The sequence below is a fragment of the Poecile atricapillus genome, chromosome 10, assembly GCF_030490865.1.
Source record: "Poecile atricapillus isolate bPoeAtr1 chromosome 10, bPoeAtr1.hap1, whole genome shotgun sequence".
In the NCBI taxonomy this organism is placed as follows: Eukaryota; Metazoa; Chordata; class Aves; order Passeriformes; family Paridae; genus Poecile; species Poecile atricapillus.
This window is the reverse complement of record NC_081258.1, coordinates 19,538,665-19,677,013: the sequence shown is the minus strand read 5'-3', so window position 1 is coordinate 19,677,013 and position 138,349 is coordinate 19,538,665. Positions and strand designations below refer to the sequence as shown.

At 60.2% G+C, this 138,349-nt stretch overlaps 2 protein-coding genes across 5 annotated transcripts; one reads left to right on the top strand and one right to left on the bottom strand.

The window, feature by feature from the left end:
• The first annotated feature begins 27,862 nt into the window (after nucleotides 1-27,862).
• Nucleotides 27,863-127,671, top strand: GSE1 (Gse1 coiled-coil protein). Of its 4 annotated transcripts, none has more exons than XM_058845882.1 (17): nucleotides 27,863-29,812; nucleotides 63,053-63,215; nucleotides 112,227-112,445; nucleotides 115,614-115,813; nucleotides 117,145-117,326; nucleotides 117,462-117,659; nucleotides 117,857-118,048; nucleotides 118,321-118,637; nucleotides 119,007-119,331; nucleotides 120,931-121,511; nucleotides 122,058-122,170; nucleotides 122,646-122,916; nucleotides 123,020-123,142; nucleotides 123,248-123,616; nucleotides 124,524-124,799; nucleotides 125,172-125,275; nucleotides 126,823-127,671. In XM_058845882.1, the coding sequence occupies exons 1-17, from the start codon at nucleotides 27,863-27,865 to the stop codon at nucleotides 126,955-126,957; spliced, it is 5,718 nt and encodes a 1,905-aa protein (XP_058701865.1). In that variant the 3' UTR covers nucleotides 126,958-127,671. The 4 variants fall into 4 exon arrangements, with proteins under 4 accessions (XP_058701865.1, XP_058701868.1, XP_058701866.1 ...); XM_058845885.1 differs by having other exon boundaries at nucleotides 27,890-29,812; nucleotides 117,148-117,326; nucleotides 123,035-123,142; XM_058845883.1 differs by having other exon boundaries at nucleotides 27,890-29,812; nucleotides 117,148-117,326.
• A 2,992-nt stretch (nucleotides 127,672-130,663) lies between these two features.
• GINS2 (GINS complex subunit 2) lies at nucleotides 130,664-134,549 on the bottom strand. The gene is made up of 5 exons (XM_058846034.1): nucleotides 134,351-134,549; nucleotides 133,479-133,593; nucleotides 132,720-132,819; nucleotides 131,515-131,641; nucleotides 130,664-131,072 (listed from the first exon to the last, which is right to left on the bottom strand). The coding sequence occupies exons 1-5, from the start codon at nucleotides 134,438-134,440 to the stop codon at nucleotides 130,947-130,949; spliced, it is 558 nt and encodes a 185-aa protein (XP_058702017.1). The 5' UTR covers nucleotides 134,441-134,549; the 3' UTR covers nucleotides 130,664-130,946.
• Nucleotides 134,550-138,349: the final 3,800 nt, after the last annotated feature.

The window sequence follows — 138,349 nt, the reverse complement described above, 5'->3', positions numbered from 1 at the left end:
CCAGGCTCTTGCAAAGCTGTTGTTACACTCACCAGCGGCTTTCTGGTGCTTTGTCCCCAGGAAGGCTCCTCAGAGGATGCTGATTCCCTGCCCATCCATCATCCTCCACCCCGCTGAGCCGGGACGCCGCCTCCTGCCCTGGAGCTGCCTCCTGGGCTCTGCCTGAGCACTGAGGATGGGACCCAAGTTGTCTCCAGGTCCAAATGTGACCCCGGGGGTGCTGTGCTGTCCATGGATCACTGCAGGGCTGGTTGTAGCCTCCTGCTGCACTGATCCCAGCTCCAAAGCCCTGAGGAAAGCAGGAAGATGAAATGTGTGGGTGCAGACCCCTGTGTGTGGGGCAGAGCTGGGGGACACAGCCCTGCTCCTGCCTCTGCCCTGGGTGCAGGAGCTGAAACACAAAATTCACAACAGCTCCGAGGGCTGGAGAGCTGCCCGGATTTCCACAGATCCAGATTAAAAACCAGCTCAGAAAGGCTGCCTGGAGGCTGGGGCAAGGCTCAGCCTTCCCGAGGCTCGGCATGCTCCGGATGCCTCCAGGTGCTGCTTTGGGGAGCCAAGGTGGCCCTGCCCGGCCCTTTCCACGCCCTGTTCCAGCTGTTCCAGACCAACAGGGACTCCCATGCCCTTTTAGACCCCATAGGCAGTGAGCAGAGACCCCCTACCACGAGATGGGATCTGACTGGAGCATTTCCAGGGTCCCCCTTGGAAATGGGAGCACGGAGAGGGCAATGCAGCCGTTCCCTCCTCGTGGGTTTTGCAGATTAATTATTCCCAGGGTAAGGAGCGGCTTCATGGCTCTCCCCCTCCACCCCCCCTTCCCATGGGAAACTGCAGGGACAGCTTCTCCTTGTCCCTCAGGGGTGATACATGTCAGGCTTAATCCCTGAGCATCCTGCTGCTTGCTGGGGACACTCAGAGCTGATCCCTGGCCCTGGTCTGAATCAGGAATAACTCCCTTAAAGGCAGCAGCAGTGAGTTAGCATCTCCCAACGCTGTGACACGGGAATGCTCCATGGAGGAAAGCAGGATTGATAGGAATTATCAGGTTTTGTTTAACCATATTGAACTTCAGGGTGAGGGGCAACTCCTCCGTTCCCAGCTTTTGGTCTTTACTTTGGTTTCTGAGTGCCTGAGGGCAGCAAATCTGTCTTGACAGAAGTGCTAATGGAGAAAAAAATGGATATTAATTCAGGGGAAGAGTTTCCAGAAAGGGATTCATCTCTGTAAGCACCACTGAACTACATGAGCTGCTCAGCTCAAAGCAGAAGCAATGATTTTTTCTGGCTGCATCCCAATCCACAAGGATGCTGAGGGACAAAGCTCATTTTGGGCTCATTTGGACCAGGTACAGACCTCGGGGTCTCCCAATTGGTGCTGGCAGAGCATCCAGAAATCCACTTTACCTCTGGGTTCCACATGCCAAGAGGCAGTACCGAGGAGAGGAGGTGACTTCCTTTCTTTCCACCCCAAAAACCCTCTGAGAAGCAGAGATGTGTCATCATCTCAGGCATGGTCCAACCCTCATCTTGATTTCCCTCAGCCAGGCATCCCAGGAACAGGAATTTCTGCTCAGGGATGGTGAGGGGAGGAGGGAACAGAACCCTCCTGGCAAAGGCAGTGGCTGCCACAGAGCCCTCGCAGCTCCCTTCACTGGAGGTGTGTGTTCATTGCTTCCTGCAGGGAAGGGCCACCACTGGGATCTGTTTGCTGAGGACCTTGCTAGGTGCTTGTGCTCTCAGCCACTCTCTGCCTGCAATCCTGCAGCAGGGATAAATCCTGGCAAACCTGTCCTGGCACAGGGCTCCAGTGCTGGCACCAGGAGATCTGCCTTGTTTTGGGGGCTGGTCACCTTCTGAGGTGAGAGCCATCAAGGACCTCCCTGCACTGGCCAAAACCTCCATGAGCTCACTCCAGCTGCTCCTGGGAGCAACTGGAATTGCCAACAATGGTCTAAAAAATTGAGCCAGGATGTTCCTCAGCATAAAGAACCCTCTTTCCCACCTCCTTAATGGCTGGACTGTCCTCCTTGAGCACTTGATTTCTTTTGGGGGTTAGGATTTTCCCTTCCCTCATGGAATTTTGTTTCTAAGAGAAAACAATGACCAGTATTTAAGAGACAAAAGAAATGGCCAAGGTGGGTGAAGGATGCAGCTGGGGGGTTTTCTCTTTGGAAGGGAAAAGATACCTCAATATTTTGGCAGGGACTGAGGGGCTGGGCTTGGCTCCTCTTGCTCTCAGCATCTGAGGGGAGACAGGCTGCGGTCGCTGTGAGGAGAATTCGCCACCACTGTGGAGTTCCATCCCCTGCTGTTTTCTCCTACTGCGAGCAAAGCTCTGCTCATGGAGCGGTTGTTGCACTGTGACCTTATTAATACTCGACCTTGCTAGAAAGGACCCTCAAGTGCCTCAGGGGAGAACCAGGACCCTGAGCTCTTTTCCCCTTCAGGGGAACCTCTCCCACCTGTGTTCAGGAGCCCAGCTGCCGCTGCCCAGCCTCGCTGTTCCTCTGCGGGTTTTTTGCTACACTGCCTGCCGAGACACCCAGCAGCTCCTGTTAGAGCTGTGGAGCTTCTGGTACATCTCATTTACTCCTGCGGGATCTGCCCATCCGCGCCCTCCCAGCCGCCACTGCCAGGTTCCCGCTGCAGCTCCTTTCTCTGCCCGCCATCCCCGCGTGAGGGAGAAACGAGGCCGCGCCCGCGCCACAGCGCCCCCTGCCGGCTCGGAGGACTCAGCCGCGCCCTCGCCACAGCGCCCCCTGCCGGCTCGGAGGACTCAGCCGTGCCCGGCTGGGAGCCAGCAGCGCCCCCTGCGGCTGTAAGCGGAGTTGCACCCAAGGGGAGGCACTGCGGTTGGGGTTCTGCTCTTTTTGTTGTTTGTTTGCCTTGTCATCCAACCGTTACTCCTTTTTTTCCCCTTATCTTCGCCTGAAAGCATGTTAATTTCAAAGTTGTTGTGGATGCTAACTCTGAAACAGAGAGCACGGTGCCAGTGGAAATTGCAGGCTGCGTAGCTTTCTCAGTCTTGCCTGAGAAAGTGGCCTGGGAAATCATGGGGAGGAATTAAAACAATCCTCAGAGATAGAAAACAGCCTTGCAGGTGCTGTTTGCCTGTTCCTTGTTTTCTTGCAAGAGAAAGTCGAGGGGTGGTGAACCCCACTGACCAATGATGGTGATGTGTTAGTTTGCTAACCAGTAAGAGTTTCTTTTCTGTACTTTTCACGTATCGGTCTATAAAAAAGACCTGAGGTAATAAACCAAGAGAAATTCTCCTGATCAACTCCCAAGAGAGTCTGTGTTGTTCTTTTCACTGTTCCCAATAGAGAGACAAATTGTAATACTTTGGAGGGAAGGGGGTCATATTTTTTTTCCCTTCCCGGGGAGGTTCCTGTCCTCCTTGGCAGACACCTGTCTTTCAAACCAAGACGCTTTCCCATGTTGCCAGATGGACCCCAAGGCCATGAATCCAGCAGAACACACCTGGACAAGGCTGGCAGGAGCCACGTTCACTCCTCCAGCCTCTCCGTGGCTCCTGCCCTTCCCAGTGCTGGTGGTGCTGGTGGGCTCTGGGTTGATCACAGCAGGATCTTGAGTTTCTCTGTTCCAGTGAACTTCTGCTCCCCACTCCTCTGCCAAAACCAAAGCATTTCCAAGCTGCTCTGGTGCTCCTAAGCCATGTGGGGTCACATCCATTCACCCGGATGAGCTGGGGACCAGTGGGAGAAGGGAACTGGGACCAGTAAGGAAAAGATGGGAAGAGCTGACATGACAGTGAAGAGTGAAGGAAAGCTGTGGGGGCTGAGGGCACATCTGGGGATGCTTTTCTCCAGAGACAAGGGATGTTTTGGAAGATGCTGGGTGGATTGGAATGCACGGCTTGAATCCATGGACTCGTGGGAACACCACCACAGCCAGCAGAGCTACCTGGGAGGTGGGAGAGTGGTGGGAATGAAAGGGACTTCTCTGCTGGGAGCAACACCTGGGGCAGGAAGGAGGACGCAGCCTGCCTGTCGCTGCCTGGGAACCTTTGGGACACTGGAGTTTTTTCCTGACAAGGCCCCACAAATCCCACGGTGGGATCTTGGCTCCGATTGCACAGAATAACGTATGGATCCAATAGAGCACAACCCCTGCTTGCCAGAGCAGCCGCCGAGCTCCAGCAGATGCGAAGTTTCGAGGAAATTGTGGTTTCTCCATGTGTCTCTAAACGCCGGATCCAAACAGGGTCCTTCTCCTCCACCTCCTGCTCTCGCTGGGAGGTAGCAGGACAGCAGGATGCTTCTCTCCCTGCTTTCCTCCCTTAGAAGGGGTGCGGGAGGGGCTGTGATTCCCTGCACATGGCTTTCCTTGGGGAGCTGTGATGGTGGAAGAAGAAAACGTTGTGTATTTGGAGAGCAAAGCCAGCTCCAGCATCCCCACACAGGTAACTGTGCCCAGGCGTCATTGCTGGGCTCGTTTTCAATTAAAAACTGATTTGCTGACCTTCAGCCTGGCAGGCTGCTGCTCTGCAGGGGAAATCAGCCCCGTTCCCCACCTCCCTCCCTCCCTGCCTGCTCTTCTTTCCTTCCCCCATGCCAGAGATAACTCCCTGTCTTGCTCTGTCATCATGTCTTTATCTTAACCCTACAGATTTTTCCCTTCCCCAGAGTGCTGGATGATTTCTTAATGCTTATTGACAGGGGTTTGTGAGCACGACACAGGACCTGGGAGTAGGACACGGAGGAACCTGGGGGAGCTCCATGCTCCTGGTGGCAGGAGGGGCCGCGGACAGACAACACTCTCAGCTCGCCTGACGGACCCACGGCTGTGCCCACACCCAGTGCCTGCAGCTGTTGCTGCTGCATAAGCAGGATCCCAAGGGATTCTCCTTCCCCAGAGTCCTGAGACACTTCCCATCTCAAATTTGTGCCAGCACTGCTGCTGCATAACCAGGGTCCCACGAGATTCCCCTTTCCTGGGGCTCTTGAGGCATCTTCCCACTGCTCATGGAACATCCCTCCTCCCTGTGTGCCTTGGAGCTTCCAAGGCTGTGGCGTGGGCAGGAATTGCTGGGCAGGCTCTGGCTCAGCAGCTCCGGTGCCAAGCCTGGGGACCCGCAGGCAGGGCAGCTTTGGCCGGGCCCTCTGCCAGTGCTGGGACTGCAACGACAGCTTTGGATTTAGCAATCTGCAGACTTTGCCTTCTGGATGCCAGCCTCCCAGTACCTCCTATGGATTTGCTTATGAGAGGGAAAATTATGGAGCTTTGGAGTGAGGGAGGGAGGAGGGAGTTACCTGTTGGGATGGGCACTTTGTGCCTGGGGATGGAGATGGGGCTGGGAGGCAGCGTAGGTTGCAATCCCCTGGGGATGGAGACTGGATCTCTACCCTGGAGATTTGATTTATTTCCTGAAGATTTGATTTATTTCCTGCATGGAAGGCATTGCCCAGCTCGGCTGAGTGTCTCTGCAGGCTCAGCTAGCAGCAGTGTCTGTAAGGAAAAGCCTCAAGTGAGAGATAACAGGGCACCAGAAAGGTTCTTTGTGAGCCGGGGGGATGGAACAGCCACACACGGCTTTGCCGAGGCTGAGCACGGCCACACTCAGCACACATGTGGCAGCAAGACACAGCGGTGTCCCGGCCAGCCCGGGTGGGGCCCCCGGGGTGGGAGCCGGGCTGTCCCCGCTCTCCCTGTCCCTGGACCAGCAGAGGGCAACAGTGACCTTTGCAACCGCCTTGTCCCCAAAAAATCACCCTCCCCGCACCTGGGAGGCTCGGCTGGTGCATCCCGGCTGCGGACACGGGGAGCACCGCGTGGTCCCGAGGTCTTTTCCTGGGAGCACGGCCCGTTCTCGGCATCTGCTGTGAGAAGTGGTGGCACCTGGAGGGGTGACCCTATCGATGGAGTGACAGTTCCCAGCCTGGAGCCCATCCTTGGGAAGGAATAGTCACTCCAAAGCGGGAATGATGGTCTCAGTGATGGCTCCGAGGTGGGCCGCATCACCCCATCCACCTCATCCCATCAAAGTGGGAATTGTCATCCCATTAATGAGCTCCAATGTGGGCTGTAAACCAGGAGAGCTGCTCTGTGCCCAAATTTTGTGCCTGAGCAAGGGCTGGAACTGCCTCCACGGATGATGGGGTTACCAGCAGCACAGCTGCTGTGTTTCCTAGCCTGTGAATCCTCCCCGTGGACACAATTTCAGGTAACAACCACTTCTAACACTGCTGAAAAATGTTCGGATGCTGCCTTGAAGGCCGAGTAGCAGCCCCGATGCTTTGAGAGGGAATGACTCATGGGAAATGTGCTGGGACGGGCTGTGGGATGTGGATCGGGAGGAACAGCCCCTGCAGGGGTGCTGGAGAAGGGCTGGAATGCGGGAGATGGGCACAGCCAGAGCCGGCACAGCTGTAGTTTGGAGGCTGCAGCAGGATGAGCGCTGAGGGACCTCAAACCCAGACAAGATGTGAACCATCACCCCCAATCCTCAGCGGCCAGCCCTTCTGCAATTAGCCTCCTGAACCAGCCAGCGGGCTGAAGCCGCAATTTTCCTTCTGGAATAGCTGGCTCCCTCGACCTGCTCCAAGGTCACACCCAGAGCGGTCCTTAGAGCCGCATTGAGCTCCTATTAACAGCCCGGGCTGCCGGGAGGGGCGGCCGGGCAGCCTCAGCCCCGCCAGCCCGAGGGGTGCGCGGGGGCTCTTCGATCTTCCCGCAGACGTGGGAGTCGATCCATTTGCTGAAATGAATGGGAAATGCTTGAAAGGCTAAACCTCAAATGAGGTATTGACTATCTGCCGAGCCTGCCAGCGCTACCTGCGGCCAGCTGAGCCCTGCTCCCATCGCTCCGGGGCTCCGCTGGACCCCCCGGCTGTGCCAAAGGGCTGCTGGCATCCCGGCCCAGGGATGCTGGAGCAGGGATCGCCTTGGGATCAGGTTTTCCTGTGCCCACTCGCCGGGGAGCCAGAGCTTTCTGTGGGGCTGAGCTCCAAGGCGAGACAGTAGGGCTGAAATCCTGCCGTCACGCTTGGGTTAATATTAAACCATTAAATGTTCTCAGCTCTTAATAGAGGGGCTGGTTGGAGTCTTAACCCTGTGCTTGCTGGCAGCTGCTGAGTGTCTGCTTCTCCTCTGCCAGGGATGGCAGTCCCGGCCTTGCTTTGCACATTCTCCCCACCGAGATGTTCACTCTAAAGGCATTTTATTTTATTTTATTTTATTTTATTTTATTTTATTTTATTTTATTTTATTTTATTTTATTTTATTTTATTTTATTTTATTTTATTTTATTTTATTTTATTTTATTTTATTTTATTTTATTTTATTTTATTTTATTTTATTTTATTTTATTTTATGCTATTTTATTTTATTTTATGCTATTTTATTTTATTTTATGCTATTTTATTTTATTTTATGCTATTTTATTTTATTTTATGCTATTTTATTTTATGTTATTTTATGTTATTTTATGTTATTTTATTTTACTTACCCACCCACCCCCTCCAGATATTCTCCTGCCTCCTTCCCCAGTCCCAAATCCAAGGCCACCCCACCAAATATGTTTTCAAAAGTCTATTCATTCGAAATCCCGTGGTACTCTGCAAAAATGGTGTTTGAACAAACTCGAAATCATACTTTAAAGAAAACACAGCTGTTTAATTACAGCCTGCATGCAAAGCAGCCTCCATCATGTGAGTGGAGGAGCTGGGTGCTGACTGTGTGTTTGGCCTCTGATCCCCTTTAATCTCTGCAGTCAAAGGATTCTGGTTTGATTTCCTTTTATTTCCCCACCCGCCTTGGAATCTGCAACCAATTTGTTGTTGTTGTTTTTTGGGAAATAAACCCCAGGGAAAAGGTCTGGATCCGGCACAGCCGGGCTCGCACCGGCTCTTGCCGTGCCGCCTCCTGGTTACCCCAGCGCCAAGAAAAAAATCTGTTTTCCCTTTGCCCATCCTGCTCTGCTTTTTTTGGCCTGTCTCTCTCCCGCCCCGAAGGAGCCGATGACTTTCGCATCTGCTGCTGCATCTGTTTTCCCCATCAGGTCCGAGAGTGCCGATCGCTTCAGCTGGGAATGGGAACCCACTGCTGAGCCAGGGCTGGGGGGAAAACCTTCCTGCAAGGGTCCCTCGCTCCGGGAGGAATGGAGTGTGAAAAACAGGGGGGGATGTGGATGGTGGGGTGTTCCACTGGGGTTTGGAGACCTTCAGAGGTGATAAATGCAACCTCGAGTTTTAGGCAGTGAGAAGACAGGGAAGTCAGTTGCACAGCCTCCTTCCTCATCATATTTTTGGGGTTTTTTTGGGGATGGTGAGGCTGGCAGGCTGCTTGGCTGGTGAGGACACACAGATGTTGCTGCAGGCTGCAGCCCCAGGTTCATCCTGGTACAAATCCAGCGCTTCCAGGCTCTGCCTGAGGGGGATCCAGCAGCAGCGAGCAACAAGGCAAATAACCCCTGGCCCTGGATTAAAGCACAGAGCTCCAGGCCAGTCCTGGTTTGCATCACCGAGGGGTGGCCGGGAGCTGTCCCCGAGCTGCAGTGGCAGGGGATGGTGTCCCAGGGGACTGCTGGCTGGGAACCAGGACCACCAGGACAGCAGGATGAGTTCCCTCAGCCCCGACAGTCAGTTGTTCATCCAAACAAGATGTGGGCAAGGTGGGAGGGTGAGTGTCCTCATGGTGTCTGGGGTCACCAGCTGCTGGGGACAGTGAGTTATGTCTCCTTGGGCTGCTTTGTTTCCCCGAGGTGACCCTGGGATAACTTTGGCCAGGCTTCAGGCAATCCCTACCTTTCCCTGTGCCTCTCCTTGCCCTGCTGAGCTTTATCCCGTGCTTCCAGCCCGCTCAGCCCCTGCCTGGACCCTGCACCCTCCAAGGGCTTCAAGCTGTGCTCAGCTCCAGTCTCCAGCTTTGATTCCCCCTTGGAGGCTGCACCAGCCTTTCATTCCTCTCTCCGGTGCCTGTGCCATGAGCCTTTCCAGGCGAACATTAAAGCCTTTGTCTGGTTGGGAGTGCGGAGCAGACCATTTAGGAGGAATTAGTGGTTACATTGAAAGGGGAAAATAAGGGCTCCTGGGTTAAATGCACTTTAAATGTCTTAATAATTGCAATTGGCCAACTCGTTCCTCCCCGGAGCCAAAAGCCTGTAATATGGGAAGCTTTTCTCTAATCAAGAGCAGCACTGATACCTTATGTAGGAAGCCACATAGGATGGAGGGAATTATTTCTCAGCGCTGCCTGTCTCTCATCCCCCAGCTCCCGGCAGGCCCCTCCGAACCCGCCGGTCACCGGCAGCTGGGATGGCTTCGGGATGGTTTTGGGATGGATTCGGGATGGATTTGGGATGGTTTTGGGATGGCTTGGGGATGGTTTTGGGATGGCGTTGGGATGGCTTTGGGATGGCTGCCAGCCACCCCCGTCCCAGGTGCTGTGTCTGTGGCACTGCAGCCGAGTGAGGGTGGCCTTGCCCGTCCCAGTGCCACCCGGCCGGGCTGTCCCCCTGCCCGGGGAGCCCCCTGGAGCCGCGGCGCTGCTGGCGGGCAGCCTGTCAGTGCCATCCAGGTGGCTGGCTGAGCCCCCGTGCAGACACAGCCCGGCTCCCTGGCTCCAGCCGCCGCACAACCACGTCATCCATCAGCGATGACAAGCTCCTTTTGCAAGGAGCCTTTGTTGGCACCCGGTGCCGAGCCAAGCGAGGGGGGAAGATCGGGCTCGCTGGCTTGCGGCAGACCTCCAAGGCGAGAGCCCCGGCAAGGAGCAGCCCCCTCCCTGCCAGCAGCCGGGGGAGGGAGGTTAAAAGGTGCAGCTTGGAGGAGGTTAAAAGCAAAGCAGCTTTTAATTTATAACGTGGCCGAAAGAGAAATGGTAGCCAAAAAAGATAAAGATGCTGGAATAGCTGGAATTCTCCAGCCGCCGCGACTCCGAAGGGTAAAGCCACTGGAATGTGTGTGTGTGGCGGGTGGGGGCTCCGCTCCGTCCCCTTCGGGGTGTCCCCCACACTCCTCCGTGAGAGCAGGGGGGCAGCAGAGGCAGGAGGGATGGAGGTGGCAATGCCCGGGGGTGTTCTGCGCCCACACAGCTCTGTCAGGATTGGGATTGTGGGGTGCAAGTTTGCCCCTGCTCACAACCCCACCTCCAGCTGCTTTTGGAGCCGAATTGGACCTGTTGCCACCCTGCCTGGGTGAGGGCAGGCTCCGAGGTGCTCCCAGGGCAGGGCTGAGGGCCAAAGCGCCTCCGTGTTTGGGCTCAGGGCTTGGCTCAGGCTCTCTGAGAAGCACAGCTCAAATTGAACGGCTGCCCGAGGAGGAGGCTGCTCCTGCCCTGGAAAGCAGAGTGAGCGGGAGCTGCCCCCCAGCCGGCACCCCTGGGTGCACCCCCACTTCCAACGTGGGTGGCAAAAAAGGGGTGCAAGACAGAGGGGAGGTCTGCTCTTCCAGACGGGCCACAAGGCTGGGTCTGCCCTTTTGCAAGGTCTTTTGCAGCTCGGGTTTCTCAGATCTGGGTAACCTTCAAGCAAGGCTGGCCTTTAGCACCTGGCTGCATCGCTCAGGGCTCGGGCCACCGGCCCGTGACGGGGACGAGCCCGCTCCCCATCTGCTCCCTTCCCTCTCCCAGATCCACTCACAATAACCCATTCACAAATCCATCCCGGCTCTTGGAGGACAGGAGGAGGGAAAGAACCATCAAACCCTGTCTAGATGGGGAAACACCCCCAGAAATGAGTGGGAGTGCTCCATGCCCTCACTGCCACACTTGCAGGGATGGGGTAAAACTCGTCCCAGCTCCGGGGGTGCAATGTCTCTGTCAGTGAGGTTTGAGACGGAGCTGGTGATACCTGTGCCACCTTCCCGTGCTGTGCCATCTGCTCCATGCTGGGAAAGCCGGCTGGAGCTCTTGCTTTGGGGGCCAGGAGAGGACAGATGCCCCCAGCACACCAGAGCAGCGCTGCCCTGAGGATGCTCGGAGGGAGCTGAGCGTGTCCTGGCTCCCTGCTGGAGAATCCACCGCTCTCCCCGGACCTGGCAGCACCTCCAGACGTGGGTCAGGGGGAGAAGGGGCTGCTGGAGCTCTGCAAAGCGCAGGGCCCCGGGCAGAACAAGGTGTCCCTGTGTGGCTCTGGCAGCGCACGCCGGGCGCGGCTCGGCCGCAGACACCGCTCGTGTGTCTGTGAGCGGCTCCAGCCGTGCTCCCGGCGGAGCTGCGATGGATGCCCACACCCAGACCCGTGGTCTGGAGCTGGGGCTGAGCCTCCTGCCCCGGCCTCGCCAGCTCTGCCTGCACGGATGGATGCTCTGACCCAGTTATTGGCTCTTTGCTGCTGCAAACTCCAGCCAGGCATGAAAAGCAGGGCTGGGGCTGCCTGGATGGAGATCGGGGAACTTTTGGGGTTTGTTTTCCATACAGGGCTGGAGGCAGAGCCTTCCCAGCCCTTCCCCAAACAGTACAAAACCACCCAGGGCATCCCGGGTGTCGTCAACAGAGCTGGGCTGAGCTGCTGACACTTATTTCAACTCCCTGGTTTCTCCTTTCCATGGTTCATCTTCCTTCTCTTCATCCGGGAGACGGGACAAGAGCTCCCTTGATTTTTTCCATGGTGTTTGTAACAGCAAATCTTGTGTCTGTGGTCTCTTAATGGGAACAGTGTTAAAGCAATGGAGTTTAATTGTTGCTGCAGCCCCAGGCTGCCAGGCATCCCTTCCCAATGGGACTGGAAGCAAAATCCAGGATAGGCAGTCGAATTATCCATGTTTTGCTTGTGTGGGAAGGGGAAACAGCTCTTGGGATGGCACAGCTCTGCTGTTGGGATGGCAAAGCCTGGGATGCTTCCCCTCTAGGGTGAAAAAATCCCATTTTCCAGTGTCTACAGGGAAATCTGAGGAGACAGGTGTGTATTTCTGCCCGTTCTCTTCCACACAGACACAGCTCCCAGCATCCCTATGGCCAGAGAGGAGCCCCATCCCACCTCCTATCCTGATTCCAGCTGAGGTCTGCCTGGCTGCTGCTGTCCCAGGCTTTAATACAAATATTATCATTTCCAGGAGCAAGAGTGCCCCAACCTCCCTGCTCCTTGCTGCACCTTCCCTATTTACTTTGAGTTATTTAGAGGGAAAAAGAAGTAAAACCAGGGCTGAGCCCTCCCCCATCCCCACTGCTGCATAATTAGTGCTACAGCAAACCCCTTAATGCCATCCCTGGAACAGGAACTGCTCCAGTCACTGGCCCGGGAAACAAAAGGGATTTTTTTCCCCCCATGGCTTTATTGTTATGGGAATACCCCGTGCCCCAGCTCAAAGCCATCTCAGGCAGATGTTGTCAGCCTGAAAATCCCACCTCCCGAAATCCCACTCCTCTTGCTCCCACTCTTCCCTGCTGCTCCTGCCTCCCACCACCATGGAGGGTTAGTCCTGGTGAGTGGGGTGAGGATGGAGCTCCTTCCTCCTGCCCCATCCTGAATCGGAGCAGACAGCAGAGGGAATCTCCATGGATAATCCAGGGAAGTGGTGATGGGGAGGGTTGTTTCCCCTGCTAGAAGCTGCTTTACTGCTGAAAAAGCCTTTATTTTACCCAAGGTAAGTCTCACCCGAGAGCTTCCCCGCAGCAAAATCTCCAGCTGCTCCAAACGCAGCAGGTCCACCCAGGGGGGTGCCCGTGGCCCAGCACGGGGAGTTATTTCATCATCAAATTAAAGCAGCTCCTCTCTCTGCTCTGCTTTCACCCCGGGACTCAGCAGACACCGCTGAGCTTTTCCCAGCTTGTTAAGCTCAAGCCTAAGCTTTGAAATGGCAGCGCTGTCCCTGCGCTGGGACACGGGGTAAAAATAACGCCGGGGGATGAAAGAGGGTTTGCCATTTTTAGTTGAACTGCTGGAAGTTCTGCTTTTTGGCAAGTCATCAGGGCACTGCAAGGGGGGCTGCTGCCGTGGTTCCCACCCCGTGTGGGCTCTTGGCTTCCGTGTGGTGGAGACCTCATGAGTGTGGAGCTGCTTTAACTAAAGAGAGAGGCTTTGCCAGATGGGAAATGTGTTGTTTTGCAGCCTGTGTTAAATAATTTTTAACCTAGAAGGCGTTAACAAATAAAAAGTCTGTGGTACAGAGCGAGGTGATGCTCCTTGTGCTGCTTTTCTGTCACAGTGTGCCCAAGGGTTGCAAAAACCAGCTCAGAGGCTCCTCTCTCCTTATCAAATTCAGCAAAACCTCTGGTTTTCCAGTGGCTGGGAGTCAGGATGGCAGCAGGGAAAATCTGCCTTCAGATCTGACTGGATTAGGACTCTACAGCCTGAGATTTCCTCTTGTGCCCATGGTTTTTATCACCATCAATGTCCCCACAGATGGTCTCGCTGTCCATATAACGGCCTAGGAGATATTTATTTGTTGGGAAAGGAATTAATCCATGGCGGTAATCCTGCTGAGCTTCCAGCTTTGCTGCTGTGGAGCCGTGAGGGATTCCTCAGGTTAGCACTGAGCCCTGCTCTGGGGAGAAAAGGCAAATAATTCTCTTTCCATGGGCTGGTTCTCCCTGCTTAATGCTTCCTCTGCAGCCCTTCCAGTCCTTCTCCATCCCATTGCCCAAGGCCTTATCCTTCTGCTCCTGCATTTCTGCACTTGGCATCCCTGCAGGGAGGCAGCACCGGGCAGCTCCAGCTCCTCCTCCTCCTCCTCCTCCTCCTCCTCCTCCTCCTCCTCCTCCATCGCCTTCCCTTCCTCTCTGGTGGTGCCTCCCCAGGCTGGGGTGCAGCAGGAGGAGTGGTTTGTATTGCTCAGTCTGCTGCCACGCTTGGATCTCCTTCCTGAGGGATTTGGGCTCGCTTTGAGCCTGGCAGCGTTCAGGAATCACTCTCTCCATCTTTCATCCTGCCGACGCTCAGCTCCTGCTGGCTCGCCCCAGGCCCTTCCCCAAAACCCCTGAACGTGTTCAGCACCAGCCCCACAACTCCCTCTGGTATATTCCAACCGGATCAAGCCTTTATTCCCTCCCTCTGGAGCTGTTTCCAGCTTTCCCAACCTCGCTGACCTCTGCAGAGGCTGCGGCAGCCTCTGGCAGCGCTCTGCACCCTCCACCTCCCAGCCCGTGTCCCCTGCCACGCACCAGCCGTGGCATCTCCCTCTGAGCACGAATCCTGCTCAGCCCCTGGCAAATTCCCGAGCCAGGAGCCGTTAGTGGGAATGTCTTGGCTTGGCCAAGCTCCCTAATTCAAAGGTTTGCCTCCAACACGCCCGTGCTGGCGCCCAGCGCCGCGTCTGTGCTGCCGCGTGGGTGGTGGGGAGCAGGTTCAGATGGTTTCCCTTTATGGAGCTGGGGGGAAAAGGTTTTCCTGAGGATTTTTCAGCCATAAAGCTGATATTTCTTTTCCGTGGATGAAGCCTGGGGTGTCCTGCTCTGGTGCAGAGGCAGGGGGTGATCAGGGAGATTGGGGCAGAGGATTCCCTTTTGTGCCAGATCCCAGCTGCTGACAGCAGCCTGAGGTCCCTGAATTGGGGAGGGGGAGATCACATTCATCCAGGAAATTCTAAAATGTGGAGAGTTTTCCTATGCATCCCAGCCTCTCTCCATTGTGTTGCTGCCTTCCCCTTCCTCTCTGGGAACCCTAGGGGAATGCTGGGGGGCTCCTCAAGATGAACCCCTTTGTCCTGGTTGGAGTGAGGGGGCCTGGGCTGATATTTATAGGAAATACCTCAGTGCTGCTTCAGAAAACACCACGGAGTGCCTGGCTGGATCCGTGTTCTCTGGGACTTTCCCTCCTGCATTTGTCAGTGTCAGCAGGAGTAATTTCATAAATATGTTGGGAGCAGGGGTGGGGACTTCACCCAGACTTTACGTCAATGTAAACAGCCCTAATTGGTGCTGGAGCCTCATAATTCCAGGATTTCCCCCCCTCCTTGCCCGCGTGCATCGAGGAAACTCGCGGTGCCAAGGCGAAACGTGTTTTCATTCATAAATCCTGGGAGGGGGGAGCAGGGGCTCGCTGGCATTTCATGCCTGGGGGTGCTTTTTTTACATCCCCCTCTTCACCCTCCTCAATCTGACTTATCACTGGCTTAAAGCAGTGGCAGAAACATGGAGTGTTTAATGGGGGAGTGCTGGGAAGAGAATAAAGCCATTTACTGCTCAAATGCTGCGCTGGAGGCTGCTGGGGGCCTCTCGGAGCCTTCATCCCTCTCACAGTCACTGACTTGATGGCCTCTGTGTGACTGGAAGCACATGAGCTTTGTTAGGGGGGGCAAAGCCACCTGCCTGCACCCCACCTGGGGGTTTCATGGCTGGGACACCCCCCGGGGGCTGTGGGATGGGGGCTGTGCAGGTTGGTCCCTTGGAGCGGGCAGTGATCCCTGTTTTCTTGCTGGTCTGCATCACCCGGAGGCTGTTTGTGTTTATTAATCCACCCTGTGCTGGGAAGCAGCTGGGAAGGGAGGGAGATGGGTGAGGGTGTCTAGCAGGGAGGCACAAAGCCTTCCAACTCCTCCTGGGCAGCCCAACATCCCCAGGAGGCAGCTGCCAATCACTCACTTGCCCTGCAGCTCTTTTCTTCCTATAAAATTAGGCTCCTGAAAGAAGAAAAAAAACCTTTGTAGCCGCTGGGGCAGTGTCCTGCTTTGCTGCAATCATCCCTGACCCACAGCAAGGGTTGACAGCCATGGGATGTGGCTCTTCTGGCCGCCCTGCTCAGTGGGGATGGGTGTGGGTGTGGATTTGGGGTCCCAGGAAGGGCAGCATCACCCCTTCTTCTCCTTTCACACAGTGACTCAGTGGGTGCAGCACCGTGTGTGGGAGGATTGTGGTCCCTTTTCTAGGCTGGGAAAAGGGAAACGACTTCTGGTGTCCAGACTTCAATCCTTCCCACCCACTCGTCCCCAAATCCAGGGGAAATCAGCCATCGTTTGCCTCCCACATCTCAGTCTGTGGGGACCGTGACGGATGACAAAGCCAAGGTGGGGGAGCCCAGCTGGTCCCTGTGGGGCTGCCCGTGGGTCACACCCCTCTGCTGCCCCAGGAGGGCGTGGGTGCAGCTTCCAACACCTTGGAAGGTGCTGGATGTGCCTTGGTGGAGCTGCTGGTTACGCTCCCAGCGCACTCCAGGCTTGTCAAGGTAAATCCAGAATTACCCAGAGCTGGGCTCCATCCTCCCCAAGCAGCTCTGCTGTGAAAGGCAAGCCTGTTGATTTAATCCATGTTTTATCACCTCTGGGCTCCAGTGCTGAAGGGAGAAGCCCGGCAGGGGCAGCAGGCAGGATCTGGGTGTCCTCCAGCGGGACCGGCTGCTCTTGTGCCCCGGTTCTGGGCGTGGGGACGTGCTGGCCCTGGTGTCACCCTGTCCTCGGGCACACACACGCTCCCTCACGCCCTCAGCCCCCTGGCTGACTTTGATGGATCGCAGATGTTTTCTTTGCAGCCCGGTCAGCGCGAGAGGAGCGGCTCCGTGTCCATCGGAAGCGCTGTAAATCACTGCGATGGGTTCCTCAGAAGGGCTTCCAGCCAGGGCCATAAACATCTTGCCTCAGGCCAATGTGACATCCGTGGAGCTCCCCGGCCGTCCCCCCGGCCGGCGCGCGGCTCGGCGGCTCTATCCCATCCAGCTAGCACTCAACAGCTGATAACTTTTCCCCCCTGCCTTTTCTTCCAAGACTTGGGCTGTTCTTCAAACTCAAAAGCTCGGAAGGGCCTCCAGCCAAGAGTTTAAAGCCCAGTGAGAAGGTTTTGTGAGCTGGGTGGTTTAGCAGTTACAGAACACGTGCTCCAGGACCCCCAGCACGGGCCAGGTCCCCCCGAGCAGAAGCTCAGTCCCTCCCCAGTGTGCAAAGGCCCTGGTGACTCTGGAAAAGGAAATTTATTTCTACTGGCCACAGCAACTCCCACTTCTTTGGGGAAGCAGTTAAAAAAAACAAGAAACCTTTGAGCACAATTAAATTTTTTAAACTGTAGTCATCCCCTCTGTTCTCCAGTGATTTCCCACCGGCAGGGTTAGGAAATCATGTTTTACATCATTTTGGCTGCTGACCCTTGTGAGAGCTGCTGGATTTCGGAGAGGAGCTGGAAGGGATCTTCTGAGCTCACCTCAGCCCAGGCAGAAGGAGCTGTTTCATAAAGAAGTACAGTCAGCAGTTTGATCTAAAGGAAATAGCATGGAAAAAAATTCCTGAGTGATGGATGCTCTGGTTGCATTGTGGAATATCAAGTCTTCTGTGAGGGAAAGGATTTCCAGTGAGCACTGCTCCTCTGTGTTTCTGGGTCCTTTGGGACCTTCAGGGAAGGGCTGGCCTCCCAGAAAGTTTCTAGTGGATGTGGCCTGATGTTAGAAAGTACAAACAAGGGATTTTAATTTAAAGCTGTCAATATTTAGTCACTGCACAGTCAGTGCTTCATCCCCAGGTCACAGCATCCTTGGCAGGATGGTCTGGGTCAGGAGGGACATGATGGGGCTGTGGGGCCATCATGGGAGTGGGAGAGGTTTCCAGCCCCTTCTTCTGGTGCTCTCAGCAGGGCCTGGCTGGGATTTTATCCTGGCTCCCAGTGGGTCTTTCCATATGGGTGGCTGCTTGGCATAATCCTCTGGCACAGCAGAGCTGCCTGCCCTGGGAATGCTCCCGAGAGGCACGACTTGGCCTGTGGACAGGTATCTGCTGCCGTTTGCAGGCAGGATCCTGGCTTTGATGCTCTGTCCCTGTCACCTCCAGCTTTTCCGTCGATCCTGGGGGATTTGGGGACCGCTCCGTGCCGGGGTGTTGCACTCAGCATCCTCGCTGCGCCATCCCACCCCGGAGCACCGCGGTGCAGGTGAGCTGCTGGCCGCAGAACAAGCCGGGAGCTGCTCCCCCACCTCCCGCTCTCCCTCCCTCCCTCCCCGCGGAGCGTTTGGACAAATAAAGTTCGGAAAAAATCCGAGCTGGAGCTGCTGACTCCTTGTGCAAGCGGTTTAAAATAGGCCACGCTGTTCCAGGCTGGCGGCAGCCAGCTGGCCCCGCGGCCTCCCCGCTGGAAAACAACCGGGAACAATAACACGGGAGCCCCGAGCCGAGGCTGTCACCGCCGAGCGGGGACATGACCCGCTGCCACCCGGCCCGACACGGGGCTCGGGGACCCTGCGGCCACCAGGAGCAGGAGGGCAGCTTGGGGACCTTAATGAGACATTTCCCTTCGCCGTGTCTGTGGGGTGACAGGGCGGGGAGAGGAGGGATCGGGATCGGGATCGGGATCGGGATCGGGATCGGGATCGGGATCGGGATCGGGATCGGGATCCGGATCCGGATCGGGATCGGGATCGGGATCGGGATCGGGATCGGGATCCGGATCGGGATCGGGATCGGGATCGGCATCCCGAGGCTGGGATGCGCAAAGGACCATCTGCAGTGACATCTCCCCCCGTGATGCGCCCGTGTCTCTGCCCCAGCGGGCTCCTGGGCAATCCCCCCGCTGCTCCCATTGTGTTTCTGGATTTTGAAGACAAAGCAGCGCTGCTGGCCCGGAGCCCGGCGGGAAGTGGCCCCAGGTGGGCTGGACAAGGTGCCGGGGGGCAGGCCCACGTCCCCCCGGGGCTGGCCGGTGCCTGAGCCCGCGGTGCCTTTTCCGTGCTCGGCGGTCCTTCGGGGACAGGAAGGGCTGCATTGTAAGATGGCCTTCCAGGATTTCCTCCTGCAGCCCTTGGGGCAGGATGCGGCCGCGCACCAGCTTCCAGGGGAACCTGCAGGGATGCTGGGGTGTCCCGGAGACGCTGCACAGCTCCTTTCCAAGCCAGCCCCAGGGCAAGCCCAGGTGTTGTGGACCCGGTAATCCCAGGACTGGATTTTGGGAAGGCAGCAAGGACATGAGAGCCCCAGTTAGCCCTGAACCGATCCAGCTCGCCCAACAGGCCCATTCACCACCCTGCCCCCAAGAAAGTGTGTGAAGAAAGCAATGGGATCCCAGTGCAGGTGGGTTAGCTCAAAGATGATCCTTGGCAATCTCAGGGAATGATGTGGCAGTGAGAACTCAGCTGAACACAGAGCAGGAGGAGCACAGTCCCCTGAGGGAGATCCTGAACTGCAGGTGTGGTGATGCGGCTTGTGAGGATGTGAGCAATGTCCCTGGGCTCCCAGGGGTCCAGGGGTGTCACCCCATCCCAAACCTGCCTGCACATGCAGTGAGACCGACCCTGCCTTGTTCTCTTGTCCCTGAACACCCCTGCAGGCATCTGCCTTGCTTCCCTTGGTCACAGCGCTTGGATCACTTTGGATCTTCCTTCCAACGTGGTCTGGGAAAGCGGGAGAGCAAGGGATCCATCCACAGGGACAGAGCAGCTGTTGTGTGCTCCAGCAGCACATCAGCCCTGAGCTGGGACATCAACTAAAACCTGTCCAAGGAGTGCAGCAGCCTCCCTGTCACTGCCACGAGGGACATCAGCGCTGCCACTCGTCCTCTGTGCCCTGATGATGGTGATTCCTCCCTGCAAGGTTTAATGGTTGCATGCAGCTTGTCTCCAAGAGCTCTGCATCTCGGCTGGGGGGAGGAGGAGGAGGATTTGGCAGCCGGGAGCAGGGGGATTAGCAGAGATTTGTTGGATCTCAAGGAAAGAGGTGCCAAGTTTTATTTGTCAGAGCAGGAGTCCTGCGGGCAGGGGACCCCCGAGGATGCTGCGTGTCCCTGTCAGCTGCATGCAGCACCCAGGGCTGGCTGAGGGGGATCGGGGATTTCTGTGGGGGGAACAGTGCCAGGGAGGCAGATTTTGGTCTGGAATAACCACAGGCTCCTGGATGGCATGGGGTATCCTGGAGGATGGAGCTCTGTGGGGCAGCGCGAGGAGGATGCTCCTTGAGATGTGCAGGTTAAAATCAGCTGGGGTTTAAGCTGAGCCCATGCAGTGTTGGTCCCAAAATGCCCTCAGGATGCAGATCCCTGTTGTTGGGAAGCAGGGAAGGGGGTGAACTCGTACCCGGGGCACGGGGAGCCTGCAACATCTTGTGTAACAAGGAGCGAGCATCAAAGGGAAATGCCTGAGCGAAGCAATAACCCATGCTAACAACAGGAAAAAAAAAACCCTCTCCCCTTTCATTTCCCTCCCTCCCCTCTTGACCTTGAAGAATGCTGGAAGGTGTCATGTCATCAGCATTTCCCAGCCGCTGGGAGCTTGGGGGGGGAATTTTTTTTCTTCCTTCGGGGCACCCTGCCAAGAATAACAGCCGACTCCAGCAGGTCGGCACAGGAAGGGAACGGCTGGAACCTGATTTGCAGTCAGACTCTCGGAGAGCCAGAATGCGTTTTATTGAAGAGGTCTCCAAGGAGGCATAAACCTTCCCCCCCCCACCAAAAAAAAAGGAAAAGAAAAGAAAAAAAAAAAAGCCTTTCTGATGAAGCTGTATTTTTTTTATATGCATTTTAAAGTCTTTAAGACAAATTTGCTTTTGGGTCATGCTGCTGGTGTTGATTTAAGGCAGGAGCAGGCATGGGGAGGAATGGGGTGCACCCTGGTGTGAGGTTAGGGGTGTATGGAATCCCTTGGATGAAGGTACATTTATTTTCCTGGTGGGATCAGGCTTCATCTCCCGCTGCCTCCAGCGTGGCCAGCGCATCCCTTGGGATGGATGTGTTTAGCAGAGGTCAGACAGAGACACAGGCACAATTCCTCCCAGGAAGGGGATGTTGTTTGCCCAGGAGACAACCTGGCCACAGGTCATGAGGTCCAGTGTCCCCATCGTGACCAGTGCTCCTGTGTCCCACAGTGTGGGAGGTGTGGGGGGGACCACTGGGCACTGAGAGAGTCTGGAAGGGGAAAATCCCAGTTGGACACCCAGGTTTGGTCAGGAAAGCGATTAGCAGGGCACAGGGATGTGCCTCAGCTGGACAGGCTGGACAGGAGGTGGCACAGGAGGAGATGCTTGGCCCATGTGGAATCTCCAGGATGAGGGAGGGCTCTGGGGGCTGGTGGTGCCTCTCAACAGGCACGTGGGGAGCAGGGCTTGGAACAGGGAAGCCATGAGCTGCTGGTTATGGGAATTTGGAAGGTCTGGGCTCACATTTCTGCAGATTCCTTGCCTCAGTTTCCCCAGGTGTGACAGGGTTCCAGTGCCATGTGGGGAGGGTGAGCCCACAGTGGCACAGGGGAGTGAGTGCCTGTTTCACCTGGATGCTGGCACCTTTCTGGGTGGGGCTGGACCCTTCACAGGCTGCTCTATGGCCACGGATTTCTGTCCTGTTATTGCCAACGAAAGTATTTCCAGCACTGGAGTTTCTCTTCTCCCCCTTTGGCTACACAAGGGGACACTGATTCCTGATCTGTTCCATTGATTCCTGATCCATCCCAACCTGCCTGTACCAGCCTGCCTTCAGAAAAGAGCAAAACCAAACCCCATCCATTGCTTGGCCACCCCAAGGTGCAGGAGAACCTCCCAAACAAGCTCTTCCACCAACTCTTAGAGGGAAGACACTGCAGGCAACCCTTGATCTCCAGCTTTGGGGGTGAACCTGCTGAGCTCCCAGCCCTTGTTGCTCTGATCTCCTCCCCCAGCTCGCTAAATCCAGTGAGATATTCCCGGGAAGGAGCACAGAGCGGGGCTGTTTGCAGAGCTCCATCCTTGGGAACACCTGGGACCGCTGGCTCATCCCAGCTCCAGCTGGCTTTGGGGCAGCAGTGAGCGTGGGTGGTCACAGCCTGCACAGCCACCCCAGGGTGCCACAGGGCTGGGGACACCCTGGCACCTCAGGGTGCCCTGGCTGGGTGCTGTGCTGGCAGCTTGGCTCGGGAGGAGCGGGATCCGAGGATGCGCTGGGGCCGTGCAGCTCCCCAGCTCCCTCCTAATTCCTTTCCCAGCTGCTTTGCCTCATCGCCATGACCAGGCTGTAACCGGAGCAGGTCAGCGTTTTGCTGATGGAATGTTTTTCCATCGGGAAACACCAATTTCTGTGGGAACATCTCCATTTTGACCAAAGTTTTCTCTTTTTTTTTTATTTTTTTTTTGTTTTATTTTTGCGGGGGAGGGAGGGAGAATACTCGAAAACCAGGCTTTTCCAGAGGTTTACCTTCTTCCATTGCTTTTGAGATGAGAACAGAGGATGGTTGTGGCATGGGAAAGGTGGGAATGAAAAGTGATGTGGGAATAAAACCATGGCTAAGGACAGACCATGGTACCCTTCAAAAACAGTGAGCAAGAATATTCTTTGAAAAAGTCATAATGAAGTGAACTGGTGGGTTATCCTGAAAAGTACTTCCACTCTGGATTTTGGAGCAAGATTTGGGCTCATCTATCTCTTCCTCTGTTGCTCTGTCTTTTTCCCAAGTGGTGTTACCTGAGCATCCCCTCGGGTTTGACATCCCGGCAGGAGGGAGAGGCATTGCCAAGGGGGATTTTCAGCTGGGCAGGAGCTGTGAGCTCCACCTGCCTCCCAGGGGGATCAGGGTGTTTGACTCCAGCCCCGGATCCAGCCCCAGCTCCCGTGGATGCCCTGCGGGGCAGATCCATCTTTGACTGCTGAATAACGGGCTGGGAATAGAAAGCTGAAACCGGAGACCGCGTCTTCCCGTTGCATCTTCGGAATCATGTGAGAGGTTCCTTCCCTCCCATCCCACTCGGCAGCAGCCGGGGCTTGCCTAGAAATAGCTGCTGGCACTGACGGGGCAGCACCTCGACCCGTCCCGTCCCGTCCCGGGGAGCCGATGCCACGCACGGCTCCCTGCAGCAGGGCCCGGAGGCCAAGCAGGAACACAGCAGCCTTGGAAAACCCTTGGAGCTTGAAAACCACTTTGTGCTGCCCACAGGGGATGCCAAGCTGCTGGGATGAGTTCGTGCTCTGGAAAGACACGGGGTGCGGAGTCTCTGCTTGATGCCGGCACCCAGGGGCACTGCAGGGGTTCGGCTGCTGCTCCCGGATTTTTACTGCTTTGCAAACTGTTATTATTTGCAGTGACAAACCTTTTCTTCTTTTTTTCACCCCCCCCCCCCCTCTCCCTCTCCTCTCCACCCTTTTTTAATAGCAGCCTCTAACAGCCACACTCATTCTTCTTTGTTGACACGGCCCTTTGGCATCAGCACTTGGCATTTGCGGAGCTGCTCGCCCTGGAAAGGAAAAGAAAAAAAAACCTCTTAAAAAAAACAACTTAAGAAAAAACCCCACAACCAGCAACTGGGCCCTTGTGCCCTGCAGGGACGTGGCTCCCTCCTGCCTCACAGGACATGGGGGGAGCTGGGGCCTGGTCCCAGTGGGGGTGAGCAGGAGGAGCAGCACGAGGTCGACGCTGTGGGTGCCCACAGAGGGATTTGGGGCATGGACCGAGGGTGCTGGATCATTCACTTATATTCATGGACTCACAGGGTGCTCCTGGGAACCCTGGTTGGGCTCAGCCATCGTGACCACCGTGCCCAGGCACTGAATGTGTCCCCACATGGCTTTGTCCTGTGGCTGTCACAGGAGCAGCAGTTTCTTTGTCACAGACTCTCCAGAAGAGCCCGGCTGAGCAGTGAGGCTCAGAGTGTCCCCACAGGGCTGTGGTGGCAGTCAGTGGCCCCCTCCTCTCCCCAGAGTCACCTTCCTCCTTGCTGCTTGGTGGGGACCATCCCAGCAGCATCCTTCCCTCCTTCTGCCTCATCCTCACTCAGTTCACAGCTGTGATTCCAGCGTGGGATGGCCGTGTCCCCTTCCCCTCCAGCAGTGTCACAGCTCCCTGGCACCTGTGCACAGCCCTCCTTGGGTCATTGTGTCTTGATTCCAGGCTCCCCGCTGTGCAGAGGCAGATGTTCCTGCTTGCACCAGCTGGGATCTTGGCCGGGAGCATCCCTGACTCACCTGCACAGCCACGCGAAGGACTGGGGGAAAACAGTTTGCAAGCAGGAGAAAAACTGCCTGGGCTTTTCCAGCGAAAGGAACAGCGAAAAAATCAATGAAGTCAGTCCAGAAGTTCAAAGAAAGGTTGAAGCAGCAGATAAGGGATATATCCCGATTATTTCCATGAACCAGCTCTATCTCTCCCATCTGAAAAATCAGCACCAACTGAGTGCAGAGATCAGCCTTTTTAAAAAAAAAAAAAGGAAATAAAAGCTTGCCGAGACAAATACAGCTGTTGAGTGCAGAGTTCAAGGTCGCTGAACCCCAGGCCAGTGTTTCAGCATCCTGTGGCAGCCACTCTGCCACCTTCACCCCGGGCAGGTGACACTGTGGAGTCCAGAGTGGCTGGCCCGTGCCTCAGTTTCCCCAGGTGGCACAGCAGGGATCGTCACCCACGCTGGCACGTGGTGGCATTTCCATGTCCTTGCTGGATTTTGAGCAGGGATGATGACAGGGCTGGGCTGCCCTTCCCAGCGGCCTTTCCTGCCTGGCTTTGCTCTCTGGCAGGATGCCAGGAGCCCACGGGCCGAGGTGGGAGCCCGGACAGGCGCCGTGGAGGCAGCGGCTGTTCCGCCTCCCCAGCAGGACTGGGAATTGCCTCCTTGGAGAACTATTCCCTTTTCAAACACCAGACCCTGCCGAGGATTATCCAGAGGGGGTGGCTGGGGCAGCAGTCACGCTGTCTCGAAGGCACTGTGTTGTTTGAAATGCTCTTTAAGGCACTTGATGACTCACAGCAACAGCTGGAAGGAATAAGCAGTTGGTAATTTCCATATTAACCTCCCGGTCCCAGGGATGTGGGATCCGCAGCACAGGCCCGCTCCTCGGGGTGCCAGGGAATGGGTGCTGCTGGCACTGCCCTGCAGGGCCCCAAGGGCAAAAGGGACTGGGATGGGAATGGAGACTGAGAGGGGAATGGGAACGGGAACGGGAATGGGAACGGGAATGGGAATGGGAATGGGAACGAGAATGGGAACGGGAATGGGAATGGGAATGAGGATGAGGATGAGGATGAGGATAGGAATGGGGAGAGAGAGAGGGATAGAAATGGGGATGAGGATGCAGATGAGGATGGGAACAAAGATGAGGATGAGGATGAGGATGAGGATGAGGATGAGGATGAGGATGAGGATGAGGATGAGGATGAGATGGGACAGAAATGGAAAAAGAAAGGGGTATAAGGATAAGGATGGCAACAGGGACTGGCACAGGAATGGAAGCAGGAATGGGGATGGCAATGAGAATAAAGATAAGGTTGAGGCTGGAAGTGGGGATGGAAGGAGGAATTGAGGCCGGAATGGGGATGAAAATGAGGATGGGGACAGGAATGGGGACAAGGATGGGGATAGGGATGGAGCCAGCACCCTGTGGGCTGCTCAGGCCCCCATGCTGAATCCCTACCCTAGACAAGCTGGGGGAGCCCCCCCTGCCCCCCAGGGCCCACCACAGCTGTTTGTACAGCACCTTGCACAACTGGTGCCGTGTCCTGATGAGAGACAGGGCCTGTCCCCTCCCTTGTAAGGGACATCCGTCCCCAGGGCTTGTCTTTGAGCAAGGGGACAGCTCTGCACCGCAGCCAGCAAAGGTTCAGTGGGATATTGGCCATCCAGAGCGAGTGAGGAGCCAGCCTGCCCTGCATGCCCCATGCTCACAGCGTGGCTCGGAGGAGCAGACCTGGCTGTCACCTCCCGCAGCCCTGGGGTGGCTGTGGATCGCCAGCTCTGGCAGGAGAGCCGTGCGCCGGCAGGAGCCGCGGTGGAAAATCCTGCGCTAGGCTCGCCTTGATCCCCGCGCGCCCCGGGGGACGCGTTTGCCGCCAGGGCATATGTTTTCAGTTCTTGCCGAGGCCGACTTGAGAAATTTTCTCTCCCTCCCAGCTTCTCTCTGTTGCAAACAGCGACCGCAGGGCCGGGGCGGCTCAGGATGATAAATGAGCTGCTCCGTCCGGGCGCAGCCGAGGCCCGGGAAGCTGCTCCGAGGCCGCGTCCCAGTGGGGTGCGAGGGGAACGGGGGAGCTCGTGGTGCCTCCGGAGAGGGGCACGGAGGGTTGGTGTTTCAGGGCAGGGTGGGGAGGGGGGTTTGGCCCTGCTGAGCTCCGGGCTTTGAATGCGGCAGTGTTGTTCTCTCGCCCATCTGCGGAGCAGGCGGGAGAGCATCTGTCGGCTGCGCTCCAAGGGTGGGCTGAGCTGGTGGCCGCAGCTCCCGGGGGAGCTCCAGCTGGGCAACCGGGGTGAGGCATTCCCAGATCCGGTGCTGCCGCCCGGGGTCAGGGATCCCATCCGGCCCAGTGGCCCCTTTCCATCCGGGAAAAGGGGTGACACCGAGAGCCCGTGTGCCTCTTTAAAGAGCATCTGAGTCATGTCCACCCCGACGCGCGGCGTTCCCGCTGCCCTCGCTGCATAGAGCAGCCACCACATCAGCCCTATAAATAAATAAAATATAACGAGACCCTGCTGTCTTCTGGAAACCCCTGAAAAAGCCCCGTGGAGCCAGTTCTCCCAAGGTATCGTATTCCCGCTTTGTGTGTTGCCTCCCACCCCCTGCTTCTTTACTACCGGAGCCATCTGCGTGGAAACTGGATCCGGGTCCCTGAAGAGCCCTCCTGCCCCTGCCCGAGCTCCAGCTGATGTCACACAATCTGCTTGATCTCAGGGCCAGTTGCTGGGGAGCACCGGACGCTGTCACCCGCAATCCGGGTGGGAGGTGACACGGAGGGTTGGTCAGCCCTGGGGGGACCCAGGCAGGGTGCCCCGAGGAGTGAAGGGACAATGTGGCTTCTGTGCATCATCTGCGTGTGCTGGCACGTGGCCGTTCATCCTGCTGTCCCTCTGTCCCTGTGTCCTATCCAACCACTGACCTTGCCTCTTTGGGTTTCATTCTGCACCCTCCAAGCTCAGGGAGATTTGCAAGGACAGCACCTGGGATAATTGCAGTGACTTGCCACGAACTCAAACTCCACAGCACTGCCGGGAGCTGGCTTCCTCTAAAAATGACTGCTTGAAAAAAATCCCCCTTCCACCTCCTAATATATTTATTTAATCAGGAGAGCCGTGCCGAGCCGGTGGGCATGCTGACGAGCCGCTCGGGTGGTTAATCAGTCAGGTTTAATTGAGGCTGGCCCTGGGTACAGTTTGCGCTTCCGCGGTGCCTATTGTCCAAGGACAGCAAAGTGCTTTCCAAGCATTAAATCTTATCGCAGGCTGCGAGGCAGGTAAGGATATACCGGGATTATTGCATGCGCCGCTGAAACGCCGCCAGCTCCGGCTGGGAACACATCAGCTATTTACCAGTGAGTGGCAAAGCGATGCAGCATTTTAGGACCGAGCGGGAAATAGAATCTGGTATTGAACTGGAACAGCGGCAGTAGTTTTGAAATGGGAAATAAATTACCGGGGGTGGTCGGGACACCGAGTTAATGGCTGGAAAGGGCAGGAAAGGGCCGGTGCTTTCGGTGGGATCCGTCCTGCCGGCGTGAGGCAGGACACGGTGCCTTTGGGGAGTGGGAGCCGCACAAAGCGCCGTGGTGCGGTCAGGGGGTGGCGGCTGCGACTCTGGTGACGGGAGCGGAGGGGACAGCGCGAACGGGGGCCGGTGCGGGGATCCCCGCCCGGGGCCGGTCATCAACCCCCTCGGGGGGTGGCCTCGTAAATCCCCACGTCCCTCCCCCGCGGGGTCCCTGCGCTGCGCTCCGCGCCGGGCTGGCGGCGGGCGGGGGGTGGCAGCGGCTCGTTCCTCCCTCCGGGCCCCCCCGGGCGGGCAGGTCGTGGCGGGGGGGCCGGGGAGGAGCCGGGCCGGGGGCGCCGGGGCCGGGAGGCGGCCGGCAGCCGCCCTTCCTCCGCGCCGCCGCCGGGACCCAAACTTTCGCACCGAACTTTTATCCCGGGTTTATTTTTGTTGCCGTTCGTGGATATTTCGTTGCCGTTGGGAGCTTTTTTTTGTTGTTGCCGTTGTTTTATAATATTTTTTTTTTTTCCCTTTCCTTTCTCGCTGCCTTCCCCCGGCGGGAGGAGGCGGGCGGAGGGGTGGGGGGGGAGCGCTCCGCAAACCCGCCCCCCGAGCCTGCGTGTCCGGCGGAGCCGCGGGATGAGCCGGGGGCGGCGATGAGCGCGGCGGGGCCGGGGGCGGCGGCGGGGCCGGGGGCAGCGGCGGCGCCGCTCTCCCGCAAGCAGCGGCTGATGGCCGCGCTGGCGGCCGGCGAGGCGGCGGCGGCGGCGGCAGCGGCGGCGGGGGGAGGCGGCCCCGGGGCAGCGCAACCCCCGGCGCCCCCGCTCTGCTGCTTCATCTGCGGCGGCGGCATCAGCCGCGGCAAAGAGCTCAAGCTTCAAGTGCGACCCCCCCGCGACCACCGGCCCTTCTTCCCCTTCCTGCAGCACCAGGAGCCGGCGCCCGGCGCCCGCGCCGTCTCGGCGGAGGGCTGCGCCCTGGTCTGCGCTGTCTGCCGCTGCTTCCTGGGCGAGCAGTGGGACTCCTTCGAGCGCAGCCGCACGCCGGTGGAGAAGCGCATGTACTGGCTCAAGCGGCCCCATCAGTGCGAGGCGGCGGCGGCGGCGGGGGGAGCCGGGCTGCGCCGGGGGGCCACGGGCTGGGACCCCGCCGCGCCGCCGCGCCGCGCCGCCGGCCACCCGGAGGAGGAGGAGGAGGAGGAGGAGGAAGAAGAGGAGGAGGAGGAAGGGCCGGCAGCCGGCTCCGAGCTCTCCGAGCTCTCCGAGGCCGAGCCCCTCTCGGAGCCCGAGGGGGCGGGCGGCGCAGCGCGGGCCCCCCCGGCGGCGGGGAGCGAGCGGGGCCCCCCCTGCTGCTCCTCGGACAGCGAGATCAACATCACCAGCGAGGAGGAGGAGGAGGAGGAGGAAGGCAGCGGGCGGCCCGCTTGGGCACCGGGCACCGCCTGCTACATCTGCGGCAGCGCCTTGGCACCCGGCGCCCAGCACCGCGTCCACGTGCAGAAGCAGGAGAAAAACTCGCCGGGACCTTTCTTCCCGTTCCTGTGGCTGCACAGCCCCCCGCCGGGAGCCCAGCCGCTGTCCCCCACCGGCAGCACCCTGGTGTGTCCCTGCTGCTTCGCCTCCCTCATGCAGCAGTGGCAGAGCTTCGAGCTGGCCAACGTGCCCGTGCTGCAGCGGCTCTACGTGGTGCCCCTGGGCGCCGGGGCCATGCCCGCCAAGGGCCGCCGGGGGCTGAAGGAGGACGGGACGGGCATCCCGCCGGTGCCCGAGGCTTGCTACCTCTGCGGGGAGGAGTGCGGCAAGGAGGCGAGGCCGGTGGCGGCCAAAATCACCAACGGCAACGCGAAGAGCACCATGCATTTCCCCTTCCTCAGCCTCCTGCCCTGCCCGCCCGGCGCCAAGGGGCTGAACAAGCACTGGGAGGTCAGCAGCTGCCGCAAGTGCTTCGGGGTGCTGCAAGACCTGTGGGCCATGTACAGGGCCTGTCACAACGAGGAGCTCATCTCCTCCGTGCAGAGTTTCCTGGGGAGGTACCACCAGGTCTTCTCCGCCGGTGACCTCGCCGGCCACCCCGCTGTCATCAAGCCCGGTCCCACTTCTGTCTGCTACATCTGCGGGGCCGAGCTGGGAGCCGGCAAAGAGTTCCAGCTCAACGTCAACCCTCCGGGGCGATTTGGGGAGAAGGAGCCCTTTTTCCCCTTCTTGACCGTCTACCCGCCTGCCCCACGGGCCAGACCGGCCGACTCCACCGGGCTGGTGGCCACCTGCATCCTGTGCTACCACGACCTGCTGGGACAGTGGCTGCAGCACGAGGGCAGGAACTCCCACCACCCCAGCAGCGCCTGGTCCCGGCAGTACAAAGTGGAGACCTTCGTCTGCTTCTTCTGCCGGCAGGAGAAGAAGCGATGCCTTGGATTAAAAGCGGTTCAAGTGGCCAGACTTCCCGTCTTCCTCTACACCCTGCGCGTGGCCAACAGCCTGCTGGTGGACGATGGCAAGCAGCTGACCATCGGCGCCTGTGCCGAGTGCGGGGCTGTGGTCCTGGCTGGCAAGAGCATGACCCCGCCGGAGCTGCTGGCAGTGGCAGCCCCGTCTCTCCTCCCCAAGGTAAGGCAGATGGCCCAGACCTCATCCCTCCTTTCCCAGCGCTTCCCACCGCTGGAATCCAGGAGGAGTTGGAGCGGTGACGTAGATGGATGCTGTTCTTTTGGGTCTGGTTCCTGGGGGTGAATGGATGGGGTGGCTTTAGCAATGAACTTTTGGAGCTGTCAAGCTGTGAAAGAACACATAAAAACCCTTCCATGAGGCGGGAAGAACCAAGACCTGACCCGTTCCAGAGGTGTCTGTGTTGGCAGCTTTGTGTGAGGGAGGTGGGAGCCAGGACAGAGGAAATCCCAATCCTGTCCCGCTTGCCATCAGGGGTGCTCAGAGGTGCCAGAGGGGTGGGAGGGCTGCCTGGCCTGCCCTCCATGGGAGCATCCTTGGGAAGCTGGAAGGAGCTCATGGGCGCTGTAGGAAACTTCCCAACTTATCCCCAGTTTTACGAGGTGCCTTAATGAAGGGATTTGCCTCGGAGAAGCCCTGGTTCTTCCCACAGCTGATGGCTGAGCACAGGGCTGGGTACCCCACCCATACTGCTCTGGTTATCCTGCAGTGAGGACTCCCCAAAACCCTGCAGCCCTGAAGGGTGTCACGGGTGTCATTGGCCAGGTGCTGCCAGATTCCCCAGTCGCTCCTTTCTGTGGCTCCCCCTGGGGTTACGCAGGTTGCTTTGGGGGCATCACCTCAAAAGCACATGGCAGAGCAAAAGTTTATTCTTCCCAGGCTTGTCTTTCTCGTGGGATGGGGAAATAAAAGCTTTTACCCTCAAATTTCCAGCTTCTGGGAGCTCTCCAGAGCCACCGCTCTGTATCACCAAACCAGGCCCCAGGCTGGGCTGTGTCAAATGCCAGCACCCCAAATCCCCGAGGTCATTTTCAAAACCTTTCTGCTCCATCCATAGCCAGAACCCTGCAGCTCTCTGAGGCACTGGCATTTTCTTTAGAAATGTAAACCAGTCCTTCCAAGACAGTGCTCTTTTTCTCTCCCGTCGCTCTCCCTCGGCTGCTTCCAAATATGATTTCCCGTTCAGCTGTGCTGGCTCCTGAACTGGGGGGGGACACTGCTTGGAAAGCCACCAGGCAGGAGCTGCATTCACCTGCAGAGTGCCAGGATGGCATGGGAGGCTGGGTTGGCACCGGCGCTGGGAATCCTCTGGAAGCTGTTGCTTTTGGGGGGCTTCCCCCAGGGTCTGCCAGCCCGAGCTGGATGGTCCTGACATAATTTTGGGTCATTTGTGGATGCAGGAGGTTTATTTTCACGGGTGGGCTGTGATGCCCATGTGGTCAGGGTCCGGTGGCATTTGCACGGAGGACCCGGGAGTCAGGCGAGCAATCCGTGGTGCTGCTCCAGGGGTGATGCTGGAGTGTCCCAGCAGAGCCCAGCTGGGTGAGATGAGAGGGACATCATCTGCCTGTCCCCAGCTGTTCTCAGCCCTCTGCCCCCTCGCTGTCCCCAGGCCACCTCATGGGGACATTATGAGCAGCAATTCTGTTCCAGCATGGGTGGGTGCTCTGGGTGCTTCCCATGGGCCCCCCACATCCCAGCAATTTTCAGGGAGCACGCCAGTCCTCATCCCCACTGTCCCCAGTCCCCATCTCCCACAAGGACACAGTGTGTCCCTGGGAAGGGACACTGTTGAGTTCCTCCTCTTGTTCCTGGCTTTGCTAATGAGCAAATTAAGGGGCTGCTGGAAGGGGCTGAGTGGCAGGAGGCACAGCAGAGCTGCCTGGGGACGTCGTGGCCGGGCTCTGCCATGTCCTGGTGGGGACTCTGGCTGGCCAGAAGGTCCTGGCGCAGTTTCCCTCCCTGTCTCCACATGCTTTCCAGCAGGCTGAGACCTCACAGATGTCAAGGTTATTTAAAACACGGCTTAATGCTTGGGTAGGGCACTTGGTTAATTTAGCTGTACCCTTGTTCAGCCACGCTTGCTGCTGAAAGTCACCCCAGATGAGCCTTTCAGTCTCGTGTGACACCCAGTTCTGGTGGGACCAGCCTGAGCAGTTAAAATCATCTCCCCAGTTCTCCTATCAGCTCTGCAACTTCATTTTTGAACTGCACTTGCTGTTTCACACCCCCTGCACACAGCTGTGGTTTGCTGCTGTCCTGCCTGTGTCTGGTTGACACAAATGGCTCAAAGCTTGAGGTCGATACCCCAAAAGCCAGCAGGCACCCCCACATCTCCCTCTTTTAGCGGGGCAGCAAGAGCAGGATGGGGGGCTAAGGTCCTCTCTGTGACAGTGTGGAGGTGCTGAGGAGGGGCCCCCACATCTGAGGCTTGGCAGGAGGGAGGAGCCACCGATATTTTGGATGGCTGGTGCCTCTGCTGCTGGTTTGGTGGTGGGGAGCAGTGGAGCAAGTGATGCTCCGTGGAGCTGTGGTGGTGCCTGAAGCTCTCCCTGCTGCAGGAGGATCTCCAGGAGGTGAGCTCTGCAGAACCCTGCCGTGGTTGGCACCTCTGGGGCGGGTTTGGGATCTCCCCTCCGAGAAAAAATGGCAGTGCTGGGTGTAGGAAGAGCATCTGGCTTGGGCATCCTTTGGCTTGTCACCCTTGGCCCCCTGATGTGCACTGAGAAAATGGATTTTCTTTCCAGCTGTGTAAAACAGGAAGCTGTGTAGATCCATGCATTTTTTTGGTGTAGGGCTCTGAGTTTGGGGTATCCAGGTGGGATCTGTCCTCCTGCTGATCTGCATAAATTGCCTGTGCATCCCACTGGGATGTGGATCCATCCCAGGAGGAGCTGGTTCCTCCAGCAGCCGCTGTTGGGGGCGATGGCATTGAATAAACCACAAAATGCTCAGGTTTGGTTGATTCCCAGAGGTGACAGTGACCTGTTCCTGGCTGGCTGTGCCTCCTCATGTCATCCCCAGGCTCTCCAGCCCTCTCCACAGGGGTGAAGTGATGCATTCCCAGCTCAAGGGCTGCTTGTCCTTGGCTTGTCTGGCGTTCTCAGTGTCCCGTGTTCACCAGGAAAAGCTTCCCCTGTCTTCCAGCTCTTCTCATCTTTGCCTTCAACGGCTCTCTCCGCACTTAAGTACCTGTAAAAGTGACTCTTCTCGAGGCTTTCTGGGTTTTTTCCTTTAAATACAACTTTTTGGAAATACTTCCAGGTGTCTGGAAAGCTCTCAAATCCTACCATAACTCGAGCACAGCTGTTCAGGACAACCAAGTGAACAGGTCCAGCCCACAGGAGTTGATAAATGGCAGGTCCTTGTCACCTGATGTCCTGTGACAAACTCAGTGGGTGAGGGGAGGCTCTGGATGTTGTTTGTGTGGACTTCAGTGAAGGTTTTGGCAGCGTTTCCCACAGCATTTCCCTGGAGGAGCTGCCTGCTCATGGCTTGGATGGGTTGCTGTTCCTTGGGTAAAAATCTGTCTGGATGCTGGGCCTGGAGAGTGGCAGGGAATGGAGACACATCCAGTTGGTGGCCGGTCACCAGTGGTGTCCCCAGGGCAGCAGAGCTGGGAAGGGGCTGGAGATTCCTGAGGGAGCTGGGAAGGGGCTGGAGAATTCCTGAGGGAGCTGGGAAGGGGCTGGAGAATTCCTGAGGGAGCTGGGAAGGGGCTGGAGAATTCCTGAGGGAGCTGGGAAGGGGCTGGAGAATTCCTGAGGGAGCTGGGAAGGGGCTCAGCCTGGAGCAAAGGAGGCTCAGGGGGAATTTCTGGCTCTGCACAGCTCCCTGCCAGGAGGGGACAGCCGGGGGGAACAGGGACAGGAGGAGAGGGAACGGCCTCAGGCTGGGCCAGGGGAGGCTCAGGGTGGATATTAAGGAAAATTTCTCCACTGAAAGGGTCATCAAGCTCTGGCCCAGCTGCTCAGGGCAGTCGTGGAGTTGCCATTCCTTGGGGGATTTAAAAGGTGTGGCACTTGGGGACATGGTCACTGGTGGCCTTGGCAGTGCTGGGGGAACGGTTGGACTCGATGATCTTGGAGGGCTTTTCCAACCTAAACAAACCTGTGGTTCTGTGTTCAGTTCCCTGTGGTGCAGCGAGGTGCTGGCATCGTGCTCCTCAGGAGCAGCTGGATTTCCCTGCCTCTCCCAGCCTTGTGCTCAGGCCGGTTTCTGGGAATCACACGGTGTTTTCCATGCCCCATTCCCACTTTTCAGAGCACACCTGGGGCTGGTTCTGTGGGGCTGACAGGGCACAGTCAGGCCCCAGGGGCTGAGTTCACTGTATTTACTAATTGCCAGCAGTGCTGTTGGCTCAGCTGGGGATTTGGCCCCTTCTGCAGGTTCCCAGCTCCAAAGGTCATGGCTGCGTTTCCAAATCACTGCGTCGAGCTGACAGCTGTTGGTGGGCACTTTCCTTTTGGCTTTCAAAAAAGGGTTTTGGGCAAAAATCAAAGAGCTCTTGTGTTCTCCACTAAACCTTGTCCCACTGATGCTGAGCGGCAGCCAAAGCTCCTGGATGCCAGAAAAGCAAACCCAGAAGGTGGGGAGTGATGCCTGAGCCCTCCTCCTGCATTGCACCAGGACAAATTATGGGATATTTGGGTGCACTGCAGCATGAGGATTAAGAGAATTCTGTGTAGGAAGAGCCCCAGGCACCTCTGCCTTCTTTGCATCTTTTATGGATTTTGAAGGAAATCAAACCCCTTCTGGTCACTGGCAGTGTTTTGGGTGGTGCTGCTTTGTTGGCCGAGCTGATGTCACCTCTGTGTCCCCACCCCAGGCATCATGTGTGGGCTCCAGGGGGGTGGCACAGGCTGCATTTGGCTTTTCCTCATCCATTAAATAAGGAGCAGAGCTGGTTTTGCTCATCTCGATCTTTGGGCCTCCAACTTGGGTCGGTTTTGGTTGTTCTGCCTGTGCTTTTGGCAGTTTTTGCCATCACGAATTCCAGCAGATTCAGAGCAAAACCAGGCCAATTTAAGCCAACTTCATTGGGATAAACCTGTTCAGCTTGCAGCATGTGAAGTTGTTTTTAGTGAGGCCTACGTTGCCTTTCAGCAAAGTGGCCGCTGCAGCCAGCCCCGAGCCGGGCTGGCATTTTCAGATGAGATCTCAATCCCAGCACGGAGGTGGCAATATAATCATGATATGACTTCATGTCTCGGGGCACGGCCTCCCTCGGGATCGTGTTCCCAGATGGCAAACAAAGAAACAACACGGGGAAAATGCGCCCCGGGCTTTCTCCTGCCACCGAGGTCAGGGCTGCTGTGCTCTGTGGGAACTCGCACCTGGCTGTCCCTCCTCATCCTCACCCGCCCGTGTCAGAGTCACCCCCTGGGCTGGTGGCTTGTCCCCGTGGGGTTTCCAGCTGGGGGTGTTTGTCCTTGAGCCACGCTGTGGGGAGCAGCACAGGGGTCTTTGCTTTGGCCGGGCTGACCTTGCTGGACCAGCTGTCCGAAATTCCAGGGCTCCCGCGCCGCTGCCAGCGCCGTGTCCTGCAGACCTCGTGCTGACTCCACAGCTCACCAGCTGGCTGCTATATTTTTATTTTTCACCCTGCCCTCCCTGCTCTTTGCTTTCTCCTCGCCTTTCCCAAAAGCAGCAGCACTGCAGGGCTGGCAGCTCGAGCAGACACCTGCCAAAAGCGCTGGTCTGATGCTGTGCTGCACCCCCTGAAATCCCCCCCTGCGGGCACCCGGGGGAGAGGGGCCGGCTCCACTCTCACCCCATGCAGTGAAAATGCTTTTGCAACCACCAGAGCATCCTCTGGAGTCACAGCCAAGTCGGGAGATGGGGTAAAGGGCCGGCTGGCCGGCTCTGGCTGCTGCAGCTGGACAGATGTTTTGTCCAGACACTTGGCCTTTCCCGGCCGTGCGGGAGGCTCGCTCGCAGGGGGCAGCCTGGGATGCTCTTTGGCTGCTTCCCAGCGAGGAGGGACTTCCCTGCACAGCAGCATGGGTGCTTGGTTTTCCAAGTACATCAGGAATGGCAGGAGTTGGCTTTTCACCCCCCAGATACCAGCTGGGTCCTGTCCTGACGCCCCTGCCACCGTCCTTGAGTGGCAAGGAGCTGTCTCCATCTCCTGAGCAGGTTCTGGGGACCCACGATGTTCTGGGGCACAGGGCACATCTGTGTTGCCAGGAGCCTGTTTACACCTCTCTGGCTGCAGTAGGTGCCCTGGATCCGTTCCCAGGCTGGTTTTTGGGGTGGGGAGGGCTCTGTTTGCTCCCTGATGGCACCTTTGGCTCCTTTTTTGGAGATGGTCCTGTGCTGCTGGGCAGCATCTGGCCAGATGTTCCTCCTTGCAGCAAGAGGCCTGTGCCACGTGCTGCCATCCTGGCCTGGAAGAGATGGCATGGAAACGTCCCTCTGGTGTGTCAGGGGGACACTGCCCTCCTTGGGGACTGCCAGGGTGGGCATTTGGGTGCAAATCCAGGGGGACGGTGAGGCAGGAGCATCCCTGGGAGCTGGGGCAGGAGCGGGGCTGGCGGTGGCAGCCTCCCAGCCGTGCCGGGCTCTGTTCCGCCGGGAGCAGCTGGCGGCGGGAGCCTTTCCAGCAGCACGATTCCCCCGGGCCCCGTCCCAGGGCTGGGACAGCCCCGGATCCCCCCGGCCAAGGCGGGTGGCAGCGGTGGCCCGGGCGTGCCTTGGCTCCTGGCGGCGCCGGTGCCGCGCCATGGGGACCGCGGGGCTGCTCCTGTGCCAAAGGCATCGCTCCCGGCCAGCCCAGCCTGGTTGCCCTCCCTGGGCCGTGTGGAGGGTGCCAGACCCCGGTGCCAGCCCAGGCTGCTGCGGGCAGGTCGTGGTTTGCTCCTGGTGCCGGGTGAGCAGCTGCTGCGGCCTCTCCCCGGCACACACGAGCCAAGCCGTGCCGTGGCTGGATAAACGGCCTCGTGCAGCTGCTCTGGCTGCTGTGTGACTCCTTGTCTGGGCTGGATCTTCGGTAGCAGGGCAGGGATGAAGGGGATGGCTCCAGGGTAGACTTTTGGCTGGGCTGGGAGAAGGGTGGCGTTACCTGGGTGTGCTTTGCAGCCTGGCGTGGGTTTGACGCTGCTTCTCCCTCTTCAGTTTCCTTCTTTTCCTCCCCCTTTCCACGTTAGCACAAGTGCTGCTGGGCTTTAGTAGCTCTCAGGAGACTGAAGTCATCTGTTTACCCACGGAGCTGGCGCGCTCGGAGCAGCAGCTGCCCCAGCTTTCCCTCTCCAACCTGCAGGAGAGGTGTCTGTGCCGAGCGTGCCATCACCTGCACTGGGGCAGAGCGAGCCCTGGGGCTGCCTCCCATCCCATCCCATCCCATCCCATCCCATCCCATCCCATCCCATCCCATCCCATCCCATCCCATGGATCCCATCCCATCCCATCCCATCCCATGGATCCCATCCCATGGATCCCATCCCATCCCATCCCATCCCATCCCATCCCATCCCATGGATCCCATCCCATCCCATCCCATGGATCCCATCCCATCCCATCCCATGGATCCCATCCCATCCCGGGGCTGGGGTGTCCATGCTGTGCTGGTGCAGGTGTAGGAGCTCCCTCCATCTGGAGAACCCCCAAGACGCTGTGTTTTGGTGGCCAGATCCAAGCACTGGTGCTGGATGGGCCGTTCCTGGTTGCACAGGGACCTGCTGCAGGATTTACCGAGGGTTATTCCGTAACCCCTGGAACACAAACTCAGGAAATCGCCCTCTGCCCCGGTGCTGCCTCTTCCCACCAGCTTCCAGCAGAGCCGGCACTGCCTGCCCTGGTGTCCTGGCAGGGGTGAGCAGCTGGGTTTTGGGGCTGGCTTTCACCAGGGGAAGGTCCTGGCAGTCCCCACGAGGGATATGAAGAGGACAGGAGAGCTTGCAGGGACCGGTTTGCTTTCTCCCAGTGAATTTCTCCACTTTAGAGCTGAAACAAGGCTGAGACCCCGGGATGAGAGGGAAGGTGCTGATGGGAGAGGGGTGGTGGCCACCCCACAGCCAGGAGCGTCCCCACCTTGGTTGGAGATGGGCAGCTGCCTTCCCTGGCCAAAGGGCAGGAGCCTGGACTGCTCCCAGCCCCTCTGTGACCCCTCCAGGCTGTGTCCTGGCATGCTGTCACCCGGTGTGTCCCCAGCTCCTGCCCATCCCTGCAGGATCCCATGGCACAGCCCAGGCTCTGCCACAGCTCCGTGCAGGGGGAGATTTCCCAGCTGACCCTGCAAAATGGTTTTAATTGTCCTCCCCAGCTTTGCCCCTCCTTGGAAATGGGAAGTGCGTCATCTGATGGATCTGAGGGGCCACCAGCAGCCACCTCTGTCCCTGGGAACTCCAGGGAGAGACCTTGGAGCTGGGAACATTTTGGTGACAGCCAGGACAGCGGGCTCTAGCTCAGTGTTTTGCAGCCGTGGTGGGACAGACAGGCCCGGGAGGGAGGGACACACAGACAGCTGAGGGTGTGAGGCTCACAGCAAACTGCCACCATCACCTTCCAGCTGCTTCCAGCATGTTTCTGGAAAGGGGATGGCTGTGAAGCTTTACATCGAGTGATGATCAAGTGCTGATGAGCACAGTTATTATCCTGGCCAGGAATAAGTGTAAATTTATATACATATATAATATATGTATATTTATATATTCTTGTCCTCATCCTTGTCCCCACTCCTAAACCAGCCGCATTTTCCTCTCCCCAGCTCTCGGAGCAGGCAGCAGGAGTTATCCCAGAGTGAAAACACTACAAAAACCAGGCCTTCCAGTTTTCCCTGGAGGCAGCGGTGCCAAGGTCAGCCTGGCGTGGGGACAGGGCTGGGGTGTCTCGGGTGGGCACCCCGGGGGTGTCCTGCCCTCCCCAGTGCACGGGGAACGGGGGGAGCCGGCTCTGCTGCCTGCAGACAGAGTCCAGATGCTCCGGCTGCGGCGTCTCTGGAGGGGGAGATGAATTCGCTCCTGCCGTCTTCTGTTTTCAGTCCAGAACATCTGCACAGTAACTGGGAAATCTGGGCTTTCTCCTGCTTCTCAGCCAGGTCCTGTCAGCCCTTTCCTTTTCCAAAAAGGGGTTTGGTGTTGATTTTTTTTTCTCCCCTTCCCGCTATTGCTGTGTAACCTGCTCCCTGCTGTGCATCCTGTCAGGGCTCTGCTTGGATTTTACACCGTAGGGAGCATTTGGAGGGACCTCCCCATCTCAGCCACCGCCTGAGCTCAGCGATGTGGATCCCCAGGAGCAGATTTTCCTGTGGGGCTGTTCCCTTGTGGCACTGGGATCACCCAGGCTGCTGTGTCACTCATTCCTGGTTTTTCCCCTCGCTGATCTCCCCGTTCTCGTGCTGATCATGAGGTGCTGTGTGCTTGTGGCTGGACAACCCCTCCCAAAAGCTGGCACTGGGAAGCATTTGAGGCTGCAGCAGGGTGGGGGCCACCCTGCTCCCTGCTCCTTCCAGCAGTGAGTGGCTTGGCCAGGCTGGCCCTGGGCTGGCCAGGACAGCTCTTGGCTTGGCAAAATCCCACACGGGTGAGGTTTGTTCCGCAGCCGCTGGCTCCGGCTCCTGGCAGGGCTCTGGTGTGTGCTGGGCACCTCCTTTTCCTTGCTGCTGCTTCCACCGTGCCATGGGGACCCTCAGGAAGCGTCACCCCGATCACTGAAGCCCTGGAGGAGGAATCAATCCTGCTGTTGTGTCCTTCCTCCCTTTCCCACGCACAGTCTATGCTCTCACCCTGACCTTCCCCACCAGAGCTGCTGGGGTCTGGTGAGCCCGAATCGGGCTCCATCCTTTATCCATCCCTGCTCCTTCTCCTTGATTCACAACGATTTCCTCCCTCTTTGCTCATCTTTTAGTCCTTTTTGCTGTGTTTTCCCCACCCCTTGCTGCCCTAGTTCTGGCTGTGCTGGCGCTGTGCCCGGTGCCCTCTGCTCGGAGCGGAAGGAAGGGCTCCAGGGAAGGATGGCAAAGTCGGGGTGATGCCAGCAGGGGTTTGTCCTTGGCTTGGGAAAGGGACTGACCCCTCAGAGGGGCTTTGGGGCCACGGGGATCATGGGTGCTGTTGCCCCAGGCGAGCAGGGGTCCTGCAGGACGCAGAGAGACAGCGGAGGTGGGAGGTGCCACCTCTCTTTCAGCACTCTGGGACAAAATGCAAACGGTGCTGCCCCCCCTTGGGTTCCCTGCTCCCAGAGGAGGGGGTGAACAGTCAGCATGAGATGATTTTGGGTGGGCTTGAGGGCCAGCAGGCTGCCTGGGGGGATGGCTGGGCAGGATGGCCGCAAGCTTGGCACCCTCAGGCACCTGGAGGTGACATGTGCCCGGTGTCCCCATGCTGGGGACAGCCACACAGCACTGGCCTCACAGCCGCTGCTTCTGGCCAGCCCCATGGCCTCTGCACCTCAGTCACCACCTCTGGGGCCAGCAGCTGCTGCCCTTTCCCTTCCCGTTCCCTCAGAGCCGTGGGATGGATGGATGGATGGATGGAGACAGGATGAGGAATCCCCCCGGCGTGGGCAGCAGCTCCGTCCCTCTCGGGATCTTCCCTCCGGCCCCGTTTTCCTCCCGTTTAAAGCCGGGACGTGTCTCAGTCTGGTGGGCGGCTGTAAAAATAGCACTTGGTTTGAGTTAGGAGGGTGGCGGGGAAGGGCCGGGAGGGGGCCGGGGTGCAGGGGGAGGTCCGGTTTCTCCCTTTCCTGGAGGAATTAGGGAGGCCACATGCTGCCAGGAGTGTTTGGCTGGTAGAGGCAAGCGGAGGCTCCGAGGAGGCGAGCAGGCGTCCGCACAGATGGAAATTTGATCACCCACGGCTCAACAGATTGTTTGATTTATTTTAAAATCAAGCAGATGGCTGCAACAGGAGTTTGTTTAAGTTCAGCTCCGAGCTGGGCCAACGGCCAGGATACTCGGGGGTAGGCGTGCCAAAAAATGTTCAATGACTTTGGTCATCACCCACCTCTCCTCCTCCTCCTCCCCTTCCCTCGCTCCAGCGCACACACCCCGCTCCCCCTCTTATCGCATCCTCGCCTTCATCTCTTGGCTCCTGCATCTCGCTTTGTCTCTCCCGGCGGGCGCAGCCTTGCCCTCCGCTTTTCCTCCCCTTCCGTGCGCTCCAGAGGGTTTAACTCTTCCCCAGCCACCCCCTCGCCCTGCTTGCCTGGTGCTGGAGGGGTGCAGTGGGGGTTGTCCCCAGTGGAGAGAGGGAGGGCCCCCATCCCTGGCCTCTCTCCTTGGGTCGGTCTTCTCTGGGACCAGTCTGGGGTGAATGGAGAGCTGTGGGACCTGGCTGGGTGCCCAGAGGGATACCCTGACCCACACCCTGACCCACACCCTGACCCATACCCTGATCCACACCCTGACCCATACCCTGACCCACACCCTGACCCATACCCTGACCCACACCCTGACCCATACCCTGACCCACACCCTGACCCATACCCTGACCCATACCCTGACCCACACCCTGACCCACACCCTGACCCCCGTGGCTGTCCAGGGAGGGGGTGGATGGATCCTGCCCTGCCCCAAGGTGGCGGCAGCCTGGATGAGTTGGGGTCCCAGCAGTGGGGGATCCCAATCTTGGGGTGTGAGGGGTGACCTGGGCATGGAGCAGAGCCCCTGCTGCAGCCCGAGGTGGCTCTGGATGTGCTCCTGGCCCCGCTGCCATATGGCTGGCAGGGAAGGGGCTGGAGCAGCCGGTGGGAAGCAGCCTGGGATGTGCTAAACTGCTGTAAATGGGATGGGGCCCGCTGTGCTCAGGGCTTTAAATCACCCAGTGCCACCGGGCTGGCACTGCCCCGGGGGTCCGACCACCCCGGGGTGGCACAGGCTCCCCAGCACGTGTGGCCGTGTCCCCTCAGCCTCATGCCAGCATCTGGGACGCTCTACGCGGCAGGGATGAGGAGCTCTCTGCACCCCCTGGGGCGAGCGGCTGGGATGCTCCGGGACCATCCTCGGTGGCCTTGGGATATCCCAGTGCCCCACGCCAGCTCCCAGCACCACGGCAGGTTCAGTGCACCCTCTCCCTGCACGCTTTCCTGCCAGAGAATTGCCCATTCTCCCATTTCTGGGGGCAGGACAGGCTGGCTGTGAGATGAGGCTTCTCCAGCTCCCCTCTCCTCCCCCGGCGGGGCTGGGGGTCCTGCTGGGAGCAGCGTGTGGGGCTGGAAGGGGTTAAGGCAGGCAAAGGAAAACAAGAGTGCTGCAGGGCCTGGGTGGCTGACAAGCCAAACAACTGTTTTTGACTCACTGTTGCTGCCTTGCCAAGTGCAATTGCTTCCACATTCCCATCCCCTGGCTGGAGGGGCGCGGGGAGATGTTGGCTTTCTGCGGTCAGGAGGGGAAGGGGGATGCCGGGGGGAGCAGCAGCGGGAAGGGCTGGCTCTGCACTGCTTTTTCTCAGCTCTTCTCTCTTCCATTCCCCTCCCTGCTGAGGAGCAGGAAGGGGCAGGGGGTGATGCTGCCGGGGGGGGGTGGTGGTGCCAGGGTCACTCGGGCCAGCTGCTGGTGGAGCATCCCTTCTGCCAGACCTAAAGGTGGGAGAGGGAATGGGGGGCTGAAATGCACCCCCAGGATGTCTGTTCTGCCTTTCCTGCTGTTTGTCTGCAGGGAGGAAGCTGAAGAGTGGCTCCTTCCCTGTCAGGGGGTGCTGGTGGGTGTTGGGGGACAGCAGCACACATTTCCCCCCTCCCCGTCCCCCAAGAGTGGAGCCCCACATCCTCAATGTCCCTATTCCAGCCCTCCACAGGAATGGGGAGTGATCCCACTGCAACCCTGCCCTGAGATGTGGGGTCTCATGTGGGGCTGGGCCCCCCACATTGCCTGGCTGGGGGCAAATCCATCCACAGGGTTTGGGGGATGCACACAACCCCAATAAAACCCCCAGGCCTCCAAGTGCTGGTGCTGTTGTGTTGGAGACAGGAAGAAATAATTCCTTGGAGAAGAGGCTGGGGAGTTACAGGGAAGATTTGAGCTGCTCAGGGTCGCTGCTTTGTGGAGTTAATTATCTTCTGAGTCTGGTTTTTTTGGGTGTTTTTTGAGTTGTGTTTTTGGGGTTTTTTTTTTGTTGGTTTTTTTTTTTTCTCCTTGGGATTATTTCTTGGCAAATGAGGCATCGTTCTGAAGCACTGAGCTGTGCTCCCTCGGAACTCCTGGCTGCTAAGGAGGAGATCCTCGTCTTGAAAAAAAAAACAACACACCAAAAAAACCCCCAAAAATCCAACACACTCAAAAAAAAAAAACCAACCCTGCTGCTTTTGCAGTGTGAATATGGGGTCTGGGATAGCTCAGTGTTCTGGAGCAGGAACCTCCTGTGGGCACTGGGATGAGCAGGGGAGGATGTGGAGATCCTTGCAGGGGTACCTGGTCCCCATGGTTTATGGGCCATCTCGTGTGGCAGCTGTTTCCCCATTTTGAGATGTTGTGGGGTTGGGACATCGCTCCAGCGTCACATTCCCATCACTCTCCAGCTCCTGGGGCTCTGCTGCTGCCTCCCCCCACTTTGGAGAGGCCACTGCCCCCTCCTGACCGTGGAAAGGGCCCGGCTGTGCTGGGACAGCCGGGACTGGGATGCAGAGGAGCTGGCCGGGATGCTGTGGGACAAATGGGATGCACACCTGGAGCTGCTCCTGCGGGATCTGACTCCTCTCGCTCCTGCTGCTGCTCCCTGTTTAATCTCAGCCTCGTTTGCTGAATCCCAGGGGAAGGAGGCAGCGGCAGAGCAGGAGCTGTCGGTGCTGGAGGTCGGGATGGAAATCCTTTCCCTTGTTCATGCTGTAGGAAGGGCCTCCAGAGCTTTGCCCAAAGTATCCCAATGTCCACGAGGGAGAGCCGGACATGCTCCGGCAGCTGTGGGGTTACACCAGTGGGACAGACACACCATCCACCATCCCACCTTCAGGAGAGCTGCAGTCCAGCCTCTGCCCCTCTCCTGAGCACCCTGCAGGACCCATCCATGCCATTCCCACACCCCTGGCACCGCGGCACCAGGGCGAACCCCCAAACCCCACAGAGCAACCCCAAGGGCCCTCCCGGTGCGCCCCAGCCACAAGTGGCGAGGGATGCTCGTGTCCCCGTTGTGGGACACCTTGTCAGCTCCTAATCCCGACATGAGAAGGCAATTAGGGGCCGGGATCCCCTTCCCGAGGCGGCAGATGGGGCGCAGTGCCGCCGTGGGGCTGGGGCTGGGGCCGGCTCTGCCTCCCCTAATGTGTTTGCAAATCCTCCCCAGCTGAGGGGATTAAAGCCGGCATCTGGCTCGCTTTAGAATATTAAAACAAAGGGAGTTGTAGGCGCCATGATCGGGGGCAGGCGAGGGGGGGAGCGGGGAGGGGGGGGCTGGGAAAGTCTGCAGGAATCCCCCCCCCACCCCAGCCTTTCCAGGAGGTTTTCCCTAAGGAATGAACCCCTCGGTGGGGCGAGGCCAGCAGGGCACAGGCGGCAGCACCCGGGCACCGGGGGGATGCTGGAGGCGGGTGGGCCGCGGGGGTGCTTTTTGGGGGGGCGAGGGAGGTTTCTCTCTGCTTTTTCCACCCCGTTGCGCTGTTCTGGAAGCGGCAAGAATTCAGGAAGCCGGCGTGCGGCGAGTGCCAAGTCAGGCTGTACCGCAGCCAAGCCCCTGCTTGTTTTCTCGTCTTGCTGGAGCCAGTAAGTGACCTTATTAGCTTAGGGGGCAGCTGCCTTATTAACACACATCTGGCGGCGAGGGGGCCGCATAGGCCCGATATTGTCTCCCTGCCTGCTCCCAGCGTGGCTGGGGGGGCTCCCCCGTGGCTGCTCCCACCCCTCCCAGTAGCGGGGCTGGCATCCAGGCAGCCCCACTGCCCCCGTCCCCATGGCAGGGGGTTTGTGCTGGGGGGGCAGGATTAGGCAGATGGGGTTTGGATTTGTTGGGGGATTAATAATTTAAGATTATAATCTGTGTGAGGTTATAATCTGCAGGGGAGGGAGGGGTGTGGGGTGCCCCTGTGCTGCCGGTGTTCCCGTGGGTGCTGCCCCATCTCCCATCCTATTTATGGGGCAGGCTCTGCTTTTTGGGGCATAGCATCGCCCTGCAGGATGGGATCACTAAGAGGGGCTGGACCACCCATGCAGCATCCTCACATCCCTGCCAGCAGCCGGGGTGGGCACTGGGATTTCCTTCTGGATCAGTGTCGGCATCTCCTGCAGCCGGGGAGCCTCCAGCATGTGGCCCTCGGGGCTTTTCCAGCACGTTTGGCTCCTGAAGCGGGTGGCTTCCCAGGAGGATGGGAGCTGGGAGGCTTCTGCTGTGTCAGGACAGGGAGCTGGGGGCTTTTTGCTGCTGTTGAATCCCTGTGGGTTCACATCCCATCATCCCCGTGTGGGACCAGCCCCGTGCCAGTGGCCACCCTCACCCAGAACTGCCCATTTCCTCTCCCTGGATACCCCCAGAGCCAAGCTGGGGGCACCCCTGTGCCACATCCCGGGGGCTGCTGGGCGCCCTCCCTCCCCTCCACCTCACAGGGATGCCCTTTGTCCTTCTTGGCGTGTGGGGGAACTCGGCAGCTCTTGGCTTCTCCCTTCTGTTTTGGAAATTCAAAACATTTGCAGGGCGGCCCACTCGCGCCCTGCCGCCACGGAGAGAGGCACTTGGCTGACTCCTCTGCTTTCCTTGGCCGCTGCTCCCTCCCGCTCACACTCGGGCTGGGGGGGCTTTTCTCCACCTCCTCACCCCTCTTTTTTCTTTTCCACCCGTTTTTTTACAAATTATTATTTTTATTTTGATTTTTATTTTTTTTCCTATGCTGTAAGCTTGGAAAAAACACCACCAAGCCTGCAGGGAAGGCCAGCGAGGGGGCCAGGGAGCAGAGCCCGGGGCAAGCGTGGCACAGGCGGTGCCCGCTGGCCCCTGGCACTGACCTTGCTCTCTGCTGGGAAGGGCGGCTGTGCCGGGTGGCCGGAGCAGCCCCACGCTGCACCAGCGCTAATGAGCTCTGCCTGAGCACAAGGATTAATTAGCTGCTGGGAGGAGAGGGGGGGGGGACATCTTTCTGCGGTGCCACCGGAGCCTGGCACGGCGCAGCACCCGCGGCACTTTGGGATGCTCCAGGAGGAGATGTGGATCTTCCTGGAGCAAATGCCGTGAGCCAGGTGGGGAGAGGGAATCCCAGTGCCACACTGGCAAGCTACAAGGGTTCCTGATCAATCACCCAGATTCCTGCTCTCTAGATTCCATTTCCCCCCCCCCCCCCCCAAAAAAAAAGCCTTGTAGGTTTTTTTAATTGCTTTTAAATTATTTTTTTTTTAATTTCTGTGCTGTTGTCCCTGTGGGAATGGGAACCGAGGGTGTGACGGGGATGTGTTAAATGTGTCCTGTGGAATCTAAAAGCACACTTCAGAGGACAAAGTGGCAGCTGGCTGGGAGCTGTGTGTGGGCAGAGCCTGGCTGCGTGCACCCCAAAATCCCCGGGGCTCAAGGATGTTCAGGAACATTTTGCTGGGGACTTTCACCCTCCTGGAGGGGGCCCCAAAGCTGGCTTGGGGTTTTTGGTGTCACATATAGGATTTTTGGGTGTGGGGGGGTGGCTGTGTGCCTTGTCCTCCCCGAGCCCCTCGGTGCCCCTCTCCTCTCAGGAGAACCAGACCCGGGGCAGAGGTGACACCAGAGGGGCCCGGGGGAGACAGGCAGGGACATCGTGTTGAGGCCGGGAAGGTCGCGAGGACGCGGAGCTTGGAACTTGAATTAGATGATAATTGCGACGTGCCTAATTACAGGGAAAGAGCAAATCACTCCGGTGCTTCATAAAGTGTCTGACACAGAATAACGAGGATAATTAGCAATCAGACGGGAAGCTGCTGCCTCCCCGGCCCCCGAAAGCCCGGGGGAGCCCCGCTCCCCTCCGCAGAGCATCTGCCCCTGCCGGGGGTGGTTTGTCCCCCAACAAGGGACAGCTGCCCCCCAGTCCCCCCAGTATGGGACACTGGCCCAGCAAAGCCCCCCGAGCTGGGTGAGGTGCAGCTGGTGGCCGTGTCCCCTGCCCGAGGGGGTCTGGTGGCTGTGCTGGTGTCCCTCCCTGTGTGTGTCCAGGTGTCTGTCCGCACATGGATCCGTGTCCAGGTGTCTGTCCGCACATGGATCCGTGTCCAGGTGTCTCTCCGCACATGGATCCGTGTCCAGGTGTCTGTCCCCACGTGGATCCGTGTCCAGGTGTCCATCCCCACACGGATCCATGTCCAGGTGTCCATCCCCACGCAGATCTGTGTCCAGGTGTCCATCCCCACACAGATCCATGTCCAGGTGTCTGTCCCCACGCAGATCCGTGTCCAGGTGTCTGTCCCCACTCGGATCCGTGTCCAGGTGTCTGTCCCCACGCGGATCCGTGTCCAGGTGTCTGTCCCCACGCAGATCCGTGCCCAGGTGTCCATCCCCACACGGATCCGTGTCCAGGTGTCTGTCCCCACGTGGATCCGTGTCCAGGTGTCCATCCCCATGCGGATCCATGTCCAGGTGTCTGTCCGCACATGGATCCATGTCCAGGTGTCTGTCCCCACACGGATCCGTGTCCAGGTGTCCATCCCCACACGGATCCGTGTCCAGGTGTCCATCCCCACACAGATCCATGTCCAGGTGTCTGTCCCCATGCGGATCCATGTCCAGGTGTCTGTCCCCACGTGGATCCGTGTCCAGGTGTCTGTCCCCACACGGATCCGTGTCCAGGTGTCTGTCCCCACTCGGATCCGTGTCCAGCTGTGCAGCTCGTGCCTGCTGCCAGCAATGCATTAATGCTGCCTGACGCTAGAGCGCACCAGAAGCATGTCGTGACATCCTCCCGGGGACACGGGCTCCCAGCAGGGCCACCTGCCCCGGCCACCCCGCCCTGACCCCGGAGGCACCCGCGGCCACCCCCCTGGGGACCCCGGCTGGCCTTGGTGGCCTCAGGGGACGTGCATGGGTGTCAGGGCTGGGGCACTCGGAGGGGTGCGGAGAGGTGTGGCACCCCAAAAAACTCCCCTGCCATCGTGGGCTGGCTGCTGTCACCCCTGGGGGACCGGGAGGAGGGCAAGGAGTGTCTGGCTCCCGATTCGCTGCACTTTTTAATGATGCTGTAGTTGGTTTAGGGAATGTGTGTCCCCCCTCAGGGAGGCTGGGTTGTGCTGGGAAGCTGATCCTAAACCTCCTGTCCTCCCATCCCAGCACCCAGGGGCTGAGCAATATCCTCCCTCTGGGCATGGAGGGACCTCCCAGCCCGAAGATGCCCCAAGTGGTTGAGGGGTGCCAGGCTGTTTTGGTGACTCCAACTCTTGCTTTCCCTGTCCCTTGCCACCTCCCGGTCCAACACCAGCAAGGCCCATCCCTCTGTCCCCTTCCCAGCACCTTCTGGGAGTGCCACAGCAGATCCCACCATGATTTTTGGTCTGTTTTGCCGCTGGGTTTGCAGAGAGGGCTGAGCACGCTGGTGCCACCCATGGGGATGATGTTCCTGGTGTCCCTGAGTGCTGGGGCAGGGTGGAGGTCACGCTTCCTCATCCTCCTACGTGCCTGTCTCCTTCCCGCCTCTCCTGCTGGCTTCTCCTTTTTTGTTTCCCCCTCTTGGAGCAGCTGTTCTCTAATAAGCTGTTAATGATGATACAGTAAGTAGGAGCGGAGAGTCCTGCGGGAGCTGCCACGATTTGTGTAATTGGCCTCAGAGGAGACAGAAGTATCTAATATTTACATGCCGGTATTAGTCCCCTGGGAGCCTGTCTGGGCTGGCACGGGAGGCAGCTCCCAGCCTCAACCTGTCTGCTCCCAGCTGATGGATCCTCAGATCTCGAATGGATGGGAATCTGCCCGCTGGGAATAGGGGGGGGATCCCCCCCACCCCCCAAAAATCTGGGTATGGCTGAGCATCCCCAGAGCTCGGCACCCAGCTGGTCTGTGGGAGCAGCAGGGGTGGGCTGAGCTTCCAGAGGGGGATTCTGAGGTTTGGGGAACCCTGTGCTGGGGTAGAGGCAGCTGGGGATGTCCCAGAGTGAGTTTACCTGGGCTTTGACCTGGCTCTTGAGGCACAAACACGTTCCTGAGCTGGCTGAGGGGATGCTCTGCCCTGTGCCAGCCCCTGGGGTGGGTCCCTGGGAGCTGTGCTCCTGGAAGGGCAGGTTTGGAAGCAGCGCTGTCACCGTGCTCCCACTGGGCTGGGTGAGCCGTGGGGCTGGGCAGGGACTGGTGAAACTGCCCTTGGTGATCCTGCTGGCAGCCATAAGGCTGGAATGCCTGGGGAAGCTGAGGCACGGCTGGGGAAACTGAGGCATGAAGGGCTGAGGAGCAGCCTGCCCAACCTCCTGCCAGCTCTCACCCTGTGGGGTCATGCCCTGGGCTCCATCCTGTGCTGTAATGTGGACAGGATGCCACCAGGGCTGTCCCACTTCCCTGGGTACCCCTGGTGTCCCCAGGGCTCCGGGGCTGTCCCCTGCTGCTAGGGGTCAGTCTCTGGCCAGGATTCCCTCAGCTGAGCTGTTTTGGGATGCTGGGGCCGTGCTCACTCCAGTGCTCACGTTCCTGCAGCCCCAAACCTGCAGAGACCCCCAAAGGAGAGGGCAGGGGCTGGCATGGGGACACCAATGCTGAGCAGTGGGGCCAGGGAGTGGGTACATCCCAACTCCCTGCCAGGGGTGGAGTTTGGGGGGTGCCATGGTCCCCCAACCCATCTCCCATTGCATACTGGTGTGCTGGAGGGGCCTCCAGCCCTGTGGGATTGCATCCCCAACCTTTTCCAGCCGGATTCCCACTCTCCATCGCCTTGGTAACCCCCAGCAGGGTGGCTCAGTGCCTTCTGCAGGGGGATGTCTCACCGTGCGCCCTCCCCATGCTGGGGGTGCCCTCCAGGGGGGATGAGAGGGATGTGGGGGTGGCCGGGGGGGGTTATTTTGTGGGGTGTCAGGCTGGGCAGTGCTGTTCACCCCGCAGAATCAAAGGTGTGGTGTTTTCCAGCTGCTTTCCAAGAGACAAGTGGGCAGCTTTGCTTTGGAGGTGGCCTCCTCCTGCCCTCCGGGACTGGGCTGGGAGCCAGCAGGGCCCGGTTGTGTGGGGTCTCCAGGGGGGCTGCGGTGGGGAAAGGCTGTGGGGTGGAGGTTGCTGAGCCCTGGCGAGCTCGTGGCAGGGATGGAGGCGCTGGGCTGGAGTCCCGTGGTTCCACGCTGGTGTCGTGGGGGTGAGGAGCTGTTGGCTTCTGTTCTTCCCTCCCTGCCTCCCTTCCCTCATCGCTCCCGCCCTCCTGTCATCCCTCCATCCTTCCCCGTGTCCCTCCCTCCCTCCCTCCCTCCCTCCATCCCTTTTCGGCTGTCCTCCCTGCTCAGGACGTTCCAGCCTCTCTGTCCCTGGCTTCCCTCCAGCCCTTTCCCACACTCCCTAATCCCGAGCTCCAGCCCTGGCTGCTGATGCCCTGGGAGCAGCTGCTTTAAATCTCCCCGAGCCAGGGCAACGGGACCTGGCCCTTGACCTCCCAGGGAATCTGGGGGGGTGGCAGGTTTGGCGTGGGGACAGCAGGAGTGTCCCCAAATCCCCTGCTGTGTCAGCCACCCCTCGTCCAGGGCAGGGTGGGTGGATTCATGTTGGCAAAGGGTGCGGAGGGGAGCAGGGCAGCACCCCTGGGTGCTCTCCTGGGGTGGAGGGGGGTGTTCACAGCCCCTCACACCCCTGTTCTGTGCCTGTTAGAGGGGGAGATCCCCCCACCTCCTTCCCTCCCTCCTGCCTGATCTGTTCAATCTGCTAAGCAGGGGAATAGTGCAGCCGCCATCTGTGAGCCTGCCAATAATGGGATTAACTCCTTCCCCTGGCTGGGCCGAGCCTGCCGCTCTTTCTGGCACCCCCTTTGCGGGGTACCCCCTCCTCCCGCCCGCCGGGGGCAGCCAGCCCGCCAGGACATGCCGGTGCTGGGCTTCCAGGGCTGCCTGGGGACAGCCCCAGTTTGCCCTCAGCAAGCATGGACTCACCCTCTCCTGCCTCAGTTTCCCCTCTCGTTTGCTCTGCGTCCCTCTGCCTCAGTTTCCCCCTTCCTGCCTGTTCTCCCCTCTTCTGCCTCAGTATCCCCCATTCTGCCTCAGTTTCCCCTCCTGCCTAGCAGGGTGGATTTGGGACATTCCAAAGGGCTCTGTGCTCCTGGCAAGGGAGGAGCCAACTTCCGTGCGTGGGAGTGGGAACACGGGCAGGGGGAACACACTGAGCTGTGCCTGAATCCCCGCGTGTCTGTGAGTCCCGGTCTTTGAGACAGAGGGATGCAGGATTCGAGCCCACCCCCGTGGGATGCTGCTCGGGGAGGGATGCAGGGATGCAGGATTCGAGCCCATTCCCATGGGATGCTGCTCGGGGAGGGATGCAGGGATGCAGGATTGGAGCCCACCCCCCCGGGATGCTGCCCTGGGGAGGGATGCAGGATTCGAGCCCACCCGCCTGGGATGCTGCTTAGGGAAGGATGCAGGATTTGAGCCCACCCCCCGCCCTGAGATGCTGCCCGAGGCTGGGGCAGAGGCGACACCGCACGTGGGGGGGTTCAAGGGACCCCCGCCCCCAGCCCTGCAGCTTCAAGCGCTTTTGCTGGGGGCGGGATGCCCCCGCTAATCCTCTTAGGCTGCGCCCCGGAGCAGCTGGCGAGGCTGGCCCGGCCGCTGCCCATCCTCCCTCCCAACAGGTGCCCCCCGGCCCCCTCCCCGCCGGGGCTGGGCGGGGGGCTCGGGGCTCCCCGCAGCAGGCAGCCCCCCCTTCCCCTTCCCCCGGGGCCGGCCCGGGAGCGCTCATTAATTATCTAATCTTCCCTTTATGTTTAATTTACAGCCCCGCGCGGCTCTGGCCATATGCTGCTTTTGTTGTGTCTGGCTCTTTGTTGTGGCAGGCAGCGGGGGCTGGCGAGACCCCCCCCCCCCCCAGCCTTTGATCCCCCCCTCCCCTCCCAGCGCCACCCTCCAGCCACCCCCGCGGCACGGTGGCGAGCCCCGCGGAGGGGGTAAGTGCCTTTTTCTCGGTTATTAATTTCCCTGACCCCCCCAGCTCAACAGAGCCCCCACCCCCCCGGCAGTGTGTGCGTGTGTGTGTGTGTGTGTGTCCCCCGCCTCTCGCCGCCGGCTCGGGATGTGATCGCGCGTGTGCGCGGTGCTGCCTCCTCCCGCTGCCGCCGCCGGGGTCACCGCGCACCCCGCACCGCGCCCCGCGCCGCAGGTACGTGCAGGGCAGGCACCCGGACTGTCCCCCGCCTTACCTGTACCCCCCACACACCCTGGATGTAGCTCCCATCCCATCCCATCCCATCCCATCCCATCCCATCCCATCCCATCCCATCCCATCCCATCCCATCCCATCCCATCCCATCCCATCCCATCCCATCCCATCCCGTCCATTCCCATCCCATCCCATCCCATCCCATCCCATCCCTGTACCGCCCACCTCTGTACCCCCGACCCCTGCTCTGCACCTCCCTCATCTCTGCCTGTATCCCCCTCATATTTGTAGCCCTCCATCCCCATCCTAAACGCCCCCACTCCCTCCTGTGTGCTCCCACCCCTCTGTGCCCCTGTACCCCCCCCACCTGCCCGTACCCACCCCGTGCCCCCTCCCTGTAGCCCCCCTCGCACCCCCTGTCCAGCCGTGAGCCGGGCACCCCACCAGCATTGTTGGGGGGATAAACCCTGCACCCTCCCGACTTGTTACGTGTCCCTCCCCAATTTTGCCGGGTGTGTTTGGGGTGCCTGCTGTGGGTGGGTGTGAGGACACAGTGGGGGGACCCCTGTGTCCCCCTGACCTGCGGTGGGTGCTTGCTGGGGAGGCCTTTGTGGAACTTGCTGCAAACTTTGTGTGCTGCTGCCAGGTGCCTTCTGCACTTCCCGTTTTTTCTGTGGTTTGTTTTTTGTTGTTTTTTTTTTTAAAGTAGTAAAACGTTTTTTCTGTACCCCAGCAGGCCCATACACAGCTCTAATGGGGTGCATGGCGGGGACACCCCAACCCGGGGGCTGCCCACCCCTGGGCCGTTCAGATCTGGCTCCTGGGGAGCAGTAGGCAAAAGGTTCGGGGCAGTTGGTCACCGGCAGCACGAGGCTCCGTCTGTGGGTGATGGGGGCACCCCCTGGTGCTCTGCTGGGGTGCTGAGATGGGATTTGTCCCCCAGTGAGAGATGCTGGTGGCCCGTGGGGTGGCCCACGTGGGCTTTGCCAGTCCCTCTTTGGGCAGGGAGTGCCCAAACCCGCACCCCAGAGCTCGGGGAGTGCACACGGGGCTGTGCTCGGGCTGTCTGTCTGTCTGTCTGTCTGTCCGTCCGTCTGTCCGCGCCTCCTGCAGCTGCTGCTGCCCGCTCCCTGCCAGCCCAGGGTGAGGAGGGTGGCTGGCCATGCCGTGGCAGGGTGGGTGCCAAGCCAGCCCGCCTTGGCCGGAGGATCCGTGTGCCGGGCCAAGAGCTGGGCTCGGAGCGCTCCGGCAGCGCTGTAAGGTCACCGTGACCGCCAGCGAGGTGGCCCTGCCAGGCTGTGCTGGCTCCTGCGTGCCAGGAGCCACGAGGTGGTGGCAGGAACTGGACCTGGGGTCACCAAGCCACTCACCAGGTGAACAAATCTCCTTTCATGGGCACAGGAGGCAGCTGGATCTGCAGGCATCCTGCTGCCAGGCGTTCCAGGGGCTCTGCTGGACAAGGGACTCCTTGTCCCCAGGGGGATGCAGTGGCTTAGGAACCCATGTCCTAAAGGTGGGATGTGGCAACGGGACAGTGCCAGCTGCTGGCGTGGGTGATGACATGGGGGTGGCACTTGGGTGATCAAGGCACCTGTCCTGGCAGCAGAGAGGGAAGCAGTGGACACCAACCACCAGCACTCCTCATCCTTGCATGTGGGGCTGGCTGTCCCCATGCAGCCCCGTGTGCCATCAGGGTGCCCGGACTGGCCCTTTTCGGTGGTGTTTTCTGCCCACCAGGTGTGGGCAGCTGAGGAGGGGTCATGCCACCATGCCAGGTAGCCCATGCTGCCATCTGGCCATGCCTGTCCCCGTACAAAGTCCTGGCCCCACACCGGAGGTCCCTTCCCAAGCAAGTCACTGCAGCTGTGTCACAGCCGGTTTGCCGGTGTCACAAGGAGCCACAACACAGAGCTGGGGTCCCCCATGGCAGCCCACCCCCTGCCCGTGCCCCCCCATCCCTGCCAGCTGGGGAAACTGAGGCAGTGGGGCAGGAGGCAGCTTGTCCAAGGGACCCAGTGCCAGGGCTGGGGAGAGCAAACAGGATTCTTGGCACGGGCCGTGCCGCGCTCTGCCTGCGGGCGAGGGTTGCTCTTTGCTGGGTGTGCAGTTCTGCTGCTGCTTTGCACCCCAGCTCTGGCTCCCTGGGGACTGTGCCTCTGTCCCCACGGGTGACACCCCCTGACCTTGGCGCCGGTGAACGGGGCAGTTGTTCCCCCCGGGGGTGGCCGGTGCCGGGCGCTGTGTGTGGCGGGGCTGGCACGGAGAGCAGCTCGGCCTTGGCCCCCTGCCCGCTGCCGTGCCCTTTTCCAGAGGCAGCTGCCTGTGGGCACGGCTTGGCAGCTGTCCCTGCTGCGGGCTCGGCAGGGGCAGGACCCTGCTCCCCTGGGCTGCCGGGTCACCTCCGTGCAGGGTTGCAACACGCCAGGCCACCGCTGTCGTGAGTTTGCAGTTCTCAGCTCAGCCGTGGCTTTTTCTGCCGGGTTTCTGTGCCGGCTCCATCTCTAAAGCAGAGCAGCAAGGAACTTTTTGGCTCCCCAGAGTGCCAAAAAGTCCCTGTGGAGAGGCGCCCAGTGGCGTCACTCCTTGTAGAAGCCAGGTGTCAGCTCTGAAAGCCCCTGGTTTTCCACCTTGGAGCTGCGTGCGGGAGGGGGCGGTTCTGCCCCCGCCTGCCGGGCACACCGGAGCCCTCGGGGTGGTGACATTCCCCGGTCCGTGCCTGGTTCCGTGCATCCCTCCCCTCCCAGCTCGCTTGCCAGCTAATGGCGCGGCTTATTCCTATGGCTTTTTAAGTGCTTAATGGCGCGCGGGGCTAATGATGCAGCTCCCTCTGTTCCTGCCGCCTGGATGGATGGACGGATGGATGGATGGATGGATGGATGGATGGATGGATGGATGGTGTCGGATGGCGCTGCCCGAACCTCCGGGAATGAGGACGGGGACCAGGAGGTGCCCCATGGAGCTGGGAGCATCCTCCTGCCTCTCCTCCCTCCCCTGCACGGCTGCTCGGAGCAGTAATGTCACCATAAACGATATTTATCACGAGGTGATAAAAATCTATTTCCAGCGACCTCTTGGAAATGGCCCTCATAAAACCAGGCAGCAGACGGAGGCAGGAGGCAGACAGCAGGGAGGGGGCACGGGCAGGGAAATGGCTGTAATCAGCCACGGAGCAGAGGCTGGATCTGCCGGCCCTGCCATTCCCGACCCCGGGAAATTGATGGCAGCCGTCAAGGCCAGAGGGTTGCCCGGGCACAGCTGGGCGGATGCTCGGGCATCCCAGGGCTTGAGCATCCTGGGATGCAGCATCCAGGCTGTGAAGGGAGGGCCAGAGGGGTTTTTGTCTTTAGGTGAACAGGAAAGGGCGAGTTCTGTCCATCCTGGGGCATTCCCAAAGTGACACCTGAGGGATCCTGGGCTGGAGCTGGTCCTGGAGCAGCAGACTGGGATGGGATGCTGGGCTACCAGCTTTCCTCCAGTGTTCCCAGATGTAGGGATGGCCCCCTCCACTGTCAGGCACTGCTGGGTCACCCCAGTGCTCCCTGTATCCCTCCTGGGGGGTCACCATCGGTCCCAGAGCCCCCCAGCTCCGTCCCTTCAGTGCCCATGGCCAGGTGCTGATTCAGCATCCCAGCACTAATTACTGAGCCCATGGTGGATCCTGGCTGTAAATTCTCCATCAGGAGTGGGTTGGGTGGTGGAAAACCTCCCTGGCTCCTTTCCCTGCTGACCTGAGTGGGGACTTGTGATCCTGTGTAATTCACTGGGGTGCTGAGCTGGCAGGAGGTGTCTCATCCTCCCCCAGGCAGCTTTGGGGTTCAGTGTCCCCCAGGAATCCCTCCTCCTTGCAGGGGTCATTGCTGGCTGTGTGATGCTCAGCCCAGCTTTGTCCCCACAGCCTGGGTGACCCCATGTCCCCGCTGCACCCCAGGTGACGCTGCTGGTCTGGGCATTCCTGGGGGCTTCATGACAGGACACCTGGGCCACCTTTTTGGGGCTGGGGAGGTGGGATTTGCTACTAAAAATGGGGACAGTGCAGGACCCCCACTGTTGTCCCCTGGGGGAGGAGATTGCGAGGGAAAGCAGCTCCCAGCTGCAGGGTCTAATCTGCTGCCCTGATGAAGAGACATTAATCACTTAAAGTAATTAACCAGGTGAGGCATTGGCTGGACCCTCCCACGCGCCTGGGTGTCCCCTGCCTGGGGTGGCTGCTTAGGGGGGACACGGGCTGGTGAGGTGGGGGCTGGCTGGGCGTGCAGCTCCCAGCCGTGCATCCTCACGGGGCTGAGCCAGGAGGGGACAGCAAGGACGACGGGGACATCCATGAGGATGGGAACATCATGTGCAGAGCCTCGAGATCCCCGTGGAGGGGACGTGGTGCCGCTCAGGGACTCGGTGCCACGGCGGGGCTCTGCGGTGACACGGCGGGGTGTGTGCGGCAGGTTTTATCCTGCATTAAAGTTTCCCCTCGCAGATGGTTCAGGTTTAATCTGCGGCTTAAGGCAGCGCCGGACCTGGCGGTAAGTCCGTCTTTAGATGGCAGGCGGGAGCCGGGAACGGGCGCTGAGCTGCCCGCGGGATGGAGAAGGGGGACACGGCGGATCGAGGGACACGGATTGAGGCTGTAATGCCACCGGGCCTGATCGCCCAGCCGAGCGTGGCCCTCGCTGGGATTGCCGTGATGTGTCCCCTCCTCACAAGAGGGATGGGGACTCCCAGATGTGTCCCCTCACCCAGCAGAGCCTGGCTGCTCCTCCCCGCCTCAGTTTACCCCTGAGCACACGGGGAATTGGCACGTGTGGGAATGTCCCGAAAACATGAGCTGCTGTGGGGTGGGTGGGGTTTTCCGGAGTGAAAAGCCCCTAGTGGCAGCCGCCGGTTCCCATGGCAGGTATTTAGGGTGGCGGGGAGGGGACACTGGTCACAGACTGCCCGGCAGCTCTGGAGCTGGAGGTGGGTGAGCTGTGCTGGGTTGTGGCGTCCCTGAGATGGGAATGGGGAGCAGGGGCTGGGGCTGAGCCAGCTGCATGTCCTGTGGGATCTCAGCAGGATTTGGGTGGCAGAGACCAAGCTGCATCCCTCCCACCCCAGCTTTGGGCCCCGTGGCCTCAGGGGGGGGCCTGGAGCCGGGGCTGGGGTGTGGTGACAGAGGGAGGTGGGAGCTGCAGGGACATCTGAGGCCAGGGAGTGACTGCCCCAGGCAGGGCAGTTTGTCTCAGTGTGGAATGGCAGCATTGCAGCTGTTAACTCTGGAGCCTAATGATGACAGCGAAGGCTCTGTGCCGCACAACCTTGAGGAAATCCTTGCGGATTTGAAAAGGCTGATTGTTCCCTGCAGGGCCGGGACCAGGAGTGGCAGTGCTGCTGCCAGCCCTGCTGTCCGTGCATGGACGGGATGCTCACATCCTCCTCTGCCTCAGTTTCCCTGCCTTGAAAGAAGGCTGGAGGGAACATTCCCCAGCCTGGCAGGGACTGGCAAACACGAGCCAGAAATGTGTGTCCCCACGGTGGGACAGGGACCGAGCAGGATACGGGTCCCCTCCTGCCCAGCCAGCCTGGTGCTGGAGTGATGGAAGGATGAGCACAGGGGGAATTTCGTGTGGATGTGGAGCGCTGTGGAACGCAGCACTGCCCGGGCATGGGGTGGAGGTGCTGACATCCCCACCAGCCGCGGCTCTTCCCACAACCTGGAGAAACTGAGGCACGGGAGGTGACACGGCGTGGCCAGGGCTGCCGGAGCAGCGAGCAGCCTCCGATCCCCGTGGGCAGAGCCCCAGAGGAGCTCGAGGAAAAGCCGGGAGCGGGCGGCTGCTTGCCCCCCGCCTCCCCCTCCATCACCTCCCTGTTCGCTGGCGAACAAATGTCTGTTCTTGCAAAAAAAAGAAGTGACAGGGGTCGGCGCAGCGCTTTCCACATGACCTGCCCGGGAACAGAGGACGTCTTTGTTAATCCAGCGAGCTGTCAGTTCAGCCTCTTCACAAAAGGCATAAACCACTTATTGCTGCTCTCACCCCTGACCCCGGATCCGCCTGCGCGCCCTCCATTGTGCCGTCTCGAGGAAGCTGGCAAACAATTTCGGCTCCGGCTCCCCCTCCCCGCCGGCGGCTGCACGCGGGGGCCGCCGCTTGCCCCGCCGGCGTGGGGAGCCGCTGCGGGGGACCCCCCTACACACACCCCCAGCACCTCCCCCGGCCGCATCTGCGCGCCCGCCGCCTCGCCTGGCAGCTGCTGCGAGGGTTCGGGGGCTGCCACAAAGGCAGGACCTCCCTCCCTCCGGCCGTGCCTCCCTCCCGGGGCTGCCGGAGCAGCTGGCCGGAGCCCGCAGATTTTGGAGAGGGGGTGCTGGGTGCTGCGCCCCGTGGCCCCCTGGCCGAAACCCCTTAATGAGAAGGGACAAAAGCTCCTTAGGCTCCCTGGCTGGGACGGGCTGGGACGTCGGCTTTAGCCAAAGCCGCTTATGGCCCGGCACAAAGCCGCTGGGAACGGCCCAGCTCCTCGGGGCTGGCGTGGATGGGGTGATGCTTGTGCCCCGTCAGCCTCAGGGTGCCCGGGGGGTCACACGGGGTGACAGCCGGGGCAGGGGGGCTGAGCACGTGCCGCTCACCCTGTCCCCTTGCGCCCAGCACCGGGACCCCGCGGCGGGGCCGGTGCGCGCTGGAGCAATTAGATGCAGTCACTTTGGGGCTATATATAACCCAAATTGCTGCCTGCAGCTCGTTAGCTGCTGTCAGAGCCGCTGTGGCCGCGGTGCTGAGGTGGTGTCGCCGGGGGAGGGCTGGAGAGTGACGCAGGGACCCGCTGCTCCCCGGGGATGGGGCACGAGGGAGGCTCTGGTCATGCTGGGGTGGCCACAGGGTCAGACCCTCGCTGGGGATGGGGTCCTGGGGAGATGTGCTTCGCTCCATGTGTTGCACCAGCTTCTGCTCCCTGTGGTGCGGGGTGGCTGCAGCGACACACGGGGGTCACAGCCAGGCCTGTCGCCCTGCCCCCTGTTCCCAGGGCTCGTGGCACAGCCTGGGTGAGTGTGCTGGGGCATGGGGGGCCACCGGTGCGTCCCTTGCCCATGCCAGTAGTGTTTCCAGCCTCGTCTGCCCTCGTGGCATCCAGCCTGACCACAGCCTCCAGCCCCTTCCCTCCGTGCCAGCTCCCGCCCCGCTCCGGCACACACCGGCCCCCGCGCCGGCGAGGAGCGCGGCACCTCGGGCTGTCTGGGGGCAGCTGCGAGATGAGTGTGAACATATTGTGTGGGCTCCTGGAGCAGGCGTCACGGTGTCGCTGCTGGAGAGCGAGCGGGAACCGCAGCCCTGCCGTGACAAACGGCTCCGGCACAGCCGCAGCCGTGCCCACGCGGGCGCCGCGGCACCGCCGGCACCGCCGCTGCGCCAGGACATGGAATGGGGATCCGGGTGGGCACTGATGCTCGTGGGCAGACCCTCGGTGCACGGTGTCACCTGCCGCCACTGTGATCTATCGCTCCAGCTGTATGATTTTCCTGGGGGGCCACATCCCCATCTTGGGAAGGGTTAACAGCGCTGTGTCTCAGTCTGGAGCCTTTTGTTTCTTTCCCTTTTTTTTTTTTTTTTCTTTTTTTTTTTTTTCCCCTTCCCCTCTTTAATGAGGAGTTAGCACAGCTGTAATTGTAGGTTCCAACTTTCCGCCAGCAAACACAGCTGAGAAACTTTAAATACGGTGGAGATGCAGGGACCCAGCCACCACCCCTCTTGTGGGCACCCATCAGGGCCAAGCCATGCCACCAGCAGGGACCCCAGCTCCCCAGGGGCACCCCAGCCTGCTCTTGTGGGAAAACCCTCTGTTTTCAGGCTGCTGGGACAAGGATGAGAAGGGCAGAGGCTTCCTGGAGGGAAGAGCAGCTGGAGCCGTCTGGGGGAACACACGGCAGGGGCTGCGCTGTGATAAAGCCCCAGCAGGAGCCGGGGGGCTTGAGGGCCTCAGTGACAAAGGGAACTGGGGGGAGCCTGCTCCTGCAGCCCTCAACGCTCCAAAAACACCTTTTATCCCGAGCACCGCCTCCCAGGCCTGGGGGGAGCGTGGGGACAGCGAGGGTTTGTGTCCCCCAGGCCTTACAGCCAGCACTCTCTGCAACCCATGAGAAGTGCAGGATGCGGCCCCTCCATGCTGGGCATTCTCCTCACCTCATCCCTTGCTCGCTCACAGGAGCTGGCATCGACGCTGTGCCAAACCCCGTTGCCGGTGCAGCTGTGCCGGTGCTTGCCGGGCTCCGTGCCCGCCGCCTTGCCGGGGTGATGCCAGCCAAGAGCCAAAGATTGCATCCACCCCCGGTGCCCTGGCTGCTGGCAGCGCGGGGATTTTCCGGGGTGCTGCCACCCGGGAGGGTGGAGGTTGGGGTGATATGGTGGGGGCTTTGCCGTGCCCGCGGCATTCCCGTGGGCGGCGTTCCCGTGGGCGGCGTTCCCGTGGGCGGCATTCCCGTGGGCGGCATTCCCGAGGGCGGCATCGGCGCTGCGCACGCTGCGGCCCGTCCCAGCAGCGGGCGAGGCGCAGGGGAGGCGGAATGGGGAAGCCACGTTTTTGGGTGTCCCGAAGGCACAGGAAGTGCGCTGCTGTGGCCTCCTGCCCTTTGCTTTCCCACTCCACCACTGCCATCCCAAAGCTGGGAGCTGCGGCAGGTATCGATCCCAGTGATGGGAGCGGAGACAATGTGTGTGCCCTTGGCGGGGAGGGACACGCTGGGGACAGTGGGAACACTGGACATGGGGACACTATCCTGTGCCCTCAGTGCCATTCTGTCCCCAGACTGCCACACTGCCTGCCCTGGGCACCACACCCATGCTGGTGGTGTGGGGCACAGGTGACACGGCTGACGTGGGGTCTGGCACTGCCTCTCTGTGCCTGTCCCTGGAGGCCACCAGCTGTGTTTTGACCCCACTTGAGTTCTCCATGTCCTTCATACCAACAGCCTGCTGGGTAGATGGGGACAGATGCCACCCAGGGGAGGATTTGAGGAGTGTCATGGAGCCATCCCTGCCAGCTCTGGTTGGAGCCTTTTGCCCGTGGTTTTGTCACTTGTGGAGCTGGCCTGCATGCCAGCTCCATTCTTCGTGTGTTAATAACATCACATAACGATGTCACATTGCTGTCACCTCGCTGCACACCTACCCCTGACCTGGATGTACCTGAGGCTGTGCCCTGTGCCCCTGATCCCTGTTGTGGATGTCCTGGGAGCTGTTTCAGGCTTGTCCCTCTGCGTGTCACAGGTGGGCTGGCCTCAGCTCAGCACCATTCAGCAGGGACAGATCCTGGTCCCTTCTCTCCATCCCTGGAAAGATGTGGGATAAGGATCTCCCAGAGCCAGGAGCAGCTGAGCTTCATCACAGTGGGACATGAGGGATCTGCCAGCTCTCCCCTCAAATTTCAGAGCACCCTTCCCTCCCAGCCTCTTGCCAAGCACCTCAGGGTGCTGCTTAGCGAATTAGCACCCAAATCAATCTGCTCACCTCTAATTGGGGGTGAGTCTTTGAGGACGTGGCTGGGGCGGAAGGCCCCCACTCCGGGGGGCTGCCGCCATGCTTTATCTGGGTGGACAGATCCCTCCTAATTGAGCAGATATTCTGTGTTCGCAAACAGATGGCTCCTTTGCATCAATTATTCCTTATCTGTGTAACCGGGGATGATTTGCTGACAGATAGTGCTGGGTGAAGTTAAAGCAAGGAGGCGGCCGGTGCTCCGTGCGGAGCCTGGGGGTCCCAGGGGACACGGGTGGTGAGGGGGGGTGGGATCCTGGCTGCCCTTGGGCAGGTGGGACCCATCTCTGGTGCCTTTGCATCTCAGCATCCCCTGGCAGGAGAATAGAGGGGGTGGGGGCTGCCGGTGCTGTGGGGCTGATGGGTGGCTTGGGGTGTGAGTTGGGGTCTGGGGGGCTCCCTGGAGAGCAGGAGGGTGCCAGCCTAGGCCCAGCTGTCAAAATCCACTTTCCCCACCAAAACCCTGGTCTGGCACTTCCCAAGTGCATCTTGCCCAATGCTGCTGTGACACTTGATGGGGAGTGATTAATGCTAATTAATGATTAGTTGCTCCGGGTATCAAAGTGCACCCCAGCCTTTTCCCATGCCCACAGGTAGGGGATTGCTGCTTGCTGCTGCCAGTGGCATTGTCCTGGGAGGAGGAGTGGTGGCACAGCCTCCCCCCCCAAGCATCCCTACCACCTCCAGGGATGGGGTCTGATCCCTGGGCTTGTCCCCTGCCCGCTGTGAAAGTCACCTTCTGTTAATCGCTGGGAAAGAGAAGAGCATCCCGCCATCACCGGGGCAGCCGGTGGCACCCCAGCAGTTGGAGCTGGGATGTGGTGGCACTCGAGGACTCACGGGATGTGCCAAGCACTCGCGGTTGTGCGGCGCTGCCATATGGATTCCATAAATTAAACCTTTCCAGGAAGCGAACAGTAAATTTATACGTCCCCTCGTGTGCGTGGCTCATTGAGTCTAAGGGCTTCCCAGCAAAGCATCCACCGACCATCCATCTCCATGTTTATAGGAGTAATCTCGAGAAAAATGGGATCAACATAAAATCCTCACCGTGGCCCTAATGTCCCCAAATCAGGCACACGGTGTCGCCTATGGACAGGGGGAGGTCGCCTGCATGCCACCATGCCTGGGGTGGGCGCAGCATCCTGTGAACCTGGGTTGTCCGTGTGTCTTCCCCAGGGTGGCACAGCAGTACTGGGATGAGCGTGGTGTCACTGGCTGTTGCTTTATTAAAGCTAAACAGGAGCAGTGACAGCCCAAGCTGTGTGTCGGGGCAGGAGGGTGACAGCTACAACAAACCCCAGGCCACAGCAGCACCTGGGTGTCGAGGAGGGACACTGTCCCCAAACAAGGCACAGCGGGAATGCCATCCCTATCCCAGCAGCACGTTTCCCTCGCCCGCCTGGCAGGGAAGGCGACGGGGGGTTGTTGATCTCGAGTAAACACTGCCCGGTTGAGTAATCGGGAGCTGCCTAACCGGCCAGCTGCCGCCGGCGGGCGAGGGGACGCCGCTTTGATTCATGTCCTCACCCCCCCTGCAGCCTTTCTTGTCTGGCTGTGCTGGGAGCCATCGGCCGGATCCAGCTGTAGCCCCGCGGCGCGGGCTGGCGTGCAGCTCCCGCGCTGGCCACGTGCACCGGCCGCCAGCAAAACAAAAGCATCTTGTGTCTGTGTGCCCCGAACCCCCCCGTGCCCCCCACCCGTGCTGGCGCTGCTCCCACCGGGAGAGGCAACGGCGCTGAGTCTCTGTCCTGCTTCTCTTCCAGGCATCATCTTCGTCCCTGGAGACAGCTGCCACCAAGCCTGCGGCCGGTGAGTCCCGGCACCGGGTGGCCAGCGCTGGGGAGAGCCCGGGGACGGGCAGCACCGTCCCGGACATCGGCCAGCGGACGCCTTTGGATGCGGAGGGTGCGGACGCTGGAGCCACAAGTAGGTGATGCGGGGGGATACCTGAGGGTACAAGGCTGCCATTCCCAAGGGATGTCCCCTGTCCCACTGTGGGGTGACCATCAGCCCGATGTGCTGCTTGAGACTCCCGGGGGAGGCTCACACCTTGGGCTTGGGGTCAGGATCCAGCACCCGCAGCCCCACTGGGAAGGTGACCCCGACAGCAGCGCGGTCCCTGCCCGCCATCCCCGGGGCCGTGAGTCAGGCCGTGGGCGCTGGGGAGAGCCGCGGTGTTGGGCTGGCTGTGCTGGGGAGCCGGGGGCCCCCCCGGGGCTGGGATGGACCGCGGCTCCAGGGACTCAGCCACCCTGTCCGTCAGGAGCAGCAGCATTTTTAGGAGAGGTATCACGCGTGCTTTCCGCCTGCCGCCTCCCTGGACCGGCTTGTTTGCCAGCCCTTCCCGGCGGGCGCGCCGGGCCGTGTTGTGCTGGGCCATGCCAGGCTCCTTTGATCCGGTGACAACCGCCGGTGCCGGTTCCTGGCGTTGAGCTGGGAAGAGTCAGGAACCGCAAGGTGCAGCGGGCAGGACGCTGGGGCAGGGAGGGAGAGCCAGGGGGGCAGCCAGCAGGGCCAGGGGGCTGCTCGGTGGTGCGGATTTGTGACCCCCCACATTCCCGGAGGAGGATACTTCTCAGGAATGCAGCGGCCCGTGTCACCCATCGATCAGCCCCACAGGGATTTGGCTGTGCTTTGGGGACCCCTCAAGGCGCTGTGTCCCCCGGGGGGGCTGGGATGCATTTACAAGCTGCTCACAGCCCAGCCGGCAGTGGCGGGGAGGCAAGCTGGGAGCCGTGGCCTGGAACGGGCCTGCTGGAGTCAGCCCGGGATTTATTACCCTGCCAGTGGCTGCCGGGCAAAGGTGACAGTGACTAATGGCTTGTTACACGCCTGCCACATCTCATCTGCGCGCCGCGTCCGGCTGCTGCGCTCCCAGCCCTGCTGTGCGGGCAGCCTGCGCTGCGTCCCTTCCTGGGGGGACACAGGGGTGACCCCCCCTTTGCCCCTGCGGGGACCTCGGCCACATAGGGTGACAACGACAGCTGGACAGCTTGGCACGGGATCTGTCCCTGCGCTGAGCATGGAGACCCGCACTGTCAGCGCTCCCTGTGGCCAGGCAGAGCAAGGCTGGCATCTGTGGGAGCACCTCCATATCTTGGTGGTGGTGGTGACACATCCCGGGGTGTCCTGCTGAGCCTCGTGTGACACACGGGACTTCCCAGTGCACAAAACCTCTTTGTGGTTGCCAAACCATGAGCCGCAGCTCTGCCAGCACGGTGTCAATGCCATGGCAGGGTGGCTGGGCTGGGATGCCGAGGGGATCCTGCGTGCGTGTCCGGATGGATGCTGACGGAACCACAAATGCATTCACCAGGAAAATTAAAAAATTAACAGGCATTGGCTCGCTCTAGATTAGTAAAGGCAGGAGATAAAAGCGGCTCTTTATACCTTGTGAGAATTGCTGATAAGGGCATTTGTTCCTCTGTATTCTTTAAAAAGAATGCAATAAAAATTTAAAATAGAACGGGAAAAGGGAGTTTGGGGGGGGGAGGAAGCACGAGGAGGGTGGGGGGAAGCACGAGGAGGGCTGGGGGGTGGCGGGCAGCAGCAGCACCGCGGCAGCACCGGCGTGGCGGGCACTGGGGCCTGTTGGAGGAAGAGGAGGAGAGGATCGAGGGGATGCAGAGGCGAGGGTGAGCTGGGAAGCGATTTGAGAGCGTGTGTGGTGTGATGTGGCAGTTTGTTTGGGGACGGCTGGGTGTCCCTGTGTCTCCTCCTGCAGAGATGGCAGTCTCTGGCAGTGCCAGGATGAGAGTCCTTCCTGCCTGAGGGAGGTGGGGGTCCGGCCTGTCCCAGCCAGCCGAGCCTGTCTGGCACATGGAGCTGATTGCTGTGGCCGGTGAATGATGGGCAACTTCCTCCTGGGCGAGTGGGCTGAGCCCCACCCCACTCATGTCACTGGTGTCCCCAAGCCCAGGTGACGATGGCACAGGGGTGACCCCGCCTGGGATGTTCCCTCCCCCACGGCTGCTGTAGGGGGTGCCTGGGGCATTGGGGTGCCCTGAGGGGACTGCCCTGGGAACATCCCTTATTTCCGCAGGGTCTGGGCTCAGGACCACCCTGGCTGCTCACTGTGCTGGACCACGCTGGCACCCCTGAGCCCCAGGGTATCTCGGAGCAGTTTTAGGGTGTGGGTAAAAGGCCCGGATCCCACCCCAACCCCTATCAGCGCCTGGCACAGCCATCCCCCCATCTCTACCTTTGGGGAAGGGGGTGTCAGGAGTGACACCCCCTCATCACCCTAATCCCTGCGGAGGGACGGAGACCCCGCGGGACCCCCCGCGCTGGGGGACCCCCCCATTCCCGGTGAATTCCCGGTGGTCCCGGGGGGGGGGGGGGGTTAGTTCCACCCTCTGCCCAGCATCCCTGTTTCGGATCTCCCCGTGCCTCGCTGCCGGTGCCCGCCGCCCCCGCCCCCGCCGCCCTGCCCTGCCCTGCCCGGCCCGGCCCCCGGTGAGTCACGCTCCAGCCGTGCGGCTCCCGGGGCGGCGGGCGGGCGCCGAGGGAAGCAGGAAGCGGCGGGGGAAGGCTCGGCACGGCTCAGCTCAGCTCGGCTCGGCTCGGCTCCGCTCCCTCCGGCGCTGCCCATGGAGGAGCGCAGCCCCCGTTGGACGGCGCGGCCCGCGGGTGAGTGACCCCCCCATCACCCCCCCCCAGCAGCGCCGTGGGGAGGGGGCAGCGGGGTCCCCCCCACCCCGGGTGGGAGTTGTGCTGGAGGGCTGGGATGGGGCTGCTGTGATCCCGCCGCTCGAGATCCCTCCCCAGCCCCTCTGCTGGGGGGTCTGGAGGTCACCCAGGGGTCCCTGTGGTGTGGGGGACAGAAGTCACCCCGGGGCTGGGACTGTGGTGTGGGGGGTGGAGGTCACCCTGGAGTTGGGGGACCCCATGATTTCGGGGGTGGAGGTCACCCTGGGATTTGGGAGTGTTGTTTGGTGAATGGAGGTCACCCTGGAGTTGGGGGAACCTCATGGTCTAAGGAGCAGAGGTCGCCTTGTGTTGAGGGGAACCAGTGAAGGGGATGGAAGTCACCCTGGATTGGGGAACCCCGTTTTAAGGGGAACAGAGGTCACCCTGGGTCTGGAGGAACCCTTGTTTTGGGAGACCAAGGTCACCCTGGAGTTGAGAGACCCCATGGTTGCCCTGGAGTTGGGGGTCCGTGTGATGTGGGGATGGAGGTCACCTTGGAGTTGGGGGTCCCCATTGTGTGCAGGCTGATGTCACCCCAGAGTTGGGGGACCCCATGACATAGAGGCTGATGGTCTCCCTGAGCTTTGGGGGACACTGTTGTTTGGGGGATGGAGGTCACCCTGAGGCAGGGGGACCCTGGGGCCTGGAGGACGGAGGCTGCCTTTGGCTTGGAGGCACCTATTGTGTGAGGAGTGGAGGGGTACCCCATCATGGAGGGGACAGAGGTCACCCCGAGCTTCAGATGCCCTGTGGGGTTGTGGACAGAGGTCACCCCGGCCTTGGGGACCCCACGGTGTGGCAAATGGAGATTGCTTTGGAGTTGGGGATCCAGCTGGAAAATGTTGTGGGGAGACGAGACCCTCTGGATTCTGTGGCCTCAGGCTCTGGGACCAGCTGAGGTGCTCAGTCCCCATGACCCACATTCCAGAGAGATCCTTGGGGTCATTTCCCATGCCTGGCAGGACATGCGGTCACCCTGACCTTGACCCTTCTTGCCTTGCTGCCTGTCCCTCTCTCGATGCAGGCACACAGGGTGCACCATGGGGCCGTGCCTCAGTTTACCCACTCACCGCTGCTGTATATCCATATTTCTGGACACCCAGGACCGCTGGAGCTGGGCAGGGACCCGTGTTGCTGATTGAGCCGGACGCGAGGAGCCCGGGCACCGCACCCTGTGCCAGGGTGATGCCGTGGCCCCGGCGTCTTGCCTGCCTCCACCTTTATTGCTCTGCTCCATCCTGGCTCTTCCAGCCCTGCCTGTGCTGCCTGCCGTGCCCTTTGCCCTGGGGCCGCCGGCTCACCGTGCCCTGCCAGCATCCTCTGCTTTGCATGGTGACACCAGTCCCCAGTGGGTGGCATCTGTCAATCGAGTGCCCCATGGGTAGCATCTGTCCCCAAACCCTGGGAAAGCGCCCGCTGCCAGCCCTTGGAACAGCAGGGGCGAGTGCCCCATCCTCCTCATCCTCATCCTCATTCCCATCCTCCTCCCGCGGCCGAGGGCACGGAGCTGTGGGGTGGGTGCCCGCTGGGCCACGAGCGGGCTGCAGCTCCAGGGAGGGAGTTAATGGAGGGAAAAGGCAGCGGGAAGCCAGCGCCTCTTCCTGCAAGGGCGCGCGTGCGCCGGCGAGCAGCGGGGTGAGCCCGTGTGGTTTGTGGGTGTGAGCGAGGCGAGCGTGTGCGCCCGCCAGCCTGTTTGTGTAACCTGCCACCGAGGGTGACGGGCACAGCCACCCGCCAGGGCTGGCCAGCCAAGGCCAGCGGGTCCCACAGGGCTGGGGGCTGGCTGGGCAGGGGGTGCTGGCTGTAGCACACGTGTGTGAGCGAGCGTTGCACAAGGCCGGGGTGCCGAGCGCTGCTGACCCCTCTTCTGGGGGCACACGGGGTGCGTGTGCCTGCACGTCCCGCTGGGGCTGTGCTGCTGTGCGCACACACGGGGCCTGTCCTGGCCGGTGGAGGGGGGTGAGCGTGTTGGCTGCAGGGCAGGGAGCTGCAGCGAGGAGATGGTGTGGCTTTGGCGGGGGGCCAGCCTGCCGGGGGGTGCAGGGGGGGTGCCGAAGGACGCGGGACAGTTTATTCCTTCCTGGCACACCAGCGGCTGGGACAGGGGTACAGGTTGGGGAGCGGCTTCAGGAGGGGCTGTTAGTTTTAATCGCTGCTCCTCTGTTTGTTCCTCTGGCCTCCCAGCCCTGTCCCTCACCCTGCTCTCTGGCCCGTGGGAGGTTGAGGCCTGGAGGGGCTGTTCCTGGGGGGTTTGTGCCTGTGCCAGCTGTGTGGGAGGTGCTGGTGCTCTCCCCCACATCAGGGCACGGTGCCATGGGTCACACCTCTGTCCCGGAGCCCTGGCACTGCTGCCAGCTCCGGGTGTAAGGCCTGGCCTTACCGTGGGCAGCAGCAGATGGTCTCTGCCCTCACAGCCCAGTGGGAACACCCAGAGCGTGTGCTGGCGATGCTGGGGTGCATCTCCCACCTGTGGGGTGCTGTGGGGCAGCCCCACCGAGCCCCGAGAAGGGGCAGCCGGGACAGAGCTTGGCCTGCAGCAGCTTTCTGGGCAAGCTGCCAGGGGGATTGCCCTTGAACTGGCCCTTGCCATTCCTCGTGCTTCGTGCCCCGGCTGCCCCACGTCCCCCCCACGTCCCCCCACCCTGGCACCCCACTTCCCGCCCGCGGTTGCACCATGGGGCGGGAGGAAGAGTCCCAGAGCTCCCGCGCCCGTAACGGCGGCCGCCTTATCTCGGGGCCTTCTGGGCCCCCCCAGCCCTTATCTGCCTCGGCCGTTGGCCCTGGCTGGGCTCGCAGCCCCCCCTTGGTCCCCCCAGCCCCTGCGGGGTCAGCCCTTGGGGGCGGCCGCTTGGCAGCCTGCCCCCTCGATCCTTTTTGAAGTTTCAAATCCATTTAAGTCAAGAGGAGGGAAAGTTATTGCCTCTAAAGCCCCTTGCGCTGAGCAGTAAATCCTCTTTGCTGGGCCAGCGCCGCCTCCGAGCACCCGCGGGACCGGGGGGTGACTCCCGGGGGGGTACAGCCTGAATGTGTGTGTCCCCAGCACCCTGCAGGTGGGTGCTTTGTGGCTGGGAGGAACCCCAAAACAGGGGTTGGGGTTCCTTTGAAACCCCCCTGTCTGAGCAGGCGAGAGCATCACTGCTGCTTGCCCACCATTTGCTCACTGCCTCCTTGCTCACCCTGATTTGGCCCAAAAAGGGGGTTCCCCTTGTGACATCAATACCCCGGTGTCCCCAGCAGTGTGTCACAGCACCCCCCCTGCTGCCGTGCACCCTCTTTGAGGCCGATGGAGCAGGAGCTGGATGTGCTGCCGGCACACTGCCGTGTTTTATTTGATTTCCCTTCTCCCGAGCTGGCAATATTTAAATATTAATGCCTGCTTCTAATTGCTGGGTCAGAGAAGTGGGGCGGCGCGGGAACGGGTGCAGGGGCGGCTGATTTTGTTGTCTCGGGGAGTGTTTGCCGAGGAAAAATGTTTGTGCACACACACATAATTTTACTCCCTTGGGATTTACTTGGCCTTGGGAGCGATGCGGGGGGGGGGGGAGGCCGAGCCGTGATGCCACCGGGCCATCATTTTACAGCAGGGCGCCCACCCCCCGCATCCGGGGGCCCTTCTCCTGCGCCCGCAGAGGGATTGTTAATGGCAGGGGAGAGGGGGGTGTTTTATTTTCTCCCCGGGCAGCGCGGTGTCAGATGCTTGCGTGCTCGCTTCCTGTAATAAAGCGACCGCCGGCGCGCTTGTCACCTGCTCTCTGTTGTGCTGCCAAGCGCAGACATGCCGCTTCTCGCTGCGGGCCCTGGCGTGCTCCCCGCCGCCGCTGCCGCTGCCGCTGCCGCTGCCGTGCCCGCCCCGGGCGCTCGGCCCGTGCCAGCGCGGCGGTAGCAGGTGTTTGGGCAGGGTGTGATGGTGCCTGTTGCCGCACGCCCCGTGCGGGTGGAGGCCGATTAACTGTTCCTCACCGCGGCCGTGCCCCCTTGGACGCCCTCGCCGCTTGGCACTGGGGTGTCCCTGTGGCCTGCGAGCCTTGGGGCGCGCCGTGGCAGGGCAGCCCAGCTGCAGGCAGGTGGCTCGGGTTGTCCCCAGCTGTGCCGTGCAGTTGGATCGGGGATGTCCGTGTGGTGTGTGCCACGCCAGGGCTGTGTGAGCTCTGTACCCTGCTTGGACACCAACCCGCTGCCCGCTGTGCCATGGCTGTCCCTTTGCAGGCGTAGCCCCGGTGCCAGCACCTTCCCAATGGGGGAATTTTCCTCGTTGGGAAATCGCTCTGCTCCCCTCTGGATCCCTCGCTGGTTTGCCACCCCTGGCAGCCGTTGTTCTTTGGCCGTGCAATCTCCTTCCTCCTGCCCGCATGGCACATGAGCGGTCCTGGTTAACCCGTGTTTGCTGGGTCCTGCTCCTGTTAACCCCTGCCAAGGCAATTCTGTACCCTTGAACCTGGCAGGGAGGCTCCTTGCAAAGGGCCAGCACGGGATCAGCTCCCCACAGGCTGCCTGGAGCATGGTAGAGGTGGGGTTTAGGGGTGAATTACACCCAAATATCCCCCATGGAGGAGGCAGGCTGGGTTTTCCTCCTTCCCACCCGCATCCTGCCCCGCTCCAGCCCCAGCTCCCGGCGCTGCCTTTGTTTCCGCTGTATAACAAGATGATGGGTTAGGGTCAAGCTGCGGGTTCATAACTTGTTGGAAGACTTTGCCGAACAATAAAGGTGTCTGGCTTTATATCTGCTCGTATTTTATCCGCGCCACGGCCTTTCCCCAGCGCCGGCCGGGATTTACGGCGGGGGATATTTGAACGTGTCGAGGCGAGCCGGGGAAGCCGAGGCCGACCCCCTCCCCACGCCTTTGCATTCAGTGCCTGGGCGCTGAAATATTTACCTTCCAGCTCCTCTGACAGTTCAAGCCGTCTTGTGAAGCAAAGGTTATTGAACTGCGAATGTTATGACATTACATTTTTGTGTCTGCACTTTCTAGATGCGTGATGCAGCCTGAATGATAAGTGATCTCGGGGTTAAGGGTGGGGTTTTTTTTTGTTTTTTTTCCTTTCTGTTCCTTTCCCTCCCTCCCTGCTCTCCTCCCTGAGCTGTCAGCTCTGCTGGTGCTTGATAACGCTCCCTTTTATTGCCCTGCCTTTGCATTCCTGCTGCTGGGCTCCCTGCAGTTGAGGTGGGTGCTGGGAAGGCGGGAGAGGGACATTTTCAGTGCAGAAGCCTGGCTGCCCTGGTGTGTGCCTCAGTTTCTCTAACCCTCATGCCACGAGTGGTCACCCATGCCAGCAGCCCCTCTTCATGGTTGGTACTCTCAGTGCTGGGAAACGCTGCATCCTGTATCCCACCACAGAATCACAGGATAGATTCAGTTGGAAGTGACCTCAAAGCTCCTCTCATTCCAGCCCCCTGCCATGGGCAGGGACACCTTCCACTAGTCCAGGTTGCTCCAAGCCTCATCCAAGCTGGCCCTGCCATGCCGTGGGGCAGGAGGTGATGCCCGGTGTCACTGGTGCCAGTCTGTGCCATGGTGCCCATCTTGCAGCTGCATTAGTGGGGTTTTGGGGGGTGAGGAGCCTGTCTGCCAGCAGCTGTCTCCACTTGAGATGCAGCATCTTAGGAGTGGGGAGGGGGACAAGTGACAGCAGGCCTGGGCTGTCCCACACACACTAGAGGGCAGCAATAAACTGGATCAGTGGGCTGTGCTCTGTCCCTGGGGGCATTGAGGGGTCTGACCCCCCAAATTTGCTCTGGCACAGTGGGTTTGCAGCGGGGGCACACTTATTTTTCAGAGGTGCTTAAACAAAACCATTGCAGCAGGATGAGGGCACTCCAAGCACTCGGACCCGCAGTGTCATTTTATCCCAAGAGCAAATTAATTAAGTCATTCCATAAATTTGGCTGCATTTGCTGCTGGTGAATCACATCTGCACCCCCCCTTCCCCCCTGGCTTTTCCCTGGGCTCCCCCTCCTCGCTCAGCTCCCTGCTGGAGTCACGATCTCAGCGCCTGGAGATTTCCATGGGCTCAGGGCTGGCCGAGCATCCCGAGCATCCCGGGTCGGGGTGGCTGCCAGCACTAACAGAATCCAGCTGTGTTGGTGGGCAGGCAGGGGGGGCCACGGGGAAAAGGGGGAAAAAAAAAAAGAGGTCAGGGCCTGGGAAATTAAATGTTCATAAATGTAGGCCCGAGCGCTTAAAAAGTAGGGCAGTGCCATTAAATCTCATTAAAGTTTAATACCTATCAGTGCCACTTCAGGCAGCCCTTGGACATTGCTTTAATTTGATGGGTGTTAAGGGAGAATTATCAAATAATTGTGCTGGCTGGGGACTTGCTTTTATCATGTTACATGGAAAGCTCTCCCGGCTTTGTGCCGCACATCAAAACAGCAGCGGGTAGGTATTGTTCTGGGGAGGGGATGGGGGCGGCTGCAGGGGGGTCCCCACTGTCCCCATCACCCTCAGCGGTGGCAGGAGGGATGAGGGACACCAGATCAGGTTGTTACAGGGATTAGTTGCCCCAGTGATCAGCTTTTTCTGCCCAAATTCAACCCATCTGCCCCCAGCAGGGGTTTGCTGCCCCAGGCGGGCGTCCTTGAGGGTGGCATGGGGACAGGGAGCATCCTGCCATTGTCCCCATGGATTCTGCCCATCCACGTGGGCCCTGCCAGTATTCCCAGGGGTCCTGTCACCATCCCCATGGGTCTTATTTGTGTCCCCTGGGGTCCTGTCATCATCCCCACAGGTCCTGCCATGATCCCCATGGGTCCTGCCAGTCTCTCCATCACTCCTCCTGGTGTTCCCATGGGTCATGCCAGTGTCCCCATGTCCCAGCAGGGTTGTGCCACTCTTGCTGCACTCACTACCCCAAGATGCCTGTGTGGGACCGTGGGTGCTGCTAATTAATATTAATTTTTGGAGAGGCTGTGGGGTCTGTGGGGAATTGCGGATGGGAGGAGCTGGGGATGGCCGGCTCTGTGCGGAGGCGAGGACATGGGCCCATGCATTTTTTATAGGGTGCACCCGGGGTTATTTTTATTTCTTTCTATTTCCTTCCTCCTCCCCTCGCTGTAAAAGTCCCTGTTGATAAAGAATTAGTGCCAGGTCGTTAGTCCTGGTTTTTATGAGATAAACCCGGGCGCAAGGTGCTGTCGTGTAAACGCCGGGGCCAGGGGAGCGCGGGGACGGGGAGAGCGGAGCTGCTGCCATGAATTATTCAGCAGCGCCTGATTTCACATTATTCTCACTGATACTTTTACAACCTGTCAGTAAATAAAAAGATTCTACATTATTTATAGAAATGGACCCGAATTGGGTAGGAGAATTTACTGTTGCTATTATTAGGGGCTGCTCTGCACCACGTTAATGAGAGCAGGGTGATGGTGAATGCTGCTTCCTGTGGGTGCGGTGTCCCCCGTGTCCTTCATGTGCCACCTTGGTCCCCAAGGATCACTGTGTCTCCTGTCTCTCACTGCTGGGGCTCCATGGGCTTTGGGCTGTCTGGAGGGGGATATCTCCTGACTAAGGGATGTCTTCTTCCCTGGGACATCTTATTCCCAGTGACACATCCCTGCAGGTGATGCCTGCCCCAGGGCATTCAGGTCACTTTCCAGGGGATGACACACCTTCCCAGGGATGTCTCCTTCCCGGGAACATCTCCTTCCCAAATATGTCTGCTTCCTGGGAACACCTTCCCCGGGACTGTGTCTTCCTGGAGCCATCTTCTCAGACACATTTTCTTCCTGATTATCACAGCTTCCCAGGGACATCCTCTTCCTGACACTTTTCCAGAGACACCTCCCTGTGGATGACACCTTCCCAGGGACATCCTTGCGGGGGATGTCTCCTTCCAGGAGATGATATCTTCCCAAAGACATCTTCCTCCCATGTCATCTCCCTGTGGATGACACCTTCCCAGTGATGTCCCCTTGCTGGGGACATCTTCTTCCAAGGATGTCTTCTTCCTGAGCACATCTCCTTCCTGAGTACATCTCCTTCCCAAAGACATCTTCTTTCCGGGGACATCTCCTTCCCAGGGACCACATTTTCTCAGGGTCATCCTCTCCCTGGCGATGTGTCCTTCCCTAGGACATCATCTTCCCAGGGACGCCTTACCAGGGACATCCTTACTGTGGATGTTTCCTTCCAGGGGATGACATCTTCCCAAGGACATCTCCTTTCCAAAGACATCTGCTTCCTGGGAACATCATCTTGAGAATGTCTCCTCCCTGGGCACCACATTTTTAGGAACATCTCCTTCATGGTGACAACATCTTGCAGGAACTTCTTCCCAGGGATGTCTCCTTCCCAGGTGCGAGCCCTGGGACACACAGCTCTGCCAGGGGAGGATCATTTCCAGTCACGATTCAGTTACATTTCTGTCCCCATCCAGTGAATTGTTCCCACCATCCCTCCTGGCTCTGCATCCCACCCTTCTGCAGGAACCTGAGGGGCTCTTTTTGAAGTCACTTCCAGCCTGTCCCCCCCGTTCCCATCATTTGCCTGCTCCGGAACGGGAGCCATCCCACCCACGCACCCGCCAGCCCCCCGGATCCCATCTGGGCTTCCCGCATCCCTGATGTGACAGCTCCAGGGAGGTGGAAAAGCATCGCACGGGGTTGGGAAGCCCCGAGGAGGGGGGTGCTGGGCTGCGGGTAAACCAAGGCACGGCAGCAATGGAAAAACCAGGAGGAAACCCAAGCTGTAATGGTTTGTCTGCGGTGTCCTAAGGTGGCTGCTCCCAGGCTGCCGGTGACAGGTTTATTGGCAGGCAGGCCGGGCTGGAAGGATTGTGGGCTATTTACAGTGCTGGGGCCGTGACTTTGCGAGCAGACAGTTAACATAAATTCACATGATGGATCAGTTATCACTTCATTGAACTGGTGGCGGATCCATTGAAGGCTGTGCAGTAACATACTGTTTCCTGGCTCTGCGCAGCGCTGGGATACATTAAATACACTTTATTTATAGCTTACCATTGCTGCACTGTGGGCAGGAGAATGCAGCTTTTGCAACTATCATCTAATTTTATGATGAGCATTAAAGCAAGGCCTATAATTTGCACCTTTTTATTCATTAGACACTGGTGCAGCCATAAGTCAAGAATGCCCAGGGATTTAGATGCAGATCCAGAAGATAAACTATTGACAAGCCAGATGTATTTTTACATTAGTGTGCCTTTACAATAGTTTATGTTGAGAGTGGAATATAAATTGCATTATTAAATACGAACCACTCTTGTAACCGCTGCTCTTCCTGCGTCTGTGCAGGCAGGGTGGGATTCGGAACCTCGGAGCACGGAGGCTTTGCCTAATGGCTCCAGCCTGGGTGGGGGGGATTGTTATTTTGGCTTATTTTATCTGTGGATGTGCTGATGCATCAGAGCATCAGGTCTGTCTCAGCACAGTCCCTGGGAGGAGATATCCTGAGGGATGAAGAGATGTGGGATGTCAGAGCAAAGCCATCCCAACCACGTGCCCCCAGCAGGGACCTCGGCTCGGCCGCTGCCTTCCGGCCAGCAGCGAGTTAAATCCTTTTGTTTCTGAGGCAATACAGTTTATATTATGAGCATGAATAAAAGATGGTTGTGCTAGGGGTAGCTGTCAGGATCTTCGCCGCCTATAAAGGCTTCTACTGTAGCTTGACAGTAAAAGACTGTGTTTTGGGACTGATGTGGTTTCTCAAAGGAGCAAAATAAATAAGGGACGCTTATTTTTACACCAGTAAAGGCTGCTGGAAATTTAAAGCCCTGTTTATCTCGCTGAAATCACGGTGTTTATTGTTATCTCGTGGAGGGGGAATTTGCATGTTCACTAATAATTAACCCAACCCACCAATCTCCCTCCTGTACGTGCGGCAGCCCTGCCGTTATCTGGGGGGAGGAAACGCTTGCAAATCAAATGCAAATATTGACCCTGCCTGGGCCGGGCGCTGCGGTGGCCAGGTGCTCTCCGTACCCATCCCACGGCTGCTGCAGGGGCAGGAGGGCACGATGGAGGGGCTAGGTGCTCCTGTGGGACATGAGAGGGCTGATGGGAGCCATCCCCATGGCCACCCCATCCTTATTTCTGCCCTGTTCCCATTGACATCCCATCCACACTGAAGCCTTTCCATATTTCCACTCCATTCCCATCGCCATCCTGTCCCCATTGCCACCCTGTTGCCATTACCACCCCATCCTTATTTCCATCCTATTGCCGTGGCCACCCCATCCCCATTGTCACCCTCTGCTACCCCATTCCCATCATGTTGCCACCCCATCCTTCTTTTCACCTCACACTCACTGCCATCCCATGCCCACCCCATCTTCATTGCTACCCATCTTCACTGCTGTCCTGTGTCCATTCCTGTCCCCATGCCACCCTGTCCCCATTGCTATCCCATCCATATTTCCACTCCATCTCCATGGCCACCCCTTCCCCATTGCCACTTCATCCTTATTTCCACCCTTGTCCTAAGGTCACCCCACTCCCATGACCCTGTTGCCACCCTACCCTTATTGTCACCTTGTTCCCATTGACACCCCATCTTTATTTCCACCCCATCCTTATTTCCACCCCATCCCTGTCCCCACCCCGTGGCCACCCCTTTGTGGTGGGTGCTAACAGGCGTCCCGTCCAGGTTGCCAGTCCCGGTGCCACCAGATGCTGCCGCTCCGTGTCACACCATCATGTCGCTAGCGGAGTGTAACGGGGAGAGCAGTCGGTGCCTTTGTTTCTCCTGCTCTCCGCACAGCTGTCACTTCCAGTGATCAGTAGAAAAATCATCACCCCACCGGATCATACATATGGAACGGTGTCTGTGCGGAATATTTATTGTAACATGTGTCGAGGCCGCGCCGGTCACGAGCCCCGGGCTGGGCTCGTGCTGCGCCAGCCCCGGAAGGATGCTCCAATCCCCCGGGCTCTGGGGAGGTGTGGGTGTCCCCACCGTGGTGTCCCCACCGTGGTGTCCCCACCGTGGTGTCCCCACAGTGGCTGGGGGGACTCGGGGCTAATTGTGCTTGGTGGCCTCAGGCTGTGCAGCATCCTCTGCCTCGTGGGGGACTGGGAGAGTGCTCCCTCTCCCAGCCTGTACCCACCTTGTTCCCGAAGGATGCCTTCAAGCTGGGGGAGCAGCTGAAGTGTGGGGGAGCTGCAGCTGGTAAAGCTGCAAGGCAGCAGAAGCCTGGGGGCTGCCCCTTGCTGGGGTCACCTGTGGGGTGGCCTTTGGGGTCTCCCAAGAGCAGGAGGCGAAGGCGTGCAGGCACCTTGGCCCCGTCAGTGTCTCCGGGAGCTCTCTCCCATCTCTGGAGCTGTCAGCTCGGCACCTTTCATGTGTGATGGGTAAACAGCGTGGCGCGCCTGCCGGGGAAGGCTGTTGGATCCCTGCTGGTGCTAAAGCGGCGTCTGGCAGGGACGGGGAACGTGCCGTCGCCTGCGCGAGGCACGGCGGACGTGACGCCCCGCTGGGGCTCCGTGCAGCTTTCCTGATGGAGAGCAGAGCCCGAGCTGCCCCCGTGTCAGGGTGAAGCCGCGCTGATGGGATCCGTGGTGTTCCCTGCAGGTGTGCCACCCCCACCAGCAAAAACCAGTTCCCACGTCCCCATCCCGTGCGCTGGTGGCTGGTGGGGACACAGAACCCCCCCCTGTGCCCCCTCTCCGTGCGTTTTCCCTCTCCGGGGTGGACAGATGCCGCGCGGGCAGGACGGGGTCACCGGGTCCCCCCAGCACATGGCTAGGGGAAGGTGTTGCCAGCGCCTTTTGGCACCCGCTGCCACACGAGCGCGCTCCTCTGACAGCTTTATCAAGCCTCCAGACTTCCCAATTCCATTGTTCCTGACATCTGTTTCGGTAAGTGATTAATTGCAATTAGTGAACGGTTTGAAAGCCTGTGGAAGAATATTCAGCAGAAAACTCGTCAAGATTAATGAGTGGTGGCAGTTGTCAGAAGGAAGGGCTGCTGCCTCGCCGGGATGCGGCGGGGAGGTGCGGGAGGCTGGGTGAGTGGGGTGCCCCCCTCCCCGTGCCAGTGTCCCCCCCCCCAGCGTGTTCCCCCCTCCCGGAGAATAACACGGGCTGATTTTTCATCCGAACGCATGAATTATCCACTAATGCGCTATTAATAAAGCGCTGTGGAGTTTCACCGAGATTAGGTCCTAAATCATGCAGAATGAATTTTAATCAGTCCGAAAGACACCGGTGCTAGCCATTCCCGTGGACCTGCGGGAAACCAGCCTGGATCCAGCTGGGATCTGCTGTCGGAGCAGCCGTTCCTGCACCTTTGCTCCCGTGCCATGCCGTGCCACGTGCGGGTGGTGACACAGCCAGGCACCTTTGTGCGCTGCTGCCATGGCAGGGGGGTTCATGAGCTCTGTGGGCACAGCCGGCTCTCCAAATCCTTGCCAGCGGGCGCAGGGTGATGGCAGCCTGTGAGGTGGCACCTGACCGTGGTGCCCGGGGATCCTCTGCACCGCTCTGCCATGCCCAGATTCCCCAAGGCCACGCATTTTGGGGGGTGTCACTCCTGCCGTGAGATTCCCAGGTCTCTGCAATGTCCCTTTGCTCTCTGGTTGTGCCCCCAGCTCGGTGCAAGGGACCACCCCGAGGAGCCGGGGGTTTGTGGGGGTGCCGAGCCCTGGGGGTGACACAGCCGCAGCCCCGGGGGGAAAGGAGGGTACGACATCTGCTCCTGCAAATTGTTTGCCTTGCCGAGGTCAGGGCGGCTCGACAGCCCCAGGTCCTGCGAGCAGATGGCTCCGGCATGTTCCCGGCCGCTCCGCTGTGCCGCACCCATGAAATTCCCCATTAACTGGCTGTGACCGGAGGGTGGAGGGGGAGGAAGCATCCCTCACTCCCCTGCGCTCAGCCTGGGAGCACACACAGCCTGTGTCTGTCGCCAAGGGCAGCAGGGACTCGTCCCCTCTGCCGGGGAGGGGGATGCCCCCCATGCTTTGCAGGGCCTCACTAATCCAGGGGGGCTCATCGCCCGGGTGCTGGGGGTGCACCCACGTGCTGGTGGGGAGGGAGTCCCCATCCCCGCCTGCCAGCCTGTCCCCGTCCCGTCTCTTTGATTTATTGCTCTTTTGGTGGAGGGCAGGGGTGGCGGGGGCCGGCAGGGGTCGGGAGGTCCCGCCGTCGGCCGCCCTTTGTTGGTGTCCGGCACAATGACCCGGCACAGGCTGTTTGCTCGGCGTGCTGGGTAATTACCGTGCCGGGGAGGATGGGGAGGTCAGGGCCGATGGAGCCGCCGTGACCTGCTGCCGTCGAGGCCCTGTGTGGCAGCGGCTTGTCCTTCCCCTGTCACCATCTGCTCGGAGGCGGCCGCTCAGAGTGGCGGGGCTGCGGCGCTCAGACGGACGGACAGATGGTGGTGGGTTTGAAGAGGTAGAGTGTGTACTTTGTTCTAGAGAGCTTGGAGGAAAAAACCATTAGAAGGAGAAAAAAGACAGGGAGAGGAGAAGGAGGGGACATCCTCCTGTGTCCTCACCGCCTGCCACCGTGCCACACGTTGTAGTGGAGATTGTCACCGTGCCATGGATGAGGCTGTGAGTGCTGGCACCGCGGCGTGCTGCAGGTGGAATGACAGGGAGATGGGATGGGTGGTCGCTGCCCCTTTGAGTGTCCCCTGTGCCACCACCCCAGGGGATGAGGGGGTCACTGTGGTGTTGCCAGGGACGCCCTTACCCCGCCGCTTCTCTCCAGGGCCTGACCCCAGCGTGCTGCCCGCCGGCACTGCACGTCCCCGCCTGCCAGCGGTGCCAGCCAGGCCGGGGCTGATGCAAGCGGCATTCCCGGGCAAGCCCGGCCACTTCCCAACCGGCTGGGGCAGCCGGACCAGGGGGGAGGCGCGGGCGTGGGGTCCCTGCAGCGGTGCTGCGGACGCCGGGCACAGGCAGGGCGACACGGCGTCTCCCCGGGGCGCTCCTGACCCGCCGGACCCGCTCGGGGAGCGGCGGCGTGGGTTGGCGGCTTTGGCTCGGCTGCAAGAGGTGGGGCTGGCCTCCCCTGCCGCCTCGCCGCCGCCTGTTCCAGCGGCGCCGGCCCTTCGTGTCCCGGCATCGCCTCTGCGCAGCGGGCCGCGCTCGACGCCCATGCAACGGTGCCACGGTGGTGCCTGCCCGGCGCCCGCGGGCAGGGCGGGATGCTGGCACCGCGTCCTGGCACCCGGGTGGCTTTGCTGGAGTGCGCCGCTGCTGTGCCAGACGGGGGGGATTTGGTGCGAGCAGGCGGGACTTAAGGCCACGGTGCACGCTGGAGTGGGGATGTGAGTGGGCTCCCTGAGGAGGGATTCCCACGGAAGTCGGAGGCTCCGGGTTTGGGACCCTGCCCGCTGCCCGCCACCGTTGCAATTCTGGCTTTGCTGCCTTTTAATTACCGCCCGCGCCAGGCCTGGCCCTGCGTTCCACTTCATTACGCGATTGCGATCGGGGCCGCTCCTCCCTCCCGGCCGACTCCGGTGGATAATTAGGTGTGTTTTCTCCCGCGTGCAGACAGACACTTAATACAGCTTTAATCACCTGCTCCAGCGGCTCCCACCCACCGCCCTGTGCCCGCTGCTGCCGCCGCTGCTGCTGCCCACGGCCCGCCCAGCCGGGTAATGACAGGCTGCGGGTGCCCGGTGGAACGCCCGCTAATAACCCCCGGTGCAAATGCCCGCTGCAGGTGCCCGGTGCAGGCAAACACCCCCTGCAAGTGTCCACTGAACGTACCCACTGCAACAGCCCCGTGCCAGCACCTCGTGATGCAAATCATGGAATTCTGGCATGGTTTGGGTTGGAAGAGACCTTAAAGATCTCCTCGTTTCAACGCCCTGCTATGGGCAGGGACACCTTATGCTAGACCATGTTGCTCCAAGCCCTGTTCAACCTGGCCTTGAGCACTTCCAGGGCCGAGGAAAGCCCAGTGCCAATGCCCAGTGCCCATCCCTGATGCAAATTCGCTGTGCAAACACCTTGTGCGAATAATCAGTGTGAACATGTGGGCATCCCCAGCGCGAGTGCCCCATTCCAGTGCCCAATGCCCATCCCTGGTGCCAATGGCCGGTGCATCCACCACCCAGGCGGGGACCTGGCGTGTCCTGGGGTGCTGTGGTGCTGGCAGGCGGCGCTGCCCGGCTCCCGGCCGGCTTCTCTGGAGCAGGCGGCCGCCGGCTCCTCGCAGGTGTACGCACAGACTCCGCGGCGCCCGAGCTTCTGTGCGGCGGGCGCGTGCCAGCACACTGCTGTGCCTTGCGAAGGTAGCAGCCATCTGCACTGTGATAAAAAGCCCTGAGGATGATAAATAGACAAGTAGCACTTTTATTGGATTGCCGTTCCGAAGCAGCCACTTTGGGTTTGGCACGGCGCTAACGACAGACTCGCCGCACGCTGTGCCCAGCCGCCCCGGCCGGGGGAAAGGGGCTGCCCGGCCGCGATGCCAGCGCCCGCCTGGGCACCGCTGCTCAGCCCAGAACGCTCCCCCTGCCCTTTTCCCCTGGTGGTTTTCAGGAGTGACACGGATCTGGGTGACCTGGGACGTGGTGGATGGGAGGGCAGCGCGGCTGGCTGTGGGGCAGGAGTGGGGCTGTCCAGCTGGCACGGCGTGGCACAGTGTCCCAGCTGCCGCGCTGGCCTCGGCATCACCTGCACGGAGGAGCTTGTTTGTCAATAATGGAGCAGGGAAAATTGCACCCGAAATGCCTCTCGGCTCTGCTTTGTGCTGCCTTAATGCGTCCATCCCGGAGGTGCCGGCTCGGCGGCGGCACAAAGGCTGCTGGAAGGGGGGGGGAGGAAGGGATGGGGAGCTCAGAGAGGTTCCAGGGGGGGATTTTCTCCCCATTGGCCCACACAAGACCCCCAGTGCCAAGGTGAGGGGGCAGAGACAGGCTCTGACCCATGTGGTTGGCACCATCATGGGTCACACGCATGGGTCACCACAGCTTGGCCATGCCTGGTGCCAGGGGTGTCAGCCCAGTGGGATTGATCCCAGAGGGATGTGAGTCTTGGGGACAGTTTTGGGGGAGCAGCATTGCTTAGCTGTCACCCAAAACTCCTGCTGCTGGGAGCAGGGAGTGGGGTCCTATCAAACATTCCCATCTCACTGTGCTGGGACATTGCTCTGGCCTTGGGGATGTGATTTCCAATTAATTCCGTGTGAGTCATGGCTGCAATCGCAATCCCACCCTGCCCATCCCACTAGAGCCCTGATGTGGAGGTGACACTGGATTTTGGGGTGGCGTGGGAGAAGCAGTGACCCTCTGCTCGCTGGTTTGGCTTGGGAGACACCGGGGTGGTTGTGAGTGTCCTTGTCCATCTGTGTCCCCCTGCGGTGGCAGCTTCTGTCACCCCACAGTGGGATGGGGCAGTTGGGGACGCCATTTCAGGGATGGGACAGGACACCACAGCTTGGGGACACTGTTTCAGGGCACAGTCCCCACGTTACAGGGATGACAAGGGGAGGCTGGACTGGCAGCACAGGGACTGGGGGTGCTGAAGGGGGGGGCGTCTGTCCCACACCCTGCCAGCCCCCCACCTGCGGCTCAGGGGCCGCACGCAGCTGCCTGCCTGGGCGTGCAAGCCAAGAATTTGGGAGCGCGGGGGGGCCGGCTGCCTCCGTGCCCTCTGACCCCCGGGATGATACAAGCCCTCTTCTGTTTCTCCTCAGCCCGCCGGCGGGGTCAGCCTGACGGCTGGCGCTGGCTCCCTGGCCGCGATAAAACAGCTCGTCTGTCACGACACAATAGATCCGTCAGGCTGCTGGCATGGCCCAGGGGACACGGCCCCGGGGCTGGGTGGGTGCTGGTGTGCCCCTGCGGGCTCCCCCAGCCATGCTGGGGCTCCCCAGGGTGTTGGGGGTCTCAGCAGAGGGGTAGGGACAGGGACAGGAGCCAGGTGTCCCGGCTGGTACCCCTGCCAACCCCTGCTCTGCTGCAGGGAGATACAGTCCCGTGTCCTGGCTCCTTGCCATGCCCGCTGCCCTCACTCCTCACCGTCCAAAAATACCTCGGGAGGCCCCAGCACGAGGTGCCCCTCATACAGGGGATGTTCCCGAGGGAATTGCTTACCTTCATCCATCCCAGTCCCACTTTCCTCCTGACTTCAGGGTCTTTTTATCCAATTTTGCATCAGCTTCTCAATAATTTCTGGGATCTCAGTATCCAGGATGCTGATGGGTGCAGGCTGGGCGTTGCATCCCCCTGCAGCACCGCTCCCTGGCATGGGTGCAGGACCCCCCCAGGACCCCCAGCCCCAAGTGGGTGGTTTTTGAGAACTCAAAAGCGTCTCCAATTAGGAGCAGCGGTGCCGCGGCGCGCTGGCGAGGCACTGGGGCTGTCACTGTGCCGCCTTAATTAGCAGCGCCAGGGCAGGGGTCAGCACAGCTCGGCGGTCTTGACAAGGCTGCTATCAAGTGCAAGGAGGGAGGAGGAGGGAAGGGAGGGAAAAGCAAAGCTCCCAAGCTCAGGACCAGCCTGGGCGGTGGGGAGGGGGAGGATGAGCGCGCCGGAGCCACGCAGGCAGAGTTAAAAGGGAATAAAATGGTCGCTGTCACCCGCCGGCGGCTCAGCGCCGGGGCTGTGCCTCCCGCTGCCGGGGTGTGGGACCGGGCCTGGGCCCCCCCAGCAGCCTGAGCACCGGCCCGGGGAGGGGGGCACGGGACCCCCAGCATGCTGGAGATGAAGAGCTGGTCGTCTTTGCTGCAGAGCCTCAGTAAGTGACAGGGGTGGCGAGGATGGGGGCTGTGGGGACACCCCTCCTGTGGGGACATCCCCTCCTGTGGGGACACCCCACTGCGAGATCCCCACAAGCCGCCCCCTCCCCGGCCCCACCGTGCAAGGGGAAGAGGGTGGGTGGCATGGCCGGGGCGAGGGTCCCGCACCCCCCGGCCCCGCGTGCCGCCCCGTCCCCTCTCCGGCGTCCCCGGCCGCGGGGTCAGCGCCCGGCCGTGGCCAGGCTTAACCTCTGCCCTTACCCTCCCGACCTCCAGCCCTGTTAAAAAGGGTTTAAATGCAAAGTTATTTGATAGCTAATCCCAGCTATCCTGGGGGCAGCCCCGGGCTTTGGCGCTGGGAATCGCCCCGAGCCGGGACCCTCAGGCGGCACCGGCGGCACAGCCGGGGTTGCACCGGGGCTGGAGGTCAGGCAAACGCGCCGATTAAAGTCGGGCGGGTGAAAAGAGCTTAAACAAATCCCAAATCCCTCAGATGCCAGATGAGGCTGGTTGAAATTTGCTCGGGAGCCGCTGTGGGGAGGGGGAGAGATGCTGAAACTGGCGGGAGCACTGGGAAGGCTGAAAGCGCTGGGAGCACTGGGGAGGCTGGGGCTGTGTGGGTGCTGGGAAGGCTTGGGACTGGGCAGGGGGCTCAGTTTGTGTTGTGGGGGCCAGGTCAGTGTTGGGGGGCCCTGTGTGCCTTCCTGCCCTACATCCCTTTGCTGCTGGGCCAGGAGGGACTAGCATCACAGAACCCCCTGTTTCACCATCATCGCCCCATCTTGGCACATCTCTCCTCCAAAATGCCATTTGTGGGGTGCCAAGGGGAGACACAGGAGAGTGGCCTCACTGCTGAGCAGTCAAACTGCATGCTTGGGAGCAAAACCCCTGATTTTTCCCCTTCCAGGCATCATGACATGGAGGTGCTCAGGTCCCCAGGGCTGTGCCACTGAGGAGATCATGGGTCCCTGGCCTGCTGTGTCCCCTTGCTTTCCCCAGGGAAAAACATGTCCTGGAGGTGCCAGCCTCACATCAGCAGGATAGGGAACAAATTGTTCTCAGGTAGCCAGATCCTGCTATCCCATTGTGATGCCATTAGGGAAACTGAGGCAGGCACAACCAGGAGGTGCTGGTGTGCTGGGACCTGTGGGGTGGGGTGGGATGGGGGCTGTGGGTGGGAGGCAGCCAAAGGAGGAGGAATAGGGGGAGAATTCCCAGTGACAGCTGTCCAGCCTGGGGCTGGGGTGGCCAGGCAGGCTCTGTCCCCTCAGTCCTTACCTGTCACCTGTGGCAGTGAGTCCCCAAAAACCGTCAGGGCCAGCTGAACCCCAGCCCAGGGACAGAGGTCCCAGATGCTGCAAGGAGCCACGCAGACCCCCAGGCCTCCCGTGACTGGGGAGGATGGATGGGCTGCAGGAAAGGCTGGGGACGCCTGTGCTCCCTGCCCAGTGGTTATGGGATGCCCTGTGCTCCTGTGCCAGCCTCTCCATTGTCACCTGGCACCTCCATGCCCGTTCCATTGTGGTGCACCCTCCTCCACACCCCCTGCTGAGCACTGGGGACAGCCCCAAATCAGGCAGCTGGGACAGGGTGGGCTCTGTGCAGGGCCCACAGCTCTGTCACGTCCCACATTGCACATCCCTGCCCACCAAGGGTTAACCCTGCAGAGGCAGGATGCCTGCAAGCCCTCGTGCCAGTTCAGAAATGAATGTTGCCTTTAATATACCATCCTTCAATCCTTATCTCTCCTAATTTATTGGACATAACTGGTTGTGCTGATGGATTCGTGGCTTAGACCTTGGCTTCTAAATTTCAGCATTAATAATCTGCCCCTTCATTCTGCTCTCCAGATGTCTTTCATTTATCTGCTTATTCAGTAGGGGTGCAACCTCGCGTCCTCCGTGCCAGCGCTAATGTGGCCCGGTGACAATAAATTTGGACTTGTAATAACATGGCCAGATGAATGAATTGACCTCTTGGTGACTGTCACTCCCAGCCTCCCCCCTCGTTAAGGACTGCTGGGGACGAGGGGGGCCCCCAACAATGGATGCTGGTGTCAACCCCCTCCTCCTTGCTGTTTCTTCCCAAATTTGGGAAAATTTGTGGGGAAGCAGGATGAGGGGACTGCTTAATCTGTAATCAGCTTTGGAGCAGGGCGAGAGCAGCCACCCTTCAGGAAATCCTAAAAACAGGGAGCCCTAATGGGGCCCCCCGAGGGCTGTGACCCCTCGCCCCGGTGGGGATGTGTCAGTGCTGCCGGGCTGAACCTGAACCGGGCAGGTTGCACACCTGAGAGCGTGCGGAGGAATGTGTTTGCTTAATTAATTGGCGGCGGGAGCGCGCCGGGGGTGTAAATCTAACGTGGGCCTTGGCAGCCTGCAGTGCCGCGCACGCAAGACTAGACTTTAAATAAGGGTGCAATTATTGTTTGAATAATTGACGAACAACGGGCGCGCATCGGCGCTCAGCCTAATGGGCTTTGATCGCTCGCCAGGGCCGCCCGGCGCGCCGGCATCCCGCCCATGAAGGATGTGAGGGGTCCAGCCAGGGGTGTGGGTGGGTCAGCGGGGGAAATTGGGGTGCTGCTCCCCTCTGGGTGGGTTTTGTGGGGCAGGTGTGGAAAGTGGGGTGTTATTCCACCCCCACCCCCCCAGCTCCGGCCGACAGCGCGGCGCCGCGGGGTCGGCCGGGGAGGAGGAAGAGGACCCTGCACGTAGCAATTGATTTAAATCATTTTAGAGAGGACCTATGGAAAATAAAAAGCCTTTAATCACATTTGTATCCATTTCCAGCCTCGGTAAATCAATTTGGATTGAGCTGGGTGCCACGGTTACAGCTGATTAGCGCGCGGCGGATGGGGTCAAATTAATGCTAGCTGGGTTCGCTTAATGGGGTCACCGTTGTGAGCATCCCTCCTCCGGGGCGCTGGGGTGGGGAGGAACATTTCGGTCCTCTCCATGCCACGGTGAGCTTTTCCAGCAAGGAAATGCCAGGATGTGAGCTCCATGCTGCTCCATGCCTCAGTTTCCCCTTGCTCATCAGCATTGACCATCGCAGAGGAGCCAGCGAGCAGCGCTGGGGATATTTAGGGGGATATTTGGGTTTTCCCACCTTCCTCCCCCGATCCCACTGTGCATCACCCACGTGTCAGAGCCACTCACGTGTCCTCCCCGCTGCCCCACGGAGGAGCCATAAACAGGTCCCTGCTCCCCGGTGCCGGTTAATTTGTTTTCAATAGGTTCCAATCAATTAAGCGTGGTCCTGGCGAAGGGAAAAGTGCCCTGGTAATTGGTGAAAATAAATCACTCGCAGAGCCGCGGTGGTGTCTGGGAGCCCGGGCTGTGGCACTGTGGGGATGGGGGGCACTGGGGATGGAACCCGCTTCGCCTGGCCGGGATTCCTGCGGGGCTGGCGTGTGATCCGCTGGGAATGGCGTGCTTGGAAGCTCACAGCTCTCTTCCTTCGCGTCTCCCTGCCTGCCCTGCCTGCTCCTTGCACGCGATGCCTGCCCGCACCCCGGGGCGAGGGCGATGCCTCCCTGCCCGTCCCCACGGTGGGGAGCATCCCCCCGATCCCTTCACCCACCTCCCCCAGCCCTGCCCCAACCGGGGCTGTAATTACCGCACGCTGTGCTTTGATTGCTCCATTCCAATTAATTAAACCCGGCGGTGACCCAAATTATGATCCCTTGTCTTGTCAAGCGCCGTATTTTTAACCTTAACTGGCTGGGCTGTGTTTAGATTTCCAATCCGGGCAGAAATGTCACCCGGGGAGAGTGACTGGCGTTGAACCCAGCCTTCCCGTGACGAACCCCGTAATTAGAAACCCTCGTGTCCCCGAGACGGGTCTTTAAAGCTGTCAGAAGCCAAGATCCAGCCATTTGATACAAGACTATCATTAGCTGCGCCCAACCTATTAGCTGCAGGTAAATAACAGGCTGTACCGGAGCCGGGGAACAGGCGGGTTGGGGAATTGGATGGTTCTTAATTAGGAGAAGCGGTGCGAGGGATGCTTTCCCCTCTAATTGCCTTCGTTAGCAGCCTGGGTATGTGTCCCTGTGCCTGGATCCTCTTTCCTGGCGCGGTGACAGCTCCTGCGCCCCATCTTCCCATCGTGGTGCCCATCCCACCTGCTGGCCCGGTGATGGGACGGGCGCCGTGATGGGAAGGCAGGGGCGTGAAGCCATTTCCCAGGGTTGGATAGGGATTGATGGTCTCTGGTCCAAGCAGAGGATAAATCTGGGCTTGCCGCCGCTTTCCGAGGGCTTGTCTGGGTGACATATTCGGTTGGTTTGAATGTCTGGATGGGAAATCAATCACCGGGGCTGTTTCCGTCCCCCCTTTCGCGCTACGTTTTAATTTGCCAGGCTGCGGGGTCCGTACTCCGAGGATCCATCTATATTTGTGTCAAGTGCCGGTGTCTTTGTCTCCCTGGTGTGGAATCGTCCTTCCCAGCTTGGCACACTCTGCCCTGGGCACAGTGTTGGGGCGCACGTGGGCACTGGGGCGGGGGTCTCCAGCCCTCCTGGGGTTTTACCTGATGTGGAGCTGCCTTCTTTCACCAAATAGAGGGGCACGGAGTGTGGGGAAACTGAGGCACGCATTCTGCCCTAGGCTCTGCTTGCCCTGCTGGATGGATGAGGATTCCATCCTCCTCTGCCCCCCTGGCGGCAGCAGGACCCCCCATCTCCAACATATGGGGGGGTCAGGAGATACCCAGCAGTGCCGCGGCAGCGGTGCCGCCCGCCTGGCCCTCGCCGGCCTGCCCCCGCCTGATCCCTCTCCTGCAGACGCTCTCCCTGACACCGGCTGACAAGAGCCATTTCCAAGATGGATTGATTCAATTTAGCACCGATTTTTTGCCGGGGCCGGTGACGTACGGCTCCCCAGCCGGCGCTGGGCCGCACGTGACTCCCCAGCGCCCGCCGTCATTAGAGCAGCTCAGCACCGGCTGCTGCAGCCTAATCAGCCCTGGCCAGCGCGGGAGGGGCCTCATCCTGCCCTGCCACGGCTCCACAAGGCTCCTGGCCCCGGCATTCCCACCAGGATCCAGCCCTGGGAACGGTGGGGTGCTGAGGTGCCCAGGATTGTGGCGGCTGGTAGCCAGAGTGGTACCCAGGGATGCTGCTGGTGGTAGTCAGGGATGCCAGCAGTGCCCAGGGATGCTGCTGGTGGTACCCAGGGATGCTTGCAGTAATACCCAAGGGTGCTGGCAGTGGTACTCAGGGATGCTGGCAGCACTACCCAGGGATGTTGATGCTGTTACCCAGGGATGCTGGCAGTGATATCCAGGGATGCTGGTGCTGGTACTCAGGGATGCTGGCGGTGATACCCAGCGGTGCCAGAGCCGCTGGTGAGGCTGCGCAGGGGTGATTTTGTTTGTTCCCTCGTTTTCTGGGTTTTTCTCCAGGCTTGATGAGTATGTCTGGTTCTTTCTCGCTGTCTGTCTTCTCCTCTCTCCTTCCTTTGGAGGCAAATGGCTGACTGATTGCTTTTCATCTCCCGCTCTGAGGAGCTGTAAGAGCTACTTTATACAAACATCAATTACAGGCACGTAATAAATTAAGGCTCCCTTACACCGAACCCATTAGAGTCCACTCTCATATCAAAGCGCTCCCATCACACACGGATTGGGGTGGAGTGGGGGGGAGGAGGGAGAGGGAGGAAAATGTCTTATTAGCCGGCAGATTGTTAGCAGAACACTGATTTAATTGTGTCCCCGCGCCCGAGCGCGGGAGGAGGACGGGGGGTGCAGGGGGGGGGCACCCGGGTCCTGCCAAGAAAGAAATGCCCAGGGATTGTTCCCTTCCCCGAGGTGCTGGGGGGCCACCTCCCTCCCTGGCTTGTCCCCGTGCCAGCGCCGGCTGCCAGCCATTCTCCTGGTAACGGCCGAGGGGGCTGCGGAGGTGCCCCCCACCCCGGCAGGCACCGTGCCGAGGAGCAAAGCCCAGGGGTGGCTGGGTGGGTGTGTGCCCACCCTCCTCCCACCCCAAACACCTTTGGGGTGCCACCTCCACAGCGCCTCGGCCTGACTGGCTGATGCTGAGGGCTGCTGGGGCAGGGGGAGCGTGGCAGCTGCTTGGTTTCCCCGTGTGCCAGGGCCTTGTGGAGAGTCCTGCCATGGCACAGCGGGCATCAGGGCTAGGAACCTCGGGCTGGGAACTCCCCCAAATGCCTCCCTGCGTTTGGATGGCGCATGGGGGTGTGGAGGTGGAAAACCGGGGGAGATGGAGGGCAGGCAGGAGGCAGGGAGCAAACTTCCCTGTAGGACAAAGGCGGCTGCATCCGCCAGCAGCTCCCGCTGCCTCTGCCTGCGAATAAATAGCCTCCAGGCTGTCAGTCTGGCACTACCCCGGGGCTGGAGGCTCTTGGAGAGGAACAGAGCCCGGGAACAGCAGGCATGGCTGGAGCGCTGCCCGCCGGGGCTGTGCAGGCGCTGGCACGCCGCGCCGGCGCGCTCTGCCCGGCCGGGGCTGCCTCCCGGCCCGGCCTGGTGGCCCAGGGCCTCGCCACACACGGGATGGGCACGGCTCCCCGGGACTATCGTGGGTGCATGGGGGTGCTGAGGTGTGCGTGGTGTGGAGCTGTGGGGGCTGTCCATGGACTGTGGCACAGGGCAGGTCACCGAGGCTGGCTGTCCTCCTGCAGAGGTGACACAGAGGTGCTGCGCACACGTGTGTGAGTGCACACACAGAAATTCCTCCCTCTCTGCTGAGTGCACACGTGTTTGTGCTCTCACACACACACACACACACACACACACATCCCTCTCAGCTGAGGCTGTGCAGGGTGCACACACGTGTGCCCCACACACAAATGCGCACCGAGCTCCTCTCTGCGCGCTCCATCCCAGCTGTGCCTCCCCCTTCCTGCACACCCGAGGGTGCGGGCTGGGGGTCCTGCTCGCTCCCCTCCCTTCCAGGGCAGGTTTATCTCCCGGCCTGCTCCCTGCCTGCCGTTCCCTCGCTGCCCTCTGAGCCTGACATTTACATATTAATATTTTCCAGGGAGGCAATGCGTTGCGGTGCAAGTGTCTGCATTGTGGTTGCACATAATGTAAAGTGAGATAAAGCGCCCGGCTCCGCTATGAATAACTGCAAATGAAAACCCATGTGGCCATAAAAGCCTTCACATTTGCCCTGTCAGCATGTGGTACATCGGCTAAACAACTGATTTAGCTTTTCTTTTTTTTTCCAAGGTTTATCACCACTTACAGAGGACATGCTCTTTGTGTACTGCCTGTCGCTTTCTGCTCAGCTTCCTTGTCACTTCCCCTCGGCGTCCTCCCAGCCGGGCCCTGAAACGATGCTCTGCTCCTCTAAACCGCCCTGACAGCCCCTATTAGCTTCTGGCCGAGTACAGCTTGGCGCTGCTGGGGCTATTTATCTCGCCGGCACAGAGGGCTGTTATCTATCACCCTCGCTCCGTATGGCCCCGCTCCTTTGCTTCTGCTGATGGCAGGGATTTGGGATGGGGTCCTGGTGGGGCCTGGGGGGAGCGAGGGGACCGGGGAGCGCTTATCCCTCCTCCCAGAGGGGCTGCATCCAGCCACCAGGCTTTGCTTTTCTGGCCATGGTGGCTCCTCATCCTGCTGCTGCCAGGCTCTGACCCTCTCTGTGCCAAGGAGGAGGCAGCCAAAACCGCTCGGGATAACCTGGAGAATTATTCCTGCTCCTACGCGGCGTGGCTGGTGTCATCCCCACAGCGGTGGCCCCGGGCAGGGGTGATGTCCCTGCGGGACCGCTGGCTCCCGAAGGCGCCGGCTTGGGTGCCAGACCTGAAATACCGGGTGGGGAGGGAGCGGGCGGGCCGGTGACGCCGGGGAGCGGGCCGGGCAGCTCCGTGCGGTGCCTGCGGCAAGGGGGGAGCACGGGGGTCCCCGCTCGGTGCCCGCGGAGCTGCCTGGCCCTCGGCCAAGGGCGCTGGCACCCAGCCGGGCCCCGGCACTGCCGGTAACCAGAGCTGCCTCCCCTCGCTGTTATTTCAGCAGGTGGGGGCGGATCGGTTTACAAGGCCAGGGAGATGCCTATCAGTCCCCTCCCGCCACTTTGTCCCCACTCCACCTCCGCCACGTCCCCGTTAGCAGGGCTGGACATCACCACCGATGGTCTCCTCTCCTGGGCACGCTGCTCTTTGGGGTCCCCTGCACTGGCTGGTGCTGGCAGAGGGACTGCAGTGTCACCAGCATGGTGGGCTTTGCCCCTGGCTGCCCCGTGCCACCACCTCGGCTCGTCCCCTTGAGTCACGCTGGCAGCTGGGATGTCATGGCAGGCGCCAGCGAGGTGTTGTCCTGCAGGGCCAGCCTGGGCTGGCACAAGCTCTGCGTCACCCCACGCCCTGCCCGGGGTGCCAGCATCCCCGGGTGCCGGGCAGGGGCTGGGGGGCCCTGTCCCCCTGGCAGGGCTTGCATCAGAGCATGAAGGGGGTGTTGCACAAGCGTTTTCTGTCTCAACCTGCCCCTGGCCACTGCTTGGGGAGGGCTGTGGGGGGCCGTGGGTGGGAAGCGGGGGGCCGGGGGGGTTGTTTACAGCCACGGAGCTTGTTTCCTTCCACCTGCCTCGGGGGAAGCAGTTAGCGATTTGTTAGTCAAACCAGATGAGCCTTCCTGGAGCGGCTTCCTGCCAGGCTCAGCGCGGCCTGGCCGCCCTGCTGGCGGGGTCCCCCGTGTCCCCCGGCCCTGCCGTGCCTCCTGCTGCAGCCAGCGCCACTCGGTGGGATGTGGTGAGGCTCGGCAGCCTCCAGGCTTGGTGTGGGCACCCCTGGAGCAGCCTGCTTGGAAAACTGGGGTGGTGCTTGCTGTGGGGCCTCTCCCCAGCTACCTCCAGGGAGATTGTGCTGGGCATGGCAGAGCTCATGGTGGCTTGGCGGGGTGGGGAGGTGAAGGGGTGCTCTCCAGGGAGGTGATGGGGTGCTCTCCAGGGAGGTGAAGGGGTGCTCTCCAGGGAGGTGTTTGGGTGCTTGGGCGATGGTTGGGCACTGTGTGATGCACTGAGCACTGCTGTGACAAGGCCCTTGTGCATTGTGTGTCAAGCCCTGAGCATCACCCGTGACGATCCACGTGTTGTGCGTCGTGTCCCGTGTGCCGTGTCCCTTGTGGGCACGGCGTGCTGAACCCCACGTGTGACCACGAGCTGCGCCTCGAGGGTCGGGGTGCATCACGCGTGTGCTGAGCACCACGCGCCGACCCCCGTGCACCACACGGACCCTGCACACCTGGAGGATGTGCCAGGCCCCCTGCACTGATCTGTGCATCGGGAGCCCCATGGTCAGGCACCGTGCCCTGAGCCCCATGTGCCCGCACGCTGCATCCCACATGCATCCAGTGCCGCTGCATCCCGCACGCCGCATCCTGTACAGTGCATCCCGCACGCTGCATCCTGCACACTGCATCCCGCACGCTGCATCCAGCACCTCTGCATCCCACACCGCTGCATCCCGCACGCTGCATCCAGCACCGCTGCATCCCGCACACTGCATCCCACACGCTGCATCCAGCACCGCTGCATCCCACACGCTGCATCCCGCACGCTGCATCCCGCACGCTGCATCCCGCACGCTGCATCCCGCACGCTGCATCCAGCGCCGCTGCCCTGGCCCTGCGGGAGCGGGGCCCACGCAGGAAGCTGGAAGTGCCAGCCCGCGCCCCCTCGCTCACCGAGTGGCGCCGGGTGATAAATAAGGAAGTTAACACCCAACCCGGGCTGCTAATTAGCTTTTAACCTGTACTAGCAGTTAACTACAAAAGGCAGTCATTTGTTCCGGGGAGCTTGTAGCGTAGAAAGAACGAAACATGGCCAATTTTGTTCAGGATGAATTAAGACTTGCAAATGTAAAATGAGTTCATCTATTTAATTAAGTAGCGGCAATATGGATGTTAAATTAAGTTAATGGCAGGCATGCCAAAACAAGGTTATACAAATCTTGTCCTGGCGGGGTGGGTTCCGGATCCGGCCCTTAGATGTGGGGCACTGGGGGAGGGGGCCCTGGGGTGGGCTGGTGGCCCTGGGGACACCTCGCTGGCCTCCTCAGGGATAGAGGGAGAGGGAGATGGAGGGAAGAAAAAACAAGGCAGGAGGAAAGGCAAAGCGCGTCTCACCCAGCGCCGCAATCTTATCAGGGCTGAACTTTACTCTCCCGCTAAAGATATAGGATACTTTAGGGACATCGGAAAGAAATAATAACCCTCTGATTTGTAGCTCTTGGGCTCTGGCAACCGAGGGGGAAGGAAGACTGTCTTCTGCCATTACCATTTTTTGTATGAACTATTCCCCAAAGAAATCAAACCCTTGTACAAGCCCTCCCGTGCGGCAGCCCCTGCTCCGGCGCTGACCCGAGCCATACGGATTATCACCGCGCATCGCAGCCGGAGACAGGAACATTCATTAAAATTTGAAACACAAATGGAAAATTGCTACTTGAAGCCTCCTTGCCGGAGAGCCAGCCGCTTGATCAGAGACCTCATTAATGTATCTAATGTGTAAGGAACAATTAGACTTTTCAAAGACATCCTTTTCCCAGCCAGGGGAAAAAAAAAACCAAAACACCAGAAGCAGCTTGAACCCCTCCCAATCCAAAGCAGCCCCAAACCTGCCCCGAGGGATCGGGGTGCACAGCCCCAGAGGGAGCCTAGGAGCCGCCGGAGAGTCTGGGCTCCATCCCGGCACCCGAAATGCCCGTTTCTCCTTAAGTTAGATGGGCAGGAAAGTGGGCTGATTAAAAAGCTGATTTCTTTTCCCAGCGACCGGCGGGGTTTTGCCATCCTCCCGTAATTAGCCGGTTACACGGCCGTATGTTTTATTTATGAGCCGAGGGCGGAGGGAAAGGGAAGCGGAGGAACGACCGTGCCCTATATATCTGCAAATAAAACACTTCATTTCCCTCCTGGGGAATGTCACCTCGAGAAACCATCGCTTTCCTGCTCACTGCCCCGTCCAAATCGCAGGCTGTAAATGGCTTTGTGGGCCTGGCTGGCGCTCAGATGGGTTTAAAATATGGATTTATGTCTTTATTCTGCATAGTCAAAGGTCAACAAGAGCAGGAAATCATCGCTGAGCTGCTTATTTACGATGGGAGGCGACCGCTCGCTCCTCTTGATCCCGCGTCCCCACTGCTGGATGCTTCCAGCGTGCCGGGCCGCAGGGAATGCGGTGGAGCCCGTGCCTCAGTTTCCCTAGAGCGAGCATCCCTTGGGCTTGGGCGTCCCACTGGGGGACAGGGGCTGGATGTCCCCGGCACGGCCGCATCCCGTTCCGTGGGGAGACCCGTGGGGAGAGGCCGAGCATCCCCGGGGAAGGGTGTGGCGGTCCGGGGTGGCCGTGCGGCGCGGCCCGGCCGTGGTGGCGGCGTGGGCAGGGCTGGCCCCGCGAGCTGCGCTCTCATGCTTGGCTAATCCCGCCTGGCACCTGCCCCAGCTCCCGGCGGCTTCGCGCGAGCAAAGGAACCAATTAATCCTCCCGGCGCTCGGGGAAGTGGGTCAGGCTCGCCAGGCTCTCCGGCTAACGAGGGGCGAGGCGCGGCGTGGCCCAGCCGGCTGCTGGGTGGCCGGGCGGGTGTCTCGGCCGGTGCCCGGCGTCCCGGCTCCCGCGGGGTGGTAAGTGGGTAAACTGAGGCAGGGTGGTCTCCCGCAGAGCGGGGACGGCCCGGGAGGGTGGCGGATAATTCGGTTGGGGACGATGTCGCAAAGGCTCGGGGTTTCCCAACGGGGCTGTCCCAGCCGCTGTGCCTCGGTTTCCCCATGCCGGCCAAGCAACGGGCGCTCCTGGTTTGGGGTGTTGGGGTTTTGGGAGGCAGGGCGGGGAGCGCAGGCAGGGCACGCAGGGCGCCCCTTTGAAGTGGAGCCCAACTTCCAGGAGTGAAGCAATTCTCGTTTGCATAATGAATAAAGGCAGTGGAGGGGCGGGGGGAAGGGGAAGGGGGGCGAAACCCCAAAACCGGAGCTGGCAGGCAGGTCTGCCCTCCCTCCCCTCCCTGCCTGCCCGCTCCCCTAGCCGCCTGTAATTACAGGTTTATTGCCTGCACAGCTATTGTGTAATGACATGTTTGCAAATTAATTTTTACGGCTCCTGCCGTGGTGGGGGGGGGAGCAGGGGAGGGGTCCCCCGGTGCCTGCCTGAACCCAGCAAATCCAACCCCCTCTGCAAGCGAGGTGGGAATTGGGTGGGAATTGGGTGACGTGGTGACTCCAAAGCTTTCCCAGCGTGGGGTGCAATGGGGGGTCCCCATTTCACCCACACGTGGGGGGGGGTGGACACTGGGTTTGGGGCACCCCCAGGTGTGTCACCCCATCGGTGACATTGCAGAGCGCACCAGTGAGGTGTGAGGTTTGTCCCGGGTCGGGGGACACGGGGGAGCAGCACCCCATGGGCGGGAGCAGCAGCTCCCAGCACCCCACAGAGCCCGGTGACACCGGGGAGCTGCCTGGGAGGGAGCGGGACGCGAGCGACGATGACTCAGGGGATGGGCCAGAAATACTCCCAGCGCCGATCTTGACAGATGTAGGTTAGGAAGGAAGAGAAGACATAATAATAATCCCCCGACCTGGAATCAGGAAAGCAATATTTAACGGGGGAGGGAGGGGGGAGGAGGAGGGTGCAGGTTTGCACAGGCTCTGTCTCTGCCGAGTGGGATTTTTGGGGAGCGCGGCTGGCAGGGTGGGCGTGCAGGGATACCTGTGTGCGTGCAAGTGTGCACACCTGCATTTGCAGCCAGAGGACCTCTCGGAAAACCCCTCCAACCATCCGTGCCCAGCCGTGGGGCTGGAGAGGTTTGGGGTGACACTGTGGCCCCCTTTTCCCCCTTGTGCCCACGCTCCGGTGAAGGCAGGGCAGGCAGTGGGTACCTGGGAATGGCTGGGATGGGTTTGGGGTGACACGGTGACCCCCGTGCCCCCCATCCCCACACCCAGTGCAGGCAGTGTCCTCCTGGGAATGGCTGGATGGGTTTGGGGTGACACGGTGACCCCCATGCCCCCCATCCTCACACCCAGTGCAGGCAGTGTCCTCCTGGGAAAGGATGGATGGGTTTGGGGTGACACCGTGACCCCCATGCCCCTCTCTCCCCGCGCTCTGGAGCAGGCGGGGGCCACCTGGGAAAGGATGGATGGGTTTGGGGTGACACGGTGACCTCCGTGCCCCCTGTCCCCACGCTCGGGTGCAGGCAGGGGCAGGCAGCGGGCGCCTGGGAATGGCCTCTGTATCTTTAAGCTGTTTGAAGGGCTGGTCATTATCATACAGGATGTGGCTTCTCTTGCAGGGGCGAGATATCACACGTCGCCCTCGTGAACTTTGGTGTTAAAACCAGTTTGGGAAGAGAAGGACGGAGCTGGGCGGGGGCGCGCTGGGAGGCGAGCGGGGGGGTCAGGAGCACATGGAACACCCAGGGGCGCGCTCCCGTGAGCAGCGCGCTCCCGCTGGAAGCGCGTGCCCGCGGAGGCGCTCCCGTGCGTGCCTGGAGCCAGCGACGCTCCCCCCCCTTCCCTTCCCTTCCCTTCCCTTCCCCACCCCGTCCCCTCCTTTCTCCACCCTGCCTTGGCTGATCGTTTGCTTAAAGCAAATTAAGCCGGGCCCTCGTTACTATGGTGCAGCCAGGATCTCCAGCCTCCCTCGCGCTCCCGTAATAGCATTTATTAGCCCTATTTGCCTGCAAGCATGTCTTCCCGGATCTGCTAATGCATCAGCGGAGAGGGGATGGGGGAGATCCTATCGGGCGGCTCATTACAGCCCCCGGCGCCCAGCGAGGCCGGCAAGGGGGGTTTAAGGGGCTCAGAGGGGATTTTGGGGACCGGGGCGGGGGCAGGAGCTCACCCCCAGCCCCCCGCGCCGGGGTTGGGGCAGGCGGCTTTGCTCGCCTGCCTTTTGTGAAGCAGCAGGCAGCCCCCGGCAGGCAGGAAAGTTGGGTTATTTATTGTTTTATTTCCTAATTTTCCCTCCTGAAGCGACTGGGGCGGGGGGAGCGAGGAGGGGGGGCTTGGATTCCTATTTTTATTTTACATATATATCTCTCTCCTCTTCCCCCCCCCTCCGCCCGCCGCATCGGCAGCTGTTTGAAAACAGAAAAAGGCAAGAAAGAAAAATTTAAAATTATTCCGTCTGTAGGCGAGGAGGAGGAGCGGGGGGGTGAGGGGGAAGGAGGCTGCTCCCCGGGGCACCCCGGGGGTTCACCCCCTCCCCCGAAACCGCCGGGGCCAAAGGCTGGAGCCCGGGGGACGCGGGCGGTGGGCGGAGGGTGCTGGGGCGAGCAGCTGCCGGCCGCCCTCCTGCCCGCTCCCCGTCATTAGGGGAGACAAATCTGCTGTCAAGGAGCCAGATTTCCAATTTACCGATAATGATTCTTGCATGAAAATTGATCGAGGGGCAAGTCTGCCGCCTCTCGCCCGCCCGCCTTGGCGCAGCCCGCGGGGACGGAGCTTTCCGGCCGCACGGACGGACGGACGGACGGACGGACAGCGTCTCGCAACCCCCGCCTGGGTCACCCGTCCCACGCCCCCCAGCACCCTCCCCAGCGTGGGGGGAACCCCACTGCGCTGCTCAGGGGGTGCGTTCCCCGCCGCCGAGGGTCCCACCGCCTCTTCATCCTCCTCCTCCTCCTCCTCGTCGTCGCCGGCTTTTTGTGTGCCTGCGGTTGGCAGCTGGGGGCTCAGCGGCAGGAAAACCCCCGGGAAGGCGTCACGCGTGGCAGCCAGGCTCCTGCCCTGGCCCCGCCGGTGACAGCCGCCACCGCCACCCTCCGCCGGCGCCCTGGGCTCGCTGCTATTTCAATTTTTATTTTTCCTCCTCCCCCCACGCACTTGATTCCCCCCGCTCCTCCTCCTCCTCCTCCTCCTCCTCCTTCTTCTCCTCCTCCCCGCTCCACCGTATTTTTTCGCCTCTGGTTTATTTTTCCAACCCCCTCCGTGTGGCTTGGTGCTAATTTTTGGGGTTTTTTTCTTTTTTTTTTTTTTCCGGTTTTTTTTTTTTCCTTGCTTCCTGACACATCCTCCTCACGTTGGCTCTTTTATTTTTATTTTTTAATTTTTTTTTTTTCCCTGGCTGCAATGGAACTGTAACATAAATCATGTTTGGGTTGAAACCACCTCTCTATTACTTACCAGGTAAGGCACCGAGCGATGCTGCCGCCAGCCCCCCGCACTCCCTCTCCCCCCCACCCCGGGGGGCTCCCCCCGCGGTTCCCCCCAGCCCGGGGACTCCCCTTTGTCCGCCCCTGCCAGCGGCAGCCAAGGGCGATTTGGGGGTGAACTTACTTTCTTCCAGCACCTTATAAGAGGTTTTGGGGTCGGGGAGAGGGGGGAGCAGAGAGCCCTGGCACGGCACTGCGGTGTTTTTAGGGTGCTTGGATCCCCCTCTCTTCTCCTGCTGCCCCTCCCTCACCCTGGGGGTTTCTCCCTCTCCCCCAGGAGCCGGGGGCGTTCTGACCGGGGTGGGGAGGGGAGAAATGCGGGATGCGCCGTGTTTTGGGGTGCCAGCCTCGTCACTGCGAGGCCACGGGGATTTGGGGCACCAAAGTTTGCTGTGCCACCCCAGCCGGCAACTCCGGCCCCCGCGGCAGCCGGCGAGGGAGGGGGATCCCCCGGGGGGGGCTTGGGGAGCATCGGTGGCCTTGGGGTGCGAGCTCGGGGGGTGCATGCAGGGTGTGTGCTCAGGGTGAGCTGTTTGAGGGGTTTGGGGTGCTGAAGGGTGGGAACTGGGGCTGCAGGAGTTTGGGGTGCGCACTGGGGGGTGTAGCCTCGGCACGCTCGGGCTGCCAGCTCGGGGTGTGATCTCGGGGTTCACGCTCGGGGTGCAGCCTCGGGCTGGGAGGCCCGGCCGTGAACTCGAGGCGCTTTCGGGGCGCAGGCTCAGGGCGCTCTCCCAAAGTTGGGGAGCAGTGGCAGGGCCCTCTCCGGGGCTCGGTGCCCACGCGTGGCCGTTCCCCCGCCGGTGGTTGTTTGTGTCAGGAAATGGCTTTGACATGTGGCCGTTCTTACCGGGGCGAGCGGCTCCTGAAGCGCACGAAGCCGAGCCGGGAAGGGCGCCCGAGGGGCACCGGGGTTCACCTGGGGGTCCCCCCGCTCTGGGAAGGGTTGTGCTGTGACATCCCCCGCCAGCGCTGTGCCACGGTGGGGACACGGGTGACCTGCTTTCCTGTGACACCCTGAGCTCTCCCACCCTGCTCCCTCCTCCCAGCCGGCTCTGGGGGTCCCGCTCCCCGTGTCCCCCCCAAACACCGCCACCTCGCCTGCTCCTCGCTCTTCTCCACTGCCTGCAGCAGCTCTGGGCGATTCCTGCCCGTCCTCAGAGCCGTGCCTTGTGGTGGGGACTCCTCCGAGGGCTGCAGGTGCAGGGAGACGGGTTTGGGGTTGGCTTTTTTCCCCCTTAAATTCCATATTTAGCACGCGCCGGTCGAGCCGGGGTTCCCGGCGGCAGCTCCTGTTGCGTGAAACTTCTGGTTTTGCCGTTGTGGCTGATACACTAATTCCTGAGCCCTGGAAAACCCTGCTCCGGCCGGCTCCCCAACCGCCTCGGAGGAGGGGGAATAATAAAATCGGAGGAGAAAAGCAAGACGGAGAGGAACATGGAAGTGTCAGGCTGCGAGGTTTAAAGCAATTAGGGGGAATGATGCTGGAGGCGCTGGCACGCAGCGGGATCGCTGGCGGCAGCTGCCGGGCGATGGGAGATGCCGGTGGGCCAGGTCGGGTGGGAGCAGATGGAGACGGGAACCTTCCCCCCGCCCTGGGGGTTTCATCAGCGCGGGGCTGGTGGCGGTGACTCAGCGGCGCGAGTCCTGCTGGGGACTGTCACCGCCTCAGGGACTGCCTGGCCGTGGCCCGTGTCACACGCTCCTCCGTGGCTTGTTCCCCGAGCTTGGCTGGCCCCGGGATGCAGCCGGCTTCTCCGTGTCCCCTCGGTCCCTCTAGTCACCAATGCTCCTGTCCCCTCTTGTCACTGATGCTCCTGTTCCCTGGATCCCTCTGGTCACTGGAGCTTCTGTCCCTGTTGTCACCAATGCTGCTGTCCCCTTTTATCGCTCTGGTCACCTCACCAATGATGTTGTCACCTCTGTCTCTCTGCTCACTGACGCTTCTGTCCCCTCGTTATCCCTGTGCTCAGCGATGCCTCTGTGCCCCGGATGCCTCTGGTCGTGAGGCTGGGTTTGTGCCGCGGGGCTCAGCCGGCTGCAGGGGGACACGGGGCGCTGCGGGGACCTGCCATCAGGCGTCGCTGAGAGCCGGGGGACAGGGAAGGGACCCCACTCCCCGCTGGTCCATACGGGAGCCACGCTCAGGCTGATCTTCCCTGAGATAACGTGGGTGCCGTTGTCACCCTAAGGCCGGTGTCAGGGACACCACCCTCCTTTGGGGACAGCGGCACCCCTCGGGGGCACAGAGCATCCCCGGAGCCCTGTTTGCTCCAGCAGGCACAGCGGTGGCACCTGGACACACACAGCTTTTTGGGGGCTCCCCCTCCCCGTGAGTGTCCCCAAACCCGGCAAATCCCCCAGGTGCCGGAGGGGCCCTGGGGCTCCCCGGCGGGTGCCCGGCGTGCCGGGGAGGATGGCGGTGGGTGCCGGCAGCGGATGCTGCTGACTCAGGACCTTCCCAAATGGTTCCTATTTTTATTCCGGGGCCGGGAATATTTAGCCCCTGGATCAAAGCAGATGGAAGGAGCTGGGTGATGCCGCGTAAACACCCGCTCGGCGGGTGCCGCTGGCGCGAGGTGTGAGTCACCGGCGGCTCTCGGCAGCGCTGGGCGGGCACAGTCGCCCCCAGGCTGGCTTTGGGGTGCTCGGGGCTGAGCCCCACTCTTGGCATCCCCCCTGCTGGGTCTGGGCTTTGGGGATACCCGTCCCCATCCTCGCCGGGTGTGGGGTGCGGGGGTGCACGAGGAGGTGTCGGTGGGGTGCTGAGAGGGGGCTGGGTGATGCCGGGGGGTTCCAAACCGTGTTGGGGTGCCGGGAAGTCCTCCTGCCTTCCTCCCTTGCCCACCCCATCCTCCTCCTCCTCCTCCTCCTCTCGCCAGTCCTAAATTCGGTCGCCATGGCAACCATGTCAACCACTTTCCAGCTTCCCCGTGATGGTTTGAGGAGGGGAGGGGGGAAAGAGGGAAGCCAGGGGAAGGGGGGGACTAGGGGCATCGCTCGGAGCTCGGGGGGACGCTTCCCAGATGGTTTTTTCCTGCTGGATCCTGTCTGGCAAGTGGGGCCAGTGCCAGCCCAGCGCCTGCCAAGGGGTCAGGGGGTCCTGGCCTGGGGAAGGGGGCTCCATCACAGCCCCCCAGCTCTGAGTGGGTGGGCACCCCCAAAATCCGGTGCCTTTCTGCAGCCACCCTTCTCATGCCATGGCCCTGCAGGCAGCCAGGATGTCAGTAGCCGCACAGCCGGGAGGGGGGTGAATTATTCCCAGACACCCCCTTTTTCCTTCCTCTTTCCTTTCTCGCCCCCCCACCCCGTAATCTCTTTATTCCCGGGCTAAACCTGGTTCCTGGTGGTTTTACAGGCAGATTTGCTATATAGGACATGATGCAAAGCCAGGTGTCTGGGTGGGTGGGTGGGTAACGCCGGCGTTGGCATCACCCCACGGCGGGTGGGCACCCGGCTGCCCCCCAGGAACCAGCACGAAGCCACAGAGCTGCCGGGGCAGAGCTGGAATCACCCCAGCGGGAATTTGCCTGACGATTTGGGGCACCCCTTCCACATCCCCCCCTCCCAGCTCCCCTCCTGGCTCTGCCGCACCCCAATCCCCGGGGCTGCAGCGCTCACCTCCAAACCTCCAAACGCACCGCGGGCTTTGGAGGGGGAGCAGGTGCTGCCTTTCTCTGTGGCGTGTCCCCCCCTTTTCCCTCGCCTTGGCAGCGGCTGTCGGCACCTGCCGGGATGCTCCTTGGCACGGCAGCGCGGCACGTGTGCGGGCACCGCCGGCGGCAGCCGCGCTCCAGGCACCGGCGGTGGCAACCGGGGGGGAAGAGCCGGGCCAGCCCTGCCCCGAGCCTGGCAGCAGGAGCATCTCCCCCCACTCTAATTTTATGACTTGATTTTTAACTTTTATTTCCCAAACGCTGCGCTTAATTAAACCCAGGCGCCTCTCGCCCGCCAGCCCGACGTGGGGGATTTATGACTCCAAACATCGACCCCCGACGAAAAACCCCCCTCTGACAGATTATTTTTCCGGATTTAAAGTGGGGGTGACGCTCCAAACCTCCCCCCTTCATCCCTTGCAAGATGCTTCGAGGGGGAAAGACGGCTGTGCTTCAGCATCCCCAAGCTTCCTCCTTCCCCCCTTCTTTTAATAATAATGCTTTAAAGATGTTTGACATCTGTAACAAACAGCTGGCATCCTGTTATGGAAGAATGTCCTTTTATTTCCGAGCAGGTTGAACTGTCATTAATAGTATAATTAGGTGATTATCGGCGTACAGCAGAAAACTGCTTAATTGCACAGCCAGCTTTCCGAGGATCCCAGCTCCTTTATTGCTGGATTTGTTTTAGCCGCCTGAATTTTTTCGCACTGTTTTGTTGGGTTCGGTTGTTGGTTGGTTTTTGGGTTTGGCTTTTTTTTTTTTTTTTTTTTTGCCACGTTGATTATTATTATTTTTTAATGCGTGTGACAGCTGGGGGAATGTAGCAGCACCGGGAGGGGGGACACACACGCCAGCGCTGGCACTGCTCCCCATGTGTGTGTCCCCCCTCCCTTTTCCAGGTCCCCAGGGGGTTTAGTTTTAACCCCGTGTGTGCTGGAGTTGGGGAAAACGGGTTAGAGGGGGTGTTCTGCTGGGTGCAAGCACCCCTGGTTGGGAGCTGAGAGTTATTTGAGGGGTGTCTTTGTCGGGGAGCAGAGCCGTGGCACCTGCTTGGAGGACACCCACCAGCCTGGGCAGCTTTCACCCACCCTCATCCAGCCCTCCCTGCTGGGAGCCTCCTCTTGGAGCTCCGCGTCGCCCAAACGTGCTTCCCGTGGTGTCGCTCCATCGCCATCCCCACCCTCATTCCTGTCCCCGGGATGTGTGGCTTTGGGGGCAGAGCAGCTTTTTTGGCGCCTGCCAGACAATAGCGCTTTGTATCTCCCCCCGGTGCCGCCAAACACACTTGTTAGCGCCGCAGCTTTGTGCTGTAAATTTCCATGGAGTAATTACGTCTTAATTTATGATAATCCCGGGCGGGCGGTGGAGGGGGGCAAGCGCCAGTCAAGTTTGGAAGTTGCCCGCCGGGGCCCCCGTGGCTCCTGCCGACCGTGAACTTCTCCATCCCGGTGGGTGGGGAGAGGAGCATCCCCGAGCAGGGATCGGGGCTGTTCCCGGGGGCTGAGCCCACGTGCGTTTGGGATTTGGTGTCGTTCTGCGGGGCCGGGGTGTCCCCAGCTCCGTGGCTGCTGTGTCCCATCCCACCGCCCGTCCAGGAGCTCGGCATCATCCCGGGGTCATCCTGGGGTGAGTGTCCCATCCTGTGTGTGTCCCATCGGCTCCAGCGATGAGGAGGGAACCTCTCGCCTCCCCTGGCACCGCTCTGGCGTGGGGCCGGACCCTTCCCCCTTGCCGGCGCTGAATGGCTCATCCCGCCTTTGTCTGGAGGGCTTATTACCGGCAAAATAGAGCCTCTTGTCCCTCGGCCTTCCCAGCGGGAAAATTAGATGCTTTGGCAATTTGCGAGGAGGACGATGGGGAGGGGAGGAAGGCTCTCATCACCCGGAGGGCGACCACAATGCCAGGCAGGGCGCTGGCATCTCCGGCACAGATGTAGGAGGGGGAGAGAGGGGCTCCCCGTGTCCCCTCCAAGGCCACCACAGTGGGAATCCCGTGGGATTTGGGGAGCCTCTCTCCCCGGGGAGGTGTCGCTGAGCATTCCTGCGGAGCTGGGAGGCTGCTGGCATCCTGCCTTTGCCAGTGGGGCCCGTGGGCACCCTGTCCCCTGCTGCAGGGTGGGATTTATCCCTGGAGAGTGGGGAGAGCCACGGGCTGCGCCCGCTGCACCTGCAGCCGGGTCCCCGTTGGGAGGCAGCGTGCACCCACTGACATTTGCCAAGCGTAAAAATTCAATTAATTCCAGCAGGCAGATTAAATATAAGTGAATTTTAATAATTTGCTCGAAAGGCTGAGGATTACTGTAGGCGAAAAGGGAAGATGCTGCTCATGGGGGCACGGGCTGGCCTTCCCAGCACCAGCACATGGGATCACTGGTATTAATCACCCTAAATCCTGGCGTGGGAAGAGAAGAGGGGTCTGCTCCCCTTCCTGGGGTTTTGGTTGATCTTCCTTGCAATGACGAAAGTGCTGGATCTGTCCCACAAGTGCTGGCAGCGTGTCCACATCCCCAGCAGAGTCTGGCTCCAGGGACATCTCTGCTCCTTCAAGGCTTCCTCATTTTTTTGTGGGGCTCCATGAAAAGGGAAACACCCATCAAGGCAGCCCTGGTGACACTCCATGTGCTCCCAGGCTTGGAGAAATCCAAGGTCTTCCCAAGACCTCCACAACATCTCACAGCTCAAAGCTGGGGACGTGGGGCACCGATCGGGAGCAGATGGCGCTGGCATTGGGAAAATGAAAATCCACACAGCAAATTCTCAGTTTGCCAGGGATAATTTCTTATCCCAAGGTAAAACCTTCGCTCTGGCCCGTGCTGGGCCATCTGCACCATCAGAAACTGCTGGGGGGTCCTGGGGGTTAAAGAGGGACCCCCCACCATCCTGCCTGGACCCCTCCATTCTGCCCTGACCCCCCATCCTGCCCGGACCCCCGGCTCTGCAGCAGGATTGATGGAGATTGCCTGTGACCTTTGCTAGGACACGGGGAATTACCATTAATACTCCTGTATTTCCGGACTTCGCGCCATCCATAAATCTCATATCGAGCTGGGCGGGCGGCGTAATCTGCCAGGCGGCGTTATTAATGCTCCTTATTAATGCTCCTTATTAATGCCCGTTATTAGGACTTGTTATTAATACCCGTTATTAGTACCTGTTATTAATTGCCCCTGAAGCCTGGCATGGGCTGCCCCATGGATGGGGTAAGGGATGGGGGCTGCACTGTGGAACCCCTCTCTGCTTTTTGGGGTGGATGCTGGGGGTCCCTGGTGCCAGCAGAGTCACCCACCAGCAGCGGGGGGTCCCCTGTGGGCACCCACCCCACGATGGGGGCTGTGACCTCAGTGCTGCAGGGGGGTGGCACGAGGCATCTGCTCTCCTTGTCCTGGCACTTCCCAGCTGTGCCCTGCAGCCCCTTCCCTTGGCTGAGTCCTGGCTCCCCACCCTGCCTGCAGCCCCCTGGCCCTGCCTCCCCCTGCCCCAGCCCTTCCTGCAGCCCCCTGGCCCTGCCTCCTTCTGCCCTTCCTGCAGCCCCCTGGCCCTGCCTCCCCCTGCCCCAGCCCTTCCTGCAGCCCCCTGGCCCTGCCTCCTTCTGCCCTTCCTGCAGCCCCCTGGCCCTGCCTCCCCCTGCCCCTGCCCTCCCTGCAGCCCCCTGCCCATCCAGGACCTGCCCCATGCAAGATCCAGCCTGCGTGAAACTCTAATCTCCAATTTTATTCGCCCGGCTCCAGCCGATTTGCATAATCCACATAATCACCCTGGTTTTAATTGCCTACAACTCTGCAGAAAGATCATGTGGTTAAGTGGTAAATCATAATTAGATAAATAATTGGCTTGGCCGCAGCAAGCTGCTTTGTTATACCTGCCATCTGCTGGGCAAGGGATCCTGCGCCCAAAACAATGCGCTGCTGCCGCTGCACGCCTGCGCCAGCCTGGGGACGTGGGGCACGGGCATGTGGGCACGGGAGGGCAGCCTGGGTGCGCCAGGCACTGCCCTCTCTCGTGGCTGGTAGTGCCGTGCAAGGCTTGGCAGCACCTCCTGGTGCCTGGCTGCCACCCAGGCGTTGCCCAAGGGCTCCGTGGAATGCCCGGTGCCGCCGTGCGGTGCCCTGTGGCATCTGGGAATGCCCAGTGCTGCCTCCATGGCATGGCCAGCAGCGCTGGGGAGTGCCCAGTGCCGCTGTGCGGTGCCTGGCAGCACCAAACAGTGCCTGGCAGTGCCACTAAGTGCCCACCAGTGCAGTGCCCAGCTCTCTCTCAGACCATACCCAGCGTCCCAGTGCAATTCCCAAATCTCTCCCAGGCAATTCCCAGCATCCCAGTGCAATTCCCAAATCTCTCCCAGGCAATTCCCAGCATCCCAGGGCAGTTCATTCCCAAGTCTCTCCCAGGCAATTCCCAGCATCCCAGGGCAGTTCATTCCCAAGTCTCTCCCAGGCAATTCCCAGCATCCCAAAGCAATGCCAAGGCTCTCCCAGGCAATTCCCAGCGTCCCAGTGCAATGCCAAGTCTCTCCCAGGCTGCCTGGCAGCCCCATGGAGTGCCCAGTGTCCCACTGAGCCCCAGAAGACACCAGTTGGAAGGGGTGAGGGCTGTTCCCCACTTCCCCCAAAGCAGAGATCCTCAGGAGACAGCTGGCACTTGGATCTGGGCATCACGAGCCAAGAGGAGCTGCCAATCCAACCTCGAAGCTGCAGAGGGGAGTTCAGGGCCCAGCAGCACCCTTGGGGCACAGGGGCTTGGTTTTCCAAGCTCCCAGCTTCAAAACAGGGCAGAAACAGGATAGAAAGTTGCTTTGAAGTGAATCTTTCCCTGGCTCGATTTCCTGAGGGCTGAAAAGGCTCCCAGGGCTGTTTGGCTGGGCAGGGGAAGGCCGGGAAGGGAGGGAAACCACCCGGCATCGCTCCATCCCCGGCGCTGCGCCCTCCAAACGAGCTCTTATTAGTTTGCTTGTTGTCGTTTGCCAGATCAATGGTCCATGGAGGAGTGATCGATGGAGGCTCAGGCGGATAATAGTGCTGGATGCTCGTGCCAGGCTCCACGGGGAGCCCCAAATCCCACCCTTTCCCACCAAGGTGCTCCTCACCATGGGGAACCCATCTCAGCCCCTCCGAGGGAATGGGGGATGTTCCCAGGGTGGGCCCTGAGCTGAACCCTGAGCACCCTGAAATTGGACAGAGGCTGTGCCTCCATCTCTCTGTGCCTGGGGACACTTGGGGACACCAAGCCCGGCCACCTCCCTTCCTTTCAGCCGTGTGCTGGGAAGTGGGGAGGGAAGGCAGGAGTGCCAATCGATCAATTAATTAATTAATGGAGCATGTTGGAGGTGCGGCGGCAGAGCTGCTCTAATGAGGGGTGGAAAACGTGCAGTGGCTCGGCAGGGCATCACCGGGAGAGGAGCTGGTCCCTGCTGCCTGTCCCCGGCCTGTCCCCTGCCCGAGGGGGTGACAGGGTGTGTGATGGGGGGACGGTGGCCACGCGCTGGCCCTGGCCCCCTGCCCTCCTTCCTGGGGCTCTGCCCGCTGCATTCAGGCAGAGAGGGAAGGGGGGCTGACAATGCGAGGCCATTAGCATTGAAAATCCATGCAGAGCAGCTGTTCCTGCTTGGAGCGTGCAGCTGGATTCGGCTCCGGAGCGGGAGCAGGGGCGCTGAGAGAGGGGGGAAAGGCTGAGGGGGGACCTCATCACCCCAAATCCCTCGGGGAACCATCAGCAGCGAGCGTGGTGGAGCCTCCCAGAGGGCTTGGCCAAGTGGGCTCGGTTCCAGGCGCGGGGCTGCGGGGTGGGTGCGGATCCATCCTGGGGGAGGAGGATGCGGGATACTCGTCTCTCCCCACTCCCTCGGCCTCCCGCCGCACTGGGTTTTTTTCCGCTCCATTTGCCAGGGGCTGGAGCTGCTGCCTGATCGTATTTGGTAATAAATTATTAGTTCCAGCACTTGGGAGCCCGGCAGCTCAAAATAGCTGCTGTAAGAGCGGGCGGCTGGTGCAGGTCGAGTTCAATGGCAATCTGCTCCCAAGGGCACTCCACGCTCATTAGAGGCCTTTCAAGGTGCTGGGAAGGGGGCAATCGGGAGCCAGGGTGCTAAACCTGCCCATTTCCCGTTTCCCGACAGCGGCACCCCGTGCCCAGGGATTTCAGGGCGCTGGGAGCCCATCCCTGCCCCTCGCTGCCCGCTCCTGCCTGCCCGCAGCGGCTGCCAAGGGGTTTTATTTGTCTCCAGCCCCACCAGGCAGCCAGACTGGTTCTGCTCTCGCTGCCGGAGGAGGCTCCCGCTGCCAAAAAACCCGCCAGCATCATCAGGAGCAGATGGAGAGAACATGGCACGCTCCCAGCTCCCGGCTCCCAGCCCTGAGCCGGGGATGCGGGGGTTCGGGGGGGCGGGAGCGCCGCTCCAGGAGTCAGGGCTCGGGGGTCCTGTGCCACCGGAGATGCCGAGCCCCCGGCGGGTGCCATGTGTGGCGCTGCGGGGAGGAGCGGCGCAGGGAAGGGCGAGGGGAGCGCGGCAGTGACCCTGCCATCCCCGCTCCTCCTCCTCTGCCTGCTCCCGCGGGCAGGCAGCCAGCGGGCACCGGGAATGCCAGACACTCCCTGTACTGCTGTGCCCGGGCGCATGCTGTGGGAGGGACGGGGACAGGGTGACACATCGCCTGCTCCCCGCTGCACAACCCGCCTGGTGGCCTCGGCGGGGGACCCAGGTGTCCTGTGGCCCCCACAGCCCCCCTGCCTTGGTGGGTGTGGGGTACAGGCATCGGTTTCCCAGGGAGGGGTACATGGGAGTGCCAACCCTGTACCCACACAGGGCTGGGGACAGTACAGGGACAGCCTGTCCCGTTTTGGGGTTCATCTCCCCGCCCTGGTGAGGCAACCGCTGCCATGACCCCGGGCTGCTCCAGGCACCAAACTTGACCTGTTTTTCCGCACGGATCTGCCTGCTGAGAGAAGCAGCCAGGGAGGGGCAGAGCTGGGGGGGCCCCACCTCACCGTGGGGCGTCACGGCGTCCCCAGCCACCCGCAGGGGTGAGTGGCACCCACGCCGTGCCGGCAACGGGAATGCCGGAAGGATGGGGGGACGCAGCACGGCAGCCCCACATCCCATCCCATCCCGTCCCGTCCCATCCCCGGTGTGGATGCTCCCGTCCAGCCAGCTCTCCGTGCCTCAGTTTCCCCAGCTGGCAGCTGTCCCGCGGAGCAGCCCAGGGACGCGCGGACAGACGGACGCCAGCTCCGGCGGGGCACGGCGGGTGAGCGGCGCTGCTCGGGCCCCAGCCGGGGCGGAGGCGCCGATTTTATCACCGGGAGGGAGCGGCAGAACTGGTTTGGAGCGAGGCTGGGGCAGCGGCTCAGCTCAGCCCGGGGGCCACGCGAGCTCCCCGCACGCTGCCCGGCCATCCGCCCGCTCCCGGCTGCCCTGGCAAATCCCACTGGGATCATGAGTTGGCCGGGAGGCGTTTGGGGCCGCGAGGATCAGCTGAGCATCACACGGGTGATGCCCTGCCGCCAGCCCCGTGTGCCAGCCTGCCGATCCCACCAAATGGTTGGAAAATCGTCTCCAGACCTGGGTCGGGGCTGGATGGGGGGGTTATCTTGGGGTTAATAAGTGGAGAGGAACTGGGGGGCACTGGGAAGTGTTTGGGGCAGTGCCTGGAGGCTGTGGGGCAGTGCTGGGAGGATGCAGGGCTGTGCCAAGGGCATGCCAGGAAGTGCCTGGGGATGCGGGATTGTGCCTGGTAGATGTGGGGCAGTGCCTGGGGGTGCAGGATTGTGCCAGGTGGATGTGGGGCAGTGCCTGGGGATGCGGGATTGTGCCTGGTGGATGTGGGGCAGTGCCTGGGGATGCGGGATTGTGCCAGGTGGATGTGGGGCAGTGCCTGGGGGTGCAGGATTGTGCCAGGTGGATGTGGGGCAGTGCCTGGGGGTGCAGGATTGTGCCAGGTGGATGTGGGGCAGTGCCTGGGGATGCGGGATTGTGCCAGGTGGATGTGGGGCAGTGCCTGGGGATGTAGGATTGTGCCTGGTAGATGTGGGGCAGTGTCTGGGAGATGTGGGGCAGTGCTGGGAGCATGCACGGCTGTGCCAGGGGGATGCCAGGCAGTGCCTGGAGGATGTGGGGCAGTGCCCGGTGGATGTGGGGCAGTGGCCGGTGGATGTGGGGCAGTGCTCAGGGGGTACACAGGAGCTGCAGGCTGTGCCTGGAGTGCCGTGTCCCCTTTGGATGGTGCGTGGGCGCCGGTGCTGCAGGCAGATCCCGGTGCCCGCTCTCGGGGGAGCAGCGAGCCCTCACCCGGGGCTGGAGCAGAGCCCGGGGGTGCCAGCGCAGAGCCCGGCGGTGCCGGGGCCAGGCTGGCGTGGCGGGTTGGCTTCCCAGCTGTTCTGGTAATGAATTTACATGAGCCGAGCGTGTCGACAAGGCGGCAGTCAATGGCTGAGAGCACCGGAGTTAATAAATGCTTGTATAATGAGGGCAGAGGGGAGCGCGCCGCCGCCACGGCCGCCTCTCCTGGGGCCGGGGGGCAAAGATTAATCAACGCTGAGTGCCCCCCGTGCCCCCCCCCGGCTCCCGCGGCGCCCGCCGCCCGCCCTGGCCATCCGCTGCCGTGGGATGCTCCGGGGATGCTCCATCCACCCTCTGCAGTGGATGCTCCAGGTGTTCAGTGCCTCGAGCTGCCTCCAGGCCTGCTGGGAGTTGGGGGCTGCCCCACGACCCCCCCGTGTCCTCCTGCCCACCTGGGAGCCGGGCTAATTTTAGGCTGGTGTTAATGAAGCTGCTGGGTGAAGTCTATTTTAAGGGCCCTGACATCAGCAGTTGCTGTTTTGGGAGGTGGAGAGCCCTGGAGCAATTGGTGTGACAGCTGGGGGGGCTCGGGGAGGGCTGCACCCTGCTGCTCAGCACCTGAACCTCACTTTTGGGGTCACTGTGCCCTGCAGCACCTCGGTGCTTTGGGGTGCAGTGGTGGGGATTTGGGATGCGAGGATTTGAAGGTGCGATGGGGGAGCTGGGGGTGCTGCACTGGGGATTTGGGGGTGCAGTGCTGGGGATCCAGAGATCCAGTATTGGGGATTTGGGGGTGCAGTGCTGGGGATCCAGAGATCCAATATTGGGGATTTGGAGGTGCAGTGTTGGGGATCCAGAGATCCAGTATTGGGGATTTGGGGTTTCAGTGCTGGGGATCCAGAGATCCAATATTGGGGATTTGGAGGTGCAGTGCTGGGGATCCAGAGATCCAGTATTGGGGTTTTGGGGGTGCAGTGCTGGGGATCCAGAGATCCAGTATTGGGGTTTTGGGGGTGCAGTGCTGGGGATTTAAGGGTGCAGTTCTGGGGATCCAGGGATGTGTTACTGGGGATTTGAGGATGCAGTGCTGAAGACCCAGGGATGAAATATTGTTAGTCCAGGGGTGCAGCAGTGGGAATTGGGGGTGCAGTGCTGGGGATCCAGGGATGCAGTGCTGGGGATTTAGGGGGCAGGGATTTGAGAGTGCAGTGGCTGGGATTTGGGGGTGCAGCCGTGGCAATTAGGGGTGCAGCAGTGGTGCTTTGGGTTTTGGCAGCACCATGCAAGTCAGGGGATTGCGCCTCTCCCCATCACCTGCATCAGGGTGCTGAAGTCCCTGTGTCCCCCAAAAAACCCCTTCCATTCCTGCAGAGCTCTGCTGAGCCCTCCTGCTCCATTATCCAGGGCTTCAGTGGGAATGTGGGACACGCTTCCCCCGCCGTTGCCTGCACTCGGGGTGCATTTTGGGGTGGGATGGTGAGCTAGAGGAAAGCCCCCCAGCTCCTGGGGGAAATGGAGGATCCCGTCTCCACGTGTCTAACCGAGTCTCTCTCCTTGTCAGGCATGAGCCATGAGCCGAAGTCGCCGTCCCTAGGAATGCTCTCCACGGCCACCCGCACCACCGCCACCGTCAGCCCCCTGACCCCGTCCCCCCTGAACGGCTCCATCGTTCCCAATGGCAGCCCCGCCGCCAGCAGCACTTTGTCCGTCCAGGCAGCACCTTCCTCCAGCTTCGCCGCCGCTCTCCGCAAGCTCGCCAAGCAAGCCGAAGAGCCCAGAGGTGGGGACAGGGAGGTGACAAACGCTGGTGCCTTTCCCAGCAGCTGGAGCCGGTGTTTTCCTGCTGTTTCCCAACTAATGCCTTTTCCTGGCGTTGTGTCTTGAGGGGGAAGTTTGGGAATTCGGTTCTACCGGAGTAATCTGAGTGCTGTGTCACTCGCTGTACCCTGGGAGAGCGCAGCATGGCAGGGACCAGCCCTGCTCCTTCCCACCGTGCTGCTTTTCCCAGAGGTTCCCCAAATTTGCTACTTCCCGGGTCAAATTTCCCAACTAAACAGCCCCAGGGGGTGCCCAGCTCTTGTCAGCCACATCCTCCATCACACCTCCTCCCTCTGTTTGGATGTGGGATGCTGCTTCTGGAGCACCCCGAGGTCCCCCTTGCCACATGGAGCTTATCCCATGGGAATCACTGGGGCTCCCACACCCAGATGTCAGTCTCCAAGCTGGGAAGTGTTTCAGGAGACTGCTGCTATCACCAGTTTGGGATTAAATAGTCTTTATCCCTGCTGTTTGCATCGGTGGGTGCTCCCCTTGGATCATTGCACACTTCCTGAGCACTTTGATCTCTGGAAAAGACACCCAACCCCTTTGCAAGACATTTTTTGCAAAGTCTTTTTGGAAGACCGTGTTTCAAAAGCCCTTTTGGCACTATCCTTTTCCCAAGACCCCTTTTGCAAGGCTCTTTTTGGAAAATCCCTTTTGGAAGCACTATCTTCAGGACCCTCCTTGCAGCCCGAAAATCTCTGGCACAGCCATGACCTGGAGCATTGGCTGCTCCCAAGGAAATGTGTGGGGATACCAGGTCCCTGTAACTCCGAGGGAATCAGGTCTTGGTGATGCTTCATCCTCACTGGAAGCTCCTGGTTTTTCCCAGCTGCTTCCTCTGGAGCCCATCTGCTTCCTTTGGAGCGATTGATTGAGTTTGGGGAATTATTTTGCTGTCTTTTCCCCTCGCACTCCCACAGCTTTTGCCCTCCCTGTGCTGCTCAGCCTATCCCAAGGGACACCAGCAGGTTTGGGCATGGATTTTGTGGCACTGGAGAGAAGCAGCCACATTCCCTTTGAATTTCCCCTTAACATCTGTGCAGTTTGTTTGCAAAAACCCCTCCCTTGCCCATTTGGGTGCCTCAAGTGGCCCATCCCAGAGGTTTTTGATCCGTGTGAGTTTGGGTGTGTGCTGGGAAGGGGCTTTTTCTCCTTGCTGCGGTTTTTAGCACCAGGAAATGAATTGCTTTCCCCTCAAATCCTCACCCACTTCCCACCAGGGGAGATGCTCACTCCCACTTCCCTTCCCACCCTGGGAGATGCTCCGCTGTGGCAGATGCCGGATCCACGCAGGGTCGCTGTATTTTTTCCAGCCTTATGGGCTCACAGGTGTGCTGGCACATCCCTGCTGCTCCACAGCATCCCAAACTGTCAAGGCTCATCCCGGCTGACCCCTTCCCAGCAAATCCCCACAAAGCTGCCGCCTGCCCGGGGGCTGCTGCCTCTTGTCCCGCCCGGGGCTGTCCGCAGGGTGGGTTTGATTCCACCCCTCCTTCCCTTCTTTTTTCCCAGTTCTCTGTCAGGGTCTCAGCTGTTAATTACATTTGCCTGTCAGCCGGGGCTGCTAATCTGCTATCGCCGAGCGGGAAGCGGGAGGTCAGAAAACAAAGGTGACACCATCACACTGTGCCTCTTGTCATCTCCAATCCAGATTAGTTTCATTGACTAACTCCTGGCTGAATACCACCAGTTAATTATAACGATCACAAACCCTCCCGTTTAAAGCCACACAGCGAGAATTAAGGTTCTGAAGTAAGACTTTAGCTTCATTAATTGCCGGGCTCATTGTGATGGTATTGATTGTTAACGCTATCGCGTGGTGAGTAATGGCTTCCCAGCTCAGAGGGGATTAGGCTGCTAATTGTTGTTGGCCTTGCGCTGACAAGATAGACTTCAGTGGGTGTCAAATCGGCCTCCTTTGTTGGGGACAGCCTTTTTCCTTCCCCCAGCCTCACTGCTCTTCAAATGAAAGCGATTCGGAGCGACTCGGGAATAATTAATCAGGGAGGGCGGCCGGCAGCGGGATGCTCCGCTCGGCCTCTGCTCCGCTGAGCATCCTTCCCACAGAGCGTCCTTCTGGAGCATCCTTCCCACCCAGCATCCCTCCCCCTGCTTCCCTGGCATTCCCAGCCTCCTGGCTCCCTCCTGGTGTTGTGTGGCGTGAGGAGAGGTCAAGGGGACGGGGTGCAGGGTGAGGAGCTGGCTGCTGTGCCCACAGGACAAGGCACACCCAGGGGAGTGGCCTTGCACATCGGGAGGGTGAGGAGACACCCAGCACACCCAGGGGAGCCAAGGCCTCTCTCTCTGTGCCCTGCTCACTGCCTGGGAGCATCGCTGTCACCTCATCCTGTGAGCACAGCCCACTCCTCACTCTCCAGCAGCTGATCCCTGCTGGCCTGTTGGATTCTCCCTGTGACCCACACTCTGGGATGGAGGGAGCAGAGTTTTGGGGTTCAGAGCCCCCCAGGCTGCCCAGCTGGGTTTGAGGAATGGGAGGTATTCCGTGGAGCAGACACCAGGCTCCCTGTGCCCCGGTTAATGTGGAATTTGTATTTCTCTGCTTTTCCTGTTCTCCACTTTCACTCCATTTTTATTTTTCCTTTGGAAATACAGCCAGCATCCCTGGGGTGGGGATAAGTTAAAAGTACAGATGTATTATGCAAATGAAACCAAAGCCTTGCCCAAGGGTTTCAGGGAGTCACTCCTTCATCCCGATGTCTCCAGAGGCCCTGGCTTGTCCGTGACAACTTCTGCAGCTGGATTAAGGAGCTCTGGGTTTGCCTTGGGAAGATGTGGCCGTCTGGGGCCAGCATCACATCCCTGTCACTTGTGCCAAGGGGCTTTGTGGGGCTGGGGTTTGGCAGTCCCTGTTAGGTGGGAGCAGGAGGCCGCCCCAATCCCACCGTGCTGGGTGGAGCCTTCAGCACCACCGGGAATTTCCAGAATGGGAAGGTGGGGGTCCAGTCTGGGAGTCTGCTGAACACTCCGAGTGCATCCCAGCGCCCCACCCCTGCTCCCTGCAGTGAGGCATCCCATCGGGAATGGCTCCAACTCCTGCAGAGGGTGGTTCCATTCAGCTAACTGCCGTTCCCCTAACTTATTTCAGTTTCTGATTGAATCCCAGGCTCCTCACTGAGCAGCGAGTCGTCCCCGGTGTCCTCGCCGGCCACCAACCACAGCTCCCCGGCCAGCACGCCCAAGCGCGGCCCCATGGGCCCCATCATCGTGCCCCCGGGGGGACACAGCGTGCCCAGCACGCCGCCCGTCGTCACCATCGCCCCCACCAAGACGGTCAACGGGGTGTGGAGGAGCGAGGGCAGACAGGTAGGGCTGCGTTGGGGGATGGAGGGTGTGGGAGATACTGTGCGCGGCTCCCAGGGGATCGCTGGTCCCTTCCCCTCCCTGCTGTGTCCCCGAGCTGGCGTTGTCCCCGGGGCTGCCATGGTCCCCCTGCTGCCATCATCCCCGGGCTGCCATCCGGAGGGGAGTGCGAGGAAGGAGGAGGAGGAGGAAGGGGGGCGGGAGGGGGGAGAGCAGCTAATTAAGAAGCATCGTTAGTGGTTCTCCTCTCCTCCGCATGCTACAAGCAGATTCCCGGGGGGATTATGCCACTTGGAAAGACTAATTAAACCACAAAGCGGAGAGGCGAGGGTAGGGGATGAGAAACGCCGGGGGGCGGCGGGGGGGGGAAATAAATGGAAGCGTGATCCCCGGGAGCTCGGAGGGGTGCGTGGGGTGTCCGGGTGCTCCCCAGCCCCGTGTCCCCCCCGCTGCGGGGGTTAACCGAGCGCGGTGATTGTCTGGCAGAGCTGCTGGCAGCCTGCAGCCCAGACGGGAGGTAATTAGAGCAGAGCCTGGCACGCACAATGAGCCGGGGGAACACCGCACCCTTTGTGGTGACCTTGCCCTGGAGGGGCTCTGGGGCACGATGGGCTGGGGTGGGATGCACGGGGTGGGGGATGCTGCGGCTGTCGCCATCCTCCTCCTGCCGAGCTGCTAAATGGAGAAGGTGCAAGGAAAAATAATAATAATAATTTTTAAACCAAAACTTGCCTTACTGGGGGGTCGCCCCGCTAATTGTCAGATCCTGTGGGGTGTCTTGTCACCCCAAATTGTTCCCCTTTGCTAGGGGTCCCTCCCCAGCTGGAGGGAGTGACCTTCATCCTGACACCGGGGTGGAAGCTGATGGAAAGCGGCTCTGGTGATGAGGCCCTGTGGGAGGGTGCTGGTGCCGGGGGTGCCGGGGGGACTGTGGGCTGACCCCTGGGTTATGGCCCTTATCAGAGGCCGGCTGGATTTCCCCCGGCCATGTCACTCCTCCCCGGATGATTAATAGCTCAGGAGAACAAAGCAGCCATAAATCTGCAGGCAGGTAATGGGTGTCTTGCCCTTAGCTCTGCCCCGGCTTCAGCACCTCCTTTCCCACTGGGGCCCCCCCGGTTTAGCCTCCCAGACCCTCCCACCCCTCCAGCTGCCCTTCCAGAGCCTGGATGCTGGAGATGCCTTAGTGCATGAACCCTTCCCTGGGTACTGGTGCCAGCCAGGGCACACCGGGGACCTCCTGAGCGTCCTGGGGGTGGGGACACAGGAGGGATTCCCCATCCCCTGCTGTCCCCTGATGCTCATCTTGGCGTTCCTGCCCCTTTGCCTTCCAGCAGGAAGCAGGGTCTCGAGGCAGCAGCAGCAGCGCCGGCCGCGAGCGCCTCATCTCGGAGCCCCCCCTGACGCAGGAGAAAGCGGGGGGTCCCACTGTCCCCTCCCACCTCCTGGGGACCCCCTACTCCTTCGGGCTGCCCCCCAGCTCCGTGGTCCAGGATTCCCGCTTCCCTCCTCTCAAGTGAGTCTGCTCGGAATGGACGGCAGCGGTTGCAGGATGTGGCTGTCCCCTGCGAGCTCTGCTGCCTCCTGGGGGAGGTGACATCTCCCCAGGGGGACAGGGAGGGATGGTGACCATCTCCTTGCATCCCCCCAGCCTGCAGAGGCCGGTCCACCACGTGGTGCCCCCCAGCGCGGTGACCGAGGATTACCTGCGGAGCTTCCGTCCCTACCACACGGCCGAGGATCTCCGCATGTCCTCCCTGCCGCCCCTCGGCCTCGACCCGGCCACTGCCGCCGCCTACTACCACCCCAGCTACCTGACACATCACCCCTTCCCTCATCCTGCCTTCAGGTGGGCACCTGCCAGCCTTGGGATCCCTGGCCGATACCACTGGATGAGCTCTGGGGTACTGGGAGGTGGGAGCACGATCCACTGAGGGCATTTTGGGGCTCTGCATCCCTTTCTCCCAGTAGAAGGCAGCCCCCATCTGGCTCCTGGGAGGGGAACTGGGGGGTTCTTTGCCCCTCTGAGCATCCCTGTCTCCCCAGGATGGATGAGTCGTACTGCCTGTCGGCACTGAGGTCCCCCTTCTACCCGCTGCCAGCGCCGGGCTCGCTGCCCCCCCTGCACCCCTCGGCCATGCACCTGCACCTCTCGGGGGTCCGGTACCCCCCCGAGCTCTCCCACTCCTCCCTCTCCGCCCTGCAGTCCGAGCGCATCTCCAGCCTCGCCGCCGAGAGGTACGGAAGGGTGGGGGGATGGATGGGGCGCTCCAGAGGACGCTGACAGGGGGCCAGGGGTGGTTTTGGGATGCTCTAGGAATGCTGACAGGTGACTAGGGATTTGGGAGGGCTGCAGAGGATGCTGGCAGGTGCCCAGGAATTGTTTGGGGGTGCTCTGGAGGTTCAAGGGTGTTCCAGGGGATGCTGACGAACATCCAGGGTTGATTTTAGGGGTGCTCCAAGGGGGGATGTTTGGGGTTGGTGCTTTTCTTTTTGATTTTCCTCTGCAGGCTGCAAATGGACGAGGAGCTGCGGCAAAGGGAGCGGGAGCGGGAACGGGAGAAGGAGCGGGAGCGAGAAGCCGACCGGGAGCGGGAGAAGGAGCGGGAACGGGAACGGGAGCGCGAGAAGGAGCTGGAGCGGGAGCGGGAAAAGGAGCGGGAACGGGAGCTGGAGAGGCAGCGGGAGCGTGCCCGGGAGAAGGAGCTGAGCATGGTGAAAGCCATGGAGGGACCCTTCCTCCCCGTGGCGGAGCTGCACGGGCTGCGGGGGCACCCGGCCGAGGAACGGGGCAAGCCGGTGGAGCCACTGGCACCCAGCAGAGCAGGTAACGCTGCCAGAGCTCGCCTCGGTCCCCTCTGCCCTCCAGATGGCCAAACCGAGGGGGTTGGTGGCCCCCGGGAGGTGGCTGGGGATGGGGATGGGGATGGGCTGTCCAGGCTGCCAGATCGCTTTGCCAGGAGCCCAGCTGCGGCGGCTCAGAGCGGCGGCGCGGTGCCTGTGCCATCTGACTCGGGCCAGGCTGGCACCGTGCCCGCTGCGTGCCGGGCAGCTGGGCTGGCAGCAAGCCCCCTGTGCCGAGCTCTGACCGGGGGCTGCCCCACAGCTCCCTCCCTCCCTCCTACTGGGATGCTCACCCCAAAATACGCCCCCCTCATCCACACCCTGACTCTCCATCACCCCTTTTCCACCGCAGACAAACTCAAGGACTCGGTGCTGCCCACACCAAAGCCCATCCAGCACCCTCTGCACCCGCCACCGGGCTCCCACCACCCCGTGCCCAGCCTCATCCCCAACCACAGCGTGTTCCCTCTGCCCGGGAGCAGCGCGGCCACGGCGCTGCTCATCCACCGCACCAACGAGGAGGAGAAGTGGCTGGCCCGGCAGCGCCGGCTGCGCCAGGAGAAGGAGGATCGGCAATCCCAAGTCTCGGAGTTCCGGCAGCAGGTGCTGGAGCAGCACCTGGACATAGGGCGTGCCCCGAGCCAAGCCGAGCCCGAGCACCGGCCCGAGCACCCCAGGTAGGGACGCTGCCAGCCCCGCTCCAGGGATGGAGCTTTCCTCTAAAACTGAGCTGAGTTTTCCCATGTTGCAGCTGTCCTTGCTGGAATATCCGGATCTTAAGCTGGAGAGGCAATTTGGGCAAGGGAAAGGAGCGATAGGACAGGGGGAATGCCTTTATATAGAAAGAGGGCAGGGTTAGATGGGATATTGGGAAGGAATTGTTCCCTGTAAGGGTGCTGAGGCCCTGGCACAGGTGCCCAGAGCACTTCTGGGTGCCCCTGGATCCCTGGAAGTGTCCAAGGCCAGGTTTGACGTGTCCCTGCCCACGGCAGGGGGTGGAATAGGATGATCTTTAAGGTCCCTTTTCCCCACACCATTCCATGATGCTGTGATGTGATGATTTGTAGGCTTCTACCCCCAACCTGTGGCTGTACCCACCCCATTACCCAGCTCTGCCCCCCATCAGGCATCCACCACCCCATGGCCGTGCCCCTCACACATTCCCTGAGCCAAAGCCACGGTGCCAGCGGGTTCCTGCCACACGGTGCCAGCCAGGCCGGCTGTGCTGGCAGCGCCAGGCGTTCCCGGTGCCCGACATCTGCGCGGCGCCAGGCACCGAGCCCGGGAGGTGGCCGGGGGCCAGCGGAGAGTGGCCAGGTGCTGCCCAGCCACCAGCAGCACTAATTGCAGCTCCCCCCTCGTGGGCAGTGGGGCCGGGCTGTGCATGCCTCGTTTGGGGGGCACCTGCGCCGAGCCTGGGCAGTTTGGGGGGCAGCGGAGCGTGCGCACACCCCCGGATTGATTGGCAGGGCCTTGCTCGCCCCTGTGGCTGAGCACTTAAGCAGCGCAGGCTCATCCAGCCAGCTCTGCCGCCTGCTCCCTTTGTTATTTTTGGGTATCCAGGGGATTAGCGCGGCTCATCGAGGATAATAAGGAGCGGATCACGGGGCGGCACAAAGGCGAGCGCCCGCCGCAGGCTCCCTTCCCCATCCTCTCCTCCCACCCCAAACCAGAGAGGAGACAGCAAGGTCACCCCCAAACACCTGCAGCCGGGGATATTCCATCCCCATCCTTTTCCCACATCCAGCGGGGCGGGAGAGGGGTGGATCCCGGGGGGCAGGCGGTGCTCCCCACCGCTGGTGACTCCATGGCTGAGCTGAACCTGCTGCTCTGCATGCAGAGCTCCGGGGCGCTGGAGCGGAAAAGTGTTAAATGCACAGCTTGGGCACATGAAATATTTATCCCACAAACGGGCTGGCTCCGGCTCTGGCTGTCAGAGGAGGGCTGCACTGGGGTGCTGCCCTCGCCACTGGGCTCTGCCAGGACTGGTGGCTCTCTTGTCCCCACACAGGGGTCAGCGCTGGGGTCTCCAGCCCAGCGCTCCTGGGATGCAGCCGCATCCCTGCCCGTCCTGCCCATGCACAGCCCTAACTCTGCCCCCATCCATCAGGATTGTGGCATGGAGGGGACAAGTGTGGCAGCCCCACGTGCACAAACTCCTCTGGGTGTTCCTGACAGGCGCGTTTCTCCCCAAAATCCCCCGGGGCTGGAGCGCTGCCAGCTCTCCGGTAGCAGTGCCAGCTCCTCACCTCCCCGGTGCTCTCCTCTCCCCGCAGGTTGGGATCGAGCCGCCACGAGCCGAGCAGCCGGGAGCCAGGGCAGCACTTTGGGGGGCCCCCACCCCTCATCTCCCCCAAACCTCAGCACCACCCCGTCACCACGTCCCTCTGGAACCCCGTCTCGCTGATGGAGAGCCCCCCCGACCCTCCCCGGCGCCTCCCCGAGCCCCACGCCCTCCACAGCCACCCAGCGCCCTTCGAGCCCGGCCGCCAGGGCATCCCGCTGGTCAAGGTGGAGAGGGTCTTCTGCCCGGAGAAGCTGGAGGAGGGCCCGAGGAAGAGGGATGCTCTGGAGAAATACCCCCCGGGACGGGAGCCCGGCGCCCCGGAGCACGGGGCCTTCACCCACACCCCCTTCCTAGCTGAGCTGGAAAAATCCACTCAGAGCATCCTGAGCCAGCAGAGAGCCCCGGCCACCCCGTTCCCCGAGGCCACCAAGCCCAGCTCGCCCTACCGGCCCCCCCAGCCCCGTGCCCAGGACCCCATGTACATCTACGACGAGTTCGTGCAGCAGCACCGCAGGCTGGTCAGCAAACTGGACCTGGAGGAGCGGCGGCGGCGGGAGGCCCGTGAGAAAGGTGAGGGACGGGGGGTGTCCCCTCCTGGCACCGGGACATGGCCGGGGGTCTCCCAGGGATGCCGACGTTCCCGCATCCGAGCGGTTCGGTAAACCCTGCGCTCCAGACATGCCCGATGAATAAATGATGAACTGGAGCTAATAAGAGGGTTTTAAATATTGATGGGGCTGCTGGAGTGGGGATGAGAACAGCGGTGAGGAGGAGATGGAGAGCTGAGAGGGGCTGGAATTGCTGTCCCCACTCCAGTGGGATGGGGGCTCAGCCACAGCCTCCCCAGCCTGTGCCCCATTGAGCCCCTGCCACCCATCCCACAGCGATGCCAGGAGGATATGCAGGGATGGGTGACGCCCTCCGAGGTCCCAAAGGTGTTGGAGAGGGGTCAGGGCTCCCCTCACCCTGCTGGGCCCCGTGTTGGATCCACATCACTCTTTGACATCCCACCCTGCTGCACGGCCCTCCCCAGTGGAGTTCCCCAGAAGATTCCCTGGGGTCCCAGCAGGTCCCCAAGGTGTCCCCAGCCTCACGCCAGCCTCTCCCCACCCCCAGGGTACTACTATGACCTGGATGACTCCTGTGATGACAGTGACGAGGAGGAGGTGCGGGCCCATCTCCGCTGCGTGGCTGAGCAGCCCCCGCTGAAGCTGGACACGTCCTCTGAGGTACTGGTGGCACCCCCTGTCCCCTCCCTGTCCCCTCCCTGTCCCCTCCCTGTCCCCTGGGGGAGCAGCCCCTCCATTACACCAGTTCCCAGTGCCCAATACAGCCACCATCCCCACGTGTCTGCAGAGGCACCAGGGGCTTAGAGATGGGGGTGATGAGGATGGGGATGGAAATGGGGATGGAGGGAAGGATGGGCATTGGAACGGGAATGGAGGTGGGATGAGGATGGGGATGGGAACAGGAATTAAAATGAGGATGAGATTAGGGATGGGGAATGGGGATGGGAATGGGAATGGAGATGGGAACAGGAATGAAAATGAGGATTGGGGGAATGGGGATGAGAATGGGGGTGGGAATAGAGATGGGGATTGCAACAGGGATGAGGGTGAGAATGAGGATGGGAATTGCCAGTGGCATGGGGATGAAGACAAGGATGGGGGATGACCCTGCTCTGCTTTCCCCCTGGTCACCCAGAAGCTGGAGTTCCTGCAGCTCTTCGGCCTCACCACGCAGCAGCAGAAGGAGGAACTGCTGAGCCAGAAGCGGCGCAAGCGCCGGCGGATGCTGCGGGAGCGGAGCCCCTCTCCGCCCACGGTGCAGAACAAGCGCCGCACGCCCTCCCCGCGCCTCCCGCTCTCCACCCGCTACAGCCCCGACGAGATGAACAACAGCCCCAACTTCGAGGAGAAGAAGCGCTTCCTCACCATCTTCAACCTCACGCACATCAGCGCCGAGAAGAGGAAAGGTAACAGCCATGGCCCGCGCAGGCTCGGGTTTGGGGGTGCCCTGGGGGACCTGCCTGGGGCCCTGAGCTTGCTCTGCTGAGCAGAGGCTACACTAAACCTCAGCTTCCCATGCCGCAGACAAGGAGAAGCTGGTGGAGATGCTCCAGGCCATGAAGCAGAAGACCACGCCGGCCGCCGTGGTGGTGAAGAGCTCCCCGCGGGACAGCCCCGGTGCCCCCAGCACTGGTAAGCGCCCCGAGTCCTTCCCTGGGTGTTGGGCTGTGGGGCACGGCTTTGCCTCGAGGGGAGCACGGACTCCAGCTGTGCCAACTGCTGCTCCTCTTCCCAAAGAGCCTCCGGTGCCGCCGCTCCTGCTGGACCTGGATAAACCCGTGGGCATCGCCGTCTCCGTGCCTGAGGTGCCGAAGGCGGCGGAAGCCTCCAGGTTAGAGCAGCTGAGAGCCCAGGAGCCAGCCAGGCCCAAGGAGTCGGGCACGGCGCCGGAGAAGCCCCGGCTGAGTGACGGGCACCCCGGGAAGAAGGCTCTGAGCATCCTCAGCTACGTCAGGGGTCCCCTCCCCAAGGACATCCCGGTGCCGCTGTCCCACAGCATGAACGGCAAGAGCAAGCCCTGGGAACCCTTCATTGCCGAGGAATTTGCCCACCAGTTCCATGAGTCGGTGCTGCAGTCCACGCAGAAGGCGCTGCAGAAGCACAAAGGTAACGGGAAGTTGTTGGGAATCGCTGTTTTAAAGCCACTTAAAGAATCACCAGCGGAACCAGGTTTAGGGTAAAACCAGCATCACAACAAAGTTCTTTGGCAAGGTTCACTCTCCTGTTTATTAGATGGTTAAAGCACTGTGAGGAAAAGCAAACCAAAATCCAAAGTCAATAAATAAACCCCCAAATAATTTGTGTGGAGGAGGGGGAAAGGGTAAGGACAAAAAGAAGGGGGACACCCTCGAGTCACAAGTTCAGAGCAGACCCCTGTGCTAAACTGAGCCTGGGCTTGATCAACAGGTTATGTTTAAAGGCCCAGCAGCATTTAACTTAACAGCATTTAAACTTAATTGATAACTTAAGCAATTTAGCTAGGGATTCATATGGAATTTACTATACCACACTGCAATAACTTCCTTACAGGCCTCACTTAAAAATCTGAAGTGCTTAAGAATCCAGGAAAGTAAGATTTTGCACTGAGTGCCACATTGAGCCCTTCTTGAGCCCCTCCAGGGGTGGGGACTCCACCAGCTCTCAGGGCAGCTCCTCCCAGTGTTTGACAGCCCTGCCAATGAAGAAATTCTCCCTGATGCCCATAAAAAGCAGCAGGGATGCAGGGAGCTGGTTGGGTACTGGGATATCACCCCCTTGTCCCCCCACAGGGGTTTGGCACTGGCAACCTCATTGCTGGAACATCCCATGAGCTCATTGCTGAAGCTAAAAATTAGGGATAATACAGCTGCAAAGCCTCCAAACTCACTCAGCTGAGTGATTGAAATAAAGAAAGAATACAAGGAGTGATAAAAACCCCCAGAAGATGCTGTAAACCCCCGAAAAGTCTGGGAAAGGGTGGAATGAATGCCTTGAAGGGTCCGTGGGGAGTGGGGCTGACTGTGGCTGCCCACAGGGGGGACGGCGGCGCTGACGGCGGAGCAGAACCACAAACTGGACACCTCCATCCACTACAACATCCCGGAGCTGCAGGCGTCCACCCGCCTGGCCGGGCCCCCGCACAACGGCACGGCCGAGGGGCCGCTCCGGCCACTGCCCCCCCTGGCCCGGGACTCCGCCTCCGAGGATGAGGAGGAGGAGGAGGAAGAGGAGGAAGAAGAGGAAGATTACCCCAGGCCCAAGTGGCAAGGGATCGAGGCAATTTTTGAAGCTTACCAGGAACATATAGAAGGTAAGGGGGTGCAGGGTGTTGGGCAGGGAGGGTGAAATGCCAATTTCTGGTTTGGTTTCCCCTGGGAGGTGTCACTGATTCCTGCTGGGGTGGGCTGGGGAAGCACTGGGGGATCTCCAGCAATGCAGGAGCAGCATGAAAGCAACAGGCAGTGTTGCTGTTTTTGCAAAACATGATGTATGCATGAAAAATAGAGATATTCACAGCTGCTCAGTGTCCTCCCAGTGGGACCTAAAGGTTCCCCACAGGCAGTGACAGGGTTGGGAATGCTCTGGGATGCTGGGGGCAGTCAGAGCAGGGCTGGCCCCCTCTGTGGGTGGTGCATGGAGCCAGAGGAGCTGGTGCTCAGCCCTTTTCCTTTGGATGTTGCAGAACAAAACCTGGAGCGCCAGGTGCTGCAGACGCAGTGCCGGCGGCTGGAGGCGCAGCACTATACCCTGAGCCTGACAGCCGAGCAGCTGTCACACAGCATGGCGGTGAGTGGGCATGGGCACACGTCCCCTGGGCACCCAGCCCCTGGGCACTCATCCCCTGGGCACCCACACTCATCTTCTGGGCACCCACACTCATCCCCTGGGCACCCACACTCATCCCCTGGGCACCCACACTCATCTTCTGGGCACCCACACTCATCCCCTGGGTACCCACACTCATCCCCTGGGCACCCACACTCATCCCCTGGGCACCCAGCCCCTGGGCACTCATCCCCTGGGCACCCACACTCATCTCCTGGGCACCCACACTCATCCCCTGGGACCCCATCCCCTGGGCACCAGGCTCTGTGGGCACCCATCCCCTGTACACCCAGCCTTCCTGGGCACCCAGCCCTCCAAACTCTCAGTGTCCATTCCAGAAGTGCCCAAATTCTCAGTGCCCAAAATCTGTGTCCATTCCTACAGTGCCAAAACTCTGTCTCCATCCCTGCAGTGCCCAAACTGTCAATTCCCAGACTCTCAATGCCCATTTCCTACAGTGCCCAAACTCTCAAGTGTCCATTCCTACAATGCCCAAACTCTCAATGCCCAAACTCTCAATGCCCAAACTCTCAGTGTCCATTTCCTACAGTCCCCAAATTCTCAGTGCCCAAACTGTGTCCATTCCTACAGACCCCAAACTCTCAATGCCCATTCCCTGCAGTGCCCAAACTCTCAGTGTCCATTCCTACAGTGCCCAAACTCTCAATGCCCAAACTCTCAATGCCCATTTCCTACAGTCCCCAAGTTCTCAATGCCCAAACTCTCAGTGTCCATTCCTACAGTCCCCAAACTCTCAGTGCCCAAACTCTCAATTCCCAAATTCTCAATGTCCATTCCTACAGTCCCCAAACTCTCAATGCCCAAACTCTCAATGTCCATTCCTACAGTCCCCAAACTCTCAATGCCCAAACTCTCAGTGTCCATTCCTACAGTCCCCAAACTCTCAATGCCCAAACTCTCAATGTCCATTCCTACAGTCCCCAAACTCTCAGTGCCCAAACTCTCAATTCCCAAATTCTCAATGTCCAAACTCTCAGTGTCCATTCCTACAGTCGCCAAACTCTCAGTGCCCAAACTCTCAATGCCCAAACTCTCAGTGCCCAAACTCTCAGTGCCCAAACTCTCAATGCCCAAACTCTCAATGCCCAAACTCTCAATGCCCAAACTCTCAGTGCCCAAACTCTCAATGCCCAAACTCTCAATGCCCAAACTCTCAGTGCCCAAACTCTCAGTGCCCAAACTCTCAATGCCCAAACTCTCAGTGCCCAAACTCTCAATGCCCAAACTCTCAATGCCCAAACTCTCAATGCCCAAACCCTCAATGCCCAAACTCTCAGTGCCCAAACTCTCAATGCCCAAACTCTCAATGCCCAAACTCTCAATGCCCAAACTCTCAATGCCCCTTCCCTGCAGTGCCCAAACTCGGTGTCCATTCCTGCAGTGCCCCATCCACGCACTGCCCATTCCCTGCTGTATCCCATTCCCAGCCCATTCCCCAGCCCTTCCCTGCCCCGTGAGGTGCCTGCTGAGCCTTCCATTCCCCACAGGAGCTGAGGAGCCAGAAGCAGAAGATGGTGTCGGAGCGGGAGCGCCTGCAAGCGGAGCTGGATCACCTGCGGAAGTGCCTTGCCTTGCCTGCAATGCAGTGGTCTAGGGGTTATTTCAAGGGGTATCCCAGGTGACGCTCCTTGGGCCAGGCCGAACATATAGTCTAGAAATAATAATCTATTTTATTACCTTGAATATTTAATATTTTTCACTGGGAGGTTTGAAGCTAAAAAAAAAATAAAAAAATAAAATTAAAAAAAAAAAAACAAACAACCAAAAAAAAAAAAACAAAAACCACCACAAAAAAACGAACCACGACGAGAAAATCATTAATAATAAAAGGAAGAAAAGAGGAAAAAAAAAATAATAAAAATAGAGAAATAAATGGAGAATGTGCCATGCATGAAGCAAACGGGAGCCGGGAGGAGCTGGGAGCCCATCCCACAGCCAGCAGCCCCTGGCTTGTCCCCTCCTGTCCCCTCCTCCGGGGGCCACAGCTCTGAAGCCCTCCCCACTCCACCCACACTTTATAACGCTCATTTTTGTTGGTTCTTTGGGGTTTTTTCTAAAAAAAAAAAAAAAAAAGAAAGAAAAAAAGACAATGAAAGACTCCACCGACAACACTAAACCCGGCGGGGCCCCGGGGGCCGGGTGCTGCCGGACCCCGCTCCCAGCACGGCACCCCCAGCCCGGGGTTTCCCCTGGAAATGCACTTCGCTATCAAAAAATAAAGTCAATAAACTGGTTGAAGGTCCCTTTTTGTTCCTGGTTGGCGGGGAAGGGGCAGGGACACGCGTGGGGTCACTTTGTCACCCCCGGCTTTGGGATTGAACAGGTGGAAAAGAAAAGTTAAAAAAAAAAAAAAGGTGCTTCAGCCTTGTACTGTGTATATATATTAAAAAACGACAAAGTTTTGTATGTTTTTATTGCTTTAATTATTGTTATAAAAAGCTTGCCTTTTTTTTTAAGATGTTTCTGCTTTTTTTTTTCCTTTTTTTTCCCCCCCACCGCTCCTTCCCCCTCCCATTTTTATGTTCTTTCTAGTTTGTTTATTTTATCTTTTCCTTTTGGCAAAAGGATTAACTCGCTTTTAGTGTTTGTACTGCTGCTGGTCAGGCCAGAAAAGATACTGAAATGTTTTTAAAAAGAATTGAAACCCAGGAAAAATAAATCCCCTTTTCCACCGGGGCAGGTCCTGTCCCACCACCAGTCCCTCGGGAAGCTGAGCCCTTCCACGCTCCTGTGTGGGGGGTTTTTTTTAAAGTTTTTACCCTTTTTCTTCGCTTTCTGGGGCTTTTTCTGCTCCAGCTGGGTCGTCGTGGGTGTCACGGTGCCGGGTGGTGTCTGAGCCTTGCCCAGGCTCCGTCTGCCAAAGGAAAAATCCCAAGGAATTGCGCTGAGAGGGCGGAGGGTTGAGGGGTGGGTGGCACTGGGGTGTCCTTGTCCACCCCAAAAACACACCAAGACAATCAGAGCGGCTCTAGGGCAGTTTGGGCACGGGGAGAGGGGGTCCTGTGGGGTCTCTTGGTGGCACTTTGGGGACAATCCACGCGGAGCTGTGCCCGCAGGCGGGCAGGGATGTCCTGGTGCCACCAGGGTCAGGCTCGGTGCCATTTTGAGCCATTGCTAAAAACCAGCGCGTGCTCCTCTTCCCCTCCTCCGGGGGAACCTTTTTATTTGATTGTTATTTTTAAATTATTTATTAGAAATTGTTTTTAATTCGCCACGAGACCAGCTCACATCTCCGGGAAAAGGTGACCTCTGCTTCCTGCTTTAAATTCCCTCGTTGCACTGGCAAAGGAAAGCATTAACCCCCCCTACAACCCCCCTGCTCCCTGCTCTCTCATTGGCTTCACCAAATAAAAAACGCTGGGAAAGATTAAAAAGCAGAATGCCCTTGTGACAGAAATTAGTTTAATCTTTTTTAAATCCCCAATTGCCTCGCCAGCCTCTGGCCTCGCCGCTGCCAACTCCAGGCTTCGAAGGGAATTTTAACACGGCAAAATTCGCTCCTTGCCCTGCTCCTTTCCCTTCCTGTGTGCCCTGGCAGAGGGAGGGGGAAGAAGGCAGGGATGGAAAATCATTGGCAATTTATCCCTCGCCGTGCTGAGGAGCCTGGCTGGGATGCAGCCTGGCTTTGTAGCAGCTCCTGTGCTGACTTTCCCTCCTCACCAGCCTGGATTCAGGGGTTTTGGGCTGATTTTCCCCCCGCCCCAGGCTTGTGGTGAGCATTTGTGTCTGTGCAGAATTGCTGGAGCAGCTGTGCCAGAGCCTGGGAGGGCTGGGAGGAAGGAGAGGAAAGCAAAGCCTGCTGGGGGCAGGTTGGATGCTGTGAAAGAAAACAAAAAAAAAAACCCAAAAAAGGATAAAAACCCAACCCTAAACATGTTCAAAGTGTACTATGTTGGAATTAATTGTAATGTAATATATTATTTGTTGAATGTAGTAATTAGGTATTTATGAATATATTGCTGTAATTCCTGAAAACATCCCCCCCAAAAAAAAACCCCAAAATAAACTCTTCCACAACGACAGCAAGGAATCCTTTCTCCGTGGGGAGCGCATCCCCAGCCCTGCTCCGAGCATTCCCGGCAGCTCCTGCCATCATTCCTGCCATCCTTCCCGCTGTGCCATCCCTTGGGGCACAGCCCAGGCTGGCAGGGCACAGATGGCAGCGGGAGCCCTGCCCAGATGCTCGGGGAAGGGCAGCGCTGCCAGCCTGGCACCCTCGGGCACCGGGAATAATTATAATTACAGCTGCCATCAGCACAGCCCTGCTCCGGCTGGATCCTGCCTGGATCCTGCCCGGATCCTGCCCTGGATCGTGCCTGGATCCTGCTCTGGATCCAGCCTGAATCATGCCTGGATCCTGTCCGAATTCTGCCCTAGATCCTGCCTTGATCCTGCCTGGATCCAGCCTGAATCATGCCTGGATCCTGCCTTGATCCTGCTCAGGATCCTGCCTTGATCCCAGCTGGATCTTGCCTTGGATCCTGTCTGGATTCTGCCCTAGATCCTGCCTGGATCCAGCCTTGATCCTGCCCCGGATTCAGCCTGGATCCTGCCCTGGATTCAGCCTGGATCCTGCCCTGGATTCAGCCTGGATCCTGCCTAGATCCCAGCTAGATCCTGCCCTGGATCCTGCCTTGATCCCAGCTGGATCCTGCCCTGGATCCTGCCTTGATCCCAGCTGGATCCTGCTCTGGATCCAGCCTGAATCATGCCTGGATCCTGTCCGAATTCTGCCCTAGATCCTGCCTTGATCCTGCCTGGATCCAGCCTGAATCATGCCTGGATCCTGCCTTGATCCCAGCTGGATCTTGCCTTGGATCCTGTCTGGATTCTGCCCTAGATCCTGCCTGGATCCAGCCTTGATCCTGCCCTGGATTCAGCCTGGATCCTGCCTAGATCCCAGATAGATCCTGCTCTGGATCCTGCCTTGATCCCACCTCAATCCTGCCTGGATTCTGCCTTGATCCAGCCTGGCTCCTGCCCTTTCCTGTCGCTCTGCCGCAGGGAAACAGGGCTGGAGCCAAAGGAGGGAGCTGCAGGATTTTCCAAGCATTGTTTGTGACACAGCCCAGGATTAATTTGATGCCGTTCTTCAGCTGCAATTATTTTTTTTTTTTTTTATTATCGTTATTTTTTTTTTTTTTACAGACAGTTTCAGATTAAAACCCCAAATATTACAAAAACAAAGATGGATGACATTCTGGTATTTCCCCACAGCCTGGTATCTGAGAGGGAAAACCATTTTCTTTTGTCCTTCTCCAAAGAGCAGATGGATCTGCTTCCCAGCTGATCTCCCCAGCAGACACCTCATTGCCAGCACATCTTCCCTTCTTTTTTTTTTTTTTTTTCCCCAAGGCTCTAAGAAAATCCATGGAAGCACCGCCTCGAAATTTATGGCTTTCAAGGCAGCGTGTGGCCTGTGCTGCCCTCAGAAGTTCCCTCGCTGAAGTACAACCCGAGAGATCCGCCCAGCGAGTCACCGCCTGCACCGAGGGATGCTCCGGCAGCTCCGGAGCGATTCCCAGCCGGCCCCGAGGGGAATGTGGGGCCGGGAGGTCCCTGCAGGGAGGTGGGAGCTGGCCAGATGAAGCAGCTCCTTCCCAGCTCCCTGTCAGAAATCCTGGGAGTGGGAGCTCTCGCCAGGCTGGAGGTTAGTGCGGAGCTTGTACATGTGGTCCAAGGCTTGGGTAAGGAAAGTCCCGGTGCTGTTGATCTCCATCAGGGTTAAGTTATCCAGCTAAAAGGGGAGAGAACAGGATCTGGGAAGACAAGGTAGATGGGAAGCAGCTCACAGCCCACAGCTCCCTTTGGTGACACCCCAAGGGACTGACCCAGCTGCCAGCCATGTCAAGAGAAGCACCCCTGCACCTCCTCAGGAGCATTCCCCATTCCTGGAAGTGTTCAAGGACAGGCTGGATGAGGCCTGGAGCTGCCTGCTCTAGTGGAAGGTGTGGAACGAGACCTTTAGGAGCCAACCCAAACCATTCCACGACTGCTTCCCACAAGGAGCTGCCGCTGCCCCACGATGTCCAACACACACACACAGCTCCAGCTCCACAGTGACGCACCCACAACCCAGGACAAGCATGCCCCAAGCCAGCCTTTTCCCAGCAGCTCATCCCTCACCCCTCAGCACCCCGGGGCAGCTGGATCCCTGCTGGGATGAGGCCCTGGCACACCTTGGCGTGAGCCTCCTGCTGCCGCACGAAGCTGTCGGCGGACAGGCGCAGCTTGGCCATGCGCGTGTCCCACGTGTCCTTCACCAGCGTCCGGATCTCGTCCGCTCTGGGGATGTTGTCAGAGGCACTGGGACAGGGGAAGGAAAGGCAGGCTCAGAGCAGGCTCAGAGGGGTGTGTGGTTATGTCACCATCGAGTGCTTTATGTCACTGACTGCTGCTGTCACCATCTCACCCCTCCCCGAGGCGCTCTCAGGGCGGTTTGCTAAAAACCTGCGACTTCACATGAAAATCCTCTCTGCTCCTGGTCCTGCTGGGATTTCTGGGATGGTTTCTTTCCCCAGGAATGCCCGGCTTCAATGCAGCAGCTGGTTGTCACTAGAATCCTTCTGTTCTTTAATTGCCCAGCTGGTATGAGGTGCACAGAGGGCTCCAAATCTGGCCAAAGTCATGGCCAGCCAGGGAATCCAAGGGCTCAGGCATGATGAAATCCCCGGCTCAGGGCTCCATCAGGGAGAATTAAGCTGGAAAGGCTGGATGGGATGTACCACATCACCCCATTAAGGCCATTCAGCGCTGCCACAAGGAGCTGGGAGACGCGATGGATGCGCACGGACAGAGCTGTCAGGGCTGCTGGAGCGTGCTGGGAAGGAGCAGCACGCCAGGAGCCTCCTCTCCAGAGGAAAATCCAGAGCTGGAATGCCCACCCTGCTTAATCGAGGGCTTAAAAAGTCAGCAGAGCCCTCGCTGAGACAAATACCAGCCAGCACATTTTACAAGTGAAATGCCTCAGCAGGCAGGAGCTCAGGCTCGGAATATCCCCGGCCTCCTGCTTCCCAGGCTGAGGGGAGAGGAGCTTTCCTCCTGAAGGAGAGCCAAGGAAGAAGCCTGGAGGCTTGAGGCTGCTGAACAGATTGCAGCCGTGGAACGTGTTGCGGATCCTCCAGGCCTCCACGCTGAGCTGCTGCTCAATAAAGCGGCACAGCCCCAATTACGAGGCCACGGAACAAACGATCCCCAAGTTCCTGAGAGGCAGAGTTACCATGAGGGAAGTGCTGCCGCGAAATCTTGGCAGGCTGAGGGATAAAGCTCCCTCAACTCTCCCTTTCCCCACCGCCCTCCGGGGCTGATGCCAAACAAAGCTTGAAAAATCGTCCGTGCTGGCACGAAGTGGGGTGGAAAATGGCCCGGCTCAGCTCCTACTCACTAGTTCAGCAGCAGCTTGGTGAGTTCCATGTAGTAGGGACTGGGCATCGGAGTGAAGGTGTCCTCTTTCCGCTCCTGATCCCGGATTTCCTCCAGTTTCCCTAAAATACAAGCAGGGATGCTCAGGTTTTGCCTGGCCTCCAGTGCTCCAGCCGTGGTTTTCCCCCTCCCCAGGAAAAGCCACGTTGTTTCTGTAGGATCAGCTCAGTGTCCAAGCCTCCAAAGATGTGAGGGCAGGAAAAGGCTCCTGTGAGGAGGCACAGGGGACATGGACACCTCCAAGGTCTCACTCCTCACAGAGATTTTCCCAGGGAATTTGAGACAGGATGAGAGGAAACAGCCTCAAGTTTTTTCCAGGGGAGGTTCAGCTTGGACATCAGAAGGAATTCCTGGACTGGACGGGTGATTAAACACTGGTAGGAGCTGCCCAGGGAGGTTGGGGCTCCCCACCCCTGGAGGTGCCCAAGCAATGGCTGGATGTGGCACTCAGTGCTCTGGGCACAAGTTGGACTTGATAAGGTTGGAGGTCTTTTCCAGCCTAAAAATTCTGGCATTCTGTGATCCAAAGTCCCTAAAGCTTTTTCTGACCAAGCCTCACCACCCTCAGAGTAAATAAAGGATTCCTGTGGTGGAACGTGAGATCCTTCTCTCTCAGTTCCTTTGTGTTTTTGAATTAAGCTCCCCACCAATGGTGAAAAATGGATTATTTTGAATTTTATGTTTCCACTGCACCCACTGAAGTCAGAGCCTCCATCCTCACCAACATCCATCCATTCTGGGGGAATGAGCCGACACTTCTGCCTCTGCTTCAGATTAATGGCCAACCACACAGGCACCTCCACTGGCAAACCGGGATTGAAGGGGCCCAGATCTCCCTGGAAAACAAATTAAGGATGAGAGGCAGGCAACAAGCAGAGCTTGGACTGCACAGAACTTGTCAGCTAATGTGGTGAGAGTTTCCAGAGGATTTGGAAAAGCCTGACTCAAACACTTGATCCTGCATTTCCTCCTCTCACATCCCAGAATTCTTGCTCTCAGACTTTTCCTTATCTCCCTCGAGAAGGAATAATCAATTCATTTTTCCAGTTTCCAGTGCATTTGCTATTTCAAGGTGTTTCACAGGAGTTACAGCCACAAATCCCATCTCCCTGGACACGCAGTCTCAGGGGTCACCCTGAGGGCTCCCCGGGTTCTGCTCAGCACCAGGACTGCCGGACACTCCCAGCCAGGACTCGGGGGCTGCACAAACCCTAAAAAAGTGGGGGACAGCACAGCCCCCTCCCAATCCTCCTGGGGGACTGCACTGCCTCTTCCCCCAACCCGGTTCCCCCTGTGCCTGTCATTCCCCATTCCCTTCATCCCAAATCCATCCCGACCCTTCCCCATCTCTTCCTCCTGTCCCCAAATACCCCAGACCCATCCCAGCTCCTCTCCCTGATCCCCCCCAGCTCCTGCACCTCAATCCCAATCCCTTAACCCCAATTCCCAGACCTGATCCCCCGTTCCTGCCCCCAAGACCCACCCGGACCCTGCCCTGCCCCATAATCCCCCCCAGATTGTCCCCGGTCACCCCCAGCGGTGCTTTGGGGTTCCAGTCCCTGTCCCTGCCCAGCCCGGCCCGGGCCCGCCGACCCCGATCAGGTGAATCCGGTCCAGGCTGAAGTTGGGCACGATCGTCACCAGCTCCTTCTCGGCCAGGAACTCCACCTCGGCCGGTTCCATGGGCCCGCGGGAGCCGAACCGGGACCGCACCGGGATCGGACCGGGATCGGACCGGGACCGCACCGGGATCGCACCGGTATCGGGCCGGGATCAGACCGGGATCGGACCGGGATCGGGCCGGGACCGCACCGGGATCAGACCGGGATCGGGCCGGGATCAGACCGGGATCAGACCGGGATCGGGCCGGGAGCGAACCGGGACCGCACCGGGATCGGACCGGGATCAGACCGGGATCGGGCCGGGATCGCACCGGGACCGCACCGGGACCGGGCGGGGCCGAGCACGCCGCGCGCCCTCGCTCCCTATTGGCTGAGCAGCCCCCAGGCCCCGCCCACCCCTCCCCGCTCCCGCCGCGTTTTCGCGGTCTCCGGGAGGAGGCGGGGCCTGGCTCGGCGCGGCGCGCGCTGATTGGCTTTCCCCTACTGCTGCCGTGGCGCACGCCTCTCTGATTGGCTGTTCTGCGCGCGGCGCGCTCCGGCCGCGGCCCCGCGGGGGGAGGCCCGGATGGGGCACGGGGACCAATGGCGGCTCTCCCCGCGGGCGCTCGGCCAATCAGCGCTCGGCACTTGTTGCCGGGGCGCCGCGGGAGTGGCGGAGCCCGCGCTGCCGTCCCCTGGCGGCCGGGAGCGGCAGCGCCCCGCGGGTCCCCGCCACCGCCGGCGCTGTGATGGGGGACACGGGATGTGGGACGGTGACCCTGGGCTGTGGGACGGTGACCCTGGGCTGTGCCCAGGCCCCAGCAGCCGCCATCCTGTGCATGGACCAGCAGCAGCATCCGTCTGTCTGTCTGTTCAGTGGCCCCTGTGCAGGCACTCATGCTCAGACACCTGACACACCCACCTGTCCCTTCCATCCATCCACCATCCATCCACCATCCATCCATCCATCCATCCATCCATCCATCATCCATCCATCCATCCATCCATCCATCCATCACCCATCCATCATCCATCCATCATCCATCCATCCATCCATCCGTCATCCATCATCCATCCATCCATCCATCCATCATCCGTCCATCCATCCATCCATCCATCCATCCATCATCCATCCATCATCCATCCATCCATCCATCATCCATCATCCATCCATCATCCATCATCCATCATCCATCCATCATCCATCCATCATCCATCCATCCATCATCCATCCGTCATCCATCCATCCATCATCCATCCATCCATCCATCATCCATCATCCATCCATCCATCCATCCGTCATCCATCCATCCATCATCCATCCATCCATCCATCATCCATCATCCATCCATCATCCATCATCCATCATCCATCCATCCATCATCCATCATCCATCCATCCATCCATCCGTCATCCATCCATCCATCATCCATCCATCCATCCATCATCCATCCATCCATCCATCATCCATCATCCATCCATCCATCCATCCATCATCCATCCATCCATCCATCCATCCATCCGTCATCCATCCATCCATCCATCCATCCATCCATCCGTCATCCATCATCCATCATCCATCATCCATCCATCATCCATCATCCATCCATCCGTCATCCATCCATCCATCCATCCGTCATCCATCCATCCATCCATCCATCCATCCATCCGTCATCCATCATCCATCATCCATCCATCCATCCATCTATCCATCATCCATCCATCCATCCATCCATCCATCCATCCATCCGTCATCCATCCATCCATCATCCATCCATCCATCCATCCATCCGTCATCCATCCATCCATCCATCCATCATCCATTCATCCATCCATCCATCCATCCATCCATCCATCATCCATCATCCATCCATCCATCCATCCATCATCCATCATCCATCATCCATCCATCCATCCATCCATCCATCCATCCATCATCCATCCATCCCCCTCCCCACACCCTGCTCAGCCAAGTGGTTTCTGGATGATTTGGGGGGGCTGCATCCCATTTGCAAGTCCTCATGGGTTCCCCCCCACCTTGCCAGACAAATCCACCTCTCCCCATTCCCTCTTCCAAACCACCTCGGGCTCAGCCCTGGGACCACTCACGGAGCAACCTCGACCCTTGGGATGAGCGTTTCCCCCAGCCTGGGGTGTGATTCAAGCTTTGGGGACCCCCAACCCACCCCCACCACGAGGAGGGTCCTCAAGCCCCCGTTCCCGGAGCAGCCCCCGGTGCCGCCGGCACGTGCTGGGCGCTCCAGGAGCGTCTCCCTCACGCTGCGCCTCCCCTCGCGTGTCTTTTGCCATCTGCTGCTGTCATTAAAAAATTAAATTTCCATCTGCTTTCACACTCCCGCCTCTCCCGCCGGCTCCGGGTGCCGCCGCTCTCCGGGAAGCGTCGCCCCCGGCTCCCTCCCGGGATGCGGCCGATCCGGCGGGATGCAGGTGACACCGCCGAGTTCATTTTCCCGGTGCTGTTTGCTGAAATGGATTCTTCAATCCCTGCTGGGGAGGTGGGGGCCCCACTTTCGGCCACCCACGGGCAGGAGGGCGGCTCCGGGGGGGTGTGCTGGGGTGTTTTGTGGGGCACAACCCACCCCCCATGCGCTGACACAGCCGAGCGGGGGGTGCGGAGCCGCAGGGGTTTTATTCATCGTGGGGGGATCCCCCTCCCCGGCGCTGTTAGGAAAAGGGACAAACCCCAGTCCCTGGAGTCCGAACCCCCCGTGTGTCCCTGCGAGCGGCAGCCGCGCCCTGCAGGCTGTGGCTCCATCCCGCCGGAGCGGGGCCGGGTCCTGGCGGTCTGGCTGTCCCCCGTGTCCCCTCTCAGCACTGGCTGCAGGGTGCCGGGCCCTCCCCGCGCCGCCCCTCGCGGGACAGCGCCGTGCCCGTGGGCGTGGGGGGTGTGACGATGATGGAGGGCACGTGCAGGTGCTTCTGTCCCGAGGATGCTCTCGGGGCGCCCTCGCCGCCGTTCCCGCTGCTCACACACATCTTCAAGCCTGGGGAAATTTGGGGGGATGAAAGGAGATTCAGGCACCGGGCTGCAGCATCGCCCAGCTCCCCGCCCTCCTTGGCATCGGCTCTTTACGAGCCACTGGAGAACCCACAGCGTCCTCACATCCCCTCCCTTAGACCCACCTTGGATTTTGGGGGGGTTCATAGGTGGATCCCTCCCTCTCACTCCCACCTGCCCAGCCCAGCCCCCCTGAGGGGAGCAGATCGCTTTAATCTGCTTTTTTAATCAGGAGAAAAGCCCCGTGCGGCACAGGCGGCATCCAGGGAGGTTTCAGCTCTTCCCAAGCAGGAAAATGCCCGGAGGGGACAGACACTGATATTTTTAATCTCTTTTTAATTAAGGATAAAGCCCTGCCTTATGTAAGGGAGCTGGAAAAGGGGGAGGGTCTTTTCTTTTATTCCAGACTCTAAGCTCGTCAGAGGGGTCTGGAAGCATGGGGGAATATTTTGGGGCTCTGTCCTGGATTTGGGGAAGGATTGGGATGCCCTGGCTGCTTGCTCCCCCTCTTCAGTTATCCCCTGTTGGGCAGAGGGGGATTGTGAGACCCCAAACCCCCCTGACCACTCCCTCCCAACATCCCTGATGTGGAGAGGAGGCAAAGCTCATTTTTGGGTGAAGCATCCAACTCTGTGCCCATCCCAACCAGAATCCCACAGAAGCTGGGCTTGGGAAAAGCCAGGGAAGAGGCAGCCCTGCACCCTAGAGAGGGATCCTCATTAAGCCCCATCCCTAACGACCCCAAGGGCGATTACCAGGAGTCAGAGGGATGCAGAGCTAATGGGAGATGCGATATCCAGCCTTCGCCCTGCGAGGCCAGCAGCATTAAAAGCTCCCGCTTTGCCTCTGTGCAGACATCCCTGACGCCATTCCCAGCCTAAATCCATTAAGAAAATTAAAGTTGGGGAAGAAACTCCCGGTTGGAGCATCCCTGGGGAGAGTGGAGCAGTGAGGGATGCTTGGGGTCAGACT

Excerpts from the sequence above, each read along its gene's own strand:
- GSE1 (XM_058845882.1), top strand. The coding sequence starts at position 27,863 with ATGAGCGCGGCGGGGCCGGGGGCGGCGGCGGGGCCGGGGGCAGCGGCG. Across the intron at positions 117,660-117,856 it reads TTCCCTCATCCTGCCTTCAG|GATGGATGAGTCGTACTGCC; the intron begins GTGGGCACCTGC and ends CTGTCTCCCCAG. Across the intron at positions 118,638-119,006 it reads ACTGGCACCCAGCAGAGCAG|ACAAACTCAAGGACTCGGTG; the intron begins GTAACGCTGCCA and ends TTTCCACCGCAG.
- GINS2 (XM_058846034.1), bottom strand. The coding sequence starts at position 134,440 with ATGGAACCGGCCGAGGTGGAGTTCCTGGCCGAGAAGGAGCTGGTGACG. Across the intron at positions 131,642-132,719 it reads ACCAAGCTGCTGCTGAACTA|TGCCTCTGACAACATCCCCA; the intron begins GTGAGTAGGAGC and ends CCCCTGTCCCAG. Across the intron at positions 131,073-131,514 it reads AGCAGGAGGCTCACGCCAAG|CTGGATAACTTAACCCTGAT; the intron begins GTGTGCCAGGGC and ends CTCCCCTTTTAG.